The following is a 132,998-nucleotide window of genomic DNA, read 5'->3' as shown; positions in this document are numbered from 1 at the left end:
TGTGATGGATAAACCTCCTTTATGGTGGCCTACCCAACCCCCTGCCTCTCCCATGTTTGGCATCTGTCCCCTCCCCAGTGAAAAATGTCTCACTGCACTCCTGATTAGCTGTTAGGCTGGTTCTCACAATCATTAATTGGGTAGGATAAGGCACGCCTCCTAACGAAGCTTTGGAGCTGAGTGTGTTCTCGTTTTGTGATTGTGTGCTTGTAAAAAGCAAGGTGGGAGGCAGGGAAAGGCTCACCAACCCTGCAGGAGCTTTGCAGACGATCACTTCTCCTGCCTCCCGGCTTGCTTTTTACAAGCAAACGATCACGAAACAGGAACACACACAGCTCCCGTACTTGGTCAGGAGGCTTGTCCTCCCCAATTAATGATCAGGAGAATCAGCTTATTGTTTTGGCTGAGGGTGGGGATTAAGGGGTTAAGTCAAATGCTTCCCAGAAGAAGTGGGGTTTGTGTTGAGGACATTGTTGAGGTTGGCCAGAAGAGGACAGACACACGGCCCTACATGGGAATTCTGGGAAAGGGCTCCAGGTCTAAGGGGCACCAAGGGTGAAAGGGGTGCTACTCTTAGGGAACTTTGTAGCAGCTGAGGGTGGTAGAGCTGAAGGAATAAAGGTGATGGGCAAGGCCATCATGGGAAATAAGGGCTGAATGAGTGGATGAGGAAAGGTCCCCAAGATCTCCTTGCAGGTAAGCATGAAGAAATGAAAGTTTGGGCAGTATATAAATTTGATGATTGATAGATAGATAGATAGATAGATAGATAGATAGATAGATAGATAGATTTTGAGCTGGAGACAGGAAACCTGGATGGCTTTAAGAGGGGTTTGGATAACTTCATGGAGGAGGGCTACTAGTTGGCTACTAGTCGGAGGGCTATAGGCCACCTCCAGCCTCAGAGGCAGGATGCCTCTGAGTACCAGTTGCAGGGGAGTAACAGCAGGAGAAAGAGCATGTCCTCAACTCCTGCTTGTGGGCTTCCAGAGGCATCTGGTGGGCCACTGTGAGAAGCAGGATGCTGGACTAGATGGGCTTCCTTGGGCCTGATCCAGCAGGGCTGTTCTTATTATGCTCTTATGTTCTTAAACCAGTGACAGGTGCCATCATGGGGGCTTAGCAGAGCCCATAAATGTTGGCAGTGTACATTTGAACAGAGCTGGGTTTCTCAAACCTGGGTCCCCAGATGCTGTTGGACTACAACTCCCATCATTATAAGAACAACCCTGCTGGATCAGGCCCAAGGCCCATCTGGTGCAGCATCCTGTTTCCCACCGTGGCCCACCAGATCAGGGGTGGAGCCACAATTGAGTGTGGGGTGTGTGTGTCAAAGAACCCAGGCTGCCGCACTCAGGGGCTGTGCCTGGTGCCCCGGGCATACCCCCTGTGTCTGACGGCAGACACAGTGGGCCAGAGCTGTCCTTAGAGAGCCCTGGCGGGGTGCAGGGCCCAGGGCCAATCAGCCAGTGCGGGGCCCCGTTCCAGTTAATTCTAATGGGGGTTTAAAAAAAAGTGGGGCCCGGGGCAGTCGCCCTGCTTGCCCTGCCCTAAGGACAGCCCTGCAGTGGGTGTGGCCGTGTGGCTGAAAAGCTTCAGCCAGCGCTGGGCTCCCAGCCTGGCCGGGAACACGTCTCTCTGCTTTTGCAAGCAGGGAGAGGCACTACTGTCTGTGCTGCAAGTGTGGCACCGGCTGAAGTTTACTTGCAAACATGGCATGCTGCCCCATTTGCTAATGTGGCCACGCCCCCTGGGCCTGATGTCAGATGCAGGGGGTGTGGCTGGGGCGGCGGAGGCCTCCGGGATCCTCACTGCCACACTGCACCAGATGCCTAGCCATGACAGCCAAAGGCAGAGATGGTGGGAGTTGTAGTCCAACACATCTGGGGATGATGGGAGTTGTAGTCTAACAACATCTAGGCACTCAAATTTGAGAAACCCTAGAACATTGTGAGAGGACCATACTGTGAAAGAGGAAGGCCAGAGAGAAGAAGGTTGCAAAGTTCTTATGTTGCTCTCTCCTAGTAAAGTTTATTTTAAATTGAGGTTTTTTTTAAAAAAAAACAACCCACAAGTTTTTACTATGCTTTTATTGCATTTTGTATTTTTAAATTTTGTGTTGTAATTTATTGTGTTTTGTGTGTTTTTATTGGATGTTTTTCATGTTGTGTTATGAGGCGCCCAGATAACAATTTGTTATGGGGCACCTAACAAAGTTTATTAATGTTGTTGTAGTTGTAAAGGTATTGCCCTATTTTGGCTTTTGACTCCTAGTTATCTACATCAGGGATTCTTAGCTGTGGATCCCAGATATTCTTGGACTTCATCTCCCAGAGGCCATTGTGGCTGGTGATGATGGGAGTTGTAAAGTAAAGTGTGCCGTCGAGTCGGTGTCGACTCCTGGCACCCACAGAGCCCTGTGGTTGTCTTTGGTAGAATACAGGAGGGGCTGACCATGGCCTCCTCCCATGCAGTATGAGATTATGCCTTTCAGCATCTTCCTATACCGCTGCTGCCCGATATAGATGTTTCCCATAGTCTGGGAAACATACCAGCGGGGATTCGAACTGGCAACCTCTGGCTTGCTAATCAAGTCATTTCCCCGCTGCACCATTAGATGGCGTTGTAGTCCAACAAAATCTGGGGTCCCAAGATGGAGAATCCCTAGAATATATCAGCAGAAATAAATTCTAACAGATCACCAGCAGGTGGCGCCCAGGGCCACATGGCCTTTTTCCTGGGAGTTCTCCACACAGACCAAGCACCTTACGGTGCGTTTTCTGTGTGAGGCTTTACTGCAAACTCAGTTATCACAAAAACCTGACTCAAAAAGTGGATTTTTTTAACCTCAGATATAAATCAGATTCGGGCTGCACTCTAATCTACAATGAAAAGCCTGAATTTTGTGTGTAGTGCTCCCTGATTAGCTCCCAGGGACTTTGGGGCAGCCGATATGTGAACACACACCCTCCATCCTGGAGGGGACTTGTGAGCTAAAGGGCTTTAAAAGTCCTGTATGGAAAACCTCCTGGGGTTTGCAGGGCTAATAAGGGAACCGCAGATCATTAATGTTTGTTTAGCAATACAAATACAAATACGACAAATATTTAGATATACCACTTTTCAACAAAAGTTCCCAAAGCGGTTTACATCAATATAAATCAATAAATAAAATGGCTCCCTGCCCCCAAAGGGCTTGTAATCTAAAAAGAAACATAAGGCAGACCCCAACAACAGCCACTGGAGGGATGCTGTGCCGGGGATGGATAGGGCCAGTTGCTCTCCCCCTGCTAAATAGAAGAGCACCCCCACTTTTAAGAGGTGCCGCCTCTGTTGATCAGGGTTGCCGGCTTTCAGCCAGCCACTGAAGCGATGTCTTTCACAGCAGCTTAATATGAAGAGATTGCCATTTATCTCCATGCCGTGGGAAACGGAACTTGCTGACATCACCCCTCTCTTAAGAGCTGTTCTCGCAGACCTGTGTGAACAGAAACACAGCACTGTGGAACTTTTCCTGACGTGATGGAGCAAGATGATGGGTGAGGAAACTGGCACTATGCCAGGTGCCAGTCAAAAGCAGGGCTTCTCAGACTTGGGTCTCCAGATGTTGTTGGACTACAGCTCTCATCACTCCCAGGCACAATGGGCTTTGGGCACTGGATAATGGGAGTTGTAGTCCAACAGCAGCTGGGGCCAGTTTGTGCACCTTGTGTGTTAAAGCACACAAGCACGCCCTATGAAAAAGGCTATGGAGGCGTCCAACCTGTGCATGGGCTGGACCACTTCAGATGGTGGTGGTGGGGGCTCATATAATTGAATGTAAGAACATCCACAAAATGCCCCAACTCTTCGTGCGGGAGAAATCCAGCATGTCAAGGAGAGGTCAGAGAACGAGGAGGTCTGCCCTGTACGTGTGCTTTCTAGTGTTTGGACAGCAGCCCTGAGCAGGGGGTGAGCGCAGTAGAGGCTGTGGCATGTGGTGGTGGTGGTGGGGGGCTATCTAGTCCTCCAGACTGCACCAGGGACCCCCCCCACAACCCCCAGCAATTGTTGGCCCTGAGAGAGAAGCAGGGGCGCAGCAACAAGGCTGGAGTGGGCCCTGGGACACATAGTGAAGATGGGCCCCTGCTGCCCCCCCTTTTCAGAAAGGCTATGGGGGGGGCAAAGAGGGTCCCCCCCACCTCAGGGGCCCAGGGACATTCCCCTCCCCCTCCTCCGTCCCCTGGAAAGAAGAAGCTTGCATGGGTGACAGTGGCCGCTTCCTGCCCAGTCCCAGAGCTGGGAGCAGCAGGGCCCATTTGAGTCCGGAGGACCCTGTCCTGAAGCTGGTGTGCCCCATGGGGACTGCTGTGAGGGGGTGCAGGGGGCGGGGGTGGCGCCTTCCGCCCATTTGGCGTGGCAGGGCCTCGGGCCGGCGGAACCAAATCGTCTTCCTTTCCATTGCGGGCCTAGGTTTCACCTCCGAGCCGGAGGAATGGAAGGTTAGTGGCCATATCCCGATGTTATGGCAGAGTTTCCTGTGTCTCCAGGTGGTGTTGGACTGCAAGTCCCATCATCCCCAGACACAACAGTCTTTGGCCATTGTCGCTGGCCATCATGGGCTTTGTGGACCCACGTCTGGAAACTTCTGCTTTATCTTGCTCTGTCTGCGTTTGTGCGTATATTTTTATACTGCCTGATATGTGCATTTCTAGGCAGTGTTCAAAATTTGAAACACACTATAAAACAGAGTAAAAACAGTTAAAATTTCACAAAATTTCACAAAATTTCACATTACTACTGTAAAAACAGTCTAATAAAATTAAAACACATTAAACACGTTAAAACTAATTCCAATTAAAAGCCTGTGGAAACAGGTGTGTCCTAAGGATCTTCCTAAAAGCAAACAGAGAAGGTAAAGGTAAAGGTAAGGTGTGCTATGGAGTCGGTGTCGACTCCTGGAGACCACAGAGCCCTGTGGTTGTCTTTGGTAGAATACAGGAGGGGTTGACCATTGCCTCCTCCCACGCAGTATGAGATGATGCCTTTCAGCACCTTCCTATATCACTGCTGCCCGATATAGGTGCTTCCCATAGTCTGGGAAACACACCAGCAGGGATTCAAACACCATTAGGTGGCAGGAGATACTCTTATTTCAACAGGGAGCATATTCCAAAGCCCTGGGGCAGCCACAGAGAAGGCCCGAACCAGCACTCTGTATTTCACCCAGAAACATATCGGCAGCCATTGCAATTCCCTTAAAACCGGTGTTATGTGGGTCCATTCGACTTGTCCCAGAGACCAATCTGGCTGCCGTATTCTGTACCAATTGTAGTTCCCAGACTGCGTACAGGGCAGCCCCATGTAGACTGCATTTCAGTAGTCAAGACTGGAGGTTACCAGCATATGCACCACCGTTTTAAGGTCCTTCGCCTCCAGAAACGGGCACAGCTGACTTGTTTAGTTGTGTGACTCTTCCATTTCCCCGTCCTTTATAACATATTATCTGCTGATTGTGAGTTCCCGAGAGAACCACACATGGTGGTCGAGAGTCGAGAGTCGTCATACCCCCCACCCCAGCTTGAGCAGGGCGCGTGGAAGGGGTGGAGGAGAAGGTGAGGCGGGGGAGGCCAGGGAGGGCAAGGCTGAAGTGGGGCGGGGCTGGGGGAGTGCTGGAGCCGCCCTGCCATCCAGAAAACAGGCTACCTGTTACTGGGCCAAGTGGCACCTTTTCAAGGGGAGGCTGCTGTCTTGTGCTTAGCAGGGGGGAGAGCACCGACCCCTCCCTCTTCAGCCAGCAGAGCGTCCTCCCTCCCAGAGGCTGAGGAGGCGGCTGGGTCTCCCTTCTCTTTCTTTTCAGACTGCCGGCTCTCTGGGTCAGGCCAGCATCTTCTCATCCCCCTTTTGCTGTGTGCACTGTGAACTGGTGGAGGAGAACTGTTTGGGGTTGAAAAGCCGTGTATAGATGTTGATGAAGAGAATAATGAACTAACCCCTTTCTTTTCCCTGACTGGCTAATTTTCTGTCTGCAGGTTTTTAAATTTTTCTTTTGGTTTTTTTATAGGAAGCGACATTCCAGTATGGCGGAGCTCAGACCTCTGTGAGAAGGGGGCCGATTTCCCCGCACATTTTGCAGCCACTGAGGCTGCAAACTCCCATGGCTGCTGTCTGGCATGGGGGAGCCGGGGAGAAAGCGAGGGAGAGCTCGCCTGCTTTCCTCTCTGCCACTTCTCCACTTCCGAATCTCAAATCTCACCACCACCCAGATGCTTTGTTTGGGTGGTGTAAAAAATCAAGTGCTAGTTTCTCTCCCGCCACAGAGGCCAAAGGGAGCTTGGGGATGATTTGGGGATGGGAAACTGGCAGAGAGGGAGGCTGAAGATGCCATCGCACTCCACACACACACACACACACTCCCCCACCAGCCTCCTGGAAGGGTTGGAGGGTTCAGCCTGGGTGGCTGCTTTGCATAGAAAGAAAAGAAGCGTATGTGGGCTGGGGGTGGGGTGGCAGGCATGTGATTCACATCATGTTGTCATTTGGGCCAGCTGGTGGCCTGTCTTGCCAACTTTCAAGACTGAATCCAGACAAGGAATTTGGCAGGATGAGATTCAGGTCATCGGCTGAGGGCCTGGCAGTGACACCAAGGGTGGAGGGTGAGCAGACTCCCAAGCCAGAGAGAGGGAGGGAGGGAGGGAGGGGGAGAGGCTTGCTGCAAGACCCTCGGTGTCAGGAGCTGCACAGGTTTGGAACTCCAGGAAGGATCAGAGATTCTGCACTTCACGATGAATAATTCCAGAGCAGTCGTCAAATGAAGGAAACAATCCTGAACTTGAAGCTCTGTTTCCTCCTGCACAAATGAGCATCCCCAGCATTTTCTAACTGAAAGCAAGGAGAAAAGGGAGAAGGGGAAAGGAGAATGAACAGAAACAGAACGAGACGGAAAGACAGGGAGGAAGAAAGACAAAGACAGAGGCTATGCAAAAAACAAGAGAGAACAGTAAGGGAAGGCGCTAATGTATTTTTTGAATAACATTATGAAGATTGAAAGGAAACAGTATTCATCTCTATTTTCGCTGTCTTTTTTGCTTTTCTAGTAAAGTGAAAAAGCTAGTAAAAATAAATTCAAAAGATAAATATTACAAAAGAATAAAGTGAATGCAGTATTACAGATTAGAGTCAAAGATTGGGAAGAAAAGTAGGTGGTTGCCTAGCACTGAAAATACATCAAACTCAGCCCCAAGCAAGCCTTCTTGACTTTCATAGATGGGGCACCACCCCTGAAAAGGCTCCGTTCTCCCAGCTCACCTCCTTTACCTGAGATGGCAGAGACACCTGTAAGGAGGCCTTCAACAAGGATGACGGTGATGTCAGTGTACAGGCAGGTTGAGATGGGAAGGGATGATCATAAGGACATAAGAACAGCCCTGCTGGATCAGGCCCAAGGCCTATCTAGTCCAGCAGCCTGTTTCCCACAGTAGCCTACCAGATGCCTCTGGGAAGTCACACAACCAAAAGATGAAAGTATGCCCCCAATTCTGTCGCTGCTCCTCTGAACATGGAGGCAGGGGCGTAGCAAGGTTGGAGTAGGCCCAGAGCCAAGATTTTAAAATGCCCCACCACCACCACCGCCGAAGTTCAGCTCATGAAGTAAAGAAATCTTAATGAGGCTGATTAGTGGTAAAAAGCACAGTAAAGGGTTTTGTAAATTGTGGACGATGCAAGTCATTTAATGGTACTAGAGAAAGACATGCTGTTCTGATAGCTCCAGGTTTTAACACTCACATCAGTTTTGGAGGATGAATACAACTGAAGGAAGCCCGGGCGGGTGCGTGGCTGGGAGAGTCAGTCATGTGACTTGCCTCTGGGGAGGCCCCCAAGGCAGTGGGCCCCCAGACAACTGTCTCCCCTTGCCCTATTATAGTTACGCCCCTGCATGGAGGTTGCCAATAGCCACTAGGATTGTTCTCCATGAATTGGTCTAAGCCCAATTTAAAGCCATCCAAGCTGGTGGCCAGCACCAGCACATCGTGGCAAAGAATTCCACAGCTTCATTACGCACAGTGTGAGGAAAGGACTCCCTTTGACTACTTTCCCTTCAGGTACCCCACGCCCAAGACCTGTTCTCCGCCTTGAGTCCTCAGTGGTTGCTGGACTACAACTCCCATCGTCCCCAGCCACAATGCCTGATGCAATTTGTAGTCCAGCAACATCTGGGGACCCGAGACTGAGAACACCTCCTGTAGGGCTTTAAAGGTAAACATCAGGACCGTTGTGCTCAGGAATGGACTCGGGGTCAGTGCGGCTCTATAATCCCGACATATAATCCCATCCATCTTATTTATTTATTATTTCTCTGTGTAAACCGCCCTGAGCCATTTTTGGAAGGGTGGTATAGAAATCGAATTAATTAATTATTATTAATAATAATATAACCCCAGTGCCCAGTCAGCCACCAATGATCTGCATTTTGGACTAGCTCCAGGCAGTCTACAAAGGCAGCCCCATGTAAAGCACACAGCGGTCGATTCATCTGGGGGTCCCCAATGCATGGGCGCCGGTGGCCAGGCTCTCTCCGTCCAAGGCACACAGCAGTTGCCACTCTGGCGCGCCACTGCCCCTAAAGGCCATACTGGGGGACTGCAATCAATCCACCCTGTTGCTGCTTTCCGTTGATCTGGGTACACCCAGTCTGTTCACACTCCACTGGATGTAACTCATTCTGGGAGCTTGTCATGGTTCTTGGTAGAACTACCTAGGCGCTTTCCAGATTAACCGCTCAACAGCGGCAAAATGCTTCCATTCAGGCAAACCGCATTCAAAATGTAAATAGCAAAGTGCCCAGCAGGGGGAGCAGTCCTGTGGAAATTAACAACCCGAAAAAACAGCAATCTTTTTACGCTGGACATACAACATTATAGCAATAAATTGCAGCAATTACATTCCAGACAAGGCATTGGAAATGTGAACAGCACCTTGCTGTCAGTGTAGGGACTGCAGTGTCTCTGAATCTCTGAACTGCGGATCTCTGAAGTGTGCTTCCCCACATTTCAGAGATTCGCCGTGACCCTGTTGGAGGGTCTAATCTAGAAAGCGCCCTAGACTTAGTTGGTCTTACTAAATGTTTGAGAACAGCAGCCCACCGCAGACCTCATCTGATGACTTAGTTATTAATGTATTAGCTAACACAACTCACTGGGAAAGCCAAGTGCATACAATGAGTTTGGTGGGGGAAACCTCCCAAATCAAACACATTTGATCGGTGGACTATCTCTGGTTTCTAATCTATCTGGGCCTAGGATTGTTTGGACCCCTGAGGAATTCTTGCTGGCCTAACCACTCACACAGGCTTCCACTGCAAAACCTGTTTCCCCAGTTCTCTCATACGGCCATCTTACCTTGAGGCCTTCTGGGATGGTCTTTTAAAGATGTAGCACATAAAGGGTCTGATCTAGTCTGTTTGATCTCTGGCTATCCCAAATTGAAAGGGAGAACAAGTTTCATTCTGTCCAGGCTCTCTGCATTGCAAACCCATCAACATTTCACAGATGAAAATACAGACAGATTCATTGCACCCGAAGTCGCACATCAAGACTCCTATGCAACATATTCATACCCTGCCATTATTTTGTATGGCTGCTTGTCTCCTCTGCTGTATTGATTTACTCTGCAATCACCTGTGTCTTCCACCACTTTAAAAGTGGTTAGTGATGTAATGGTTAGAGTGCTGGACTAGGACCAAGAGCCGAGTTCAAATCCCCGTTCAGCCATGATACTAGCTGGGTGACTCTGGGCCAGTCACTTCTCACTCAGCCTAACCTACTTCACAGGGTTGTTGTGAGGAGAAACTAAAGTATGTAGTACACTGCTCTGGGCTCCTTGGAGGAAGAGTGGGATATAAAATGTAACAACAACAACAACAGACCTTGAAGAGCACCTCGACACCATAGGGGCCACAGAAATCACCATCAGCCAATTACAAAAAGCAGCTTTACTGGGAACAGCCTATATTCTGTGACGATATCTATAACAATAACAGCAACAACATTGGCAATAAAATTCAGCCATCCCAGGTCCTTGGGAAGGACTCAATGTCTGGATAAAACAAACCAGTCAATAACTCCTGTCTGACTGTGTAAACAAGAAATAATAATTTATTACAGAGGGTTTAAACACTGTCCGTATATTCAGTAGCGATATAGCAATGGAGTTTGGACTAGACAAGTGTGCTGCATTAATAATGAACAGAGGAAAAATAAGAAAAACAGAAGAAATAGAACTGCCCAATGGAAGCAAGATCAAGAACCTGCAAGAGAAAGAACCGTACAAATACTTGGGCATTCTTCAGGCTGATAACATTGCACACACTGAAGTTAAAAGAAAAATGGGAAGTGAATACATCAGGAGAGTTAGAAAAATCCTCAAGTCCAAACTCAATGGCGGGAACACCATACAAGCCATAAACACCTGGGCTATACCTCTTATCAGATACACTGCAGGAATAATAGACTGGACCCAGGCAGAGCTAGAGACTCTGGATCGTAAGACCAGGAAAATCATGACCATCAATCATGCTCTGCACCCCCACAGTGATGTAGATAGGCTATACCTCCCTCGCAGCTCAGGTGGAAGAGGAATGCTGCAAGTCCATCAAACAGTAGAGGAGGAGAAAAGAGGCCTTGAAGAATATATCAAGGACAGTGAAGAAGATGCACTTCAAATGGTCAAGAATGAGAAACTATTCAACACCAATGAAACAAAGCAGCCCTACAAGAAAGAACAAGTCAAGAACCGAGCAGGAAAATGGAAAAAGAAGCCCCTGCATGGTCAATATTTGCACAATATAAATGGAAAATCAGACATTACCAAGACCTGGCAATGGCTTAAGAATGGCAGCTTGAAGAAAAAACAGAGGGTTTAATACTGGCTGCACAAGAACAGGCACTAAGAACAAATGCAATAAGAGCAAAAGTAGAAAAATCATCCACAAACAGCAAGTGCCACCTTTGTAAAGAAGCAGATGAAACCGTGGACCACCTAATCAGCTGTTGTAAAAAGATCGCACAGACTGACTACAAACAAAGGCATGACAAGGTAGCAGGGCTGATACACTGGAACATCTGCAAAAAAGACAAGCTACCTGTAGCCAAACATTGGTGGGACCATAGAATCGAAAAAGTTGTCGAAAATGAATATGTAAAAATATTATGGGACTTCCGACTACAAACAGACAAACATCTGCCACACAATACACCAGATATCACTGTAGTCGAGAAGAAAGAAAAACAAGTGAAAATAATTGACATAACAATACCAGGTGATAGCAGAATAGAAGAAAAAGAAATAGAAAAAATCACCAAATACAAAGATCTACAAACTGAAATTGAAAGGCTGTGGCAGAAGAAGACCAAAATAATCCCAGTGGTCACTGGCACCCTGGGTGCAATTCCAAAAGACCTTGAAGAGCACCTCAACACCATAGGGGCCACAGAAATCACCATCAGCCAATTACAAAAAGCAGCTTTACTGGGAACAGCCTATATTCTGCGACGATATCTATAACCATTGACAATAAAATTCTGGCATCCCAGGTCCTTGGGCAGGACTCGATGTCTGGATAAAACAAACCAGTCAATAACACCTGTCTGACTGTGTAAACAAGAAGTAATAATAATAATAAATGATGATAATGATGATAATAAAAGATATACACACCCAAACCTTACGTATAGCACATGAATGTGTAAATCTACTCCAAGTTTTGTTGAAATTAAAAAAGGCACCCACCCACCCTGCAGCTAGCTGCTGTGGGCAACAAGGACACTGGTCTCAGTGGGCGTCTAAATTTTTTAGCAGGGGTCTGTGTTTCATATTTATCGTATTTTATATCTCTATATAAAATAGTTTCATTTTATAAATTTATTGTATAAATTTTATTCTTTACAAATGTATTTTATAAACATACTTTATATATGTATTGTATCACATTTGTATTTTATAAATCTATAATTTATAAAATTTATACATACTTATAAGCGTTTCTCTTATATTTAGAGGGGAGAGAGTCAGAGAGTGAGAGAGCAACTGGCCATATTCATTCCCCTGCACAGCACTTTTTCTGCTGTTTATATTTCATTTTAGACTGGGAACCCTTTGGGGACAGGGAACCATCTTTTTATTTATTCTTTATTTTTCTATGCAAACCACTCGGAGAGCTTGTGTTGAAAAGTGGTATATAAAGACTCGTTTTCCTCGTAGTCATCATCTGTGTAAGTGGTTGGGCCTGCCTCATGATTTCCTCAGGGGTCTGGACAGCCCGAGGCCCAGACAGACCAACAAATGACCTCAAATATGTTGTGCTTGTAGTTATTAACCGTTCAAGTTGTTCTGCCCTCGACCTTCCCAGGGAGTTGCGAGCAACGAATCAGTACTGAAACAGTAGTTGCTGCCGTTCTCACACATCAGGGCATTACCAGAAACCTGCTTAGGGCTGCAGTGGGCGAGTTAATCTTTCTTGTTCTGGCAGGGCCAACTTCTCAGCTCCCATCCGTCACCCGCTGGCACTGGATTAACTGGCGTGTCCACAGCAGCTCCCTTCCTGCAATGCCTTCTCGAGCCCTGCCTTCTCCTGCCCCCACCATCTTGCACCATATCAAGTCCCCATGGCACTGAGAGCTGGAAGCCATAGGGACAGAGTGAACATTGGTTCTTGTATTTGCCTCAGTAGGCTTTTCGTATGGCCAAACCCCAAACCCAATACTCACAACCGTTAAAGCTTAAAGGTTTTATTCAAAGACTTGAGGCATATAGAATGGTGAATGTGTGGCAAAAGACACATAAGCAGGGGCACACCACGGTAATTTGGGTGTCCGGACCTGAAGGGCTTCGGAGCCCCCCTGCGAGTTAAAAACAAAAGCTTACCATGGCGCTGAAAGCTTCAATAATTCTAGCCACCATGTGCACAGCTGGGGTGTGGGGTGTGTGAGCCGAACAGGCCTCCCCCTCCCCTGTGGTGGTGGGTGGAGTGGGAGTGGACACGGGGCTTGACCGTTCGGCCCAGCGGCCCTTGAGAACTGCGAGACACTCCAGCACGCCTGCCCAGTTGGAATAGAGTGTTGCAAGCCCCAAAGACACGCCACAGGCAGTGGGGCGGGTGCAGAGCGGGGTGGTGGTGGCAGGAGGCCCCCCTGGATCTTGGAGACTGTTGGGAATTCTCTGTGGTAAGAGATAACCTTCTATTACAGCAGAGTGCACAGAGGCAAAACACAGCGGAGTCCAGGCATGCGTGTTTGCTGAGAGCAAAAGAAACTTGGAGCCAGTTCATAGTTTCAAATCAATATAAGGAGTTTTTACTGGAGAACTCCATTCTAGATAGGAAAGTGGAGAGATAGGATCTCTGATCCAGCTAGCTAGCTGGATGCAGACAGATGCTGTCTGCATCTCCGTGCACACATGGAGAAAGGGAGGCAGGCAGGCAGGCAGGAAGTCCCTGAGAATAGCAATCTATATATCAAAGGGGTAGTGTAAGAGCCATAGAGAGGAGGAATGACCAATGTCTTGACCCCTCTAGCCCTCTGACTTCCCAGTCTGTCCCCCTCTGTCATTGAGACATGACTCAGAGCAGTCTTTCACTTCCCACAGAGACCATGGACCAGGGCCCCAAAGTCCGGGGGTAAGAATGCCTCTGTACGTAAGATATGAGCATAAACAAACCATAACATTCTAAAAAACATAAAAAGTGTAGCATTTGAAGCTGCTGTTAAGAGTGATGTGAATAATAAAATCTATCCACTAAATGGACCCAAAACACCTCACCTACACCCCTAAAAGCAATCACACTTACCCTTCTGGTAGCTGGAGATGTGTTCAGTGCCAGCGTCTCCAAAAGAAATCAGAACAAACGAAATAAAGAATTAGCTACTCAGTGGATCGGTGAGTATATCAGAATATAAACTGCATAGACAAAGCATATATACTTAGAAGAGGACTGAATACTTGAGATTTAATAAGAATGGTTGTTGTGAAGGTGAGAATGGAAGAGAAAGGAAATAGTTTCTGAGAGATAAAGCATCTTGGACAGAGGGAAGATTCAAGAGGAGAGAAAACAAAGGAGAAATGTGCAAGAAGGGAAAGGGAACAAAATAGAAGGGAACAAAGATAGAAAACCCTCCTGTGATCTTGCTGACTTTTCATTTTATACCTCAAAAGCCACACTTCTCTTCTTTGCCTGTCTTTTCAGACTCTTAATTGTGGCCCCCACCTGTTGCACCCAGATTCTCACTGGCTCTTTGGGTTCCACATCTCCATAGTCATTAGAAATCTGATATTCTGCCCTGTCCACCCTCTCGGCTCCAGGCATAATTTTATACACCTTGATCATGTCTCCCCATTGTCTCTTCTCTTCCAAACTCAAGAGCCCCGGATGCTGTAGCCTTGCCTCATAAGGAAGGTACTCCTCATTGATCTTGGATGCCCTCTTCTTCACCCTTCCCAGTTCCCCCATCCAAATGCAAAGCAAGGCGAACCCTGCTTAGCAACAGGGGCCATTCCTTCTCGCCCACGCAAGATTGGTTCTCCAGCCCTCTGCCATGTGCCTCGGCCCCACAGCTGCCCTTGGGAGTCCGCCTAGCCCTGGATCTGGGTGGACGGCATTGTTGTCTTGGTTCTCTCTCCGTTGCTCCCACTTCCTCCCGCTGTTTAAGCACCAGTCCGCTTGTTGTGCAACACAGCCCTTTCCCCCATCCTCTCTCTTTCCAATTCGCTTTCAGAATAGGCAGCAGGTCACGCAATCAAGAGGACACCCAGGCCAGGGATGGCCCAAGTGACTGTGGACGGAGCGGAGGTGTCCAGTGCAGCCTTGCCCCATGTCTCGCAGGCGGTGGGTGGGGGGCGGCCCTCCTCGACAGCCAACCCTGGCTGCAAGTGTTTCAAGTTCACGTGGGCAGGGAGGAGGGAAGACAGCCAGCAGCTTCCTTCCCTCCCCTCCAGCTTCTTGTGAGCCTTGCAAAGAGTACGAGGAGAGGCCCTCCTTGGCAAGGCTGGCAAGGGCCAGGCTGGTCCCACCGGACATAGGAACACAGGAACACAGGAAGCTGCCATATACTGAGTCAGAGCATCGGTCCAGCTCGCTCAGTATTGTCTTCACAGACTGGCAGCGGCTTCTCCAAGGTTGCAGGCAGGAGTCTCTCTCAGCCCTATCTTGGAGATACTGCCAGGGAGGGAACTTGGAGCCTAGATGCTCTTCCCAGAGCAGCCCCATCCCCTGAGGGGAAGATCTGACTGTGCTCACACTTCTAGTCTCCCTTTCATATGCAACCAGGGTGGATCCTGCTTAGCAGCAGCAAGGGGCATTTTGTTGCCTGGCTGGTGCCCCATTTATATGCCCCCCATACCACTAGTGGCTCATCCTAACGGGTCCGGAGGCACCAAAGGAGGCAGCTCGGGTTGCCCCTCTCTTCCATGCCCCTCCGATGATCCGCATTAAGAACATAAGAACAGCCCGGCTGGATCAGGCCCAAGGAAGCCCATCTAGTCCAGCATCCTGTTTCGCACAGTGGCCCACCAGATGCTGCTGGAAGCCATTGCTTGCAGGTCAGCCATTCACCAGGTAGAGTTGCTGTCCAGCTCTAACTGGAACATAGGAAGCTGCCATATACTGAGTCAGACCATTGGTCTATCTGGCTCAGTATTGTCTTCACAGACTGGCAGTGGCTTCTCCAAGGTTGCAGGCAGGAGTCTCTCTCAGCCCTATCTTGCAGATGCTGCTGCCAGGGAGGGAACTTGGCACCTAGATGCTCTTCCCAGAGCGACTCCAGGGGATATCTTACGGTGCTCACACATGTGGTCTCCCTTTCATATGCAACCAGGGTGGACCCTGCTTAGCTAAGGGGACAAGTCCTGCTTGCTACCACAAGGTCAGCTGTCTGCTCCTGACCAATAGCCAGCCTGCAGGCAGCACAGGAGAGAGAGGAGCAACCCGAGCTGTCAGAAAGCAGCGGCAGCTGCACCTCCTCTGGCACCTTGCCCCCTGCCCCAGCTCATTGGGACCAGCTGCTACTGCTTGTTGTGTGTGTGGGTCCACTTTCAGAAAGCATCTTAATCTCTTCTCTGGCTGCACAGTTCTAGGACACTTCTGACATATGCATAGCAAATTCCTGCTGTGACATGCTGAGCTCGCTCCTCAATTGCCTGCTGTGCTAATAGCTGCCACACCAAAGTAAGTATTGGTTATAAGCTCAGATAACAGGGGTTTCGGCTGCAATGGCAGGAATAAACGTAGCAGCAGGTGCCAACAGCAAAGGAGACGAACCTGCAACACTTCAGGGATGACATGTTTGACCAAGACCTCCAGTGTTCCTGCTACTGCACAGAGATCTGTGAGAGAACCTACCTACTTCCAGGAATTGCCTCATAAGAACAGCCCTGCTGGATCAGGCCCAAAGAGGCCCATCCAGTCTAGGCTCCTGTTTCCCACAGTGGCCCATCAGATGCCTCTGGGGAGCCCACAGGCAAGAGGTCGGTGCATGCCCTCTCTCCTGCTGTTGCTCCCCTGCAACTGGTATTGAGAGGCATCTTGCCTCTGAGGCTGGAGGTGGCCTAGAGCCACCAGGCTAGTAGCCATTGATAGCCCTGTCCTCCATACATTTGACTAAGCCACCCAAGTTAGTGGCCATCACCACATCCCATGGCAGGGAATTCCATTGATTAATTATGCGCTGTGTGAAAAAGTACTTCCTTTTATCGGTCCTACATTTCTCGATTTTCAGTTTCATAGGATGGCCCCTAGTTCGAGTGTTTGAAAGAGGGAGAAAAATTTCTCTCTGTCCACTCTTTCTACTCCATGCATAATTTTATACACCTCTACCCTGTTGGTAATTCTCTTTGGTGAGAGAATTCCTTTCTCAATATAGCAGAGTGCACAGAGGCACAACACAGCGGTAGATTAGTTAGTCATGCGTGTGTGCTGAGAGTAAAGTAACTTGGAGCCAATTGCTAGTTTCAAATCAATATAAAAGGTATTTATTAAGGAACTCCATTCTAGATAGGAAAGTGAGGATTTAAGATCTCTAATCTATCTATCTAAGTGGATGCAGTTGGATTCTGCATCCTCTCTGCACAAATGGTGCAGGGAGAGAAACTTGCCATGTTGCAAGGTAGGCAGCCAGGTAGCAAGAGAGAGAAGGAGGAAGGAAGTCGAATCCCCTGAGATTAGCAATCTACATTTCAAAGGGATAGCATTAGAGCAGTGGAGAAGGGATGACAAATATCTTGACCCTCTAGCCCTCTGACTTACTAGTCTGTCCTCCACTGTCTGAGGCAAGAGACAGCGCGAAGTCCTTTAACTTTCCAGCATACCCTGTCTCCCCTTAGTCGCCTTCTTTCCAAAGAGCCCCAGATGCTGTAGCCTAGCCTCATAAGGAAGGTGCTCCAGGCCCCCGATCATCTTGGTGGCCCTCTTCTTCACCATTTCCAATTCTACAACGTCCTCCTTAAGAGACGGTGACCAGAGCTGTGCACAATACTCCAAATGTGATCACACCATAGTTTTGTATAAGGGCATATAATACTAGCATGTTCAACCCACTTCCTAATGATTCCTAGCATGGCATTGGCCTTCTTCACAGCTGCCGCACATCGAGTCGACACTTTCAACGAACTGTCCACCATGACCCCAAGATCTCTTTCCTGGTCAGTCCCCTCTCCAGCGCAGATCCCATCAGCGTATACTTGAAGTTGGGGTTTTTACTCCAATATGCATCACTTTACACTTGCTGCCATTGAACTACATTTGCCATTTTGTCACCCACTCACCCAGTTTTGAGAGATTCTTTTGGAGCTCCTCAAAATCTGTTTTGGATTTCACTACCCTAAATAGTTTAGTGTCATATGCAAATCTGGCCACTTTGCTGCTTACCCGAACCTCTTGATAATATTTATTTATTTATTTATTTATTTATTTATTTATTTATCATATTTTTATATTGCCTGATATACTGCCTGGGTCGCCAACAAACGAGCCAGTAACCGGACCTCTCCAGAAGATTGTAACAGGTGGCAGGGATTATGACAGAGGCACTCTCTAAGATATCTCAGACCCAAGCCATTAAGGGCTTTATAGGTAAGAACCAGCACTTTGTATTTCACCCATAAACATATTGGCAGCCAGTGCAGTTCTTTCACAACTGGTGTTATATGGTCCCTCCGTGTAGTCCCAGAGACCAATATGGCTGCCGCATTCTGTACCAATTGTAGTTTCCGGACTATGTACAAAGGCAGCCCCATGTAGAGCGCATTGCAGTAGTCAAGCCTGGAGATTACCAGCATATGTACCACTGTTTTAAGGTCATTCACCTCTAGAAATGGACATAGCTGATGTATAAGCCAAAGCTGATAAAAAGTGCTCCTGGCCACCACCTCAACCTGAGAAACCAGGGCGAGCTTTGGGTTCAGGAGCACTCCCAAGCTACATTCCTGATCTCTCAGGGAGAGTGTAACCCCATCCAGAACAGGCTGATCTAAACCATCTCTCAGGTCCCAGCCCCACACAGTCAGTACCTCCATCTTATTTGGATTCAACTTCAGTTTGTTACCTCCTCATCCAGCCCATTACTGCCTCCAGGCAGGCATTTAGGGAAGATATGCCATTTCCTGATGAGGTCAGTATAGAGAAGTAGATCTGGGTGTCATCAGCATATTGATAACACCCAGCACCAGACCTCCTGATGATCTCTCTCAGAGGTTTCATGTAGATGATAAAAAGCATTGGAGACAGTATAGAGCCTTGTGGGACTCCACACCTCAGCTCTCGCTAAGCAGAACAGTCTCTAAGCGACACTATCTGGTATCTATGGAGAGGTAGGAGTGGAACCACTGTAAAACAGTGCCACACAATCCCACCTCCCTCAAGCAGTCCAGAAGGATATCATGGTCGATGGTATCGAAAGCCGCAGAGAGATCCAAAAGGATCAGCAGAGTCACACTCTCTCTGTCGATGGCCAATTGGAGATCATCCATTGGGCCAACCAAGGCATCCTCAAACCCATAGCTCACATGAAAGCCAGTTTGAAATTGGTCTAGCTAATCTGTATCATCCAAAACTGCCTGGAGTTGAGAGGGCACCACCCATTCAATCACCTTGCCAACCAGATCACCTTTATCCACATGCCTGATGACACTCTCAAAGAACTCCAAAAGGTTAGTGAGGCAAGACTTGCCCTTGCAGAAGCCATGCTGGTTCTCCTTCAGCAAGGCCTGTTCTTCTATATGTTCAACAATTTTGTCCTTAAGTATGCTTTCCGTCAATTTATCTGGCACCAAAGTTAAGCTGACCGGCCTGTAATTTCCTGGATCCCCCCTGGATCCCTTTTTGAAAATCGGAGTCACATTGGCTACTTTCCAGTCCTCTGGTACACAGCCTGATTGTAGGGACAAGTTACATATTTTTGCTAGGAGACTGGCCAGATATATGGTCAGTATCCTCTACCGTGAAGACAGATGCAAAGAACTCATTCAGCTTCTCTGCAATCTCCCTATCCTCCTTAATAATCCTTTTCACATCATCATCATCATCATCCATTTTAAGGGGCCAACTGCCTCCTTGGAAGGTTTTCTATTTCTGATATATTTAAAGAAGTTTTTGTTATTACTCTTGACACTTCTAGCTATATGCTCCTCAAACTCTCTTTTTGCATCCCTTATTGTCTCCTTGCATTTCTTTTGCCAGAGTTTATGTTCCTTCCTGTTCTCTTCATTTGGGCAGGACTTCCATTTTCTGAAGGAAGTATTCTTCTCTTTTATAGCTTCCCTGACTATACTTGTTAGCCATGCTGGTGTCCCCCCGAATTTGGTGGTACCTTTCTTCCTCCTTGGTATGTACATTCCAACTTCTAGTACTGTGGTTTTAAATAAGTTCCATGCTTTCTGGAGTGATTTGACCCTCCTGACTTTCCCTTTCAACTTCCTTTTTAACAGTCCCAAGTCCAAGGTCGCCATCTCTCTGGTTGGTTCCACAACTAACTGTTCTAAGGCACAGTCATTTAACATGTCTAGAAATTTGACCTCTCTTCCATTACCTGATTGTGAATTTTCCAAGTCTATCTGTGGGTAGTTGAAGTCACCAATTCTTATGGCCCTGTCTCTCTTTGACATCTCTCTTATTTGTTTCTTCAACTCCAGGTCACTCCCAGTGCTTTGATCCAGGGAACGATAACACGTCCCCTAGTAACACATTTCCTTTCAGTCCTCGTAATGTTACCCATAATGATTCTGTGGAGGGCTCTGGTCCACCTAAGTTTTCTAGCTTACTGGAATCTATCCCTTCTTTGATATACAGTGCCACTCCTCCCCCAATCCTCCCCTCCCTGTTCCTTCTATAGAGTTTATATCCAGGAATAATCGTGTCCCACTGGTTCTCACTGGTCCACCAGGTTTCTGTTACACGCACTATATCTATGTTTTCATTAGTAACCAAGTACTCTAGTTCACTCATCTTAGCTCAGAGGCTTCTGGCATTGGTATATAGACACCTTAATGCCAATTCCGTCACCTGGTGTTGGGGTGTGCTATCCACCTTATCATCATCTGACCTATTTGGCAAGCTGACATGTTTTTCTTTCTGCTCAGCTCCTGGCTCTACTCTGTCCCCTTCTGGTTTATCCAAAACATGTTCATCCTCACACCTTAGGGGATTTTGTTGGCCGAAACAGATATCACCCAGTTCAAGTTGGCAACCCCCCCAGGCATCTTTTTAAAAGCTACTCTGTGACCTTCTTGATTTTAAGTGCCAACAGTCTGGTTCCATTTTGGTTCAAGTGGAGCCCATCCCTTTTGTATAGATTTCACTTTCCCAGAAATGTATCCCAGTGCCTAACAAATCTAAACCCCTGACGTACACCACAACAGCTGATTCCTCCCCAGCACTGCCTAACAGCCTACCTAGACGCAGCATGATATCCACAACCTTCATACCAGGCAGGCAAGTCACTATTCAGTCTACATGCAGGCCACAGACCCATCTCTCTTCACACAAGCGACACCTTAACTGTGAGCAGCCAGCTCACAGAGGGGGTGAGTGGCAGCACCAGGGCAGGACGTCCTACTCATTCTTGGTGCGGTGACTCTAAGCAGCAGGGGTGTTTTAAACTTTCTGTGGAATTTAAGAATTGCTGATGCACAAAGTTCTCTGTGCCTGAGCTGTGGCATATATTTGAGCGGTCTTCCACCCAGATTCATGAAATACCCCCAGATATTTAAAATATTTAACTTGTTCTATGTCATGCTTGTCAATAGTCCATTTATATTCCCCCCCCCATTAAAAAAGGCCAAGATTTTACTTTTCTGATCATTTATATTATAAAATATATAATATAATTTATAGGAGAAATTACAGGAGAGGAGAGCTGGTTTTGTGGTAGCAAGCATGATTTGTCCCCATAGCTAAGCAGGGTCTGCCCTGGTTTCATATGAATGGGAGACTTGATGTGTGAGCACTGCAAGATATTCCCCTCAGGGGATGAAGCTGCTCTGGGAAGAGCAGAAGGTTTCAAGTTCCTCCCTAGCTTCTCCAAGATAGGGCTGAGAGAGATTCCTGCCTGCAACGTTGGAGAAGCCACTGCCAGTCTGTGAAGACAATACTGAGCTTGATAGACCAATGGTCTGACTCAGTCTATGGCAGTTTCCTATGTTCCTATATTCAGTTGCTCTTCTATATATTAGAGGGCTAAGGCCTTAATTAAGAGCTCTTTTAATCCCCACTTGTAACTGTGACAAAATGACTGCATCATCTGCATATAAAAGTACAGGAAGCCATCTATATTCCAACTTCAGGGCATGTATATCTAAACTCTGCAGGCACTGGATTAAATAATTTATATAGCTATTAAACAGTGAAGGTCCCTGCAACCCTGCTTGACCCTCCTAGATGTCCTAATTGGCCTAGATAACTGGCCCAGATGATTGCATCTCACTTTGAGGCTCGTATTCTCATACAGTTTGATCATCAACAGCAAGAGCCTTTTGTCAGTCGAGGTGCTACTAAACCTGGAATAGGGGCATGCATGGAACTGTGAAGCCCGGTTCAGTTCTAATAGAACCGGACTCAAACCAAACTGGGCCTGGTGTTACAGACCAGGCCTGATCCATATACTAAATATGCTCATTAGCTAGTATATAAAAACAGGTCTGGACCATAATGTCATCAAGTTCTTTTATATCAGTGACCGTGTGTGATCTGGATTGCAAAGAAGGAAGGAGATCAAACTAGTCCTCAAAGAGGTTCAATGGGCTTTATTGAGTATAAAAAAGAAAACTAACAACATGATCTAGCAAAGCAGAAAGCAGAACCCTCTATCAATTTTATCAACAGTATTTAAACAGAACATCCTAACCAGTACCAATATTCACCGTGTGCCTAACTAAATTATGTGTGTGTAATTAAATTTTCCTAGATTCTAATACATTTCAGATATAGGCAGAAAAGAAAGGAGGGGCTGGCATGGTTTTGGGGAGATTAGTAGAAGGGGAGAAAGGGGGGGGCGGAGAAGGGAGCAGTAAAAGAGGAAGGGATGAGGGGATTCCAAGCAGCATATTACCAGGATCAGAGGCTGGAGAGAGACGAATCACTTCAGCTGAAGCAGTGAGGCGCTGGCGGAGACAGGAGTTGTGCAACTGCTTCAGATCATAGCTGAGAGCTCCATGGCTGGGGAGCCTTGACTTCTCACTGCGCAGTGAGAGTCATAGCCTCTGAGCACGGGCAGAGTTCCTGCTTAGCCCCGCGGCTGGGCAGCAAACTCTGGGAAAGCGTGTGAGCAGATCTTGATGTAGGCACAAGAATGCTGACTCTCTGTCTCAAAAAGCCTCACTCTTATAGTGATTTTCTCTTTGATCCTTGAATAGAATCTATTCAAGATCTCCTCTTTTCCTGTGTGTCCAAAAAGGTGTCAACTTCCTGCCACCTTCTGAACAAAATCTTAATTATTCAGGATATCAGCTAGTCCAGAGAGAGATTTGACTCTTATCTCCTGTAAACTGCGCGTTCAGGAAGGGGGGGGGGATCTGCATCCAAGATGCTGCAAATTGCATCTTTCCCCGAGAGGTGTTAAAATTCAGAGTTAGTAAGGGAATTGGTCCTATTAGGTGTGAGACAATCATTCCACTGTTTCTTATGTACCTTTATCCAGTGTTTTTCTTGTAATTGAAAACAAGAGAATATTTGCATGTGTGGGACATTCAATACAATTTGGCTAGGACAGAATCATCAGTGAGAAAATACTTAAAGCCTACAAGTATTTTCTCAGTATCCATTTGGCTACAGTAATTGTGCTAATCACTTGGGCATTGCAGGGCCATCACTGACAATGGAAGGAGGAACTCAACAGGTCGGGCAAACTCTTCCACAGACATAGTGAGTCACATTTTTAGCATATGAAAGCTCAGGCCAAAGCCTTTGTGTTCCCTGCATATCCATTTTAGCAGCACAATGCTACATTCCTCCTGCCTCTACAAATCATTGACCAGGCAGTCATGAGATTCACCTCCAGTTCAGACATTGAATTGAACTCTTAAAATAAATCAGACATAGGCCTATATTTCATCATGCTTCTGAGTTGGTACCTCTGGTTATGATATGTTATAGACTGTTCATAACACTGGCTTGGTTCTGTGCATGTCGAGCCGGGCCCCAGTTCATCTCAAAACCAAACCGGTTTGGGCCTGGATTGAAGCGGGGTGGGTTCTAGAAGTAATTTTTTTTTGGGGGGGGGGAGAAACTTACTGCCTGGTCCGGTGGTCGGGGGGGGGTGCTGCTGCCACATCTGCACATTCATGGTCAAACTAACTTTGAGATCCAAATCTGTTCTGCGATAACTTAGATTTACTCCTCATGACAAAGACCTGAATACGGGTTTTGTAAAGGTCCAAGGTATTACCCATTGGGTCAGCGGCAGCATTCACCAGTGCTAAGCGCAATGAGGAACCCTCGTCAGTATTCAGCCAACAGCTCACTAATTTTTCCACTCCACCTAATTCTGAGGGGTCCAGCCTCCTCTAAAGAATCATTTTGGAAAGTGGTTGTAAGTGGCCTTGACATTGCTAGCTCGAGGCTTACAGAGGAATATCAGCCGTAGGTGGTCACTTTCCAGTCTAAATGTATAAGCAAGGAGATCAAATTGTGGGAAGTCAGCAAACAGTTGATAGTACTGCAGAATAGAATAGAATAGAATAGAATAGAATAGAATAGAATAGAATAGAATAGAATAGAATAGAATAGAATAGGACCATGTATGGCCAGACCGGAATGTAAACTGGCCCCAATAGTTATCTGGTACCACACCATTCAGGACAAACAAGTCCTGCACATTGGCAAGATGGGCTAAACATAAACCAGCCACATTACTTACCTGTATAACAACCCTGGATGCCCTAGAAAGGAGGGGGGAGCTGTCCTCACCCCCCAGCGGGCATTCATGGTAGGCTGACAGTCAGGAGGTATTGTCAGCTCCCATTCTGGCATTAAAATCTCCCCCTCAAATGATGTATCCAGAGGGATATTTGTCTACACATGACTCAAGATACTGTTCTGCTTGCTTCCAAAAGTATCTAACATGGGCATGAAGACACTATCAAATTTCACTATCAAATTTGATGGCGGATGCGTAAACTTTGGAGGTGCAAGTGGGCTAACTTGTGAACTGCTTAACCAATTTGAACCAAAATTGCTGCAGCTGTAGGGACACATAGAGACACCTCAATGGCGTAGTTTCTGATGATGTCATCCACCCCGATCCAAGATGGCGGACCATGAACTTTTGAGGCACAAATGAGCTAACTTGTGGCCTAACCAATTTGAACCAAATTTGCTACAGCTGTAGGGACACATAGGGATGCCCCAATGGCATGGTACTTAACCAAATTAGGTACAGTTGCACTGAGCGACACACAGGGACACCTCAGTGGCATAGTTTGTGATGATTTCATCCACACCAATTCAAGATGGCAGATGCATAAACTTTGGAGGTGCAAGTGGGCTAACTTGTGAACTGATTAACCAATTTGAACCAAAATTGCTGCAGCTGTAGGGTCACAAAGGGACACCTCAATGGCGTAGTTTGTGATGATGTCATCCACCCCAATTCAAGATGGAAGACACATAAACTTTTGAGGCGCAAGTGGGCTAACTTATAAACCGCGTAACCAATTTGAACCAAATTTGCTACAGCTGTAGGGATACACAGGGACACCTCAATGTACACCAATGTTTGTGCTGATGTCATCCACTCCAAATCAAGATGGTGGTCACATGAATGTTTGAGGTGCAAGCCGGCTAATTTGTGGATGTCTAACCCATTTGAACTAAATTGAGTACAGTTGCAGTGAGTGACACTCAGGGACACCTCAGTGGCATAGTTTCTGATTATGCCATCCAAACCAATTCAAGATGGCAGACACATAAAATTTGGAGGCACAAGTGGGCTAATTTGTGAACTGCTTAACTGATTTGAACCAAATTTGCAACAGCTGTAGGGACACATAGGGACACCTCAATGGCATAGATTGTGATGATGTTATCCAAAAAAAATCAAGATGGCGGACATGTAAACTTTTGAGGCACAAGTGCACTAACTTGTGAACAGTCTAAATGATTTGAACCAAATTTGCTACGGCTGTATGGACACATAGGGATGCCCCTATGGTGTAGTTTGTGATGATGTCATCCACCCTGATCCAAGATGGTGGACGTGTGGACTTTTGAGGCACAAGGGTACTAACTTGAGGACTGTCTAACCGATTTTAACCAAATTGGGTACAGTTGCAGTGAGTGACACACAGGGACACCTCTATGGTGTAGTTTGTAATTATGTCATCCACCCTGTTCCAAGATGGCAGATGCATGAACATTTGAGGTGCAAAAGATCTAACTTGTGGAGTTCGATTTGAACCAAATTTAGTCCAGTTGTAGAGACAGTGAAAAGAAAGTAGGCTGAGTAGTTCTTACTAGAACAACTTGTTACATTTCCCTATCAGTAGTGATTCATGCTGGAATCTCCTGTAAACAAAGCAACTTGGTTTCTGAATAGAACATGAAAATTTTGGGGTTGATCAGAGCTTGAGTCAGCAGAAAGGTTTCTCCTTAGGTTCTCTTGTTTAGATTTAGCCCTTCCTTCCTCCTGGCCATTGCTTTCATTAGACAGGTTGTCACCCCACCTTTGTTTCTTTAGTGTCTCTGCTGTCGCCTCCATTGCTGTTCCCGGAGCCTCCAACTTAAGATCTAGCTGATGGATTTTCTCAAAAAGATTCAAAAGAGTCTCTGTTATTAACAATCTTTGTCTGGAAAAGATTCTGAATGCAGTAACTTTTATTGGGTCCTTGTCCATTCAGGGGGAGCTGCTAGTGTCAAGGATGAAGTCGCAGATGAAAATGCTGGCCGTTTTCTTTCATTGTTGGGGAGAGTGGACCCTTGTTCCAATACAGCAAATCTGTTGCTAGTAGGGAATGCACCCATAATTCTCTCAAGCTTTTTCCCCTTTAAAAATTGATCCATGCACAGCTGTTTACTAGCTTTGCTCCCCGAGGCTTCAGGCAATGTACCAGCAGATAAACACTTTCTATCTACTGATTCACTAATCAGTATTAAAGTAGCCTCATAGCAGAGATCAAGTTGGGGGGAAAATGCTTGAAATTCCTGAGGTCTAAAGATCCTAACCGCAATAAACTAGTAAAATAACGATATCCAATGGAGAACACTGTGAAGGGGATGTTCTATCAAGGGCTACTAGTTGGAGGGCTATAGGCCACCTCCAGCCTCAAAGGCAGGATGCCTCTGAGTACCAGTTGCAGGGGAGCAACAGCAGGAGGGAGGGCATGCCCTCAACTCCTGCCTGTAGGCTCCCAGTGGCATCTGGTGGGCCACTGTGTGAAACAGGATGGTGGACTAGATGGGCTTCCTTGGGCCTGATCCAGCAGGGCTGTTCTTATGTTCTTATGATGTTACCTTGCTGTCTGAATCTGACACGTTCGTGAAGTGTGAGAGCCATCATCCTGCTGACTCAGTATTCATTCTTGATATAGGAGGAGAATTGATCCTGTGTTAGCAAGCATGAATGGTCCCTTTGCTAAGCAGTGTCTGCCCTGGTTTGCATTTGAATGGGAGACTACATGTGTGAGCACAGTAAGATACTCCCTTTACGGGATGGGGCCTTCCTGGCATTTCCAAGGTAGGGCTGAGAGAGACTCCTGCCTGCAACCTTGGAGAAGCCGCTGCCAGTCTGGGTAGACAGTCCTGAGCTAGCTGGACCAAGGGTCTGACTCAGTCGAAGGCAGCTTCCTATGTTCCTATCCGTTGTGTGGTGGGCCAAATTTGTGAGCAATATATGCAATATATCAAACAAAAGTATGGACAAAGTGTTGTGTTTAGCGGTTGCAATCTGCATAGTTTAAACTATGAGGAACAGTTACGAAAAGCAGGGAAGGTTTCAACAGAGGCTGCAACTGATTACTTGCAGCAGTTCTTGACAAACATGAAGAACACAACTAGGCTTATGCAACCTAGATTTAGGGATTTCATTGTGCTAAGCACCTGATGCTACAGCTCACAACGATTTTATCAAGTTGTCTTGTTTACCAAGAAGTTGGCTAATTGTGGTAAAGGATATGATCTCCCTGTCCTCCTGATTGCCCTTAACACAGATAATGTGCATGTCCAAATGCTCATTCCCAGTGTTAACAACTGTGTTAAGATTGTACAGCAGTAGAATGCTTCAGGGATCTCTTGGAGACATGCACCACTGTGGAACGCCAGGCCTGTAATAATATGGTGTGATTTTACTTTTGCACTCTACAGGCAAGGCAAACAGGTACCCTTCCAAAAACCAATCATTCCATCCATCCATCCAGGTTGATTAAAAATCTCACAAACAGATCAGCATGTGGCAACCATTCTTATTCCTGGGGAAATTATTTGTCCACAACAGGAGAGGCTTCCCCCCTCATATTGTAGGGAAGTAAGATGACTGAAAGTCTAGTCATGAAGAAGTTTAGTCATGATACTGCTGGCTATAAAAGAACAGGCTGCACCAGGGACGCGAGCCTCTTGGTACGAGCCGAAGGGTGAGAGTATAGGAGCTCTTGTCTTTGTAGCTCTCAGTCTTGAGGAGAGCAGACTGGAGCCTCGGAAGACCTGAGGAACATCCCTGTTTTCATCAAAGAGGTGGCAAGACATGACTCAAGAAGCTGGTGGACTGGTTTTATTGAAACAGAGGAGTTTGGAGTAGTTGGGCTGGGGAGATGTGTCTGGGAGAGGAGAAGAGTGGAGATGATCTGGGGGCAGTGATTTTATGGGTAGAGCGCAGAGGGATATATGGCGGTGGGAGTTGGGCGGGCCGTTACAGGGGAAATTGGTCCAGGCAACTGAGGCCTGTTCCTTTTTCCAGCTTCTCTCCCAACCCTGCAGCCCCAGGGGACTCTGGGGACACTCCCTCTAGGATTGGGGTGCTGCTGTTGAATGCCAGGTCAGTAAATGGTAAAACATCTCTCACCCATGGTCTGATTGTGCTGACCTGGTATGTGTGATAGTGACCTGGTTGGATGAGCTGGGTGGGGTAGGTCTCTCTCAGCTTTGAGGGTCGGAGAGGGGACATTGCAGTCATCTATCGTGAGACCTTTCCCTTTTCCAGGTCCCTGGTTAGGCAATCTCAGCATTTTGAGTGTTTGTCCTTGAGGGTGGGCCTCCAAGATGGGTTGGGGATTCTGTTGGTGTACCAGCTACCCTGCTGCACTTTAGTCTCCCTACTTGAGCTGGAGCAGGTGGTTTCAGAGGTGGTTTTGGGTTCCCCCAAGGTTATTGTCTTGGGAGACTTCAATGTCCACGCTGAGGTCCCCCTTGTAGGAGCGGCTCAGGATTTCATAGACTCCTTGGCAACCATGGGCCTATCTCAGATGGCATCGGGCCCTACCCACATGGCAGTACATATTCTGGATCTGGTTTTTTCCAACCAGGGAATAAATGATCTGGAAGTGGGGGAGTTTGAAATAACTCCCTTGTCACAGACAGATCATTATCTATTGGGATTTCATTTGATTGCTTCATCTACCCTCTGCAGGGGTGGTAGTGGATCAATTAAAATGGTCTGTCCCTGGAGGCTTATGGATCCACTTGGTTTCTGAGGCTGTCACAAGGCAGCCTGTACCTGCAAAATCTCACGTAGCAACAGAGATGTGGGTTTTTTCAGAAGTTTTTGAATTGGGAAATTTTTCTGGAGAATGTCATGCAATTTCTCTCACTGGCATAAGTTTACCATGCAAATTTTTCTGATGCCCTAAATAGATTGTGCACTGATTTGGCATGTTATTTGACCTATATATTTAGTTAAAAAAAGAACCTCAACATATTAATTTCCCACACTGTATTTAAACATATTTTATTTATTTATTGTTCAATTTTTATACTGTCTCTCATCATGTATCTCAAGGCAGTTTACCAAAGTTAAAATATAATAAAATTCTGTAAAAATTACATTTAAAACCTTAAAAACAATAAAACATTAAAACTATAAAACACCAAGAAACAATTAAAAAGAAACAAATGCTAGAAAGTTGAGAAACCTGGCAGCCTCTAGGAGGTAAAAGCCTGAGTAAATAAAAAGGGTTTTAGTTGTTTTTTTAAAAGCAGCCACAGCTATCACAGAGCGAACATTAACTGGGAGAGCATTCCAGAGTCTGGGGGCAACAACAGAGAAGGCCCTGTCCCGAGTGCACGACAACCTAGCCTCTCTCAACATTGGCATACGGAGCAAAGGCCCCCCTGATGATCTTGTTGGGTTGGCCTGCTTCTGCCCTTGGAAGCAGGCAGTCCTTCAAGTATCCAGGTCCCAAACCATTAAGAGCTTTACCCATTAAAGTAATAACCAGCACCTTGAATTGGATCCAGAAACAAACTGGCAACCAGTGCAACTCTTTGGATGGGGGTTTGGATGGCTTTAAGGGGTTTGGATAACTTCATGGAGGAGAGGTCTATTGATGGCTACTAGTCGGAGGGCTGTAGGCCACCTCCAGCCTCGGGGGCAGGGTGCCTCTGGGTACCAGTTGTGGGGGAGTAACAGCAGTAGAGAGGGCATGTCCTCAACTCCTGCCTGTGGGCTCCCCAGTGGCATCTGGTGGGCCACTGTGCGAAACAGGATGCTGGACTAGATGGGCCTCCTTGGGCCTGATCCAGCAGGGCTGTTCTTATGTTCTTTCAGAACAGGTGTAATATGCTCTGAGTGAGCAGTTCCAGAAAGAACCCTTGCAGCTGCAATCTCCACCAACTGAAGTTTCCGAATATTCTTCAAGGGCAGCCCCACATAGAGCACATCGCAGGAATCCAGCTGCGACGTTACTAAGGCACGGGTAACCATGGCCAAATCTGCCTTCTCGAGAAAGGGATGAAGCGGGTGCACTAGCTGAAGCTGTGCAAAGGCACCCTGCCCTGGCCACTGCCTCCACCTGAGCATCCAAAATCAGAGCTGGGTCCAGCAATACCCCCAAGCTGCGCACTTGCTCTTTCAGGAGGAGCAGAACCCCATCCAGAGCTGGTTGAATCACCCTATCCTGACTGGCTTTCCTACTGACCAGCACTGCCTCCGTCTTGTCTGGGTTCAGCCTGAGTTTGCAAGCCCACATCCAGCCCATCACCGCCTCCTGCCCCTGGTTCAGTACACCCACTGCTTCCCTAGGACCTGATGTCAGGGAAAGGCAGAGCTGAGTGTCATCTGCATATTGATGACATTTCAGTTCAAATCTCCTGATGACCTCTCCCAGCCATTTCATGCAGATGTTAAACAGCACGGGGGACAATACTGAACCTTGCGGGGGGGGGGCAGAGGCCAAGGAACTGAGCAGAAGACGCCCAGCACCACCTTCTGGAACCTCCACCCAAGAAAGGAAAGGAACCAGTCCAATGCACCACCCCTGATCCCTATACCTGAGAGGTGCCCAGATGGATATCATGGTCAATGGTATCAAATGCCACTGAGAGGTCCAGCAGAACCAATAGGGATGCACCCCCCCCCCGTCTAGTTCCAGGCATAGGTCATCCACCTGGACGACAAGGCAGTTTCAGTCCCAAATTCAGGGTGAAAGCCAGATGGAAAAGGGTCTAGAGATAATCCATATCATCCAAGACCCTTTGCAGCTGCACAGACACCACACCACCATCTTGCTTAAAAAGGGAAGATTTGAGACAGGCTGATAACAATCAAATATGGTGGAATCAAGGGGGGGCTTTTCAGTAGTGGTCTTACCACCGCCTGCTTGAGACCTGCCCTTCCTTAGTGAAGCATTATAATTGGCTCCAATCACCTACCTGTCCCTTCCCTGGCAGATTTTACTAGCCATAAGGGCAAGGGTCCAGAGCGCATGATGTTGCCCGCACACTGCCTAGGTGCTTGTCCACTTCCTCAGGCTGCACTAACTTTAAAAAATCCATCACAACTGGATCAGATGGTTGCCAAGGCATGTCTCCTGGAACTGCCAAAGTCCTGGAGTCCAGATCGGTACGGATGCAAGTGATTTTATCTGCAAAGTGACATGCAAACTAGTCACAGAGAGCTGCTGATAGTTCTTCCTCCGGCACCTGGGGCCTGTGTGAAGCAATGATTTTGCCACATGAAGCAGCTCTGCTGGCCTACACTGGGCAGATGCAATGGAGGCGGAGAAAAAAATGTTTCTTTGCCCCGCCCCTGCCACGGAGTAGTCCCTAAAATGGGCTCTAGCCCGTGTTCAGTCAGATTCATTACAAGTCTTCATCCAAAGTCGCTCATCCAAGTTGTTTCATTGCTCGAAGCTCTGAGGAGAACCAAGGAGCAGAATAGGCTCCACCAAGCTGGAGAGGACATTTACGAGAGCCAGTGTGGTGTGGTGGTTAGAGTGCTGGACTAGGACTGGGGAGACCCGAGTTCAAATCCCCATTCAGCCATGAAACTAGCTGGGTGACTCTGCACCAGTCACTTCGCTCTCAGCCTAACCTACTTCACAGGGTTGTTGTGAAAGAGAAACTCAAGTATGTAGTACACCGCTCTGGGCTCCTTGGAGGAAGAGCGGGATATAAATGTAATAATAATAATAATAATTATTATTATTATTATTATTATTATTTAGGCATGACCATGTCAATAGTGTCTCCATATTCCAGAGATTCACCAGGGCCTCAACAGAGTCACCAGATCTGGAAACTGCAAACTCCTCAAGGGCTGTCTGGAAACCAAGCAGCTCCATGAGCCTTCGGAGGCAGACCTTTCTAATTGGTCCACCCCCCCTGCAGAGGTTGGTCAAAACAGTCACACTAAACCCCACCAGGGCGCTTTCCAGATTAAACCCTGCAATGGGGTCACGTCGTATCTCGGAAGTGTGTTGTGGCACTGCAGTCTCTACATGGGCAGCAGGGTGCCGTTCAGATTTCCAATGCCTTGTTTCGAATTTAATCGCTGCGATATAGAGCTAGGACATAATATATCCGGCATAAGAAAGTTGCTGTTTTTTCGGGTTGTTAGCTTCCGAGAGACTGCTCCTCCTGCTGTTTATGTTTCGAAGGTGACTTGCCTGAACGGAGGCATTTCGCTGCTGCTGAGCAGCTAGACCGGAAAGCACCCCGATGATGATCTGTCCATGACAAAGGAGTTATGTCAACCTCCCCCACCTGCAGACCATTAATTTCCGGGTTGGCAAAAACCAGGTCCTACCACATGAGTAGGACCCAATATTAGTTGACAAAGGCCCATGGTTGTCATGGCGGCGGCCATGAAGTCCTGAGCCGTTCCTACTAGCAGGCCTCAGCATGGACTTTGAAGCCCCCCCAGACAATCAGCCTAAGGCAGGGCTGCTCAGCCTCGGCCGCCTGCAGTTGTTGGCCTACATCTCCCATAATCGCTGGCTGTTGGCCACAGTGGCTGAGGATGCTGGGCGCCATAGTCCAAGAACAGCTGGAGGACTGAGGCGGATCAGCCCTGGCCTTGGAGAACCCAACCCAACGCCACCTCTTATATGAAACCTAAGTAGCCAAGTAGTTGTTCCACTGAAAGATTTGATTGGTGGGGCTTGGGGGGGGGCAGAAGAATCCATAAAGATGCTTGATGTGATTTAAATGTTAGGCTGAAACAAATTCAAAGTTTTAGGAGGAAAGAAATCATCTTAATGAGCACACTCAGTAAAGCACCCACTTCCAAGGGATAATCACCTGGAAAACATTCATTGCACAGCTCTGAAAGGGCCAAGCTTGTCTAACGCTGGCTTGGCAGGTCGGCGCCCACTGATGGTTCTTCTTCCTAACGAGGAGGTCTGAGGGCGCCTTGCCTTGGCTTCCCCACATTGCGCAAGAAGGGCCTGCGGCGGGTCCGCCGGAGTCTACCTGAGCGGCGGGCGTGGCTTCTGCGAGTCGCCCATAGCGGTCCTCGGGATGCGATTGGGCAGCGTGCGTGGCGGCCGGCTCCGCCCCGGCCCGCTCCGCCCGCCGAAGGTGGAGAGCGTCGACTCCGGGTGCCTGGCTGAGCATGAAGCGGCGCAGCGAGCAGGGCAGAGAGGCGCCCACCGCCAAGGGGATCGCCGCCGCCGCCGCCGCACCTTCCTCCTCCTCCTCCTCCTCCTCCTCGATGGGCCAGGCGGCCTCCAGCGCCGGGCTGCCCCAGCTGCCTGCCGCCGGGTAAGCTTCGCGCGCCTTCCTTGCGCGCGCCCTGGGAAGGGCAAGGCGGGAGGAGGGCGAAGGGGCGACGACGCGATGGCCGGCCGGGCGCTCGCCACTCTCCGCGCGCCCCCCACGCCGCCGGCCCCGCCAGCAGCGCCCCTGCCCTCTTGGGGCGCCTCTCGCGCCTTCTGGAAGCCGGTTAGGGTGCCGCGCTCATCCGCCGAGAGGCAGGCGGCGCGCCGGCGCTGGGCAGGTGCAGCGGGCGGACCCTGGGCGGGTCGAGGCGCCTCTTGGCTCGGAGCAGCGATGCGCAGCCAACTCCGCGCGCATCCCAGGCGGCCGCCTGCCAAAGAGGCCCGCAAAGCCGCCGCGGCCAGCCTGCTGCGCCACGGGGCCGCCAGACCGAGCGCTCGGGTGGTGCGAACCGCTGGGAGCTGGCGGCCCCCGAGGAGCTGGGGGGGGAGGGGCCCGTGTATCTGCCGCCCTCCCGGCAGCCCCTCGGAGTGGGGGAGGCCAGGAAGAGAATGGGGCGGGGTGGAGCTGGGGGGCCCTTAGGCCTGGAGCTGGGGGGAGGCAGGATGCAGGCATCTCTCCGTTGCTCCCCACGCGGCAGGGTATCCTTGGATAAAGCACTGAAAGGACAGGTCGCCAAGCCAGCCCATTGAAAAGTGTCCCATCCAAATGTAAACCAGGGCACACCCTGCTTAGCAAAAGGGACAGTTCATGCTTGCTGCTACCACTACTGCTATAAAAGCTTTATACAAATATTTGTAGTAGTAGCTGCAGTTCAGAAAGGATTCAGACCTGGGTTACACGTGTTCCCATTCAATCACCCTTGCCTCCTAGATTTTGACTGCAGCTTAGCAAGTTCTGTATGCAAGGATTACTTGTATGCAATCAGGCAAGGTATCCTGTTGATCCCAATGAGGACATTCCTCCAGTCACACATGGGAGCTGATGAGCTGCCGTCTGGTCAGAATCAGGGCCTATGCCTGGGGTTCAGATTCCCCTTCTCCACACCATGGTCCCAGTGCAGCCCAAGAGTTCCCTGCGACTGTGTTGAGTGAAGCTGAGGTTCTCAAACTTGGGCCCCCAGACCTTGTTGGACTACAGCTCCCATCATCCCTTGCCTCAGTGGCCACAATGGAGTAAAGGAGAACTTGGCCACCTCCCTGCCAAGCAAGTGCTTTTTTGTTTGTTTGTATTTTGCTAAAAAAGAAATGCAGAAAGATCCAACTAAGCTCCAACCATCAATTATATAGATATATCAGTTGAAAAATAAACTTTAAATTATTAACCCAGCCAGCCAAATTATAACCAAAAAGACTGATACATTCACATTTCATATTAGGGAAAACTATGAGTAGGGACATACATCATCACTAAATTTGTCATTCCAAAAAGATACAAAAAGTGACCACTTCTTAATAAAGTAAGGGTCCTATATCTGATTGTTTCTTGTCATCAAAGCTATATCCCGTATCCTAAACATCCAATCAGACAGAGGTATGTGTGTGAGAGAGAGGGAGACACAGAGAGAGAGAGATTCTTTCCCCAATATGCTGCTATGGGGATCTTTGCAATCATTTCAGCATCATCTTTATTTTCCACATCTTTTAGATCAGTTGCCAAGCATGTTCTTAATGTGATCTACTGCTTGGTCCTTGCCATCTTGAACAAATGCATCCCTCCAAAAGAGCAGCGAGGAGGAAGTCTTGGTTTGGGCAGGAACTGGACACCAGGCAGGGCCTCCCACCCGCCACACCAGTGTGTGTGTATGTGCTTCCCTCCCTCTTCAACATGGCTGGTTGAGTGGCCATGGTTTCACTGTTCACCAAACATTTCAGCCAGCTGAGCTGCTGTTTCTGCACTCTGGTCCTAGCTTCATTCCTGGGCGAGGATGTGGATTTTGCCTGCTTTCTTCACATTTTGAGACCTGGGATCAGGTTGCTGACATAAATGTTTTGCATAGACTGAGTGGAAATGTAGGCCATATTTTGGCCTACAAACTCAAATGCGACATGGCAGATGCAGTCACTGTCTCCCAACAGGAAGGGGTTGGGTTTTGGGTGCATGGTAGTTGTTCTTGTTTTTTTGGTGAGGCTGTAACCACCAGTGGAAAAGTGGCATGTGTTTCCATGACTCCTTGACACTTTCTTCTCCAGCCACTTTTTTGCTTTTACGCCCATGGGAAAGAAGGTAGAGAAGCGATGAGGTCACCTATCTTTCCTGTGGGTGGAAAGTAGCTTGAAGAAGATGGTTTTGAACAGACATGGGGTGGAGGGGAAAGGTTTAAGCAGTCATTAGTTCCCCGTTGCCAGGGGCGTATCTAGGGTGGGGCAGGCAGGGCACGTGCCCTGGATGCCACTTGAAGGGGGGCACAATTTTTTTAATTTTTTTAAAAAAATGTCCACCGAAAACAAAATGGCCACTATGCATGCTCAAATGGCCTCTGTGAGACCCTAGACCATGCCAGGCCTCACAGAGGCCATTTGAGCATGCATGGTCAATTTGGCACTATGTACAGAGAATCAGGGCTTGTGAATACTGAGATGAAGCTTATGATCTAGGATTGTATTCATTTGCTCTTACTTTGCTTCTTGTGAGAAGTGAGTTAAATGTGATGTCTTAATAATATGGCTATTAATGGTGTTTGGCTTTGAATCAGTGTGAAATCCTTAGTATTAAGGCCCACTGGGAGTTTCTTGCTCTCTTTCCTTTTAACTGTCTTTCTGAAATACTAGAATATATTCTAAGCAGTGACACAGTTTACTCTGTATATCCTTTAATTATTTTCAGAGTATCTGGGAAAAGTCAAATTTTCCATTTATTTTTAAAACTTGTGTAATAGTGATGCTACAATGCATAGTAGAGAATTAGATAGGCACTTCTGTTTAGTTTTCCAAGTACACCTCCACATAGTATTTGGGTATTTCATGAACCCCAGCATACTGAAATTTGTAGTTTTCCAGCATTTTTTGGTCTGGCTATGTCCACTGCTAAATAGTTTTTTAAATATTAATAGATTGATGAGCTTGACTTGTATTTTTCAGCTGATAGTATGGTAAAGTTATCTGAAAGATGGGTGTCAGATGCTTGGACAGGGGGCGTAATTTCAGTGCTTGCCCTAGGCGCTATTTTCCCTAGATACGCCTCTGCCCGTTGCTGTCAAGCAGCAGTTAAAACCCCCAGGAAACAGCTGTGTATCTCTGTATGTCGCCTCCTTTGGCCTGGGCACTTTCCGGGTTACACTCTACAACAGGGGTCAAATGCTTCGGTTTGGCAGGATCGTATTGAAAACGACCCCCAGAATCTCAAACTCCAACAACAGGACAGTACAGCTCTTTTTTTGCGATGCACATGCAATGTTGTAGCACTATAACGCAAAGGTAAAATCCGAAAGAAGACATCGGAAATGTGAACAGCACCTTGCTGTCAGCTCAGGGACTGCGGTGTCACAACCCAGGAAGTACGGAAGCACGCAGTAGTGACCCTGTGGTTGGGTTGAATCTGGAAAGCACCCCAGCGTGGTAAGCCAGTGTCTGGGCTGTGCCATTTAGGGATGGGACCAGTTTAGACTGCAGACTTGCCTGACTGAATGCTTCCACACAGTGAGTAAACACAGATTCTTACACCTGGAAATCTAGCATGGCAGGGAAAAGGCCAAGTAAGAACTCTTCTTCCTGAGATGCTAATTTTCTATGCACGGGGATTTTGTGTTTGGTACAGAGGAAGATTCCATCCTGGGAGCTCCCACTGCAGTCTGGAATGGTATGGTTCAGAAGTGGCACAGCCCAGACACCAGGCTAACATCTTGGTGAGAGAGAGGCTGCTTGCAGTATAATCTAATAACCTTTAGCCAAGCTTTTTTTAAAAAATCCTTTTGTTAATTCCCTTTTTAAGTCTAACTGGGCAAAATACAAGGCGCTGGTTATCACCTATAAAGCCCTAAACAGCTGAGGCCCTGGGTATTGAAGAGAACATCTTCTTCGCCATCAGTCCCACCTCCTGCTAAGATCATCTGGAGAGGTTTGCCTGCAGCTGCTGCCAACTCATTTGGCGGCTACTCGGGAACGGGCCTTCTCTGTTGCTGCCCCTGGACTTTGGAATGCGCTCCCTGTTGAGATAAGAGCCTCCCCATCTCTGGCAACTTTTACAAAGGCACCGAAGACACATTTAGTCACCCAGGCTTTGAATTAGATTGATGGTTTTAAATGATTTTAATGTTTGCTGAAATGATTTTAATTGTTTACTTGATGTAAACCGCCCAGAGATGCAAGTTTTGGGTGGTATAGAAATATTTTAAATAAATAAATAAGTCTCCCCCCCCACCCTGCCATACTGTCTCTAGGATTAAAACCATGTGATGCCTCTTCCTGAAACAATGGAACCTCAACTTCTTGTCAGGAACGACTCCCAGATGAAAATGACTGAGGCTGTGGTTTAAAATCAAAAGTAGGAGAGGGTGGTGACAATGTGATTGCAACAGCAAGAGACTAATAATTACACAACACCTCTTATGAAGCAACCCAGCTGGTTTGAGTAAGAGAGAGGCTGGGCTTTCCTCCTCCTCTTCTGGTTGGCACCCCTCCCCTGGGCTCCCCCCCCCCCCGCTGTTATTATTACTCATCCGACTGGTTGTGAATAGGTCCCTTCAAGCCCTGCTGACTTCATTGGCAGCTGCAAAGTTCAAGAGCCAAAGACTGATCTGACACATCTTCTCATATTTTGTCTGGTGAGTGCTGGGAATGCTGGTGTGTGTGTGTGTGTGTGTGTGTGTGTGTGTGTGTGTGTGTGTGATTGGCCTGTGAACTCCCTCCAGGCACAGAGCTGATCCTCTTCTGCTCTCTTGTGGGCTGTGTGTGTCTGTGTGTGTGACCCAAGATCCTCCTAGCTCCCTGCTAGAGATGCCTCCGCACCTCTTCTGTGTTTGCTGCCTGCAGCTTCTCCTTCAAGTGTGTTTAATCTGGGCTATGGAACTTGAGCGGAGCCCACTAAGGTTCTGTTTTCAGAGTTAGAACTGGGATGAGTGAGGTCTGCATACATGCCTCTGAGCGTGTGCAAAGTGCTTGCTTGCATTTCCAGAGGCATCTGACTCACCCCTTTATCGGTCCCTAACCTCTCTCTCACCTCTGTCTTCTCCATGTAACGTGGGGAGTGCTGTGGCCTAATCCTATTAGATGGGGGAGCAGGGGTTAGTTGAGGCTTGTGGAGAAGAAGACTATCCATGGCTACTGGTTATGACGACTGTGGAGCCTTCAGGTTCAGGGGCAGTATACCATTAAATGCCACTGGGGGGTAACAGTGGAAAAGTTCTGTTGCCTTCATGAGTTCTCAGAGGCCACTGTGGGACGCAGGATGCTGGTGAAGAAGCCCCTTTTGACTGATGGTCCAGCATGGCCCTTCTTATGTGGTGACTCTGGCATGGGCAGAGCACTCTACACATACTCTGAATACCTTTTTAAAAAAATACAGTGTGAGTGTAGGACTGGGAAGACCCGAGTTCAAATTTCCATTCATCTGTTAAGCTCACCGGGTGAGATTGGGCCAGTCACCGTTTCCCAGTCTGATCTACTTAACGGGGTGAGGTGAAGATAAAATGGGTTGGGGAAGAGACCATATGTACTCTTGGAGGAGGGACAGGATACAAATGTAATGAATAAAAGCAAGTGTAAGCACTGAACAAATATGTGCAATACATTTTGTGTGCTCAATAAGATCAATTCCCCCAGAAGATAAGAACATAAGAACAGCCCTGCTGGATCAGGCCCAAGGAAGCTCATCTAGTCCAGCATCCTGTTTCGCACAGTGGCCCACCAGATGCTGCTGGATGCCACAGGCGGGAGTTGAGGGCATGCCCTCTCTCCTGCTGTTACTCCCCTGCAACTGGTACTCAGAGGCATCCTGCCTTTGAGGCTGGAGGTGGCCCACAGCCCTCCGACTGGTAGCCGTTGATAGACCTAAGATGGAACTATAATGACCCTGGGTTCAAATAGTTGGGTCCTATATTGTGCATTTTTAGGAGACCAGGTCTATAAATGGCAGCCTGTCTCCAAATAGCAGAAACTGGGACTTAACTCTATAGATATTTTTGCTGTTCTTCTAATTTGACCAACATTGGTGACTCTCCCAGGTTTTCCTTAAGTATTCAGGGAGGCTATTCACACAAGCATGCAAGACTGGGCTAAGGGAGCCCGGCCCGGTTTTGCACGCTCATGTGAACCACTGGGATTAGACTCGATCCCAGTGGCTACACAGTGGCAAACCCACCTGTGAAGCCTCCTAGTTAAACGAGGGTAAGGGAGCAAGTGTGCCCTTACCCTCATTTAAAAAAAATTGTGTGCCTCCGCAGCTGCTTGCAGCTGTGGCGTGCACACTTGTGGGGGGTGGATCCCAGTAATGCACCGTGCACTTGCATGGTACATTATTGGGGCTCGGGGGGGGGGGGACTCCATGGCAGCCCTTCCCTGCACCTGATCCTGCCGGGTGAGCTGCTGGGGAAGCCGGCGCTGGTCTGGGCAGGTGATCCGCCTGCACAGGGAAGGGTGAGTGATCATCTGCCAAAGATGTGCAGCCCTTATGTAGACATAGTGCAGAATTGGAGACTCGATGTCACTGGGAAAGCCATTTCCCCCCAACTGCCCTGCCGCTTGGGCCGCCTAGGAGACCCCAAGCTAAAGTGTCCCTTGAGAAGAGAGATACTCAAGCAAATCCTCGGCATGTTTACTCCGAAGTAAGTCCCACTGTGTCCAGTGGGCTTCCTCCCACATGCATGTGTTTGGATTGCAGCCTTAGTCTTTCTGTTCAGGAGATTGGGCCTCTAAGAGCCAGGAGACGGAGCCAGCGCCATGCCTCTGGAGTGTAGCCCGGGTCTGCCAATTCCCCGTGGAGCCCGACGGGTGCAACATGATAAATGAGCTCCTGGGATAGACCTTGGCTTGATTATCTTGCATTCAGCGTTTATGTGTTTTTGATTGGCTACCATTTGGCCTACTTCTTGGTGGCTGTTCTATTGCTTTACATTTTTATTGGGTGCTCTAACTCCTTGCTGTGAGCTGTGCCAGATTCCTTTTGGAAAGTAGGCAGGATGCAGCTTACAAAATGAGGTTGTGTCGGGAGTGGAGTGAGGCTGGCGGTGGCCCGTGTACGGCCCCCTGGCCCTGCCCCCCACATCCGACGTAAGATGCAAAAGGGCCCAGCTAGCCATGCCCCCACGTCTGACATGGCCCCTTTTGGAAAGGAGGTCGGCCCATGCTGCATTGAGCAGCATGGGCCGGAGCGACTCTCCCTGCCTTAAAGGCAGAGAGAGCCGTTCTGGCCGCACTGCCAATGCAGCGCAGGCCGATCTCTCTCCTAAAAGGGGCCACGCTGCCCCGTTTAGGAGGGAGAGCGATCGGCCCCGCTGCGTTGGCAGTGAGACCAGGAGCAGCTCTCCCTGTCACTCCGGCCACACTGCCAATGCAGCGTGGGCCAATTTTGGCTCCAAACAGGGCCACGTGGCTCTGTTTGGGACCAAAATAATGCCCCCACATCTGACATCAGGTGCAGGGGGCTTATCTGGGGCCACACTTGCGGCCCCTGATTGGTGGCGGCCTGGGTTCTTTGAACCTGTTCACCCAATGATGGCTCTGCCCCTGGGTCGTGTACTACTGTCATTCACACAAAAACCTGTATGTGTGTATACTGTACACCTGTACATGCATCTAAAGGAAAGTGTAATCATTTGAAAAGGTCTCCTCAAGGACAGTAGATTCCTGCATGGAATAGAATGCAGAGGTTCTCCAGTGTGTGTCCCCAGATAAGAACATAAGAACAGCCCTGCTGGATCAGGCCCAAGGAAGCCCATCTAGTCCAGCATCCTGTTTCGCACAGTAGCCCACCAGATGCCACTGGGAGCCTACAAGCAGGAGTTGAGGGCATGCCCTCTCTCCTGCTGTTACTCCCCTGCAACTGGTACTCAGAGGCATCCTGCCTTTGAGGTTGGAGGTGGCCTTTAGCCCTGCAACTAGGAGCCGATGATAGACCTCTCCTCCATGAAGTTATCCTAAACCCTCTTCAAGCCATCCAGGTTGTGGGCTGTCACCACATCTTCTGTGTTGAACTAAAGCTTGTGTTGTTGAACTACAGCTCCCATCATGCCATTGTGCCAAATGGCTCCCATCATGCCAAATGCCTTTGTGGCTGGGGATGATGGAGTTGTAGCCCAATACCATCTGCGTACTCAAGTTTGAGAACTCTTGGAGTAGATGTTTTTCTCCATGTCACTGTAGACTTTTTGCGGAGGTGAAGAAATGCTGCAATTCACACAAAAGTCTCTTTTGTGTTACGAGCACTGGGCACTGCATTGGAAGGTGTTATCATCTGTGATAATGGTTTTCCCCATGACACTCTATGGATGCAAAAGCTGGACTTTGAAGAAGCAAGATAGAAAAAGCATTGACGCTTTTGAACTTTGGTGCTGGAGAAAATGGATCATAGAACGAATCAATCCAGAATTTTCACTTGAGGCATAAATGACCAGGCTCAAACTAGCATACTTTGGACACATTCTGCGAAGATCCAGCTCCCTTGAAAAGTCCATAATGCTGGGAAAAGCTGAAAAGGAAAGAGAAGTTGACGACCAGCAGCAAGGTGGATGGATTGGATTACGATAGCAACAGAGCCTTACAGGATCAGGCCAAAGGTCCATTTAGTCCAGGGTCAGGTTTCCAGTCGTGGCCACTCAGATGTTCCCCACCCCCGGCCAGGAAGCTCACAAGGAGGGCATGATGGGAACAGCTGCCCTCAGTTCTTTGCCCCCCCCCGCCCCAGGTAATCACTGCCTTTGAACCTGGAGGATGCTAGTCTAGACAGACCCTTCTTCTGATCCAACACTGCTATTAATTTCCTGGGATCGATCAGGGAGACCGTTGCCTTACCCTAGGGAGGTCCAAGAGTTAGAGACTCCTTTAGTTGCTCCTTTAAAGGTCCAAAATCAACCCACCTGAGAGGAGACTACTATCATAAAGGTCCAGCCATTAAAACTATGTACACAGCACTTCACGTACAGGTCAAATGGCAGACTTCTCAAGTGGAGGTCTAAAGGCAGCCTCAACAGGGGACAGAGTCAGTTCGACACTTTGGGTGCTTGAATCCGACTCTCTCCAGCAATGAGGCTTCGGATGACCCATTCCTGGATGACCATGGACAGGGTTGGTCTCACCTAAGTCTCACCATATGGATTCGGAAAGCTAGACTTAGGAAAAAGTATTTTAGTAGGAGTTGTGTTAGAAGTTGTTTTGTTTTGTGTGTGTCTTAGCAAATACCCATCCATCTGCTTTATAATTTCCTCACTGCAACAACAGCCTAGTGATGATTAAGTTAAGTATCGCCTATAAATATCTGGGCATTAGGAAAAACTCTTGTAACCACTAAGAAGCTAATCTTATTTGCCACTGCTATGCTTGAAAACCTGAATGTGCTTTTTAAAGCTTACGTTCTAGTAGGCTTATGAGATCACCTGACATTCTGTGTGTGTGTCTGTATGTCCGTCCTTATCAACTTTGCAATGCCTGAACCAATATGAACCAAACTGGGTACAGTTGTAGGGACACCTCAATGGCGTTTGAGATGATGTCATCCATACCGATTCAAGATGGCAGCTGTGTGAACATCTGAGGTGCAAGCGGGCTAATTTGTGGACTGTCTAACCGATTTGAACCAAATTGGGTACAGTTGCAGTGAGTGACACACAGGGACACCTCAGTGGCATAGTTTTTGATGATGTCATCCACCCTGATTTAAGATGGCAGACCCATAAGCTTTTGAAGTGCAAGTGAGCTAACTTGTAAACCCCTTAACCAATTTGAACCAAAATTGTTGTAGCTGCAGGGACACATAGAGACACCTCAATGGCATATTTTGTGATGATGTCTTCCACCTCAATTCAAGATGGCAGACACATAAACCTTTGAGGCACAAGTGGGTTAACTTATAAACCGCTTAACCAATTTTAACCAAATTTGGTACAGCTATAGGAACACATCAACAGTGTAGTTTGCAATGGTGTCATCCACCCCAATCCAAGATGATGGATGTGAATGTTAGTTAGTTAGTTAGTTAGTTAATTAATTAATTAATTAATTAAACAAACAAACAAACAAACAAACATATTTTTATACCGCCCAAAACTTAAATCTCTGGGTAGTTTACAACAAAATAAAAAAAACCATTAAAACATCAGTTAAAAACAAAAACAAGAAATTTAATATATGACAATTTAAAATTTTAAAAACAATATTCTAAAACAACATTAAAAACAATCAAAACAGTATCAGTTAAAAGCCTGGGTGAACATGTGTGTCTTTAAAGACTTTTTAAAAATTGTCAGAGATGATGAGGCTCTTATTTCACTAGGGAGCGCATTCCAAAGCCTCGGGGCAGCAACAGAGAAGGCCCATTTGAGGTGCAAATGCACTAACTTGATGACTGTCTAACCAAATTGAACCAAATTTGGTACAGTTGTAGTGAGTGACACACAGGGACACCTCAATGGTGTAGTTTGTGATGATGTTATCTACCCCAATCCAAGATGGTGGACACATGAACATTTGAGGTGCAAGAAATCTAACTTGACCTCAATTTGAACCACATTTAATCCATTTGTAGAGACAGTGAAAGGAAAGTAGGCTGATTAGCTCTTACTGGTTTTTTTTGGGGGGGGGTAGTAAAACAATAAATTGGTTTTTCTGTTTAAAGGTCCATCTCAGAGTCCTTGCCTGACTCTGGGAGGAGGGAAAACTCTCTCTAGTTCACATGCCCCATAAGGACTGCAAAGCCTGCTATTCCCCCACTTAAGTGGAACCATGTTTTATATTTGCCTGCTAGCAAAATAAAGAGGAGACTGAAGGTTTATCACTCCCTTTCAGTCGGAGAAACCCTGCTAACTAAGGAACAGTTGGTGGCAGCGATACGATCTACCGGAGATTCTTTTAGTTAATTTAAAACCCAGGAAGCCCACAAAGCTCATGGAGGGATGACTAAGCTCTAGTTTCCTTTCAGGTGGGCTGCTTTGGACCTTTACAGCCCCCTTGTAGAGCTACCATCTGCATAGTTCCGTGGTGCAAATCCCCCCCGCCGAAGCATCTGAGGTATTCTCCCATCATTTTATTGAACTCCCCTCCCAAAGTGTTACCTTCTCACCCCTCCACAAGTGTGTTTCTTTCCCCCTGAAAGTATTTTTCTTCTTCTCCAACTGTGAAACAGTGAACCGGGTCTCACGATCAGGGCGGCAGGATCGGCCGCCCACATGATTGCCGACTCCGTGACGAAGCCGGCGGGGGCTGGGGAGTTCGGGGGCACCACGGCCCCTAGAAGCTCCAATAAGCCCTGCACGAGCACACAGGGCATAGTGGAGACACCCCCGGAGCTGGGAGGTGGCTTTTCTCCTTCCCTCCAGGGGTCTACTCATGAGTAGCCATGGCACAGAGTCGCACCGTGGCTACTCACAATCGGGAAGCCCGGGTTAGCAGAGCACCCGCTGCACTAACTCGGGCTTAGGGGAGGGCTACAAAAGTGGGTGACCCGCTTTGACTCAACTGGGCTCGGCTGCGAGCCTGGTGAGTCTCACGATCAGTGGAAAGCGGGCTAAGCACCCTTAGCCTGCTTCCCACTGATCGTCAGAATAGCTCCATCATTTTCCTCTTTGTGTGTGGAAAAGGTGCTTTTCTGTCCCCAAAGAAGTGTCTTTCCTCTCCCCTCCAAATTGAAGTGAGGGGTTGTTCCTCCCACTTCCCTCCCTCTGCACACCTGGTGGTCGCCATTACTCTGATAGTGGAACTGGCTTAAGGGTAGACAGATATGACATTCTTAACAGCGATCATGGTGCTTTCTTTGCCCATGGTGTGAATGCAGCTTTGCAGATTGCCTTCCACACATGCAGACATGCAACTGTAGATCAGCTCTCGGCCTCACCCCTTTCCTGGTCATTTGTCGCTAAATTTGAAGCAGCATATTTCCATCTACACAGATATATGCTCATCCTTCATTGCAACAACAAAAACATTACTGTTATAAAAGTGTTGCAGAACTGCTTTGGGGATTGGGGAGGAACAGGGCTATCCTTAGAGGGCCTGGCAGGGTGCAGGGTCTGGGGCAAATCATCCAGTGTGGGGGCCCCCTTCCAGTTAATTTTAATGGGAGGGGAGAGGAGACCTGGTCTTGTGGTAGCAAGCATGACATCCCCTTAGCTAAGCAGGGTCTGCCCTGGTTGCATTTGAATGGGAGATTACATGTGAACACTTCAAGATATTCCCCTTAGGAGATAGAGCCACTCTGGGAAGAGCATCTAGTTTCCAGGTTCCCTATCTGGCATCTCCAAGATAGGGCTGAGAGAGATTCCTGCCTGAAACCATGGAGAAGCCACTGCCAGTCTGTGTAGACAATATTGAGTTAGATAGACCAATGGTCTGACTCAGTATATGGCAGCCTCCTATGTTCCTAATGGGGGTTAAAAGAGTGGGGCCCAGGACAGTTGCCCTGCCCTAACAACAACCCTGGGGGAGGAAGGTGTATTTGTGACATCATATGCACTAGCCAATAAGTGCTCAGCGCAGCTGGCTTTCCTCCCACCCTCTGGATACTTGCAAAATCAGATATTTCTGAGCTTGCTACAGGCCAGCAAAAGTTCAAAGGAATGAGACTTTTGGCAGTGCTGATGCTGGCTGCCATTAGCAAATAACATGCTCCTGCTTGTTTAGAGCTTGGCTTGCCTGGCCACTGTATTTAGGCATGTTGGGACGCTGCCCCATGGGTGTGTTTAGACATCTTCCCAGAACATCCTCTGGAGAAGCCCTTGGGAGATCTTGCAGAGTTGCCCAGCAGCTGTGGTTTGCATGGGCTGAGCCAACTCTTGCATCATGATCGAAGATCATCAGCTCCAGTTTCCTCAGCAACTCCGTTGTGTAAACTTCTATTTGGTACTTAGGAAGAAAGAGAGGGAGAAACCCTTCTGTAATTCGTGTACTCCCTTGTAGGAAGTCTTCCAAACAAAGAGTGTGATCACAATCTGACATAGCTGCCCTTCACGAGTTGCACAATGGTTGCCAGGTTGAAAAGTCCACCATCAAATGGAAAGTTACCTGTTCCATATGAAAACGAAATATCGCAAAGCTTGCACCAGACTTCGCTTTGATCAGATGGACTCGGTGATTCCGTTTGGTGGATTCTGGGATCTGCCACTGCAAGAGAGATTATCTGTATGTGGTGCTGCAGTTCTGGAAGATCTGGCTCCTTATATCCTTGAATGCCAACTGTATACTGGCATTGGAGAGCAATATTTAGCACCTTATTTGAAGAAAATTGAAATATTGTAGTGCAGGGGTTTTCAAATGTGGGTCCCCAGATGATGCTGGACTTCCAACTCCCATGATCCCCAACCACAATGGCCTTGGCAGTTGGAGTCCAACAACAGCTGGGGACCCCCATTTGAGAACTCCTGTTGTAGTAGAAAAGAAATGCTGACTTTCCTACTACAGGGAAGAAATGAACAGTTTGAGAAAATGGGGGGTGGGGTGGGCGGCACTGTTCCCTCTAAGAGATTCCCAGATGTTGTTGACTACAACTCCCAGAATGCCCAGCTGCAGTGGCTTTTGCTTGGGGATTATGGGAGTTGTAGTCCACAACGTCTGAGAATCACTCTTAGAGGGAGCACAGTGGACGGGCATTGGATTTAATTGACATGGAGAGTCTGAATGCTGAGGAGCCGGAGGATATTAAACAGGAATGTTTTATTACTGTTAACTTTTTTAATGTAAAAGTACTGTTCGTAAAATGTATATATTTAAATTGGTTATTAAAATTTAGTTTTAATCTTTTATTTTTATGATATTGCTATTCTTAATGGGTTCTTTAAATGGTTTTGATACAGTCAGATGACTAATCAATAAACTTGTTGGTTCATTCACTCCCTTGTAGCTTTTGGACTGAATATCTCCTGTGAATCAGCTCTTTTTTCAGACTTTTCTTGCTCATCCTAGGCTTTTATGGATAAACTCCAGGTGTGATGGGAGTTACACAGTTTCAGTGACTTTTTAGTCTATTTTAACATAGGAACATAGGAAGCTGCCATATACTGAGTCAGACCATTGGTCCATCTTGCTTAGTATTGTCTACACAGACAGCAAGTCATGCTTGCTACCACAAGGCCAGCTCTTCCTTTTCCTTAAAGTAAACTTATGAGATCATCCCAAACTGTGTGTGTGTGTATATATATATATGTATATCCCTACAAACTTCACAATGTCTGGACTGATTTGGTACCGATGTGTGGTGACACATCAGGACACCTCAATGGCGTAGTTTGTGATTATGTCACCCACACCAGTTGAAGATGGCAGACACATGGAAACACAAGTGGGCTAACTTGTGAACCGCCTGACAGATTTGGGCCAAATATAATCAATTAAGATTATAGTGAAAGGAAAGTAGGCAGATTAATTCTTACCAGAACTTCTTGTTCTCTTTCAAAAGACGGGGTGTGTGTGTGTTAGAGTTGGATGGGGAGGCATCTAATCCTTTTCTCTCACACTCTGGACTGATCCCAAACATCCATCTAAAGCTGCCACTAGCTCTGGAGAGGAAAATATAGAGGCATAGGAACATAGGAAGCTGCCATATACTGAGTCAGACCATTGGTCCATCTTGCTCAGTATTGTCTACACAGACTGACAGAAGGCTTCTCCCAGGTTGCAGGCAGGAATCTCTCTCAGCCCTATCTTGGAGATGCTGCCCAGGAGGGAACTTGGAACCCTCTAGATCTTCCCAGATCAGCTCCATCCTGTAAGGGGAATATCTTGCAGTGCTCACACATCAAGTCTCCCATTCATATGCAAGCAGGGCAGGCCCTGCTTAGCTAAGGGGACAAGTCATGTTTGCTACCACAAGACCAGCTCTCCTCTTAGACCAGCATCATTCTTGTGACAGTATGATTTCCACTGCATGGGTAAAAGCAGCATGGAAGATGTGGTTTCAAGTCAAGGAACTGGTATTAAACTCTACAGCCATCATCCAAATCGTCCCTCCCTGCTGCAACTTTTTGAAAAAGGAAAAAACTGTCAGGAGGTGCAGTCACAGAACTCCGCTCTTAAATGTACCCTGGCCCTTGCAGAAAGGACTTAACTCAGGGGTCCTCTAACTTGGACCCCAGATATTGCTGGACTACAACTCCCATATTCCCCAAAGGCCTTGTGGCTGGGGATGATGGGTGTTTCTGTCCAACAACATCTGGAGATCCAAGTTTGAGAACTCCTGAGTTAACTGTACTCTCTCATGTGTGGCAGGGCAAGGAAAGATCCTACCCTTGAGCCCGAGTCAGTTGTGCCATTTTTAACGTGGCTTCCTTTAAATGATGCAGATTGCTATCCCTCGCAGAATCATAGGAAGAGGCCTCCTATGTACTGAGTCCGACCCTTGGTCCATCTAGCTCAATATTGTCTACACTGACTGGCAGCGGCTCTCCAGGGTTCCAGGCAGGAGTCTTTCCCAGCCTTTCCTGGAGATGCTGCCAAGGATTGAACCTGGGACCTTCTGCCTACAACACGGATGCTCTGTGATGCACTGACCCACAGCTCGAATTTAGCCTCAAGCTGGGTAATCAGACCGATGCAGCGAAGGCCGCTTGGAGCCTTGAGTGGGCAGGGTAGGGAGCATGGCTGTGCTGCACTAAACAAAGTTTATGTCTCCATTATAAAATGCATTCAGTAGCTAGAGAGATTCTCCACCACCACCACCCCCCGCCCAAGGTACCTGGTTTGAGTCCCCACTGGTATGTTTCCCAAACTATGGGAAACACCTGTGTTGAGCAGCAGCAGTGATCTAGGAAGATGCTGAAAGGCAGCTTCTCATACTGCGCGGGAGGAGGCCATGGTCAACCTCTCCTGTATTCTACCAAAGGCAACCACAGGACTCTGTGGGCTCCAGGAGTCCGACATCGACTCTATGGCACACTTTACCTTTTACCAATTGCAATACGTTCAGCAGTGTAGTCAAAGGAGCTGGAGTTATTTTGGATGTGTCACTCATTAGCTACAATCGGATGACTTGATTTTATTGAAACTACTGGTGCCTATTTGTCAGTTATTAATTCTATTGTGAGCTGATGTCGCATAGTAGCTAAGAGACTGAGCTGTTAGTCAGGAAAATTCCTGGCCGGAATCTCACCCCTGGCATGAACATGAGTTTTCATAGGCAAGCCACCCTCTGTCAGCCTGAGTTCCCCCATCTGCATTTTGGGAATAACATAACCTGCCTACTTTACAGGGTTGTTGTAAGGATCGCAACAAGATGGTAATTGTGTGCTATATGCATGCTTAGTCCTCTTATTGTTTAGTATGGTTTCAACCTCTTCAAGCATTGGTAGGAATTACTGCAGTAATACCCTTGAACACTGGCATGCTGTATAAATAATATATTATTATTATTATTATTTAGTGGCACACTTAAACCTTTAATTTTGTTTTTCTTTAGGGGACTGCTATCATGGTTTGAAAAACTATCGATTAAGAACGTGCTGCGGGATGTATTTATTTGTTATGCCTCACTTCCTTTCATCATTCGGCTGTTTCCTTCGCTGCTACGAAAGTTCGTCTATCTCAATTTCAGTAAGTATTCCTTCTGTTTCACCGTGTTGATCTTCTGCACAGAGTGGAGGACCCAGAAGAGGTTTTCCTGTGGGATTGCTTTGCTTCCCAAACTCCTCTCTAGTTGCAAATCACGACCTCCTGGGAATCCATTCCTATTCCTGCCATCTCTGTTGCTAGCTAGGCTGACTTAGTCTCTCTAACCTGATTTAATGCATGCCTGGATTATGCTATTATGTAACTAAAGGTCGGGGCTGATCTAGGAGGTGTGCTGTATCCTGGAGTGTTGTTGCATCATCTCTGGAGAGACAAATTGACCTTGCTAGAATGAATTTTAGTTTAATAAAAGTTACAAAACAACCTCTTTAATGCACAAAAATAGGATGTTAAAATGCAAAATAACTAATTTTAATAATATAAACGTATTAAAATAACTCATAAATACATCACAGGACAATGGGGATGATTATTATCCAAATGTTCCTGTAATTTAATACTAATGTTAATTAATTAATTAGTTAACTAATAAATAAATACATAAAATGTTCTGACTCTTACAAATACTTTGCCAAGCTATCTTGATAGCAATACAATTTGCCTGGAATTCCAATCTAGATGACTCTTTATATATACTAGCATCTGATAAAAGCAACTGAGCCATTTCTTGATCTATTTGTTGACTCATGACAACAAAATCTCCACCTTTTATTACTAACAGAAATCTATATATATAATTCTCTAAGATGTATCTATTGCTAATCCCTCTCTCGTGAGTGTTTGCAAGTGAGCTGCTGGGGGTGGGGGAGGAAAGCGGCGGCGGACAGGTGTTGGGCAGAGAGGGGGAAGAAAATGGCAGCAGGAGTGGGGAAGAAAATGGCGTCAGGGGAAAAAAGAAAGCGGCACCAGTGGGAGGGAAACAGCAGTGGCGGCAGGGAAGAAAGAAGGCAACAATGGCGGAGTGAGAGAAAGCAGCAGTGGGGGCGGAGGGGCTGAGAATGGGGAAGATCCAAGAGGGAGGGGAGAAGGAGCGGAAAAACTAGAGGCTCAGATGCTCTGTGCCCAGGCCAGCTAGTCCTCAATATTCCTTCTTCCCATTCTATTTTCAACTGTTTCAAGGCCTTTCTTTGGTCACTAGTTAAATTATCTTTCTGAAGCTTCTGTTCCTTCTCCAATAATATAGTCAGCTCCGCCCAGAGACATACGTTTAGGCGGTAAAAAAATATGTTAATAAATATATAAAATAAACAAACTCATCTGACACAATAATTATCTGATGATCAGTTTTCCAACATTCAGGTAGATTTACATGGCAGGCATATGAGCAGACATGGGGGCGATTCTCACGATCAACAAAAATCGGGCTAGCAGAGGCTAGCCCGATTTTTGTTGACCGTAAGAACCACCGGGCTCACAGCCAAACCTGGTTGTTCTTGAGCGGGTAACCCAATCGAGAACCCCTGCTAAAAAGCAGGTTTGCGGAGTGAGTGCTTCAGCAAACTAGTGATGTGCCCGGACCGGTTCGGAGGCCATTCTACAGGCCTCCAGACCAGTCCAGACATGGGTGGTTCGGGTTTTGAATGTTTTGGGGTGGGGGGTTCCTTTAAGGACGGGGGAGCGTTTACTTACCCCTCCCGCGCTTTCCAACCCCGGCGGCGGTATTTCTTTTAGCTATGGGGCGGCAGGATACCTCCCTGCCGCCCCTTCCCCCGTTTGGCTGCGCGTGCGCCGTTGGCTCTCAGATCCCCCACCACATGTATCTGCTGTTTCTTCTGGCTTTAAGAAGCCTTTTGCCAGTGCCGCCCCCTCCCCGAACTTAGCTGCAAAGCCAGCTATGTTTGGGGAGCGGGCGGCAGGCAAAAGGCTTCTTAAAGCCCGAGGAAACAGCAGATACACGTGGTGGGGGATCTGAGAGCCAACTGCGCACGCGCAGCCAAGCGGGGGGAGGGGCGGCAGGGAGGTATCTTGCCGCCCCATAGCTAAAAGAAATACCGCCGCCGGGGTTGGAAAGTACGAGATGAGTAGACCCCTGGCCGGGAGGCGAAAAGCCGGTTCCGGGGGGTCTCCCCAGTATACCCTGCACGCTTGCGCAGGGCATACTGGGGCTTGTGGGGGCCATGTGGCCCCCACTCCCCCACCCCCTGCCGGCTCCGTCATGGAGCTGGCCATCGTGTGGCCGGCCGATCCGGCCCCCCAGGGCTCCCTGCCTGCTCGTGAGCGGGGAGAGCGGGTTTAGCCCGCTCTTCCCGCTCACTGCCCAAAACCGGGTCTCACTGATCGTGAGACCCGGTCCATGGTGTTAAGGCTGATGTCTGCACACCACCTAAGACACTGAAACAACATCTGGTTAAATCCTGACTCCTCTCTAACTGCTGCACTGTATTGACTCTCTGCTCAAGGGGGTCATTGTGGCTGGGGTGATGGGAGTTGTAGTCCAACAACACCTGGATGCCCAAGGTTGGGAATCCCTGCTCTGCACCATACATGATTCAACGTCATGTAATGAAGTAACTGCTGTATGTGTGATAGACCTGAATGGGTTTCCATCAGGACATATCTACACTACAAACCTGTCTCTGTTTTATATCGTTTTAACTGTCCAAAGAAATCTGGGAATTGTAGCTTGAGAACAGCTGAGAATTCTGGATTTCTGGTCCCCCATTTAGAACTTAAGTTTCTCAAGGTTCCCTGTCTGGAAGGAATGACTGTGAAAGTCTGTGTAGAGACACCTTTTGGTCTGCTTGTCATGGCCTGAATGGTGAGTGACTTTAAGTCACTGACCAGGAAGCCAACTAACTCCTGCCTGCTACTCTTTGCAGTCTCTATTCCCTTCTGGACGGATTTCCATAAGCCCGAAGTCTTCTTGGGTCACACACAAAACTTCTATCTCACCCCTGAGCCAGGGATCACACTCGGTATTTGGTGAGTACGTGCGCATCCACACCAGCCTTCTTGAAAATGTGAGCCCACCTTCTACCCTGTGGGGCCTTGGCTTGTTTAACCCGGGGTTGCTGTTTCTTGCACTGGTTCTCGAGAGCTGCAAGCAGAGCTTTTTCCAACTCTGCTTGCTGATCCTTTGACCAGATATGCCAGGGGTTGAATTGGGGACCTTCTGCATGCAAAAGATGCTCAAAACACATGCTCAAAACAGTAGTACACGTGCTGGTAATGTCCAGACTTGACTACTGCAATGCGCTCTGTGTGGGGCTGCCTTTGTATGTCGTCCGGAAACTGCAGTTGGTCCAGCCAGGTTGGTGTCTGGGTCATCTCAAAGAGACCATATTATTCCTATATTAAAAGAACTACACTTGGTTGCTGCTATTTATTTATTTAAAAAAATTATTCCGGGCAAAATACAAGGTGGTGGTTATAACCTCTAAAGACCTAAACAGCTTAGGCCTGGGGTACTGAAGATAATGTCTCCTTCATTATGAGCCCCATCGCCTGTTAAGATCACCTGGAGAGGTTCGTCTGCAGCTGCCAGCAGTTTGCCTGGTGGGCCTTCTCCGTTGCTGCCTTGGGACTCTGGAATGAGCGCCCTGCTGAAATAAAAGCCTCCCCATCTCTGACAGCTTTCTAAAAGTCTTTAAAGGCGTGTTTATTCATTCAAGCTTTTTAACTAGAATTGTGTTGTAATTGTGTTTATTTTTGTTTTAATTTGTTTTATGTTGTTGTAAACGGCCCAGAGACATAAGTTTGGGGTGGTGTACAAATAGAATAAATACATGAGTGAAAGAGGTGCTCTCCCAACCAAACGCCAGCCTTGCAGCATTGACTTTGTCTGATGCAGCTGCTTGCTTGTGAAGCCTGCTTCGGTTCTGAGCCCTGGCAGGTCCTGGGAGCCGTCCTGCAAGGGAAACACGGGGGAGCTGCGTCAGGCTCCCTCCACCAAGAGCATTCTTCCTCAGGGTGTGGATCTGGAGGGCTAAAAGGGGCAATTATCTAAGGATCGGTTTGTTCATTGATCTCACGGGGAGCAGCCGGCCCCCTCCAGAGCAGTGATGGAAAATCACAGGGTCTGGTTGGGCAAGCTTGTCAGCTCCCTGGGCTTCTTCTCTTAGGCACACCCTCCCCGACAACCGATGGAAGGAGGCAGAAGGGAAGGACCTCAGCTGGTACCAAGAGGCCCTTGCAGATGATAATCCTGTGATCATCTATCTCCATGGCAACGGGGGCACCAGGTGATGGGAATGTGTTGAGGCACAAAGCCGGCCTTGGCTCTCTGCTGTTGTCCTGCATGCTTCGTTGGGGTTGTGGCAGCAGGGAAGTAGAACCCGGACATGGGGAGAGGGATGCCACGGGTGGGGGCGGGGTGGGGTGTCTGCTCCCCTGCCACAGCTTGTCCTGCTTCCCTACTTACCCAAACAAAATTGCAACAACATGTTCAAAAACATTTCCTCTTTCCAAGCAATAAGCCAATGAGCAATATTCCCAGATAAAGCGAAGATCCGTGTCCCTTGTCTCCCCAGCATAGCATAGTCTTTTCCAGTGGCTGTTGCTGGTGTCTTCCTTGTGTCCTTTTTTTTTGGACTGGGAGTCGCTTTGAGAGAGGGAACCTCCTTTTTAAAATATTCCCTCTGCTCAGAAAACTGCTTTGAGACTTCTCGCTATATTTTTAAAAAGGCTTTTTAAATCCAAAAAGTGGTATAAATATTCTAAATAATAATAGACTTGACATTTTTAGATGTTTTGGAGAACTGCAGCCACTGCATTCAGTGAAAATATTCCAGAGAGAGCTTTGGAAAAAAAACAGTTCTGAAAATTCAGAACATCATTCAGCTGTGGAAGGTACAATGGGCTAGCATTCATAATATCACAAATACAACCTCCCTACCCTCTCCAGACAAAATTGGTTACTTACAGATCACCATCAGTGTGCTTTATGAAGTCCAAGAGCTTTATGAAGTCCAAGAGCACAAGTCACTGTCCTGGCAATCTTACAATCAAAGATTAACCCCGGGGGGGGGGAACGACAGTGGAGGGAGTGGGGTGAGAAATGGGGGCAGAGACTACTGGGAAAGGACGTGCATTTGTTTCATAGACATCATGTACTTAGGCTTGGTTGCAATGGGAGAGAAGAAAGAGGTGGCCCTTGAGGAGAGATTTGAAGAAGCAAGACAGGTGCCAGTATCGTTAAAAGCCCACTAAGGACTGTTTTAAGAACAAGGCAAAGGATGAATGAAGAAATGGAAGGGGGGAAAAGATCCACCTGCTGCTGGAGCCCATCTGAAGCATTTATTTATTTATTTATTTATTTATTTATTTATTTATTTATTTATTTATTTATTTAAACCTCTTCTATACTGCCTCCTCCAAAGAGACTAGGTGGTAAACAACAGAAATTCCAACAACAATCAATTTTTTTTAAAAAGGGCAAACGCCTGGCGAAACAGGTGTGTCTTAAGAAGGGCCTTAAAAGCAGCCAGGGAGGGGGCTGAACGAATCGGGGGGGGGGAGTGTTCCAAAGAAGAGGGGTGGCCACAGAGAAGGCCCTCCTACACTACACCGGAGCCCAGGACACTAAGGAGGGCCAGCTGAGAAGACCTCACAGGATGGGATACAACTGGCCAAGGGAGGCGATCCCGGAGATATACAGGTGCTAAGCCCGTAAAGGTTTTGTAGGTGAGAACCAGCACCTTGAATTGGACCCGGAAGTGAACAGGCAACCAGTGCATGAAGGCTGAATGAGCATTTGATTTGCAGGTCTCTCTGTCATGCTGAGGGAGGCGATCCCAGAGGTATACAGGTGCTAAGCCCATAAAGGTTTTGCAGGTCTCTCTGTCATAGCAATAGCAATAGCACTTACATTTATATACCGCTCTATAGCTGGAAGCTCTCTAAGCGGTTTACAATGATTTAGCATATTGCCCCCCAACATTCTGGGTACTCATTTTACCGACCTCGGAAGGATGGAAGGCTGAGTCAACCTTGAGCCCCTGGTCAGGATTGAACTTGTAACCTTCTGGTTACAGGGCGGCAGTTTTACCACTGCGCCACGAGGGGCTCATGCAGGTTATAAAGCTTATAAAGTCATGCAGGTTATAAAGCTGGCTGGGGTCACACAGTGGGTAAGACCCTCCCATGGCTCCTCATTTTTAAGGCCTGCCTCTGTCTTCACGCAGGCAGTCAGAACTCTGCAATGATTGCTAAGATGCAAGCTTGTGTGCAGTTAGCTGGGAGAACTCAGTGGTGGGACTTGCTTCCAGTCAAACATGCCTAGGTCAGGCTGCAGATCTATTCAGGCAGAGATAAAAAAAATTCTTAAAGTCCTTGGCTCGATTCACTGGAACAGCGAGACTTGGGAGGAAGGGACAGCAGAGCAGTGACTGCCAGTTGGTGGTGGCCTGTGTCCTTTCTTCTGACTTTATTTTATCTCCTTCAGGGCTCCATTCTGTCACCAATGCTTTTTAACATCTACATGAAACCGCTGGGTGAGGACATCAGGAGGTTTGGTGCTGGGTGTTATCAGTATGCTGATGACACTCAAATCTACTTCTCCTTTTCATCTTCAGGAAATGGCACTCATTCTCTAAATGCCTGCCTACAGGCAGTAATGGGCTGGATGAGGGAGAACAAATTGAAGCTGGATCCAAGCAAGATGGAGGTGCTCATTGTAGGGGCTCAGAATCTGAGGGGTGAGTTAGATGTTCCTGTGCTGGATGGGGTTACACTCCTCCAGAAGGAGCAGGAGCTCAGCTTGGGAGTACTCCTGGACCCAGGCCTCACCCTGGTATCGCAGGTGGAGGCCATGGCCAGGAGTGCATTCTATCAGCTTCGACAGCTGCGCCCATTCCTTGAAGAGGATGACCTCAAAACAGTGGTGCACCAGCTGGTAACCTCCCGGCTTGACTATTGCAATGCGCTCTACGTGGGGCTGCCTTTGTACGTAGTTCCGAAACTTCAGTCAGTTCAGAATGCGGCAGCCAGATTGGTCTCTGGGGCAAACTGGAGAGACCATATGATGCCTGTTTTGAAACAGTTACACTGGCTGCCAATATGATTCTGGGCAAAATACAAAGTGCTGGTTATTACCTTTCAATCCCTGAACGGCTTGGGTCCAAGATATCTTAGAGAGCGCCTTCTTTTACATGATCCCCACCGCACGTTAAGGTCATCTGAGGAGGTCTGTCTCCAGTTACCACCGGTTCGTTTGGTGGCGACTCAGAGGCAGGCCTTCTCTGTGGCTGCTCCCGGGCTGTGGAATGCACTCCCAGCAGAAATTCGTAATCTTAAATCCTTAGTGACCTTCAAGAGAGCCCTTAAAACCCATCTGTTTGGCCTGGCCTTTCAGGTTTTTTAAAAATTAGTTTTAATTGTTTTAAAGCTAACCTGGTTTTCAGGGTTTTAATTGTTCTGATAGTTTAATTGTTTTTTTGAGATGTTTTTAAATTGGTGTTCATATTTGTAATTCTGTTTTAATTGTTACTGGTTTTAATAATTTCTGTTTTTAATTGTAAACCGCCCTGAGCCATTTCGGAAGGGTGGTATAAAAATCGAATGCATAAATAAATAAATAAATTTTGTCTCACCTCTGTGGATGGCGGCAGCAGCAGCAGCAGCAGAGTTGAAGCTCTTCTCAGTGGCAGAGTCCAGCCAGCCACCATGGCCCCCTCGGAATACACCAAGAACGATGCTACATCATGCGATGTCACTTGAGATAGAGGAAGACAGAGACAGCGCCCTAAACTAGACAAATGATGGCCTGAAAGCCTGTAGACAATGCAACTTACAAGTTTCCCCCTCTGCATGGAGGTGCCTAATCAGACCTTTTTGGGTGTTCCTGTGTTGGCAGGACGAAAGCTGTATGTGGCAAACTTCCCTCCAATGGGTAGGTTTAATTTGTCCTGGGAGACGTAAAGCAAATATCTGTTGTTGTCCAAGTTGCTAACAAAGACCAGTCGTGGCTTTTTATTATTTTTCTCCCCAAGTCAGTTGTTAAATAGGGATAGGTCTTCGTCATCTCTTTAAAATCACCATGTTTGTGTGACTTGGTTCTAACCTTTGAACTCTCTTACAGGGCAACAGGTCACAGAGTTTCTCTCGCAAAGGTAAGTGATGTCTGGGGCCCCATTTGGAGAATCTCTGATCCCCAACAAAGATAGGAACATAGGAAACTGCCTTCTACTGAGTCAGACTGTTTGTCCATCCAGCTCAGTATTGTCTATACCAGGGATTCTCAACGTTGGGTCCCCGGATGTTATTGGACTTCAATTCCCATAATCCGCCTTGAGATTTTCTTAATGAACGGCGGGGTATAAATTTAACAATAAATAAATAAATAATCCCCAACAAAGGCCACTGAGGCTGGGGATTATGGGAGTTTGTCTGTCTGTCTGTCTGTCTGTCTGTTTATCAAATTTGTACACCGCCCCAAACTTTTGTCTCTGGGTGGTTAATAGCATAAAACGGTAAAATATATACAAAAACTTAAAACAATTTAACACTTTAAAAATCACCTCCAAATTAAAACCTTAAAATTTTAAAGAACTGAAAAAGCTTCGGTGAAGACGTGGGTTTTCAAATGCTTTTAAAAAAAAATGTCAGAGATGGGGGGGATCATGTCTCAGTAGGGAGCGCATTCCACAGTCTCAGGGCAGCAACTGAGAAAGCCCGTCCCCGGGTGGCCGCCAGCCGAGCTGGCAGCTACTGGAGGCGGATCTCTCTGGACCACCTCAGTGGGCGGTGGGGCTCATAATGAAGAAGACGTCCGATAACGTCTGATGTCCAATCACATCTGGGGACCCAACGTTGAGAATCCTTGGTCTATACCAGGGCTGTCAAACTGCCGACCTGTGGAGCTGTTTTTCCTGGCCCACGAGCAGCTGTGTGTCAGTCCTGGCCACCATGTTTCCTTCCCCCTGCCCCACCACACACTGAAGCAGTGGCATTGCCCCCCCCCCACTTGGGGCTGGCCTGTTCATTCGTTTTGTTTGTCTCTTCCTGTGGTTCCTGCAGAACATACGCGTTGTGCCACAAACTGCACACCTTATTACACAAGTGCCAAGGTGTTTTTGTTAGTGCAAGGCTAGTCTGGAGCGCAGGTGCTCGACTCAGTGCAACTAGGGGTGCATCGGCCTTCTGCTCGTGCAACACGTTGGTGCAAGTGCTTCGTTAATCTGGGTGTTGGCTGTTCACTTCTCGTTTGGCTCTGCCAAGATAGGAGCTTTGAATCTCTTATTGTAACTTGATCAACCCGGTTCTGCTTGTTCAAGTTTCATTTTAAATTTAATCTACCAGCTGCTCACATGGTCTTGTAATGTTAGATTTCCTGCACCCCAATATTATATTCTGATTTCTGAGCTCATTGCTTCATTTTCTGTTGTTAAAGTTGGCTCCTTTACTGCCAGAAAGCAGCCATGTTAGTCTGTGGCAGTGAAAACAGCCAAGAATCCTGTGCTGCCTCAAAGCCGAACATGCTTGTGTTAGCATACGCTCTCCCTTCTGCTCGGAGGAGGCTATCCCTTGGCGGCAAACCTGCCTCGGGAGCCTGCCTGTTAGCCGAAGTTAGCCCATGCAGCGCTGACACAGGAGCAGGTTCCTGGCCAGTGCCGGGGGGTGGGATTCCCACAATGCACTGTGCATTCACATGGCGCTTTGTTGGATTTCTGGGGGCCGGGGTGATGCATCCCAGCCCCACAACCTCTGTGCTGCCTGGGGAAGCCGGTGACCGTCTGGGCACATGATCACCGTGCCCAGCAAAGCCTGAGCAGTCGTCTGCAGGGAAGGTAAGTTTAAGCAGCCTTCCCCGCCCAGTAGCCCTCTCACAGGATCGTGAGAAAGGGCCCTCTGTTTGTTGACTGGATTCAGTAACTTTTGGTATTTGCACTTGTCTAAACTAGAATAGCAGGCCCAAATCTCAACACCGAGATCGTTACGTTTTGAAGTGAGAGTCCCACAGTTTAGAATGATGAATTGCGGGATGCAGTTCTGTGGAGTGATTTCAGATTTGGGCAACATTTCATGATGATTACAGAGACTCCCTTACAATTATTTGTGTATGTCGCTTTGGGTGCTTAAAATTGTTGTAATCCAGGCTCACTCCTTAAACAGGTCATGAGCGGCGGAGGCTTTCATGTCCTGAGTGTCGACCACAGAGGTAAACTTCAGTGCAAAACGACTGGTGAATTTCTAAATCTTGAAACATGTGGCTGACATCTTTTCCTTTAACCCTTGATCTGATCTCTTCCAGGGTATGCCGACTCCACTGGACAGCCTAGTGAGAATGGCTTCACGGCAGACGTTTTGTATATTTATGATTGGGTGAAGGCACGGAGTGGAAAAAGTACTGTGATTATGTGGGGGCACTCCCTTGGCACGGGGTATGTTTAACATTTGAGAGATGCAGTGAAATACAAACCACTTCTTCTTGTGTGGTTCTTGAAAGATGAGGGATGTGGTTTTGGTCTTAGATTATAATTAACCGTGAAATAAGAACCCCTCTCTGAAAACTTTTAAAAAGTCTCTAAAGACTTATTTTCTCACCCAAGCTTTTCAGTTGGATTGTGGTTTTAAATTTGTTTTAAGGTTTTTATTTTTTAATCTGTTTTATGTTGTTGTAAACCGCCCAGAGACAGAGGTTTGGGGCAGTCTACATTTAGACAATTTCACTGCTGTATATTTTTAGGATACAAACTAAAAGGGGTTTTTGAGCATCCCCCTTTCAAGTTTGAGACTAAAATGTGGGAGACCATATATGCTACCCGAAGTTCCTTAGAAGAAGAGTGGAATACAAATGTAAAAAATAAATGTCAAAGTAATTCATTCATTCATTCATTCATTCTGGTTTTATACCACCCTACCAAAATGGCTCTGGGCGGTTTACAATTAAAACAAACCATTAAAACAGTAAAGAGCTAAAACAAAAATTAAAAACAATATAACAATTAACTTAAATACATTTTAAAACAACAATTAAACAATCGTAATAATTAAAAACCCTGTAACTGGGTTAAAATATTAAAACCGATTTTAAAACCCTGGAAAGCCAGGCCAAACAAATACGTTTTAAGGGCTCTCCTGAAGGCCAGTAAAGAATTCAAATTACGGATTTCTGCAGGGAGCGCATTCCACAGCCCCGGAGCAGCTAATAGAGAAGGCCCACCTGAGTTGCCACCAGATGAGCTGGTGGTAACCATTTCTTTGTTTCTCGGTTGTTGAGTGCAGCGGGTTCTCAGACATGGGTCCCCAGGTGTTGGACTACAACGTCCATCACCCACAGTGGTCTTTTTGGCTGTGGATGATGGGAGCTGTAGTCCAGCCACATCAGAGGGCACACATTTGAAAACCTATGCTGTCTTGAATTATGCTCCCTGTAGGGATCAGTCATGGATGGTTCAGTCAATAGGGAGGCGACAGTTTTGGGGACTGTTGGAAAACCCACTTTACTGCTGAATTCTTACAGGAACCTTGTGCTGATTTTGTGTGGGAGGTGGGCTTGTTTTTATATTTCCCTTCTAAGTTACTTTTTCCCACCCTGCTTGAACAGAGCCATTTTTATTCTAAGTTTGCGTCAGATGTTAGGACAGGGGCGCCATTTCAGTGCGTGCCCTGGGTGCTATTTTCCGTAGATACACCTCTGCTGATGGAGCCTCGCTCTCGCTCTCTCTTTCCCATCCCACCCCAGCATGAATGAGAGCCATGCTGCCTGCAGGCTAGCCATTGGTCAGGTAGAGCGGCACAGGCTAAGCACACACAGCTCTACCTGGTGAATGGCCAGCCTGCAGGCAGCATGGCTCTCATTCATGCTGGGACAAGAAGAGAGCAAGAGCGGGGCAGCTGTGCCTCCTTGGGTGCCCTCCTGGCTTGTTGGGAGAAGCTGCTATAGTTCCCTGACAAGCTCCTTTCCTATACGGTTGAATGATCCTCCTCCATAAATACATATATATTTAGGGCCATGTGAGCCTTCCTCCCCCAGCAGTAGCCTGAAGTGGTACAGCCCAGACAGACTCACCACCTTGGCGAGAAGGAGGCCAGTTTCTCATGAAGCATCTGGGTGGAGTCTGGGATTCTAACCTCCCTGTTTCTTCTTTCCTGATAGAATTTCTACCAACACTGCCAGGCACCTCAAAGAAAAAGGTAACTCATGATATGTCTGGGGAAGGGCAAGGTCAGGCTTCCAAGGGGGCAGGCTGTGGGTGAAGGCAGGGAAATCCGTGATGCAGAAATATTCTCTTGGGAGTGAATAGATCTAGCTTTGCTCAGGCAGGCTGAAAGATCTTGGCTCTGGAACATTTGGGGTAAGAAGAACAAGAGTGTCTCTGCGCATGTGCAGACTGCGTTTTCCTATAGCTTTTTCACAGGCCTCTCTAGCCCTGTTCGGTGCTTGCATAATCTGTGTATAGTGATTAGGATGAACACAGGCGCAGCAGTTGACTTCTTGTCCGTCTACTGCATTCCAGAGGCCTGCACCCAGGTTCACTTTTAAAATGAACACGGAGGCACTCGTTCACACAGGCACATGTCCGTGTGTCTAGATGACATCTGAACACAGGTGCAACGTGATCTCTGGGAGGGTTGGACCCGCGTGGGAAGACCTCTCCCCAAACCCCACTCCAGCTTCTGACACTTGCCTGGCTTATCTGTCGAAAACCACAGGGGTGCGGCTTCCCCCCACACCGTGCAAATTGGGACCAATTCAAACCAAAGCTCCCCACTGCTCGAAATACAGGTGAAACTCAGAAAATTAGAATATCGTGCAAAAGTCCATTAATTTCAGTAATGCAAATTAAAAGGTGAAACTGATATGAGACAGACGCATTACATGCAAAGCGAGATAAGTCAAGCCTTAATTTGTTATAATTGTGATGATCATGGCGCACAGCTCATGAAAACCCCCAAATCCACAATCTCAGAAAATTAGAATATTACATGGAACCAAGAAGACAAGGATTGAAGAAAAGAACAATATCGGACCTCTGAAAAGTATACAGTATACTGTGCTTGATTGGCCAGCAAACTCGCCTGACCTGACCCCATAGAGAATCTATGGGGCATTGCCAAGAGAAGGATGAGAGACATGAGACCAAACAATGCAGAATTGCTGAAGGCTGCTAATGAAGCATCCTGGTCTTCCATAATACCTCATCAGTGCCACAGGCTGATAGCATCCATGCCACGCCGCACTGAGGCAGTAATTGCTGCAAAAGGGGCCCAAACCAAGTACTGAATACATATGCATGCTTATACTTTTCAGAGGTCCAATATTGTTCTATTCTTGTCTTCTTGGTTCCATGTAATATTCTAATTTTCTGGGATTGTGGATTTGGGGTTTTCATGAGCTGTACGCCATGATCATCACAATTATAACAAATTAAGGCTTGACTTATCTCGCTTTGCATGTAATGCGTCTGTCTCATATATCAGTTTCACCTTTTAATTTGCATTACTGAAATTAATGGACTTTTGCACGATATTCTAATTTTCCGAGTTTCACCTGTAGTCTTGGGAATTGATCCTAACTTGGCCTCTTTGCGCCAGTCTGTGTAGCAAGGCTTGCTTCCTCGAGCCATTTGTGAGCCGCCCTGAGCAGTAATATACGGGAGGGGGCGGGGCATAAATATTTTAATTAAATAAATAATACATTTGGGTGCATTCTGATGGACCCACACATCTCCAAGGACATGGGGCTGTTGCTTGCACGTGGCAGCCCAAGTTGCCCCCCTGCCCCACCCCCCGCTGCCGTTTCCCTTGCCAGGACACCTGTTTCTACTTACTCTGCACCCGAATGCACTTTGAAGGGGGAAAGGAATGAGCATCCCCTCCCACCCACCCCCACACAGCTGCTCCTTGCAGGCTCTTGGGCTGCTTTGCAATCCCCCCCCCCGCAACTTTCAGGGGCTTCTTCACATGTGCCTCACTTTCCCCTAAGTTGAGACAGAGAGGGGTAAGCAAGGCATAAATGCCAGCTGCCCTGAGCCTCTGGGAAGATGGCGCTCAGAATCAGTGGCATCCAGCATGCCTGCCTCCGCCCTGCTTTCTTGCCGCCTGCTTTACAAATGTTCTGACCACCGAATGGGGCTTCTCCGCTCCCACGCCTTCCTCTCACTCTAGTGTGGCAAGTTGATGATTCGCTGTATCCCGGGGTCTCTTCTGCCTTGGCCTTTGTGTTGAGAGGTCTGCTCCGGAGTTCTGGCTAGATGGTCTAATGGTACATCTGGGTTCACGTGGGGAGAGTAGCTTGACTTTGGGGGAGCAGTTCTGGCTCCAGTATTAATTTGAGCAGAGTTTTGCAACATTTGCTAAACCCAAGTGTCTCGTTCCCCTGGCTCTTCTGTTTTGTTCTTCGAGGAGAGAGGCTAGGAGAGTGAGCTCTGCTTCATCTCCTGGGATCTGTGTCTACTCCTCACCCGGAGTTTCTCTTCTAACCCTCTAATTTCTTTCCATAAGGAATTGTAGTCGATGCAATTGTTCTAGAAGCTCCTTTTACAAACATCCGCGATGCGGCTGCCGAAATCCCCATCACAAAAGTAAGTGGGCTGGTGCCCCTTTTGAGAGACCCATCTCCTGTAGAGTTTATTGCTGGGCTAGGCAACCTCTGCTCTCCAGCGGTCATTAAATTACAACTTCCAGCATTCCCAGCCACAACTTATTGTGGCTGGGGATCATGGGAGTTGTAGTTCAACAGTGGCTGGAGAGACGAGGTTGTGTACCTATGGTTTATTCAATATATTGTTGAACCACTCTGCAGCCGGGTGGTGTGGCTTGGCTTGCTTATTTGAGCTCCGCAGGCACCTTGATTTGATTGATTTTGATTGATTAAGTGCTGTCAAGTCGGTGTTGACTATTAGCGACCACATAGATAGATTCTCTCTAGGATGATCTGTCTTCAACTTGGCCTTTAAGGTCTCTCAGTGGTGCATTCTTTGCTGTCGTAATCAAGTCCATCCACCTTGCTGCTGGCTGTCCTCTTCTTCTCTTTCCTTCCACTTTCCCCAGCATTATGGACTTCTCAAGGGAGCTGGGTTTTTGCATCATGTGTCCAAAGTATGATAGTTTGAGCCTGGTCATTTGTGCCTCGAGTGAAAATTCTGGATTGATTTGTTCTGTGATCCATTTGTTTGTTTTCCTGGCTGCCCGTGGTATCCTCAAAAGTCTTTCTAGCACCAAAGTTCAAAAGCGTTCAAACCTTGATTTGGGAGCACCTAATTAGCATGCAAAGAACTGGAGCTGTGTGTGCGTGCGTGCACACATGCTCCTTGGGAGCAGAGTTGGCCTAGAGACCACCTCAAGGTTCTTCCTCAGTCACTGAAGTGCAATTCTCAGTGGAAAAACTGAATTTCTGGGGAGCGAGGATATCAAACCTCTGTCCACAAATCCTCTTGCCCTTTATATTGCAGGCCATGAAGTGGGGGTTGAGTTTTCCACATAGGTGTGATGTCAGCTTATTTACTGTGGCAGTTGAGCAAAGGAGTTTCCATCCATGGAAAATGCCCATGTTCTCACAGGTCCTGTGTCTTGTGTCGCCAGGTCTTCTAATGCCTTTTTCCCCTCGACACAGATCTACCGCAAGTTTCCTGGCTTTGAGTCCTTAATCTTGGACACGATGGCACGGGCCGAGATGTACTTCCCCAGTGACCAAAAGTGAGTCCAGAGGGCTCTCAAGGTTGGTTTGCTGGTCCCACTCCGGGCACAAGCACCCACCCCATGCCGGGCCGACTGGCTTGTCAGGAGCCGTTGTGCGGCCTGAACTTTGGATTGTGACTAGAGAGCGTAAAAGTCTCGGGGGTTGAGCTGGAGTGTCAGGGCTTTAGCCTCTTTCTCCGATTTTCCAGGGGAAGGAGAAGACTCTCGGGGCAAGGGGCCAGAATCCAGGGTGCAGACGGGTTTCTCAGTGGTAGAGAAGTTTTTTGCCATTTGTTCCCAATCCCCACCAAACGTTATTTATTTATTTGGCATATTGATATACCACCCCAAACTCATGTCCCAGAGTGGTTTACAGTTTAAAAAATCCACAGATTAAAACAGTTTTAACGCAATGATGGCTTCGATAAGTCTAATTAAATGCCCTTCAGGCTCTATCCAGACAGAGGACCTCTGTCCTCAGCACATGGCATTAGGCTCCACCCCATCATGCCAGGCCCCACCCCTCAGCTCCTAGGCCCCACCCCCTTGCATCTCAGAGTTTGACCTTCAGGAGCTCTGGCAGCCCTAGATGTTCTCCACACTGTCGTTCCCCACGATGTAGAATGCCATCTGTACCCAAAGCATCTCTTGAGATGCTCAGACCTGCCCCAGATACGCAAAGCCATGCATTCACCCAGAGCTAATTACTCCCACCCCCTCCCTTCTTCTAATCTATCCCAGTATGGAACCAGTATGAGCAATATGGATGAGACCACGAGAGTAGCAGGGTTAGAGGGGGCCCTGGGCCAAAAAGGGAAGATGCGCCCTGTGGCCCCCCCAACCTCCTCCTCCCCCACACCATGTCTTTGCTGCAGAAGAACATTTCCAGCCAGGGCCCCCCCCCGGGGCCCAGGGCCGTTTGTCCCCCCTTGTTCAATTATAGCTCTGCCCCTGGATTTGGAGCTCCATTTGAGCTGTAGGTATCCCACATGTGTGGGGCTGGGGAAGCAGCACCCCTTAGCTCCCAGGCCCCACCCCTTGCATCTCAGGGCCTGAGCAGGAGATGGTCCTGGGTTCAAGTTCTGACATCTTCAGGCAAGGCTGAGAAAGCAAGATCTCTGCCTGAAACCCTGGAAAGCTGCAGCTGACCCACCCGTGGTCTGACTCTGCAGATGATGCCTCCGAGCCTGATGGGGTGCAGGGCCTGGGCAAATCAGCCCAGCTACTATTAATAGTGGCAACGAGTGCACAGAGCCCCTCCAAATAGCAATGGTCACAGAACACAAAGGGCCTCTGAACCGGTTTGAACGACTGGGGGTTCCACCTGTTCGAAGGCAGGGGGACTGACTTTAGGTATGGGGGAGGGGGCACTTACCCCTCCCTCCGCTGTCCCCTGCCGACACTCCATTTGCAAAGAGACCAGCGGGGTGGCAGTGGACCGCCCTGTTGCCTCCTCGGTCCCTACATCGCCAGAAGTACCCAACACTCCTGTGTACACGGGCATGCTCGTGAGTGCAACAAGCACGTACGTACGTACGTACGTACACACACACACACACACACACACACACACACACCCCAACATGTTCAGGTACACCAGGTACTTCCAGTGACGTAGGGACCGAGGAGGTGGCAGGGTGGATGGGTTTTAACGCTGCCGCTCTGATGGTCCATTTGCAAATGGAGCATCGACGGGGGTGAGTGGGGGGGAGGGGGGAGTGCACCCTCCTCCACCCTTAAAGTCAACCCCCCACCTTTGAACTTCCCCCATGTGGTTCCGTGCACATCCCGACCTCCAAAGAGCGGAGACCGTGGTGGTCGCTCTGCTTGCCCTGTCCTAAGGACAGCTCTTCAGCATCCTGTATTGCCTTGTATGGTACAGTCCTGTACCTATGAGAGCGACCATGGTATAATGGTTAGAGTTGGACTAGGACTGGGGAGACCCAGGTTCAAATCCCCATTCAGCCATGAAACTCACTGGGTGACTTTGGGCCGGTCGCTTCTCTCTCAGCCTGACCTTCCTCACAGGGTTGTTGTGGGGATAAACCACCAATGCCGCTGCTCTGGGCTCCCCAGAGGAAGAGCAGGATTTAAATGTAAAACAGAAAAATATGTGCACAGAAGGGACTGCCACCAGGTTCAACAGGGCTTCCTACCTAATAAGGGAGGATGAACTACTGGATTGCAGGATTAGGGTTTCTTTTAGGTTTGCAGTATAAATTGCTGAGAGGACAGAAAAGCCAAAGAAAGAAACCATGTACCACATCCTTCGGGTCATTTCCCTGTTTGTTTTTCCCCATCCTCAGTGTCAAGGTGTTGTCCAGTCCTATCCTGATCTTACACGCAGAAGATGATGTAATGATACCTGTCCACCAAGGGAGAAAGGTAACCCAACAGCACGCTTCTCTTTTGCAAAAGTGGGCATTTGGTTTTGAAGTGGTGAGTGGCTGCATGTGGGGACAGAGGAGCCGTTAAGTTGTGGGTTGCCACCTGCCAAGTGTGCCCAGCCCCCAGACTCTGAGCAGGGCAGCCGGTCTGGGTGCTCCCAAAGGTGCTTTGGAATGAAGCCCCACCCCCAAGGAGTGGTGAGCTCACTTGGCCGTACATGCTTAAGGGGGGCTTAAGTTTGCAGCCTGTTCTGATGCTGGCGGGGTTCCTCCCTGCCGCCCCTGCCCCTATTGTTGCCCGGAAATACAGGAAGTATGGGCTGCACGTGTGCCCACCAACACGTGTGCCTGCTGCACACGTTACATGCGCAGCCTGTACTTCCGGGCAACAGGGGCAGGGAGGAACACTGTCACCCCAAACACTTTTTTTTATTTTTAAAAATGGAGCACCGGCAGGAGAAAATGGTGGGAGGAGGAAGTGCAAACCCCCCCCCCAAGTCCTTAAAGGAAGACCCCTACCAGACATCCTATTTGAAGGGACCAGAGTGCTTATGACATGGCTTTAAAATGCTGCAGTAGACCTTGCTGCCTTTCCCAAAGGTTCAGTGCCAAGCAACAGGTGAGAGATCCCAGCAGGGCAGTAGGCACAGGCCTGGATGGTATACTGAATGGTAGAAGGCCCTTTGGCTGCTGGTAGCACAAGACATCCAGACTCAAGATACCTCCAGTGGCTTTCCAGCTTTTAACAGAGCCAACCCAGGACCTGTGCTTCCACTTGCTGTTAGAGATGTGCACAAAACATGTGCCAGAAGTGCCCGACCCACTGACCGGGGTGGCAAGGAGGTATGCTGTTGCTCTGTGCCAATGAGTTTCGTGGCAGCACCAGCAGGGGAAACGCAGCAAACTGGTCTGACCGCGGGACCACTGAACCAGTTCGTGCACATCTATCTATCTAATTCAATTTTTATACTGCCCTTGCAAATAGCTCAGAGCGGTTTGCAATTAAAACAAAACCACTAAAATCAGTTAATTAAAACAAAATTAAGACACAGTATAAACCACCACAACCACCACCACCACCACCAATTAAAAACAACACAACACAAAATTAAACATAAACAATTAAAAACCCTGAAAACCAGGTTACAATATTAAAACCCAATACAACTATTTAAAACCCTGGAAGGCCAGGCCAAACAGATAGGTCTTAAGGGCTCGCCTGAAAGCCAGCAGAGAATTCAAATGGCGGATGTCTGCTGGGAGTGCCTCTTCCACAGCCCAGGAGCAGCCACAGAGAAGGCCCCGCGCCTCTGAGTCAGCACCAGACGAACTGACAGAGGTCTGCCTTGCCCCTCTTCTCTTCAGAGGGAAAGCAGCCTAGAAGGAGAGTAAGGGATCTTGTGCTTTTTGAACAAGTGTTGCAGAAGAAGAAACGTCAGCCATGTTCCTTGCTAGATGGACAACAAGACACCTTTTAAAGTGGTGGTCATTTTTCACAGGGTGAGAGCAACTGGCACACTGAAGCCCTGTGCTCAGAAGTGCCCCCCCCGCCCCGCTCACTGATGCCCTTGGCTGCAGTGTTTGCCTGTAGAGACACAAGCTTGACTCATGATCAGAGTCTTCTTGTGATTCAGAACGTTTAGCATGCCCCAGTGATCCGATTGTGGGAAGAATCTGGACAGGAGTACAGCATTTGTCTGCAGAGACAAGCACTGTAATCGTGGATAGCAGAGACGCTTGACACAGCTTATTGAACAAGCTGCCACAATGTTCTTTGTTAAACCCATGCTACAAGCAGCATTCCTTGGATATTGGGCGTTCCTTTTCAGGCACCACTCCATCCATATTGCAAAGGTATCATGTGGAGAGGGGGACCCTGTTTTCAGCCCAGAAATCAGTGGTAGAGCACCTGTGTTCATAAAGAAGGTTCTAGGGTCATCTCCAGCCATCTTGGGGAGTTGAGCTGCAGAAGTCAAGATTCTGGCCACAAGCTTAAAGGGCTTTCAAAAGGAATCAGGAGGAGTCTAGGAGTGCCTGTTAATCATGAGAGTGAGATGGAATCTCCCTGTTCAAGAACACCAGCTGCCTTCATGCCCCACTTCTGTACTTCCAGAACATAACAGCCCTGCTGGATCAGGCCCAAGGAAGCATCCTGTTTCCCACAGTGGCCCACCAGATGCCTCTGGGAAGCTCACAGGCAGGAGTTGAGGGCAGGCCCTCCCTCCTGCTGTTACTCCCCTGCAACTGGTACTCAGAGGCATCTGGCTGGGTGGGATGTCAGATTCAGTGGACATTTGGCCTGAGGCAGGAGGACTCCTCTTATGATGTGGGACTACAACTCCACTCACCCACATTGTGGAGTTGCAGTCTAAGAGCATCTGGGGAGCCCAAGTTGGAACCCTGTGGCCTGTTCTGCTCATAGGGAAGACCAGGCTTGATGGAGAAAGAGGCCGACTCTTGATGAAAGCAGCTGCAACCTATTCAGGGGACAAGAGGGTGCTAGTCTCTCTGTTCTTTTCCAGCTCTTTGAGATTGCACGCAATGCCTCCGAGAAGAAAGAAAACATCCAGTTTATTCCCTTCCCTTCTGCCAAGGGCTTTGGACATGACCACATCTCCTCTAACCCTGAACTCCCAGATATTCTGAAGTAAGCAAGTCCAACAAGACTTGAGACACTCCTAACCAAGTGGGTCTGGAGGGCAGCTCAAGAGCTGGGAGGCAGGAGGGCTCGGGGGCTGGCAAGTCAGCAGTTTCCACAGACCCACACACAGTTGGGTGGTGCTACAGAGGGTGCAATACCATTTTCTGTGGAACGGGAGGAGAGTGAACCCAACTGTGGGTTTGACAATCGAATGGAGCACAAATCTGATGGGGTCCAAGGCATGGCTGGTTTTGTAGGGCTCAGTCATTGTTGGCTGCAAGCTTATCATTGCAGTGGCCGCTTGTGGGAGGCGGGAAGGAAATGGCAGATATGGGGGGGTGCTCTCTTTTCATCCTTCCCCTTTTGCTTCTCATTCCCCTCACCCCAAATCACCAGAACTGTTGTCTTATTTTTGCTTTGCCTACAAGCGGAGGCAGAAGAAAATGGAGAAACCTTGCAGCCCAGTTCTACACTAACTAGACCAGGGCTACACAGCTTCAACTCTCAAGCTGTTTTTGGACTGCTGCTCCCATAATCCCTTGCCACAGTGGCCAATAGCCAGGGATTGTGGGAGTTGGAGTCCAACATCTGCAGGAGGGCCAAAGATGTGCCACCCTGAACTAGACCCTCTGGCCCTCCACAACAGATGTGCCACTGTGCTTGTAGTGGGATATCTGCACACAAGTGCAACACAGCACATGAGAAGCCACACAGACAAACCTGATCCCTGACCTCATATTTGTGTATATGGACAAATCCCTTTTCTGTGCCCGGCCCCATTGGGTGTGCCAGTTTACCTTTGTAACGTCACCAAACCTTGACAACTCCATACTGGCCTGAGTATCCAACCATTTCAGGTATCCTTGTGGCACCGAGTCAAATAATAAATTTAGAATCTCTCTCTCTCTCTGCCTCCCCAGAGATTTCCTCAAAAGCATTAAGTGACATCGACAACAAGGTGTCCAGCCACTGACACTGAGCCACCCATGAAGAAAGTTCACAGTTTTCAGACCGATTTGCCACGGATAATAAAACCAACACTGAAAGAGGGAGTGTGTGGCTTCAGCTTTATTGAAATGTTCAGGAATGCATGATTGTCTAGTGGACACAGCACGGCAAAGCAGGGAGACAGTAAAATTAGATGCTTCTGACCCTCCAAGAGTTGCACTTTTTTGGTAATAATGTAACTAATCTTCAGTCCTAGAGGATAGATATTTAGTCCTATCTGAATGGATATTAAGTCCTGTCTTAAAAGGGGGTCTCCAAGTTGGGTCCCCAGCTGTCCAAATGGCCTTTGGCCATTGCAGCAGGGGATGATGGGAGCTGTAGTCTAACACCTGGGGACCCAACTGCGAGAACCCTTGCTCTCGGGTATTTTAACTGCTAACTGAGTAAGACATTCTCTCTCCTCTTCTGAGCCCCCTGTCCTAGCCACTTGATAGCCAGAGGGCCCTTTGGTCTCGCCCTGTGAGGGACCAAACACCTAGCACCTGTAACATACCAAAAGGTATCCTGGAAAGCACTTTGGCCAAGCTGTTTGGGATGAACAATAGGCAAGCTGGAGCAGACTCCCGTGCTCTCGCCTCTTGAGGGAGGACACTCAACCACATGGCTGGCCATGGTAGCAGCAACGTTGAGGGCCATCTACCGCTAGGCCACAGCAAACCCGATGACTTAATGCAACTTGGAATGACTTCATCTTGCTGTTGGCACTGGTTTCAATGCTTACTGCAAACATATTTGATCCTATCACAGACTTTCGAATCCATTCATGGCTTCCCCTCCTACCCGGCACACTGGGAGTTGTAGTTTCAGGGCACAGATAATTCCATTCCAGGGTCTGCAATGGTTACACAGAACTACACTCCCCAGGCTTTCACAGGGTGGGAGGAGAGGGGAGGTGGAGCCATGGTAGAGCAACCCATTTTGTGTTGACTCAAACGCCCTGGCTTGATCACACTTCTGCAGGTTTCACACAAAAATCAGATTGCCCCTTTGTGCTTATAAGAGAGAAAAAAGGAAGAGCCCATAACCGTGACTACTGTTATTTGCTTAAAAAAAAAATGGTGGGTGCATATTTCCCACCACCTACAGTACAGCTGCTACTCAAGGAAAGCTATCCCTCCGGCATCTCTCAGATTCACATGTGCAACTTTTCAGAAGTGTCATTGGCCAGCATCTCATCAACAACATCCCGAGGAACGTTGGGGGGTGGGATCTTCAGGTCCGAAGGCTCCACACTCCAAATATCCCGGGCGTACTCCTTGATGGTCCTGTCGCTGGAGAACTTCCCAGACGCAGCTATGTTTCTGATTACCATCTTGGTCCATTCCTTGGAGTTCTGCAAAACAAACAAAAGAATGCGACGTTGGAAACCTGAAGGAGCTCTTCCCATGTGCAGAGTCCTTTATGGCTGCAAACAACCCTGTCAGGTCCGGTCCCACCCCATCCCAGACTCTTGGGACAGAGAAATTCAACACACTGGGTAACATTCTAGGTAGTGATGGGAACCCTCAGTTCAAGTCATAAATGGGCCACCAGTTACGAATATTTGCAAATACGACTACAACAAATATCTATATACTGCTTTTCAAAAAAAAGTGCTCAAAGTGGTTTACGTAGAAAAATACCTGCGGCTGTCCACATTTGAATATTTAGGCATAAGACTGCACTGTAAGGAGACTCCAAAGGTCACAAGATCTCCCTCTCTTCCCAAGGGAGACTGGAAAGGTAGAACTCAAGGATGCTCTGGACTGCACCATTACCTATGAGATGCTTTATCAACTACTATGCCCCAGGAAGACCCTTGGACCAGAAGTTTCCAATGCTGGGCCCCCAGATGTTAGATTACAACTCCCATCATCCTCAGCCACAACATTCTGTCTGGAAATGATGGGAGTTGTAGTCCAACATCTGGGGACCTAGAGTTGGAAACTCCTGCATTAGATTTCAAAAGGGCCTCAACTAGTTGACAAATAATTTTCTAAGAAGTCAAATATCCCTTTAAGATAGGACTTTAAATATCTATTAAGACAGATGAGGAGTTCACTCACAACCCAGACATGGGTGTACTGGATAGATCTGGGGGCAGGTCTCTGCTCAGCCATGAAGCTCACTGGCAAACCTTGGGCCAGTGACACCCTCCAAGCCTCACCTGCCACAGGCTGTCAGGAAAGTGGAATAGCCCTGAGCTCCTTGGAGGAAGGGCAGGATACAAACAGGATTGAAGAAATCCTTGTCTACCCCCACTGAACCGGCCCAGGTGTGCTGTGGAGTGGATTGCCTGCATTTGGCAACCCAGAAGAGGTCGTGGCTCATCAGAGGCCACCTTCTGAAGCCAATGACCAAGGAGGGCTCCCACAACCCCTCAGCTGGACTCCAGGCCACCCCAAGTAGCTGCACCACACAAGCCACAAGAATGGGAGAGGCTCCGTGGCTGGGCTGCCTGTGGTGCAAGGAGGCACACCCACTCAAAGGCCCATCTTGCCAGCTGACACACACACACACACACACACACACACACGCTGACACACACACACCTCTTCTGTTACTGTTCTGCGAATCCTAGGAGTCTAAGGGTTTGGGAGAGCACCAGTGGTACACCTCCTTAACCAGTGAATTGCATGAGCTGAAGGGCCATCTCAGAGTCCTCCGGCTCACACCGGGCTGGTTCATGCAATCATTCAGATCTAGGCTTAATGTGTTTGCATGATTGTGCCATGGTGGGAATCTCAGATTCATCTCCAGCCATAAACCACTTGGGCCTGGGCTCACACAATCATGCTAATGTCAGTAACCCACATTAAACCTTGAGCTGAATAATTGTGTGGACCAGGCTGCTGCTTTCTCATGTGAGGCCTATTCCTCCCCCTCTATCACATACTTCCTTCTCCGTCCTTACTTCAGAGGAATGCAATGTGTTTCCTGCACATTTTGGGGAGGTGGGGGAGAGAGAGAGAGAGAGAATGAATGATGGAAGTATGAGCATGTGCAGGCGCATAGCATGGTGCATCTGGGAACATCAGAGGCGGCACAAGGGAACTTTAACTTTCCCATACACCTCACGTGAAATAGGAATAGCAGCATTCCTAACTCAATGGGACCCCAACTGGTCTCTGGGGCCCTGGACAAGACCCACACCTGGCGCCAGCCAGAAGCCCTGTCCAAGGGGGCTTTCCACATTCAACTTACCATGTAGAGTTGACTGACATTGTCTTGACATTTGACGTAAGCTTCGTAGTCTGCAAAGACTTTAAACCTATTCATAAGCAAGAAGAAAAAGGGAGAGATGGTGTGTTAGTGGGTTCCTACGCTTGAGCATCAAACCATGAGGAAGGACCCAAATTGCTGTCTAGCCCAACAGCTTGTCCAGAAAGCAGCACTGTCACACGCTCAAGAACTGTCCTGCTGGAGGAGACCAGGCTCCAAGCCCAGCACTCTGTCTCCAACAGTGGCTGGATTGGGAGCTTCCCAGAAGCATCTAGCAAGGCCCAGCTTGTGGTGGCCTCTCTCCTGCTTGTAACATATGGCGGAGATTCGCAAACTAGGGCCCTCAGAAGTTCAACTACAACTCCCATCATCCTAGCCCCAATGGCATTTGGCCAAGGTGGCTGTAGTCTGAGAACCCCTTCCTCACGCCAACTGAACGTCCAAGGCTTACTAAGCAAACATGGAATCTTCCTGTTTTCTGTTTCTTGGCTCACACAGGAGCATGACAAAATGTTGCGAGAGACAAGAGTGCTAGAATTCTAACTTGGGCCGTGTGGACAGCCAGGCAGAGCAGGCTTTGCAGACTGAGTTACGGAGGTGGGGTCTGTTTCCAAAGCAATGCTGCAGCCAGACTCTGCAAAATGCTGCCACTCACCGGTCATGGTGGAACAACATGTTGACTAAGTCTTTGAAGAGGTCCGGTTGCTTCGGTGAGAAGAAGCCGCTCTTGATTTGGTCCATGGCTTGCTTCAGCTCCGGAAGCCTCTCATAATACTCCTGAGCATTGTACCTGGTGGGAAGAGGGGAGAACTTTTAGCATGTATCTATGCAAAATGATTTTATTTTTACATGTATAACCCACTCTTCCTCCAAGGAGCCCAGAGCGGTGTACATGGTTATGTTTCTCCCCACAACCACCCTGTGAGGTAGGTTAGTCTGAGAGCTAAGTGGCCGCCCCAGAGTCACCTAGTGAGTCTCATGGCTGAAGGGGGATTTGAACTTGGGCTTCCCAGTCCCCGTCCAACACTCTAGCCCCTACATCACGCTTGGCTATTGCTGCCTGTGTGTCAGGGTGACGCGAGTTTCATGCCAAGGTGACGTCAAGACGTGAGTTTGGGGTGGTATAAAAATATGTTAAATAAATAAAATAAATAAATGTTTTACTGATGCCTGGAACGCACACTCTCTCCCCAACATACAAGCCTGCCTTTTACCAAGACAGACCATTGGACCATCTATTTGATTGATTGTTAGATTTATATACCGCCTTTCATTAAAACAATCACAAGGTGGTTCACATAGGAAGTTAAAACAAGACTAAAAATTACACAATTAAAATATTATGCTAAAATATAAAAACAGATCTAATTAAAAAATTTTAAAAATACATACATAAAAATAACCATACAATATACAAAGAAGCAGCAATGGAGACAATCACATAAAAGCCTGAGTAAAAAGCCAAGCCTTCACAGGTTTTCTAAAAGCCATGATGGAGAACGAGGAGCGAATAGCCACTGGGAGAGCATTCCAAAGTCTGGGGGCAGCCACAGAGAAGGCCCTGTCCCACGTGCACAACCACCGAGCCTCCTTCATTGTCTAGCACAATGCTGTCTGGCTAGCAGCTGTCCTCCAGGGTCTGGGGTAGAGAGGGGTCACTCCCCTCACCTACTGTGTGAGATCCTTCAACTGGAGAGGTGGGGAGGGAGCCAGGGCCTTTCTGCAGGCAAAGCATCTGCTCCACCTCTAAGCGACCAGCTCTCCCCTGCTAGCTGTGAGTCTAATGGCGCCACCACCTCCCGCCCAATTCATACATTGCCTAGGCCCCGGCTTCCCAGCCTTGGGTTCCCAGGTGGAGGGTGAGGTGGGTTGTAGTCCAACAGCATCTGAGAACCCAGGGTTAGAGTTGGTGGCCTAGACAATCATAGCTTGGGGCTGAGATATCTGTCGGACCCCATCCACCCATATGAACCTAGCAGGGCTCTCTGTTCGGCACCTCGGGCCCTGCTCATGGCCCCACTACTAACAGAGATCTGATTGGCGGGGACTAGAGACAGGGCCTTTTCAATTGTGGCCCCTCTGCTCTGGAATGTCCTCCCGGAAGAGCTTCACCATGCTCCCTCTTTCAGTGTATTTAAACAATGAAAGACTCATCTTTTTAGGGAGGCTTTTAAATGTATTATCTGCTGCTTATATCTGGTAGGGGTTGTTTGTTTTTCCTTTTTAGCTTTTTACTTACACTTTTTAAAATTTGTAACTTAAATATGGTTTTAACTGGGTCTTTTAATGAGTTTATGTTTATTATTCTTCTGTTTTATATTGTATCTCTTTTATCAGTGCTGTGAGTCGCCCCGAGCATTCGAGTACTGGAGAGGCAGGGTAGAAATGTTTTACACAGCTGTTCAGGAACTGCAGCTGTACTTTTAAACACACAGAAGGGCCACCTGCATGGCTTCACTGGGATCTCATTGCCACCAGCCCCACTGGGATCACGGAAACTGGGAATCCCCTGTTACACATGTCCGCAGTGACAGGAAGCCCACCCACGCAGAAAGAGCTGCCAAGTGACTCACCATGTAACATATCAGGTCAAAAAGCTCCATTACAACGTTAAAAACTCCAAATTGAGAAGACCAGTGCTGAGTTTTAGCTCTCCTTGACTTAGGTACTTTGTTTTGGCTTGTTTCCATCTTATTTTAATGGTTTTGTTATACATTATCTGAATTGCCTTCAACTACACACACACTGAGTGGCTTTAGACACCACGCAAAAACAGTTTATTTTTACACATTCTTACTTAATATACTTGGATGGGTGCCACAAACTATCAGCAAGCCTTGGTTTCAGCATATCGTGATGAGACCCAACCAACCAACTTCAAATCTTGGGTTCAGACAGTAGTTTTACTGCCTGAAATAAAGCATGGCTTGTTGATGGAAATGGTTCAGCGTGATATCTACTACTACTACTACTACGGATATGTATATACTGCTCTTCAACAAAATTCTCAAAGCGGTTTACATAGAAAAATAAATAATACATAAATAAGATGGCTCCCTATCTCCAAAGGGCTCACAATCTAAAAAGAAACATAAGGCAGACACCAGCAACAGCCATGGGAGGGATGCTGTGCTGGGGCTGGATAGGGTCAGTTGCTCTCCCCCGGCTGAATCTTAGAGAATCACCACTTTAAAAGGTGCCTCTTTGCTCAATAAGCAGGGATATCTGAGTCCACAATCATGGTTTAATCTTAGTTCGTTTCAGTAACTCCACCCTTGCGGGGTTCTCACACAGGGAGAAAGAAAACCTAGATCATAGGAGACAAGGAGAAGGGACAAGATCCAAACAAACCAGGATGCGGTGAAACAAAGTTTTGGTGATAGTCTGCAGTGCCAATCCAGGTTTGTTAAATACTCCCAGGACATGGGTTTCTGCTGCCATCCTTTCCTGGTTTAACTATTCTCTGGTTTGCCTCTTCCAGAACTAAGAGCAGAAGAAATGGGGTGAAGCTGGATGTCATTTTCTCTGTGCTTTCTCCACTGCCTTCTTTGGCTTCTGCCAACTCCTTTGTCTGTGTGGGGGGTGGGGTGCACACACATTGCACCCCAGTCTTCGGCTCCTTTGCATCTGTCTTCTATTAGCCTTCTTTTCTTTGCTCTGCCACAACTTTTCTCTCAGCTAGACTCTGGTTCCCTCCGTTTCATGCCTCTGCTCTCTCTCAGGCTCTCAGCTTTCCTCTGAGCTGCACAGCTCTGCACTTGTCCGACCTCGCAAGAGGTTTTTTTCCCCCTCCCCAACATCACCAGTGTCTGCTTCTCCTTTCGAGATTGGGTCCTCAACAGACTGAAAGCCTGTAGACAGGACTTGTTCTTTTAAAGCTAGTTACACTAAGATTCTACACATTATATTTTATCCTGGCTGCCCTCCCTCCAAAGAGCTCTGGGCGGGGTACATGACCTCTCCTCCGCCTTTTATGCTCGCAAAAGGGCTGGCTCAAGGAAAGATGGGCTGGCTCAAAGTCACCCAGGGAGATCCAGGGCTGAGCAGAGATCTGAGCCTGGATCTTCCTGGTTTCTGTCCAGTGCTCTAACCACTACACCACACTGGCCAGGCACTGGCCAGTGGCAAGTAGCCCCAGCACTCTGATGAGCAGGACATCCAGCACCATATAGTTCTCATTTCCACCACCATTTTTGAGAAGGTAAGAAGCACCAGGAATCCTTCGAGCAAATGGAGGGGCCTCCCACTGTTTCTTACGGTCTTCATCTCAGAGTTCAGATGACAGAAGACTTATTCCTCTCCTAAGCCTTCTGCCTGTGTGCCAGAAAAGGACTCGAGGAAAGGGGATCGATGGCAACCCAAATCATGGTTGGCTAGTGAGCTAAGCCTAAAGTTGTGGATCTCTGCCAAGTGCCTAGTGTGGGAGGTGCATTATCATAATCATACTTATTGAGAGTTCATCTTGCCCTCGTTTCCCTTCCCGATTAGCATTATGCCTGAACAAACAGGTGGGGGCATGAATTCCACCCCCACAATAATCACACACTGGAGAACAAAGGCAAGAAGATGATTGAGAAGAGGAGCACACTGACAATCCACAGACCCAACGCCACTGGAAGGTTGAGCACTTTCAAACTCTCGGCTTCCCAGCACACAATTTTTCCAGAGTGGCATTTTATGCCTCCACTGCTGTGGATTCCCTCACCTGCATTCTGTGTCTCTTTTCTGAGTAAAGAAGATGTGGCTGCCTCTTTGTGAGAGATTTCAGGGACATTTGAAATTTCAAATTTAAGAATCAACAACATCTTCAGTTTTGTCAACTAAAATTTACCTTGTTGAAATAAAGTATTAAACTGCTGAATATTTTGTGCACACTCAGGTTCCTGAAAGTAATTTTAACTTTTTAGAAGTCTTAAATAAGATATACAAGGTCACTGTACAAATAAAATACACAATCCTACCATCTTGTAATAAATGCATGTTCTATAAACTTCACAATAATGTTAACAACCTGCTGCACACATTGTCTTGTGCAAGTTTCCTATATCAGTAGTCTATAATTTCTTTCCTATTAACATGGCATTAACACTTGTAACTAACAATTAACACATTACCATTTAAAAGACATGGGATGAAATCCAGTTTGGACATTCCACAACTTCCTACACCACTGAAGTTTTGTGTAAGCAAGTTCAGGCAAGGAGAAGGAGGAACTGCCCTCCACCTTCTCGTTTCAGCCAAGAACATGTTATGCAAACACCACATACATCAAGGGGTGTGAAGAGCAACATTAAGAGCCTCACACAGCAGAGTGTGCTCTGGTGGTAAAGAGGTTCAGCCCAAAAAGTTGAGTTCAAAAAACAAAGATTTATCAACATGAACAGAGCAAATATTGATATACTGCTTTTCAACAAAAGTTTCCAAAGTGGTTTATATAGAGAAATAAGAATAAATAAAGATGGGTCCCTGTCCCCAAAGGGCTCATAATGTAAAAAAAGAAACATAGAATAGATACCAGCAACAGCCACTGGAGGGATGCTGTGCTGGGGCTGGAGAGGGCCAGTTGCTCTCCCTCTGCTAAATAAAGAGAATCACCACTTTAAAAAAGTACCTTTGCTCAGTTTTAGAAACTAAAACATCACATACCATTGAACAACTGAACAGTTCTAACAGACTCTAACTGACCAAGAGAGACCTATTAACATCTCATCATGCCTCTAGTGGCCAGAAGAGGTTACTGCAGTGCTTAGAGCAATGCTGAGAATTCTCACTTCTAACAATGCAGTCCCTACATGACACTCACCCTCTCTTGTCGAGCTCTGCCACGTCGTCCACTCTCATGCCAAAGATGAAGAGGTTCTCTTCTCCAGCCTCCTCCGCCATCTCAACGTTGGCGCCATCCATTGTCCCAATGGTCAGCGCACCGTTGAGCATGAATTTCATGTTGCCCGTGCCGGATGCTTCAGTGCCCGCTGTGGAAATCTGCTCTGATAAGTCTGTAGCTGGAATGACTGCCAGGAAGGTGCAAGATTTAACAATTAGTGCCTGCAGTTTTATCTATTTATATTGCACCCGATCTCCAAGGGTCTTGGAACACAGGAATCTGCCATCTACAGAGTCAGACCATGGGTCCATCCAGGATGGAGGGAACTTGGAACATTCTGTATGCAAAGCAGATGCTCTACGGAATGTACTAAGTCTCCCATCCTCCACTGCTGCAATGTAGCTGGGGATGATGGGAGTTGTAGTCCAACAGCAGCTGGGGAGCCTCAGGCTGCCCACCCTGCCACTGGGAGTGACCGATGCCAGCCTCACCCTTTTCAGCCAGCGAGACTCTGTAGTTCTCCAGGAAGATGACCTTCAACTTGTTCCCCACGACAGGATCGTTGTTCACGACGTGGCCCACTGAGGTGATCAGCTTGATGATCATTTTCGCCATGTGATAGCCAGGAGCAGCCTGGGGGAGAAAGAGCAGTCCAGGAGCTTTGGGTCTCCTTCCCCAACACTCCCACTTCCTCCCTCCAGTGGGGCAGCTGCTGCTTCGATTCCCAAGATCATTTCAACGGAAAGCGCCCCTTAGCACTTAGGAAAATATTTATGCACTGCCTTTCCAAGAAGTTCAAAGCAGGTTACAACATTTATTTTTTTAAACTAACATTACCACAGGGGTTCTCAAACCTGGATTCCCAGACCGTTGGACTACAACTCCCATCATCCAGATGTTCCCAAAATGTTGGAACACAACTCCCATCATCCGCAATGGCCAAAGGTCATTGTGAGTGGGGATGATGGGTCCAACATCTAGGAAACCCGAGTTTGAGAACCCCCAGTTTACTATCTCAGTAACAACAGCAACTTTGACAGCCCAAAGCCTAGCAGAAGCAGCCAGCCCAAAGCAAGACAAGAAGGGGCTTAGGACACCTTCCACACACTGAGAGGCTAAGGCATTTTCGGGGGGAAAGATAACCAAGATAGGATAAAGGCTTATTTTAAAAACCAGGAGTTGCTTAGAGCAAGTGGATAGAATTCCTCCCACCTCTTCTCATAACTCTAGAATTCAAGGTCACCCAACGAAACTGTTCAGCAGTCAGTTCCAGGCAGACTAAAGGACGGACCTCTTCACACAAAGCAGAACTAACTTTTGGAACTGATTGCTACTAGATGTTGCAACAGCATTAGCACCCCAGTGGAGACTGACTGGAAGAAGGCAAAACTAGAACAGTGACCCACAAGGAGACACAGAAGGCAGTATTCTCGGAGCTCACAAGAGCTAAAGCATCACTGGGCCACACAAATAAGCCCAACAGGTGCTAGAGAGAGAGAGAGAGAGAGAGAGAGAGAGAGAGAGAGAGAGAGAGAGTGTGTGTGTATATATATATAAGCGCAAATCTCTACAGACACCCCCAACCTGCCCCCCCCTTTCAGATTGCTCAAAACCAACCACTCACTTTGCCTCCAATGATAACCGTCCTGGGCACGAAGAGCTTCATTGGGTCCCGCTTGATGCCTGCAGAGAACAGGACAAAAGGTCATCTACCCAGATGATTGTACGGTGCATCTTCCTGCCATGCGAAGCAACCTCCTTTCACTCTGCCTCCATGGAACCTGCTCCCGCTCTTTATTCACCAGGCTACTTTTGATTTCTCCTCTGAGGTCCAGGACTTTGACATCTTCCACGCACCTCCCACACAACCCTTCCCCCCTTTTTCATGCTGTAGTGATCAGCCTCCCCTCCCTTTAAAGAGTGAACAGGGAGTGAACCCATGTCTTGAATGACAGGCTGATGAACTCCAGGGCAGCCAATCAGTACATCAGGTGGGTGGGATCTAGAGAGGAGTTGCTGGGAATTCTGGGAACAAGAAGGGCAGTCTTTGTTGGAGAGAAGCGCATGCAGAAAGGCTTAGTGAAGGGCCATGAAGTTTTGCTCCCTCATGGTCAAAGCCAGCATGGAGGTTTCTCCCATGGAATAACTTTGCAGATCCTTGAAACACAGGAAGCTTGATTCTCATCAGGAATTGGGCAAGTTTGAGGAAAAGGGAATTCAGCACAGGGAATAGTTTGTAAGTCAGATTACATGTTAGAAGCTTATATTTCTTTGTATGTGTATGCTTTTGCATATTCCTGATACTGTTCTATTATTGTTTACCTGTAACATAATTTAAAATAAGAAACACTAGCCTACACCCACCCTACCTGGGGCATTGGAAAAGACTATAAACATTTAAGTGTGCCTAAGACAACCTGTTTTTGTAACCTACTAAGTATTTTTGAGAGTAGCTAAGAAAGCTAAACGGAAGCAGTTTGTAGTAATTGAATAAAACTGTTTTTTATTCTTTTCTTTTTAAAAGCCTCTCAGAGTTGGTTTTTAACTCAGGAAAAAACAGGGTGGTGGAAGGGGGATTTCACTGGTGCACAAGCATCCTCAACCACTCAGCAGGTATCGGTTTTTTAACCACGTGCTAAGTCTACATGTGGAAGGTTTTTGTATTTAACCAATAGCCAAATAAAGAGTTTTCCCTGGGATTCCACCCCAAGCACAGGGAGGTTCAAGCTCTGTCAATAAGAGGGGTGGTGGTGCCAGCATTTTAATTCTACCGGAAATATAGATTAGTTTAGGAGACGCCAGCCAGGCAGCTTGGACGATTCAGCATTTTTCCCTCATGTGAGCAGCTCTGAGACAAAGGCTTTAGTCCACTACAGATGCTCTCTGCTGAGCCACCATCTCTTATGCCAGCTGGAGCAGGAGACTGGAGTGTGGCCACGTTGGAAGAGCAGAGGGCAGAGGCAGAGGACTGAAGGGCATCTAAGTTCTTTGCCTACATCCTTCTCACCCTAGCCTAATCTCTCTCTGTTGCTCCTCAGGGGCAGGGACCAGTGTTCTCTGTAACAAGGAATTTCCAGATTTTGTTGTCTGCAACTCCCATCATCCCCAGCCAAAGGCCATTGCAGCTGGGGATGATGGGAATTGTAGTCAACAGCTGGGAATCCCTGTTACGGGGTACTGGCAGGGGCCCATTTATTTTTGCCTATGCAATTTTGCAGAGTGCCATCATTAGTATCTGACTAGGACGGGGGAGACCCGAGTTCAAATGCCCATTCCAAGGTTCCAAGTTCCCTCCCTGGTAAGGATGTGCACGGAACTGCAGCTGAGCAGTCCGGAAGTGGTGGGCTTGGCACTTTAAGGGCAGGGGGAAGGTGCACACACGCACCCGATATTTCCGGCCGACGAGGGCAAGAGGGTGGCAGGGAGGTACGTTGCCGCCTCAAAGGTTTTGGGAAATAAACGACACCAGTGGGGAAAATGCGGCAGGAAGGGTAAGTGCACCCTCCCCCCACCCTTAAAGTGCCAAGCCTGGGGCTTTTGGACTTCGAACCGGCCCCAGCGTTCGAAACGGTTTGGAGGCCTCTAAAATGGCTTCTGAACCAGTTTGTGCACATCCCTACTCCCTGGTGGCATCCCCAAGAAAGGGCCGAGAGAGACTCCTGCCTGCAGCCTTGGAGAAGCCGCTGCCAGCCTGAGTGTAGGCAATACTGAGCTAGACAGACCAAGGGCCTGACTCAGTAGAAGGCAGCTTCCTAGGTTCCAAGACTATTTCTCATAGCATTCAGGGGCCACCCTAATGATTGTATATGCACTGGATAAACACTCATTTCCCACTGGAATTCTTCAGGTCCGATTGCTATTAATTCCCATGTTCTGATATTTTCTGCAACTGTTTGCATTACTACTCTAACCATTTGGGCTCAGCAAAAGCAAGAAGCAACCCAGGAGATGGTTCCTCATGCCCGATGCATCGACCCTGACCGGCCACTACTCACGGTTGTACATGGTGATGATGTGCAGGCAGTTCATGAGCTGCCGCTTGTACTCGTGGATCCTCTTGACTTGCACATCAAACATGGAGGCCGGGTTGATCTTCACCTTGTATTCCTTCTCCAGGTACTGGGCAAACTTGACCTTGTTTTCCTGGGGGAAGCAGTGGGAGTGAGGACGTGTCTTGGTTCTCACCTGGCTTTGTAGGGGGGACTTTTCAATCTATGTGCAAAGGAGTCCCACAGGGCCCTCGGCAGGATATTGGCAGCCAAAGAATCCCAAAGAAAGCGGGGGGGGGGGTGAGGCTGTAGTTCAGTGGGAGAGCATCTGCTTTGCAGGCAGAAGGTCCCAGGTGCACTCCCTGGCAGCATCTCCAGGTAGGGCTGGGAAAGACCCCTGCCTGAAAACCTTGGAAGAGCTGCTGCCAGTCAGTGTAGACAATTCCGAGCTAGACGGACCAGCAGTCCAGCTCAGTATAAGGCAGCTTCCTCTGTTCCCAGGAGTCAGGCCTAGTGAGTTCTAAGGCAGAGATCTCAGCACCTTTTCAAGACCTACCATTCCTAAGGCCCCTTGGGGGCGGGGGGGAGAGCCAGCACTTAAGTATGAAGCAAGCTGCAGCAGAGATTCTGGAAAGCCAACCAAAGACAAGAGGACTATTGCTCTGCTCACTTTTGTGAGGGTGCTGAAAATTCTGTGTTGCAGCCCCCTAGGCTCTGCCTCTTTCCCTTTTGCAAAACCACGACTCCCAGAGTTCCTTAGGAGCAGCACCCCCCATAACACCTGGAATACTGTTTGCAGCACAGACCAGGGGTTCCCAACTGGGAGGTCCTTCAGTCGCTGCTGAACTACAACTCCCATCATCCCCAGCCACAATATATTATGTCTGGGGATGATGGGTGTTGTAGTTTAGCAACTTCTGGAGGACCACCAGTTGGGAACCCCCTGGCAGAGACCATCTCCCTCCACCCCACCCACAGTGTCTGCAGATGGTTGCAAGTGCAACCATCGAACACCCTCTCATGTCCCAGAAGTGGGGGAATGGGTGCCTTCTCCTTCACGGCATCATGGCCTGGGGATTCCCAGCCTTCCCTTTACCTGTTTGACTTTGGCCACTTCCCGGATGAAAATCTCATCATTCGCAAACTTGTGCAGCTTCGTCAGCTGGCTCAGGTCTTTCACGTACTCCTCCCCAATTTTCTGAAAGAGACAAAGCATGGCTTGATACACCCAGCATTCAAGACAGGCAGCCCTTTGGAGCTTTCACTCCCTTCCCTTGACCACACTCACTCGGCTTTACAAAGAAAACTGACCAGGTGTCTGTTTCAAAAGGCTCCCTCGCTGTGAAATACGTTACTGCATTTGTAAGCTCTCTCGCCAGACTTGTGATTACTGTCATTGCTTTTATTATTGTCAATTGTGATACTATTTTAAATTGCTCTTATCTGTGAGCTGCTTTGAGTTTAAGAAAGGTGGGTAAATATCAAACAAATACACACATAAGGCATCTACCACACGTGCCTTTAGCAAAAGGCAATCGCTTTTAAAGAGTTCTAGAGGGCTTGAAGTAGGATATTGTCTGTCACACACACAGGTCCCACTGATGCCTCTGATCAAAAGACTAAAGTGCTACAGAAACCTGCAAAGCCTAAATTATCTTGGGACTCAAGTGGGAAAAGATGCGATGACATTCTAAGCTGGTTGCCTGGACCTACTTGGAAAATGGGCAGGATACACATTTATCCTAGAGTCAAAGACAGGATTTCTCTCAAACCAAAACAGACTGACCAGCCATTCCTCACCTCTGCAATTAACTCTGCAAGCCCCGGGTTGCAGAGCAGAAGCCAACGCCGGGGGGTGATCCCATTGGTTTTATTCTGAAACTTCTCTGGTTCCAGCTCTGCAAAGTCCCTGAACCTGTGACAGAGTAAAAATAAATAAATCCCATTTGTGAGTCTCCTGCAGAATTGGGAGTTCTCCCTGGATATGCATGGCCAGCACAAGCAGGTTTCCACCGGCAATACAGCCCTGGAAACAATGCCCAGTCCTTGTCTTTCTGAATGAATTGTGTATTCTGTCCAAGTTGATTTATTTAGTTAGATTTGGGTAATGTTTGGGCGGGGGGGGGGAATCAAATCACGACTGCATGGCTTAATCTATTAATTGGTTAGATGAATTCAAAGAATCCTTTGATGAAAGATGTGGCATGATTAATTGGGCAGGAATGTTGTCTTTAATATAAAGACTTACAAAAGTTGCAGACAGCAAACAGCATCTTAAGAGAGACCTCCCCCCGCTTTCCCTTGGAGGAAAAATAAATAAGAGTGTGGTTCCTGTGAGAAACAGATGTAGCATCTACAAAGAAAACTGGCTTTTGGCTCCAGAGAACTGTTTTTACTCATATGCAAACTAATCTATTAAGAAACATATACAATTAATCAATCAGCTAAAATGTCTTTAAAATCAGATGACTGCCTGAATCAGTAAATCTCCTGTTAGCACAAAATCACACCCACTACTATCTGAGATAGATATTTTATCTAGCAACACCATCGTTGTGTGGACAGGCTGTTTGCTCATGGACCATGGCCGCAGAGTGAAGGAAGTGGCGAATGTTTACGAACACAATGATTAAAGCTTTGCAAAGTAAAAGCACGATTAGAGAGAGATTTTATGTACAAGGTTTCCCTCAAAATGCAAAACAAACTGATTTGGGGGAGAACACTAGGGCGTCTTCTCTCCAGATGAAGAAATACTCTCTTTTAAAACCAAATTCCTTACCACTTTCTGCTCATCATCCAGCTGATGTCTTGGCACAATTCTGCAGCTCCATCTGCTGGCCAATCCATGATGAGAACAGAAGTTTTTGAAATCACCTTAGAAGTAGTCTCAAAAATCCCATTATGGCAGCAAATGGCCAGCAGATGGCGCTGCGACATTGTCCGAGGGGCCACGGATGTCACCTGGACAATGGAGAACCTGTAAACATTTTGTAACGGAATATTTCTCTGTGTGGAGTAACACCCCAGGTCATACGCAGCAACCTCCAAAGTACAGGGTACATGGAAGAGTCCACCACAAAGATGCAGGAGGAGCAGCTCTTCCCAGACAGGAAGCTGCTGCAGAGAGCAGGGACTGGTGAAAGGAGAGTCTCCATGACAGAGACTCAAGACCCTGCACTCCAAGGAGTCTGGATAGGGCTCCAGCCAGAGTATCGGGATGTCCGTCGATGAGTGAGCAGTCCTGCCTTTCAAGCAGACATAGCCAGTCCAACATAAGGCAGTATAGGCTGCTGTTGCTGGGGAGACAGATTTCAAAAGCTGCTAGCCTAATCTTGAAATAAATCTAGGGTGCAGAGCAGCTCCCAGAATCTTGGAACAAGAGGGCTCTTTGGGGTGGCAGGAAATCTCAGTCCTTCCAGAGAGAAGAGGCCAGAAGGAGCACTCTGTCCACACAGATTCTGCCACTCCATATAATTGTGATGAGGGAGTGATCCGCTCTTTTGAAACCCTGCCTGGAAGTCAGGCTTATTCTGGAACGGCTCTGCAGTAACCCCCAGCAGGTATGGCCAGAAGCTCTTCTGCACATGCTCAGGGGAATTACGACTGCTCTCAGGTAGCCCAGAGCTCAGGCCAGGCATATGGAACTGATCTCATAATGCAGCACCTGCGAGACCAGCCCAAATACACCGTCAACCCTCATTCCATTCCAGGCAGACAGACGCAGGAGCGAGGGACCCAAATGGCTCCATCCCCCTGCATGCCCCGACTGCGCAATGATGAAACAGCACCTGCCCCACTCACACTTGAGACTTGACGATATCCGAGTGGATCTTTGCGACCCCGTTCACAGCGTGTGAGCCGACGATGCAAAGGTGTGCCATGTTGATGCGCTTGACGCCTTCCTCTTCGATCAAGGACATCCGCCTGAGGCGGTCCACGTCCTTGGGAAACAGGGTGGAGACTTTCTGAGGGAGGAAGAGTCCAGGTCAGTCTCTCTCTTCAGCAGGACACCAGAGAGCTGAATTCTGCTCCTTTGGAAGCAGCCTAGTCCCCACCGCACACACACACCTGGCCTCTCCAGCAAAGTTGGAAAGGCAAATGCTACCAACCCAATTTTTCCAGTTTGAGAAACCTTCCATTGCTGGATTCACCAAGACAGTTACTTGAATTAATAATTCTTTCAGTAAAGGTCAAGAAGGCCCATAAGTGTTGGGTGATCAGTATCATCTCGGGAAAAACGCTTAGAGTTATTTTTGGGACATCTACCTGCCCCAGATGGAAAACGTAGAATTGTTGCACACACAGCTTTCTGCATGGCATCACCTCTTCTTTATCCCTACCACCCCCAAATGAATAGGGTAAAATTACAGTCTTTTTTGCACAGATGAACAGGTTAGGGTGACCAGGAGCAAATGGCTGCCCTCTCTCCATGGAGTAATCTTGGGAGAACATGCCTGCCAATGTTCACTTCCATTCCTCTGACAACGTCACTAAAGAGTGAGAGTAGTTTTTGTGTCTTTAGAAACATAAAGGTTTTTAAAGACACCATTGCAAATTGGGCTGCTGCAGGCCCTGTGGGCTTCCCAGAAGCATCTGGTGGGCCACTGTGGGGAACAGGATGCTGGGTTAGATGGGCATCCTTGGGCCTGATCCACCAGGGCTATTGTGACCATAAAAGCAGGACACACACCCTCCCCGAAAGCCTTGCAATGCTATTGCCTATTTTCTATCTCTCGCCATGTGGACCCTGTCATAAGTCCTAAGCCGCTTTTGCCTGCCCCACAGATGGTACTGGCCATCCAGCTGGCTCATGTACTAAAGCCACATGCAGTGCTAGAAGTCTCCATCTCTGGCTGCTTTAGAAAGACCCTCAAGATGCACCTGTTTTCTCAGATTTTTAGTTAAAACCAACACTAGAGGTCCTTCTCTAGTTACCACCGGTACGTCTGGTGGTGACTCGGAACCGGGCCTTTTCTGTAGCTGCTCCTGGCCTATGAAACACACTCCCAGCAGATATCCGCAGTTTAGGCTCGCTGTTGGCCTTTAAGAGAGCCCTAAAAACTTACTTGTTTGGCCTGGCCTTCCAAGGCTTGTAAAGTGTTGTTGCTTTTGAAAAGCATTTTAATTGGTTTTAAACTGTTTTAATTGGTTTTGAATTGTTTTTATATTGTTTTTAGCACTGTGTGTTCTTACGTCTTTTTAAAAGTTGTACTCCGCCCAGAGCTTCTGGATGGGGTGGTTTATAAATGTAAGTAAGTAAGTGAATAGTTTAATTGTTTTAACTTTCTAAAACTGTTTGAATTGGCTGCCCTACTTTGCCCTGGAAAGGAAGCTGCTCTTGGCACCCTAACCCTGTAAATAATTTTAGGGGAGCAATCTTTATCAGGAACGCAACCTGGGGAGAAGGGTTGCCCCTTCCCTGCCATGCCACAGTTCCAGCCTCTCTCCTCCCCCAACGGTTGCCAATTCAGGCGAGAGAGAGAAGCACAGCAATCCTTTTAGCAAGATGTGAAGTTTGGCCCCAGAGGCGCCCTTTGGACCAGACTTACGGGCAGAAGGCTGGTCCTCAGCAGTGGCCGGGGGCGGTGAGGGGGCCAAGCGCGCAGCTCTGAGGGCGGCTGCAGCCAGCCTGCCCACTGACCTCCTGTTGTGAATGGCCGGGGAGCGGGGGCTGAGGGCATTGGCCAGCACAGCCAGCCTGCAGCAGAGCCAGCCATGGCACTGGGCCCGGGCTCAGCCGAGAGCAAGCGAGTGGCTTCCCCAGGCCTGCACAATGCGACTCGCCAGCATGTGTTGTCACACACTTGTGAGTCACACTGTGCAGGCTCATGGAAGTGGCTTGCCTGCTCCTGGCCTGGCCGGGCCCAACCTGGGCCCAGTGCCTAAGCTGCCGCCGCCGCCACCACCACTGAGGCCCAGCCGCTGGCTGTCTGCAGCCACCCTCAGAGTCACGCGTTTGGCCACGCAGTGTGGGTCAGCAGTGCCCGGGCCGCCCTGGCCCCCATGCCCAGCCCGTGCCCACTGCAGCAAACCGAGCATGACTCAGCTAATTTCAGTGGCGGGACTGTGTCTGCACGTGCAGGTCAGTGGGAAGCATCTTCTTCAGGATTTCTTCTAATAAAACCAAAGAAGTTGTTTCCAGCTTTCCCTGAGCATGTTCTGGTGTAAAAAACAAACAAAACAAGAGCACTGCGGCTTATCTTGCAGTGGTGAGGCCTCCCCCTGTCCAAAAGGCCTTTAGGTCCAGGCTTCAAAGTTGCCCACAAAGTTGCACCTCTGTTTGGCCCTACCGAGACAATGAATTTTTGAAGGGCTCCGACATTGTGCTGCTTATATGCCCATAGATGGAGCTCCATGAAGGCCCAGGAGAGATCAGCCTGCTCAGTTTAGGGGCGCCAGAGTCTCTTCCCTTTGGCCTGCACTCCCCTCTCCCTCTCCAGGAGTGCCCCACTGAGGAAAACAAGAGACTATTCCAGCATGTAGGCCCCCTCCAGCCTCCAAGGCAGGATGCCTCTGAGTACCAGTTGCAGGGGAGTCACAGCAGGAGAAAGAGCATGCCCCTTTCAACTCCTGCCTGTGGGCTCCCCAGAGGCATCTGGTGGGCCACTGCGTGTGAAACAAGATGCTGGACCAGATGGGCTTCCTTGGGCCGGATCCAGCAGGGCTGTTCTTATGTCTTTGTGGCTTACATCCAGATGCTTCTGGTTGATCTCATAGATGATCTGCAGGTGTCTGGGGAGCAGCTTCTCCACCAGCTCGACTGGCCAGCGCTCCAGAGCTTCAGGGAGAACAGTGTGGTTGGTGTAGGCGAAGGTCCGCGTGGTGATCTCCCAGGCCTGGGATTTTAGAAAGAGGGAGAAAGTTGTTAGAGCAAGCTACTGCGACAAAGACGACGGCCAATATTGCTGGCTACTTTCATTTGTTTAATATGATGTCAGGGTTTAATTTGTTGTGTTCTAATTTGTAAGCCACCCAGAGATTTGGTATACACACACACACACACACACACACACAGCTATGCATCCATCTGAGTTCCCAGCTCAGAGCAATCTTCACAGAGAAGGAATGTGCAGCACTACTAGGCTCTCTCTGAAAGTCTGCTGGACGCTTTAAGCATACCCGGCAAAAGCTTAGAAACACCCCCTCGGGGGAAGAGACTCCCAGTCTCATCACTGGATGAGAAATTTGGAGAACGTTTGTGTTGTGTGCGCAGAAGATCCTGGACCTCCTTGTATGTGGAAGGCGGAGAACATATAGAAGAGGTCTTTCAAAAACGGGGGAAGCAGAGATACTGCAGAGTTTGGCCACGGGGTGCGGGAAGGGAGAGTTCCCAATGCCTTCATTCCATAATCCCTACAAAGGACGAATTTTGCAACCCTTGGAGCCTGCACAGACACCATTCCAAACCTTAGACCACGGCAGTTTTTCAATATCCAAGAATATCCTCATCAGCTCAGGAATAGCCATTGCTGGGTGGGTGTCATTCAGCTGGATCGCAACCTGCAAAGAACAGCAAGCAACAAGGTAAGCAAAGAGAAAGTCACCTGACTGAGGTGGAACCGCAAGCTGGCTGGCTGGTTTCCAAGAAGAGAGGGGCTGAAACTGACCCTTCGAGCTGGGAATCCTACCCCCGAGTCCCAGTGGTGCAGGGAACAGCTGTGGCTGTTCTGTGTAAGGAAAGCTCTCTGCTCGTGTTCAGAGGCCGCCATTCTTACTACTTTACATATTCACAGATCACCGACAACTCCAGGAAGACCTGATGAACTACAGAGCACATCTGCCCCCTTCCCAGTACAGGACTTCCCTTTGCCATCGCCACTTTCAGCGGAGCAGACCTAGGAGCGGCAAGATACTATCAACGGCACCTCGTGTTCTGGATCTGTCATCATGCCAGCCAAATAATCTCCTGATACATCTGATTGTGCTATTGCAAACTGCTCGGGCAGGATGACTTTGGTTGAAGAATAGTCTTTGGGTCTCAGAGCATGGTCTAAGGCAGTGTTCCTCAACCACCGGTCTGTGGACCAGCGCAGGTCCATGAGTAGTTGAGTGCCGGTCCATGAGGAATTCCTCTCCCCACAAAACAATTTCGAGCTGGTGGGGGCCACTGCTGCTGGGAGCTCTCTGGAGCTCATTTCTAGACAGGCAGCCCTCGCTGCTGGGATAACGTTCATTTCGAAAAAGCTAAATGAGTGTGATCCCAGCAGCGAGGGCTGCCTGCTGAGAAATGAGCTCTGGAGAGCTCCCAGCAGTGGTGCCCCCCACCCCAGCTTGAAATGGTTTTCGGGGTGCCTGGGGGTGGAGGCGAGGTGGGATGACCCCTTGACTAACTGCTGCCCTGGGAAACCGTGCACAAATAATGTACCAGACCAAGACTCCAAAAACGTTGAGAAACACTGGTCTAAGGGGCACACGATACAGCCATCTTGCAGAAGCCAAGCAAGTCTCGCTGTGATCGGTGCCTCGATGAGAGGGCCACATATGCCACCTTTGGAGGGGGGACCATAGCTCAGTGGTAGAGCATCTGCTTTGCATGCACAAGGTCCCAGGTTCAGTCCCTGGTGTCTCCAGGTAAGGCTGGGGAAGACTCCTGCCTGAAACTTTGGAGAAGCCTCTGCCGGGTCCATGTCCTGAGCTACAGGAGACAGTGGTCTGACTCTGTAGAAGGCAGCCTCCTATGTACCTTCAAATATTGTAAAAAAAATATTCTAGAGCCAACTCCTGCCACTGAGAGGGGTCCACAGATGCAGGCTTGATTATTGTTATTATATTATCTTATTTATTTATTATTTCTTTGTAAACTGCCCTGAGCCATTTTTGGAAGGGCAGTATAGAAATTGAAGTATTATTATTATTATTATTATTATTATTATTATTATTATTATTATTATTATTATTATTAATTCAATTTCTATACCACCCTTCCAAAATGTCTCAGGGTGGTTTTCACCAGGGCTGCTCAACTTCGGCCCTCCTACAGATGTTGGCCTACAACTCCCATAATCCCTGGCTATTGGCCACTGTGGCTGGGGATTGTGGGAGTTGTAGTCCAAAAACATCTGGAGGGCCTAAATTGAGCAGGCCTGGTTTACACAGAGAAATAATAAATAAATAAGACGGCTCCCTGTCCCCAAAGGGCTCACAATCTAAAAAGAAACACAAGATAGACACCAGCAACCAGTCACTGGAGGGGTCCTGTGCTGGGGGTGGATTAGAGGAGGTCTCCACCTTCCCCAAGGCTACATATTTTCTGCAGCTGGCTTGCTTCCGCGATGGCAGTTGTCACAGCGGACTGCACAGAGGTACCGCCTGGAGTCCCACCCCCTACCCCCAGCAGCTCCAAAGCAGAAGCTCCAATCAGCAACACACACACACACACACACCCCTTCCTCGGCCCCCATGAGCAATTACCTGGTCTGGGAAGGAATCAAAAGCCATCCGGACACTTTCGGTGCTCCCAAACTTGGAGGCCTTGAAGCGCCGGATGATGTCCTGCAGGGTGGCAGCCACCACAAAGTACTCCTGCTTCAGGCGCAGCTCCTTCCCTTCGAAAAACTACAAGATGGAGAAGGAGGTTCCATTGGGGGGACTGATACGGAAGCCACAAGGGAAGGGCTACGAGTCTGTCGATGGGGTTTGCCCACTACAGCAGCAGAGAAGCAACGGGTTTAGCCCTATCCAGCTCACAGACATCCACGTAACTGAGGCACTTCCGGGGGGGTAGTTTATTCCACCTCCAGCTCAAAATTTTGGTAGAAAAATTTCTTGGGATCTATATCATGTTAGAGGACATCAGGTAATTTCTTAGGGCCACCTGCAGACAACCCATGAGAAACCCATGTCTTTTTTGGAGTTAGAATGCAGAGCAGTCGTGAAAAGACACGAGTTTTTCATGGATTAGCAAACGGCCAGCAGATGGCGCCAATAAACCACACAACATGTTTAAACAGCATATAGATGCCCCATAAAATCCCCCATTGAAATTCTGAGCTGAAGGTGAAGTTAATCCCCGTCCAGAAGAGCCTTTGATCCAGCAGTCACTTTCACCATGCTTCTAGTTGTCAAAAGAAGTCATTCAGCCCAGCCAAGCTCCTCACAGCCAGCTCTCGCTTCGGGAGGAAAACTGGAGCTGCTAGACACCCGCTTGGCTCCAGTTTCTGCTCGTTTGCTGCTGTTTTCCAGTCCTCGTGGGAGAGACAGAGGGCCATTGTCAGAATCTCTGCTTCAGCCACCTAAGAGCAGGTTTGCACCAGTAAGCTACAACTGGGGGGGGGGTGAGAGAGGGAGGAAGCAATTTGGGCTCACAGCCCTCTGTTGTACCCTAGATTGGCCAACTTAGCTGCCGACTGCTGACCCACATTCAGCATTTCATTTCTGTGCAAATTCACTTGCAAGATGCTTTTACAAGATGAATTTTTGCCAGTAGCTTAAATGGCTTTAAGAGGGGGAGGCTATTAGCCATGATCACTGAATGGAGCTTCACTATGTGTACCTCTGGTTTCCAAACGCCACATGGCAAACCATAAAGGAAGACTCTTGCTTGCATGCCTTGTATGGGCTTCCAGAAGCATCCAGGTGGCCACACTTGGAAACCAGATACCGGATTAAGATGGGCTCTTGCACATCCAACAGGGCTGGTCTGACAAAATTTCACCACTGTTCTCCTTGAAAACTAGCTTGAAGGACTTCCCAGGGACAAGCTCTTTCGACAGGAGTCAAATTCAACTCTGGAAGAAAGATTCTGCATCCTGGGGGTCTTGGCTTCCACTGTACAGATTTTCTACTTAGATGTAGTAAAAAGCCTGGAGAAATTGAAGAGCCTGGGTGGGCGAAGAAGGCAGGCATTTCAATGCACAGCCCTGCTCCCTCCCACCCACACCCTGGGAGTTCTTCACACAGCAGCTTTAAGCTGTGAGTTTTCTGCAAGGCTTTACTGAGAACTTGATAACCAGATAAATCGGGCTGCATTCAACATGCAGTGAAAAACCCGAATCGTATGAAGTGCTCCTCGATAGCTTGCAAGCCAAATAGGGTTGCCATGCCCCCTGGAATTCAGATTATAACCCAGATTTTAAGCATCTCACCAAGATTTCAGCTTTCATTTTTTTAAAAAAAAGCTAAGTTCTAGCCCTTTTAGAAGTGGAGTTATGGAGCAAAACGTGCAGTCACTATTCTGCTCAACCGCTGGACTTGGATTAAAAGAGGAAGAGCACAAGAGGCGAGCTGGGAGGGTTTCACTTTCACAAGTGCAGTAATCCCCTGAGGAATGTTGCCTTGTCTGTTATCAGCAGGAGATCTCTATTGGGCAGTTGAGAGGAGAGCTTGCTTTTGATGTGAATCACTACCTGCCTACCAGGCTGTGTATTGTAATGTTTAAGGAATTTCTTGGCTTTACATTCGATGCATGCCTACTTAGAAGCAAGCACTGTTTGTTTTAATCAGATTTCTCAAAAAAGTGTATACAAAATTGCAGCCTTAATTTAAAAGCTGTGCATTTTTTTGTTCTATTGCTGCTGTTAATATGTCAAGGAAAATGGTCAAGCAAAGATATCTTCCCCAACTATTGTTGGAAGATATCCAGAGCAAATACAAGTCAACCGGAAAATGCAGGTGCTAATTTGCACATGCAAATTATTTTTAAGCCAATTTGCATAATGTATGAATTAGGCACCCGGGTTTGGAGAGCCAGAATATGGCAACCCTAGAGCAAAATGGCTTTAAGTGCTCTGTGTGAAAAACTCCCTGGTCTAGCAAACGGAGAGTTAATTATGCAGGACAGGCTAATCTAGGCAGAGTCACAGAACACAGCTTTCCTCTGCACAGAATTCAGGTTTTAAACTCGCAGAGTTCCGGACAGGAGCCTCAGACATGAACTCACTGGGGAGTCCCAGGCAACTCTCCCTGCCTCAGTCCCCCATCTGTAAAATGGGGAAAACAATGGCCTCCCTTCATAGCATAGGTCTGCTTCAGGGGAGAATTAGAAGGATTGCTAGATATCTTTTGTGCAAAAGAATAACCAAAATAGTTGGTTTATTTAAATAAATAAATAAAAGAGGACAGATAGACAAGCTGGGCTCCAACAGGTCTTGCCATTTCCGAAGCGTTATTCTAGGTTAAAGGGTAATTGCAACAACTAAACCAAACACCACTTTTGGAAGAACAAGCTATACAACCATTGCTGAGGTTAACACAACAGTTCCCTCAAGGTCTACAGAGGAGCTGGGAGAAAAAAAGGAGGGGGTGGGAGGTCTGTGACCCAGTTTGCACACTTGGGATGCTAAGCCTTGCCGGTCCAGCATACCAAAATGTCAGAATCTCGAGTTTGCCAAGGCAGTTTCAATGAGAACACACAAAAACAAACTAGAGCTGAAACAAACAGTTACTGAGATCAGGAACACAAAAGCCTTGAACACAATTTAGAAAGAAAGAATTTCAGACCTTAAGATGTAAAGCTTTTATGGAGAAGTTAAGGACTGAAGCAAAAAAACAACCACCACCACAAAACAAAACACAACAAAAAAACCCTTTGGAATTCACTGCTAGGCCAGCTGCCTTCCTGTGAGTGAATCGGGCTGTTTTGAAATGTGGAAGATTCGTTGAATTTTGGACAGGTCTGCGTTTCAGCACTAGTTAACACATCACAGGAATCTAAGACACACAGTCAGCCAACAGATCTAGAACGATTTTCAAACCTGGTTTTTTATGCTTGACTCAAACTTTGCATGAGGCAAGCAATAATTACCCTAAAGAAAGAAGAACTGGATTTCCCCTCCTCCCAGATATTTACGTCAGATAAAGGGAAGCCACCTTCTCTCTGCCACTCTTTGTCCAGAAACAGACACTCCTCCAAATTCACTGGGAGATGTTTGTGAAGGTTCAGCATCATTAATCGCCTTGGGGTTATTTTCAATGACAGGCAGTGCATAAAATTAATAATAAATAAGTTTCCAGTTCTGCCCCCTGCCCCAGCAGCACAGCAATGACAGGTGTGAAAATTCAAGCCACAAAAGGAATACTGGCCTCAAATCTCACTCAAGATTTGCTGGGGCCGTACCACTTCAGACTGGAGATGGGGATTGCCATGACGGAATGTTGCTCCATACTTTAAAAAAGAAAAAAAAAGAGCTACACCAAGAAAGTTAGCATGTCAGGGGAGGCTAAGAGATAACCTTTTCCCCTGACATGCTACTTTTCTACATGCAAGGCAATGTCCAGGTTTGGTATAGAGGAGCATTCTATCAGCTGAGTCCCCACCAACTGTGTCCAGAGCAGCACAGGTCTACTACCGCAGTGAGAACTAGGCCTGAAAACAGCTAAGGGCAGCAGAGCCTACACACACACAACCCCTCTGGGAAACTCAAAACACATTCACACAAGTGGATGGGAAGAAATACAACGAATCTGCCACACGCATCACCCCAAGTACAGATCTACACCGAACGCTCCTCACCAGGTGTGCAGGCTGCAAAAGGGAGGATTAAACAAGACAATGTCAAATGTCTGAAACACCCACAAGAGGCGGAAAGCAACAGGCAAACATGGAACAAACCCCCTGGCTTTTAGAAGTGCATCTTTCCCTCACAAGTCTGCAAGGACAAACCAGTCTCTGTCCGATCCATGCAGTTTCCTCTGGTTTCTATTCTGCCCTCCTTCCCTGAAAACAAAACTGAACTCGCAGCCACCCCACCCCACCCCCACCCCCACCCAATCATATTTAAGTAGGTTTTTTTCACCAACTGTTTCCACGTATTTCCTACTTAATCAATTGGTGCAGTATTATATTGCAAAGTATGCATTTAAATTCATTGACACAACCATCTGGGATGCAGAGAACCCACAGTCCTGTCCGGACCTTATAAAATTCCTCCAGGCTGGAGAGCAGGCAAGGCCCAGCACGACGTGTTCTGCTGGGAATGTCAACAAGACAAATTTGGGAACCTTCCATCCCTTCAGTAACTTTGCTGAATGCGTGTTTTAGAGCCGTTGCCAGCACCACACGCCTATGTTTTGTTTTGAAGGTCATCTCTCACAATGGTGAGCTTTGGAAGTTCCAAAGTATCCTTGGGTCTTGGAGCAGGAGAACTGGAAGGGCTCAGGAGATGTCCTAGTCCAATGCCCAGCCTCAAGACAGTCCCCACAACAGCCAGTGGGAGTGCGCAGAGCAGGCAGAGGCTCAGATCTCAGCCCCTCCTGACCTTCTCTGGGTGGCCCTGGGCACATCACTTAACCTTAGCCTCTACAGCCCTTTTCAGACATTCTGCAAACTAGGAGTGCTGCACTTGTTCCAGCATCCCCCAGAATGCACTTGGAAGCCCTCCCCATTGTGAGGTGCATAAAAACCCCAGCCCCCTGCTCTCCAAGCTTACATCAGGAGAGGTCCAACTGCAGTTACCACGGGCTTCTTTGCTGGTGACTCGGAACTGGGCCTTCTCTATAGCCACCCCCTGGAATTGGGAGTGCACTCCCTGTTAGAAGAAGAGCTTCCCCATCTCTGGCTGACTTTAAGGCAGCTCTAAAGACACCTGTTTCTTCAGGCTTTTAGTTAAATTTTTACACTGTTCGGTGCTTTTCATGGTTTCAGTTGCTTAAATCTTGTATGTAAACAGAGGTTTTACACTAGTTCAGGGTGTGCAAAACCAGTTGGACCCAAACTGGCCCGGTTCAAGTTCGAACCAGACCAGCCCCCAACTCGAGGAGACCTCCTGGTTCAAGGAATGAGGTAGGCAGGGGAGAGGAGGCTGGGTCAGGACTGGAAGGAAGGAGGGTGCTGGAGTGGCGACTTCTAGTGCGCAGTCCACGCCCAGCATCAGCAGCAGCATCAGCAGTGCGGTGCCCCTGGCAGTGCCAATGCAGCCGGTGGTTCCACCCGTTTGTTCAAACAGGCGTGCCTTGGATCCTTGCCAGGGGCACGGGAGGTACCAGCCACTCCCTGCACTGCTGCCGAGCAGCATGTTCTGAAGTAGCTGCAGGAACTGGTGATGGCAGACAGAGACGGAACTCTTCCATTTGGGGGGAATACATCGCCGAGTCTGGCCGGACTAGGCAACGGCTGCTGTACAGAGGGCTGGTGCCCTCTCCTGCCCCCCAACCAGTGTCCAGAGCAAGAGGGTGTTCTCCATCATATTTGGATGCTGGTTTGGTGGAGCAGCTCGTCTTCTCAAAGGCCAACCTCCCCCGCTGCGCTACCAAAGCTGGATGTGGAGGGTGGGTGACTCATGGTCACCCCCATCCACTGCCATACCAGCTCACCCTGGCCAACCGGAATGTGTCACAGTCTGCCCATTAGTGCTACCGACACACGCATGCATGCATGCCACTGCCAGGCTGGAGAGGATGGAGTGGTGCTCCCAGGACCAGCACCCATCCGAGGCCATGGTGGAGCATAGGTGGGTTTTTTGTGTTGGTTTTGTTGTGTTGTGATGGACTGGTGCCCCAGGGCCAGAACCCATCACAGGCCGTGGTTTGTTTGTTTTTTTGTTTAAATCGTTTTTTTAATTTTTCAGGGCCAATAGGTCAACCACCCCTGAGCCACTTTTGGAAGGGCGGTACAGAAATCGAGCAAGCAAGCAAGCCCTTGATCTGCTAATAACCCTGGGGGGGGAATCAAAAATTCATTAAAAATAGCCCAATTGCTTTGCAAGTTGGGTGATAGGGAGTACCCATCATGACATACCACCCAACCCATTTTGGTGTCCCTAGGCGCAACCCATAGGGAATAACGGGCTGGTTTGAATTCCCATTATTCCCTATGGCAGAGCCATAGAACTGGTTCAACCCTGGTGTGCACAAAACCAGTTTTTGCAATTTGGTTTGAGTTCAAATCAGACTTGTAGTATATATTCTAGTGAACCAGACCAGTGGCCAGTTTGATAGAACAGATACTCGAACCAGGGCCCTACGGTTCGAGTCCTGTTTGAACTCTAACTGTACCACAAAAACTGGTTGTGTGCATACCCCTAATACCAGGAAGTTTATAATTCAAATAAATAAATAAATAAAATGTATTTAAAAAATTATATAGCACACTATGTGTACCCAAGGGTTTACACTTAAACAACAGGGTCACACCTCCAAAAGCTTAGAATAAAAATACAAATTGGTTCCATACTAGTTCTTGCGCTGCCAAGACATTGCTTGTCTGCAATCAGTTGGAGCAAAATTCACATGCTTAATATAGTGCAGCTTTATTACAATCCTAATTTTTGTTTAGCATGTATACCCTGCCTTTCTAACATTAGAAAGCCCAGAAATGTCAATCAAATCAGTAAGAACCTTAAAATCAGCAGCTGCACAGAACGGTCTAAGAAGGAGACCTTGTAAAACTCCTTTGAACCAAAAAGTTATGTCTTTGCTGTCCATCTGAAGACAAACGGCCAAGAGGATAGTCGAACTTCCCTTGGGATGTCCTGTTTTGGGCGATCCCTCCCATATTTCTAGTGGCTGGAAAGTTATGGGGCAGGCTGAGACGGAGGAAGTTAGTGCTTGGGGTATCCCGGCCTCAGTCCACTGGGGGCTTTATAGGTCAGAAGCAGAACTGCGACTTCAGCCCAGAAACAAGAATGGTAAGCACTGAAGCTGGTGCAATACGGTCGGGCTTCCGTCTACTGAAGTCTGGTAGCCATATTTTTGAGACAATTGAAGCTTCCAGTCCAACTTTAAGGATAACCCTATGCAGAGCACATTCAAAGAGGACCCAGCCTCGAGTCCTCAGATGTTGGACTACAACTCCCATCATCCCTCGCCACAATGGCCAAGGAGTGATGGGAGTTGTAGTCCAATATCTGGGGACCCAAGCTAGAGGATCCCTGTAATGGTCTACTCCGGAAGTGACCGCTGAACGACAGAGGCCAGCAATGTCCTTCCATGGTCAAGACCCTTCTCTCTAAGCTTTATTCAAAAGTCAAAGGTCCCCGTCCAGTGTTAACCCAAAAGCCTCCTGCCTGCTGATCAGCTGGTTGCCATTGCTTCTTGCTGAGTATAGACGGGGGACTAGTGATTAATAATTGCCCTTTGAACAGATTCTCTTCATTGCCCCTTAATCCCAGTTCCTGTTGCTATTGTAGCTTTAATTACCAATTTTGTCCCATTTTCCTTTAATGTTCATTTAGCAGAATAATGTTATTTTGCTTTGTAAAAATGATATGAAATAAAAATAAATAAATACCAAAAGCAACCAGTAATATACCCTCACACACATAGCAACAGAAACTAACCTTATAAAGCAATTAAGAGGCTATTCATTAAAAATTCCATACTTGTGCTCAGCAGGAAGCAATGAAAATGGGTTAATATGCAAGTGGAAGACAGGTCACCCTGGAGAGAATCTATCTATGTGGTCGCTAAGAGCTGACACCAACTTGATGGCACTTGATCAGGGAAGCTATTCAAGGGGCAGTAGCCCTGAAAAGCTTTAGGACTGCTTTGTCCAGGGACCACAGGCAAGCTGGTGCTGCAATTTTATTTTAAGAGGGGAAAAACAGCCACAAACTGGGTATGAAGGAGACAGAAAATACTGGGATGCCATGAGCCAGCAATGACGTCATCTGGATTCTCTGGAAAAAGAAGGAAGTGACCCGAGAATTCCAGAATAAAGGCTACTGCGGAAGCAACTGCAGACTGGGGGAACCAACCAAGTGAGATCAGGGAAAGAGGAGTGGAACTGGGGCAAATGTCCAGAAAGGCAATGAGATGTAGGCAAGCTTGGTTTGTGGAGGCTGCTCCCAGCTAATCCTTGAAGAGTGGCTAGCTAGTTTACAAGAGGAAAGAGAAAGAACAAGGGGAGAAACGGAAGGCTTCATGGAAGAGGATGGATTTGAAGAAAGAGATACTGGCTCTCTTCAGACATCACACAGAGTTGACATTTATATCGTTTATGTACCGCCCGTCCAAAAATAGCTCAGGGTAGTTCACAGTAAGATCAGAACCATTTAAAATATTAACACAAGACTCACTAAAGCCAATCCAAACACTATGAAAAGCCAAGCTAAAAAAAAAAAAAGTGGGCCTTTCTGGCTCTTGAAAGCCACCAGGGAAGATAGACCTCTTATTCCATTTGGGAGAGCATCCCACAACTGAGCTGATGTTACCTAATCTCAGGTGCATGCAAGCAGAGGAAGAATTCAACTTCCAGTCCTGGCTTAAGAACCACCAAGACCTGCCACGGTCCTGGTGGTCCTTAAACCAGGATCCGAAGCCGAATTAGCAATCCTGGCTAATTCTATTCAGGGTCGCAAATAAACCAGGATTGGAAGCTGGGGATGTCCAGATGGATGTCACAACAGAACCTGGCTTGTTGTAAACTAGGATTGAAAGAATCATCCTTCTTCATCCTCAGATGTGAAAGGAGAGGAACGTGCTTGTTTAGGCTGGGGGATGTTGGGCAAGGACAGGATTCAAGTCTGGTTTTGAATGACACCATGTCACAGTTTATGGCCAGGTCAGCTGTGGTGGCAGAGCGGGGAAGCAGCTTGCCTAGGGAGCAAGAGGCTGTTAGTTCAAATCCTGCCGGTGTGCTTCCCAGACTGTGCCTGGTAATTATTTATTTGTAGTCACCTATATTGGGCAGCAGCGATCTAGGAAGATGCTGAAAGGCATCATCTCATACTGCGTGGGAGGCGGCACTGGTAAACCACTCCTGTATTCTACCAAGAATACCACATAGCATGTGATCACTAGTAGTCAACACCAACTTGAGAGCACAATCTTTCCTTTCCTTTTCAGTCTATACACATAATCATCAGAACACCAGCTTCTTCCTTTGGCTACAGAGGCTTTAAAAGGAAGCTTCAACCAAGTTTTTCACTGGTGTGCAGCCAACAACACAGTGATGTAAGCCATTCCCAGATATTTTATGAGCAGGCTTCAAGCGAACAGTGCTCCAGAATCATGAGCCAGCAAGAAGGTTCAGGTCACTTCCTTGTTTGGTTCTGAAAGGCTGACATGGTGCCCACATCACATCATAAACATTCCCGCAACCTCTCCTCTCCCCCTCCCCTGAAAAGCATTGCACTTGAGACCCAGGGACTTACGTTATCATTGGGATAGAGGACCCGGGAGATGTTCTCTGCCAAGTTTCTGTCCAGCACAGCCTGGATGTAATCTCCAACATTAACTACAAAGAGAATTTTATTTATTATTTATTTTTTTTTAACAAAAAAAGCAGAATGTCACCACAGATCTGAAGTCCATTCAAGCAGGACAGGTGGGGGGAATTTAGGGCTGTGAATGTGCTGCAGTTTTGCAGGATCACAGAAAAGGCACAGAATGTGGAACCGAGTGGAGAATTATAGGGCTAGTCGAACTGGCTCAAGTTCGACCTTGAGCCGAACCCCCTGGGCCAGCTGGTTTGGGGGGGTTCTAAGGGGTTTTTAAAATTTATTTTTAAAAAATGTTTTTTAAGAACGCACCACCAGATCTGAGGGTGCTGCTCTGGCTGCGGCAGTCCTCTGCCATCTCCCACTTCCCCTGCTGGCTTCCCCCCACTCTTCAAAGGTCCATTCCAGCCCATTGGGGGGCCTTTCTGGCCCTTCCTCTTGTGGCAGCGGCCATTTTGGAGGCCACTGCACATGCGCCCTGGCCGTTTGCATGGCCTGGGGGCCAGGGCACATGTATGGCAGCCTCCAAAATGGCTGCCCTTCCATGGGAAGAAGGGCCGAAACTGCCCCAAAACAGGCTGGAATGGCCCTTTGAAGAGTGGGGGGGGGAGACTGTCAGGGGAAGATGGCAGAAGTCCCCCCCCCACAGCCACAGAAGCACCCCCAGACCCAGTGGTGAGTTCTTTTTTTAAGAAAAATCTGAAACCTTAGAACCCCCGAACCAGCTCAGATTTGAGCCGTGTAGGGGGTCTGTTCGGGGGGCACAATACCGAACATACCCGGTTCGAATCGAGTTTGGACTCGAACCAAACCAGGCAAACCGGTTTTGTGCACACCCCTAGATAATTCAGTTCCCTGAGAATCTCGGCTCTCCTTAAAGCAAGCTTATGCTTCTAGTCCGTGACCAACATGACGATATTCTTGAAAGTTCAGGAACCCAACCAGAGGCCGGCTGGATCTGTGTCAGTCAACATCAGTGAAACAGCATGCAGGAGGGGGCTCAACCTGGATCGGGACCACTGCATGGGGGTGGGTGGTCTTTAGCCTTTTGCCCTGGTCACAATCTCTGTCTTGGTCATGCCTGCCATGGCTACTTCTGTGCCCCAGGAGGGAAGCTCTCACTGGTGCTCAGGTGGATAGGCTTGGCGTGCACCCCATTAACTGGGAAAGAAGCAGCTTTTCGAAGTGGGGGCTGCCTCGTATGTAGCCGAGGGGGGAGGCACCGTCCCCATTCAGCCCAGCAGAGCTTCTCTCCAGTGGCAGCGGCTGCTGGCGTGCGTGCGCTTTGACCGAGTGCCTTTTTGGAAGGGGGATCCATTGTCCCCATACATGTTGCTCTCTAGACTAGTCTGAGAACTTGGTTGCTGTTGAAAAGTGGCACACAACTCATGCTTCAGCAATGCCGGCCCCCACCCCTAGATTAAAGGGTGCCCTCCTCTCTCCTCCAGGAGCTCCGCCTTCCTTGCTCCGCTTCCCCAGCAGCAACACCAGAGGAGGGGAGCAGACCCCCCAAAGGGAACTGGGCACGCCCAGGGGGAGAGAGGGGAGGAAGCCCGGGCCTCCCTCTTGGGGAGTTACTGCTATAGGTGGCATGGGGTGGGGAGAACATGTGGCTGCCCCACCAGCAGCAGGCCAGGGGAACGCCGGCCCTGCTCCACCGCCCGAGACTTCAGGGTGCTGCTGCGCTCCCCTCCCAGACCGACGGCTGGAGCCGGGTCCCTGCCATGGCCGACACTCACAGTCGCGGAGGTTGAAATCGTTGGGGGCCCGAGCAGACCAGAGCCGCATGGTGTTGACCGTGTTGTTCATGTAGCCAGGAATGGGGGTGTCGTAGGGAAGGGCCAGCACCACCTGTGAGCAGTCAAAAGAGCATCGCGTGGGGCTTATTCCAAGGGGAGGCGGCCCCCCCCCACAAGACAAATGACGACATGCCCCATGGCCGTCCAGGCAGGAGCGCCTCATGTCTCTCCCTCATCCCAGAGCCTTGTAGGGCACATCCGCACCACAAACCGCAGCTCCCGTTTCAACCGGGTTTCACCATCAGAGCTTCTCGGAAGGAGCCCAGAGGAAGAGGAATAGGGCCCCCACATCTCCCACCAACCTTCAAGCTTTCGACATTTGTATCCCACCTTTCTTTCGCATGGGGAAATTCATGGGCTTGCCCTCACCCCACAGGGCTATGAAGCAGGTCAAGCAAGGTGGGGAAGACACCCCCAAAGTACAAGTCACGGTCAAGCAGGGATCGGCACATCCCCCCCCCCAACAACCCAGGACCCACACTCCACTAAGGTGCTCCTTCCAATACCTGTGTATCGACCCATCTCACGCCAGTCTGGGTGTGCTCAACCCGTCCATAGAAGTGGATGGGAAGCATGTACTCCGGCCGGGCCTTCTCCCAGGGGTTCCCGTGCCTCAGCCAATCGTCCGCTTCCTCCACCTGCAAGGGGAAATGGCCATGCTGAGCATCAGGAGGCACCACCAGCCACCCCGGCTCCATACAGGAGAACGTGCCCAGAGCAGCTGGATCTTGCTCAGCAGGTGCCTTCCTCTGGTGGACCAGCTTCTCTGCTTGGGGCACACAGAGCCCATAGCTCAGAGCAGCTTCTGGGCATGCAGAAGGCATGTATACAAATACATATGCCTTCCATCTAGAAAGTCAGCACAGCAGGAAGAAGGGACTTCACTTATTCTCCCTGACATGCTAGCTTTCTACGAGCAAGGATTTCTTTTTTGTCTGGTGGAACGTTCAACCACGCGAGGATTTCACCTGCAGCCTAAAGTGGTACAGTCCATAAAATGGCTAACCACCACTCCTCCATTTACCGTTTGAGACAACTGGACAAGAACAAGGACTTCTTCCATGATGTGGGTGCACAGGGGTGGCACATAAAAAAAAGAAACAGCCACTCTCCAGGTACCCCCCAACTGAAGTTATGTAGCCTGTAATGCTAGCACCTTGAATTGAGCTTGAAAGAGTAACTGGTAACCAGTGGAGCTCCTTCAGAGTTGGGGCCGGATGCTTCTTCCAGATGCTAGACCAAGGGGTTTGCACTGCTCTACAAAACAAGCCAAACATCCCAGGGAAGGGCCTGTGCATCTCCCTTTCATTCTAGTGGCCACCTGTTGTCTTATCTCAGGCTGCTTCTTGGGCAGGCAGGCTGAGGAGCAAGATACCAGATTATAAAGTAAAGGTAAAGTGTGTCGTCAAGTCGATTTCGACTCCTGGCGCCCACACAGCCCTGTGGTTTTTCTTTGGAAGAATACAGGAGGGGTTGACCATTGCCTCCTCCCGCGCAGTATGAGATGAGGATGCCTTTCAGCATCTTCCTATATCGCTGCTCCCCGATATAGTACCAGCGGGGATTCGAACCGGCAACCTTCTGCTTGTTAGTCAAGCATTTCCCTGCTGCACCACTTAAGGCGACTCACCAGATTATAAGGCACCCCCCAAATTCTTTGGCCTCCCTTCACAAAAACACTCTGCCCATTCCCAGTGGTACTCCCATTAGGTTGGGGCCTGAATTTGGGGGGGGGGATAGAAAGAGTAGTCGTGTGTAGACAGACAGAGCTTTCGAGTACAACTCGCTCTCCTCCAGGACAGCACTTCCTCCCAGATTAGCCCGCCACAGATTAGCCCACATCCTCTAGACTCAAGTTTGCCTCCAGCTCTCTTCCTGTAGCTTGGCCCACCCTCCAAAGGCCAGCAAGAGGGCATTGCTAAAAAGGTCTTGCACAAATTCCGGGAGGAGGGATTCCAAACCCCACCCCGCCGGCCCAAACCAGAGCCCTTTACATCGCTTTGTTTGGAGATTACTCAAGAGAGCCCGCTCTGCCCTCCCCATCCCAAACTGAGCTCCTGCAACTCAACCTGGTGGGCCTCTGCACCTCAACTCTAATCTCTCCCTGGGATCCTCCTTATCTAATCGTCAGATTATTCCAAATTAATTATTATCCTGTTCCACTCACTGTTTACCAGTCCCCAAGACAAACACACACACTTCTGCTGAGAGGGCTCACCTCCCAAACCTCCACTCCTCCAAGAGTGGCATGCAAAGGGCAGACCCACATATCATCATCATTAATGATGATGCCCTTGTGTACACTTCGGGGGGGGGGAATAATTGATTTTAATTGTTTTGTTTTAATGTAAGCCACCCTGAGCCATTTTTGGAAGGGTGGTACAGAAATCGAATCTAAATAAATAAAATGTACACACCACTTTCCAACAAAAGAAGTCCACCTGGTGGTTTACATAGCCAAGCGAGTGGCAAGAGGGTTCCCTGTCCCAGAAGAGTTCACAGTCTACAAAGAAACGCAGGGGAGGCACCAGTCATGGCCCCTGGGAGGAGGGCCACTCAGGGAGGGCTGGATGTCCAAGAATGGACTGCACATGGAGGAGGGGGTGAGTTTTTACTATCTCCGCTGTGTTAAAAAAACCACCTATTTGCAAGTAGAAAATTAGCATAGCAGAGAGTGAGTTGGGCTAATGCATCCCCTGATGTGCTAGTTTCTCTCTTTTAGGGGCTGTTTTAGAATGTGATGGTCACAAATGCACCCCCTGTCTTTGGCTGCACAGTCACTCTACCCCCTCATTCTGCTGCATGTGTTGGACAGGCCGTTTACACTGCCCACTCAACATACAGTGTGCCCAGATCTTTTCCCATCGCTCCCAGTGGTGCTGGTGGTGCTATCCCAGATGCTCTATCTCCTAGCAGTGTGCACACATGTGCAATGTAAAATGCAGAGTTAAGTGCACATGCGGATAGACACAGTGTGGATTACAGGTACCTATGAATAATCTGTTGTGCTCATCCACTTGGAGGCCATATTTCTCCACAAAGTGCATGCAAGGGCATCATTATTTACAAATATAGTGAGCAGGGCTGGACTGTGGATATCCAGGCAAGATGGCACCTGGGGTGCAGATTCATTCCACACTTAATCCATCCCTAGCCCCAATCATGTTCTAATCTCTCATTCCAGACCTTTACGGTCAAGGCTTTGACACTCCAGGACAACCACTTCCCCGCACAGAATTGATGTTAAGACCTTCAGGACTCCTCCTGCTCCACATCCCACCTCCTATAGGAGCTTGACTGGTGGTGATGCAAGGCACAGTCTTTTGGTGACAGAACCTAGTCCGTGGAACTCCCTCCCACTGGAAGCCTGTATCCTCATGCCCACCTATTGTCTGTGTTTAATCACATAATCAAAAGCTTTTGTTTAGACCAGACTGTCAAGTTTGTTTTTCTGGCTTTTGTGGCATTTGTTATTTATGATTGTTGTGTTGATTTTTTTTTGTTATTTATAGTACATTGCTTTGGGCATTTATTTTTTTAAAGAAAAAGCACACACAAAGAGTAAAATGCATAAAACCAAACTGTTACAACTGTCTCACGTATGTCTCAAATATTCTGAACTAATGTAGTCATCTGAGGTCTGCTTAATACCCAATATGCCACTTAGATGGGTGTAGGGGAAAACTATTTACATCCACACGCACTTAATGGGTAACTATCATGCACATGTTCGCCTACATATAAGTCTCACCCACAAGCACATTCAAAATGTGCACATAGGAAGATACACACACACACACACACCCCCTGAGATTATCATGTCCTACATCCATAATGTTAAAGAGCAGAGCAGAAAGGACTTCTTCTTCCTGCCCATTTATGCTTCGAGGTTACCTGCCATCCGTCTCTGATCTTCTGGTTGAAGATGCCGTATTCGTATCGTATCCCGTAGCCATAGGCTGCAAGCCCCAGGGTAGCCATGGAGTCAAGGAAGCAGGCTGTTGGTGTGGGGGGGGGGAGAGGGAGGGAGAAGCAGAGCTTGGCTCAGTTGCCTGGCAGAGTTTTATTGCTCTGAAACCCAACCCAACACCAGCGTCCCCATCCCCACAGTTTTAAGCTGGGGTTAAAATGGGACAGATCAACTTGGGCTTCCATTCCGGGAAGAACTTGCATCATTCTAGCCAATGAGCACAAAGGCTTTGGGTTAACTGGCAGGCACTTCTGGCCTCCATTTTGCATTCACTTCCAGGGCCACCAGCCATTTTCAGGTGGGCAGGTGATTTTCGTCATCTGCAAGGGGAAATGGATTAAATACCCCTCCTGGTGTGCTGAAGTCCCCGTCCTGATTAGGCTCACCTGCAGATGTCTTTTTCTTTTTTTAAGAGATAGAAAACCAAACTGTGTGTTTATGGAATGCATAGTTTGGCCCTAAGCTAAGCAGTTTTGGTCCAGGAGAAGTTTCTCTTAACATGCCACTGAAGGTTTCCTCCAGCCACACAGCAACCACTTACCGGCCAGTCTGCCAAGGCCTCCATTGCCCAGACCAGCATCTTCTTCAATCTCCTCCAACTCTTCTATGTCCAGCCCCAACTAAACAGGGGAGAGAGAGAGAGAGATGCTCTCAGAAGCAGGTTGGTGCCATTACAGAAGCCAAAAGATGGCTACCACTATGAATATTTATATACTGCTTTTCAACAAGAAGTTCACAAAGCGGTTTACACAGATAAATAAAGATGGTTCTCTGCCCCCAAAGGGCTCACATCTAAACCACCTAGAGAGCTCAGCCTTCTCTCTAGGCCGAGCATATCCGGTTCCTTCATCCTTTCTTCCTAGGGGTCGCTTTCCAGACCCCATGGTCATCTTCACTGCTCTCCTCTGAACCTCTTCCAATTTGCGCATACCCTTCCTAAGGTGTGGCACCCAGAACTCAACACCAGATGAAGCCTGACTAGTATGGAATTAGGAGGAATCAGTACTTCTCATGGTTACTACGACTCTACCAACGCAGAATAAAGCTGTATCCCACTGCTAACCAGCCTGAGAACGCCGCCAATCCAGAGAACCTTTCCACTTTGGTGTGCTACTGCCACGCCAAGCAATCCCCATCCTAGAGGGTAACCTGTGCAGCTGAGGGTTTCTCCCTCCGTGCAGAATTGTGCACGCATCTCCTGTGGTCTGGGGAGGGAGCAGCTCACCTGCATGTTCTCCCAGCGGCTTCTGCTGAAGACAGCCACATGCTCATGGGGACCTGAACTTCTTGCCACTCCATGTTCTTTCTTCCAGCAAGCCAAAAGGCCAACCGCCAGCACATCACAAGAGGCAACTCTCAGGCAGTAGGTCCAGAGGGAAGGTTACGCCCATCAATAGAGGCAGTGCCAGGACACGAACAAGAGACGGCAAGACAGACAGCAAGTGCTTGTGGTAGTAACATAGTGCAGGGCTTTGTGGCTGGGAAGGAGGGAGTTGTCATTCAACCAAAGCTGGAGAGCCAACATTGCCTGCTCCATTAATAGTAATGCAAACTGCCCTGAGCCACTTTTGGAAGGGTGGCATAGAAATCAAGACACACACACACACACACACACAGAGTAGTTTTCTTGCCTGAAAGCACAACGAGGCTTACCCGCAGCAAGTCTGAGCTGGTCATTCGGTTGGAAGAGAAGGTAAGAACTGGAAGGGTGTGGTTTTCTACACTTCGCCTCATTAGAGAGGAGGCGTCGTTCTTGGACAGGAAGCCATAGCGGCAGCTAACTAAGACATCACTTTCTAACAAGAGCAACTCAGTATCCAAGACAGCTACAGTAGGCTAGGCTAGACAAGGAAGGAGTTGCATCTCAACCCTTGAAGGGACAGAGACGGCTCCACCAACACCTACAAGGAAGGACAGAAGAAGAAAGGGAGTGCCGGGGGACCTGGAAGCAGCCATGTGCCAATCAGAGATGGAAGCCCATGAAGTGGGCTGCTTCTCCAGCTCCTTGGTGCCTTCCCAAATGCCTCCCAATTCCCTTGCTCCCAAGTCACTCTCTTCCATGCAGTTTCCTTCCCCTTACAGATCCCGTCTTAAGCCAGGATTGCCCAACTCAAATGCCCCGGAGGGCCAGAACCAGCCCTGACTTGGTATGTAGGGCCGAGGTCAATTCTCAGCACATTAATTACTACATTAAAATTATTAAGATAATATAGTGGCTATGATATATGCATTCTCCCGTACTCAAAAATTATTTAAAATATTAGTGAAAGCAGTCTTGGTTACAGATCGATTCCTCTCCTGTTAAGGGACTCACAATTAACCAAGAACATTGGCCAGAAAATTGGCCTTATCCATGCCGAGTCAGTGGGACATGGAGAGCATGCCAGCCCCAAATAAATGCTCTCTCCTCTCTCTAAATCAGTTTCAGGCTGCAATCTTAGACAAGCAAGCTTCACTGGGGACACTGTGAGATGCATTTCTGAGTAAACACACACAGGATAGTGCTGTAAGGCAGTTTCCAGCTGCGATGCTGCTGCACGATATTCCTCCCTGAAGGCCAGTAAAAAAGGTCTGTGGGCTGGATCCAGCCTCCGGGCTGCATGTTGTGCAGGCCTATCTTATGCCTTCACAGGCTTCTCCTGTTGTCCTTGCTGCTGCTTCCCGTGTCCTGTCCAAGAACTCTTCATCCCTTCTTAGTGAAGTGCAGAAATTCACTTTCAGCCCTCTGACCTTCTCGGGCTCACCAGGCAAGGGCGCATACACACACCCCACTCTGGAGGCCACCACCACAGAGCCCTCCCTGTCCTCTTCCTACCTCCTGCTCACATCCTATCTTATGCCTCCTCTACTGATAGAGCACCCTTTGCTTCTTCCATTGCTTGGAAGTTGCCCAAGGTCCTGTGACACTGTTTGGGAAGAGGTTTGGCACACGCACTGTACAGAATGGACTTCTAGGCTGCCCGTGGAGAGCACGGATGGCAAAAAGCTCCTGTGAGCTCCCAGCAATGCTCTCCTTCCCACTTAAGAAGGTTGCTTCTGAACTGGCCCCCCGTTAGAGGGGAAGCTGAAGGCACTTTCCAAGGAGGCCTCCTTTCAGAAATAGCACTGCTCACTGCAATATCCCGTTCAGCAATATCCTCGATGCTCTAGGCAAAGCTCTGATGGCTTGCATAACCAATCTGAGCAGGAGGAGAGCTGGTCTGGTGGTAGCAAGCATGACTTGTCCCCATAGCTAAGCAAGGTCTGCCCTGGTTGCATATGAAAGGGAGACTAGAAGTGTGAGCACTGGAAGATATTCCCCTTAGGGGATGGGGCCTCTCTGGGAAGAGCATCTTGGTTTCAAGTTCCCTCCCTGGCAGCTTCTCCAAGAGAGGACTGAGAGAGATTCCTGCCTGCAACCTTAGAGAAGCCGCTGCCAGTCTGTGAAGACAATACTGAGCTAGATAGACCAATGGTCTGACTCAGTATGTGGCAGCTTCCTAGATTCCTATGAGGTGCAGCTGCATTTCCCCCTCGGCTGCACTAGGAGCATGAAGAACCAGGGATGCCGTTACTGTACTTCACAACCACCCCCGCCTCCAAGATGCATGGCATCGGGAATTCTGCAGAGATTCTCAGCAGCCCAGGACTCCCCACCACGTTACTAGCCCTTTTGGCAAACATGACAGGTTAGAAGGTGTGTGGGGGCTGAAACAGGTGCCAGACCCAGGGAGAGGAGAAAAGCATGTGTGCTGGTTACAGGTGGGCTCCAGTGCTCTGCACAGGCTGCCCCTCGTGGCTACAATAAAACCCAGGCAGGCAGCCAAAGGGTAATCTCTATAGACAATCATAGAAAAGGGAGAGTGGGGGAGACTGAAAGGTTAGGCTGCAGGCGGGAGGCAAATTTATGACCCTCATGATCCAAAAGCATGTCACCACTTTCTGCTTACTACCTGTTGACACACTCTCAAGCTCCAGTAATTCCTCCCCGGCTCTCTCTCTCTTTTTTGCAGAGGGGGATCCAAGCATTCCTCTTGTGGTGCCTTCTGCTTTGTAGTAGACATCCTAGCTGAGCTTCTATTACTGCAGCTTTAAATATCCTCCACAGGTTCTGGAGAGGGAGGACCCTCTTTCTCTTTCAACTTCCTTTTTACTGGTCACCTCATTTTGGGGAGGCTTCCTCTTTTGGAAGTTGAATGTGTTGGTTTGGGACACATGAGGCTGTGTAGAACCTGTCCCACCCCCACCCCCTGAACTGTGCTTCCTCTTTAGTTACCGATAGAGCAGAAGGCCCACATTATATTTCAATTATTAACCCACATCTCCATCTTGAAGCGTGCACAAAACAGTTTACAGTGGGACAAAAAATACAGCACAGTATCAAAAGTGCAAAAGGCTGTGGCTGCTAAGCTTTTTAGATCAGCTCATACAGGCTTTCAGTCCCCCCCAGACATATGCCAGGCCAACATCAGATCATTTGGAGTCAGGCAGTATGTGATCATCATCCCAGGCCTTTGAGTTCCTCTTAAACATCGGAGCAGACCCAGTTCTGTCTTGCGGCTGCATATTGCACAAGAAGGCCAGAGAATGCCCAGCCTGAAAGCCACTGGCCAAAAGTCCCCACCCCCACCCCACAGAGACCTTAAGGCAACCAGGCCCTCCATCCCGATTGCCCAGGACAGCAATCCAGGAAAAAACTGCCACCACGTGGTCTTCAGTTGGGAAGGGCTTTAGAACCACATTGCCGAGACCAGGGCATCTCAGTCCTGCCCCCACTCCCCAAGATGCTGCCTGTGGGACGACAACTCCCACCATCCTCAGTCACAAGGCCATGATGGGAGTTGTCATCCAATATCATCCAGGGACCCAAGGGTGAGAAGCCCTAGGAAATCAGCTTATGGAGCCAGCATGGTGTAGTGGTTAGAGTGCTGGACTAGGACCGGGGATACCCGAGTTCAAATCCCCATTCAGCCATGATACTTGCTGGGTGACTCTGGGCCAGTCACTTCTCTCTCAGCCTAAACAACCTCATAGAGTTGTTGTGAGGAGAAACTTAAGTATGCAGTACATCTCTCGGGGCTCCTTGGAGGAAGTGCGGGATAGAAAATATAAATAATATGGAAACTCCTTTGGCAAAACTGGCATGTCTCCATACCTGATAAATGGCCTCATCACAGGCGTTCTGCAGTCCTAGGTTGATCATGGTGTTCTGCAGAGTGCGGCCCATGTAGAACTCCAGGGAGAGGTAGTAAATTCTCTGGAAAGCAAGCAGAAGACATCATCAAACCCCAGCAGGATCAAGGCTGCCCGTTGCATGACGTGGCCTTCGGCCACCATGGCAGGGGGTGATGGGAGTTGAAGTCCGTCAGCATCTTGGGACCCACATTTGAGAACCCCTGCTGCACCTGCCGTGGGATAGAACCACAGAAAAATGCTTCCCATCACCCAAGCAGAAAGCCTAAAGGGTGCCTTAACTAGCCTGGAGAGGGGGAGAGGCAGAGGGAGAGTGGCCAGTGGGACGCCGTTCGCAGTGGATCCACTGGTCTGCATGGCCAGCAGAAACCAGCACAGCTGCTCACTCTGCAAGGCTGCCTCCCCTCCCGGCTCTGTGTGGGAAGAGGTTCAGCCTCCCGCACAACAGTTCCTGTTTGCATCCCATGAGACAGGGCCTGGATTTTCCTTGAGTTGGAATGGCAACGATCCTGTTTGTAAGACCCCACCTTGGGCTTTCTTCTGATTGGAGACGTCATAATATGCATTTTCTAAAATAAGTCAGCCACAGAAGGCACTTGCAGGAGACCAGATTAGGGACGGCACTCACCAGGGAGCCTGGCTGGGTCCATTGACCGTTTGGAAAAGACTTCCCAATGAAGTCACAAATGGGATTATTCCTTAATCTACCAACCTAAAGCTGCCCGAAAGGCCGTTAACAGTCAAAAACCCAACCTCAGGGATCATGGAGTCAATCCAATTCAAGGAGGACTAGCTTGCTCTTTTAGCTCAATTTAGATCAGCTCATCACTTACAATTCCCTCCTCAAATCAGGCAACTTTGTTCCTGGTTGCAAAAGAAATGTGGCTGCAAAAGAAACATAGCGGCTTTTAAAATAATATGTTTAAAATAACAAAAGAATACCAAACGCAGTCATTATCACAGAAGGTGCATCACAGCAGATCAATCCAGCACGTAATTCAGCTCCGCCCCAATAGCTGGAACAAACAGCGTCCACATTTGCAGGAGTGAGGATAGCCTTCATCTATTATAGGCTGCCAGCTTGGCTAATACTTTTACTGCCATTCTCTTTTTGATGCCTCTGTTTATACTTTTTAATATCTGGCCTGCGTTATTCTGGTAGTAAACCACAGATTCAATATCTCAGCACTCTAGACTTCCCATAATTGAAAAGACATAAAAGATCACAATTCAGCTGCACATCCACCATCATTTCCAATCCCCACCTTCCAAAATCCAAGCCTTCCCCTTTTCGATTTCCACTACTTGTGAGGGGACGGCAGGACCTTCATTTTCCATTATCAGGCTTACAAGAGGGAAGATTAGTCATCCGTAACATGCCACTAAGTTCCATGTAACAAGATCCACTCGCAAATAAGAATGTCCACACCTCACCTGTAAAGTATCTAAAGCTAGAATCCCTCAAGAATGACCAGCACTGTTGGAGCCTGCCCAAGAACTTGGATTTCCAAGGCCCTGTTCCAGTCCCTCCATTGTCAGATGTACCAGAAGTGGCTCTATGGGATAGGGAGTGCTTCTCAACCCTGGATATTATAGGACTACAACTTCCATCATGCCCAGCTGCAATGCCTGAAGGCCACTGTGCCTGGGGATTATGGGAGTTGTACTCAAGCATCTGGGGACTCAAAAATTGAGGACCTCTGCATAGGGCCTTTTTAGCTGTGGTGCCCAGAATATGAAAGAGACTTCCAAAGGGGTGTGCCTGCCCCATAAGGGCTTGCGTTTAGATGAGGAGCAGCAAATAATTATTATAGAATTATAAATACATTACCATTCTTGGTGCATACATACAAGACTTATTTTGGCAGGCTTTTTAAGAATCTTAATGCGGATTTAATGGTCGTTGTGGCTTTGGGGGTCATAACAGCATATTTTTATTAAATTTTTACTCAGTTGCTGCTTTCGCTCTTTTTAGCTGGTTTGTGTATTTTATTGAAAGGTGGAGTAGAACGTTTTGCCAATAAAGAAAATTTATCTCTTTTTTCCATTTGCTCTCACACTTGATACCCTGAAGATGTACACATATGCCAATAATTTTATTATTTTCCAAAATTCTGCTTCTTTTGAGTATTCATAGCAGTATTTAAAAACTTTCTTGAAGATTTTAATATTTAAAAAGGAAGTTTGTCCTTGCTTCCACTTGAAATTACTCTACAATTTGTTATTTCCCTGGAATATATCATTGCACCATTATCCTGAAATCCTTTATATTTAAATCAGTGCCTGGGAAATGATCAATGAGAAAAATATATAAAAAGATAAGAACAGCCCCGCTGGATCAGGCCCAAGGCCCATCTAGTCCAGCATCCTGTTTCACACAGTGGCCCACCAGATGCCTCTGGGGAGCCCACAGGCAAGAAGCATGTGCATGCCTCTCTCCTATTGCTACTCCTCTGCAACTGATATTTAGAGGCATCCTGCCTCTGAGGCTAGAGGTGGCCTATAGCCCTCCGACTAGTAGCCGTTGATAGACCTCGCCTCCATGAAGTTATCCAAGCCCCTCTTAAAGCCATCCAGGCTGTTTGTTGGCTGTCACCACATCTTGTGGCAGAGAATTCCAAAGGTTGATTATGCATTGTGTGAAAAAGTGCTTCCGTTAGTTGGTCCTAGATTTCCTGGCAATCAGTTTCATGGGATGACCCATGAATCTAAGTTCTAAGTGTTATGTGAGAAGGAGAAGAATTTCTCACTAACCACCTTCTCCACACCATACATTATTTTATAGACCTCTATCATGTCTCCCCACAGTCATCTTTTTTCTAAACTAAAAAGCCCCAGGTGTTGTAACCTTAAGGTGTTCTAGGCCCCTGATCATCTTGGTTGTCCTCTTCTGTACCTTTTCCAGTCCTACAATGTCCTTCTTAAGATATGGTGACCAGAACTGCATTCAGTACTCCAAATGTGGCCGCACCACAGTTTTGTATATGGGCATTATAATATTACATAGAAGCTGCCATATACTGAGTCAGACCATTGGTCTATCTAGTTCATTATTGTCTTCACAGACTGGCAGCGGCTTCTCCAAGGTTGCAGGCAGGAATCTCTTTCAGCCCTATCTTGGAGATGCTGCCAGGGAGGGAACTTGGAACCTTCTGCTCTTCCCAGAGAAGCTCCATCCCCTGAAGGGAATATCCTACAGTGCTCACACATCAAGTCTCCCATTCATACACAACCAGGGCAGACCCTGCTTAGCTAAGGGGACAAGTCATGCTTACTACCTCAAGACCAGCTCTCCTATTAGCAATTTTATTTTTAAACCCATTCCTAATTATTCCAAGTATTGAATTGGTCTTTTTCACAGCTGCCACACACTTTCTACACTTTCAACGAGCTGTCCTCCATGACCCCAAGATCCCTCTCCTGGTCAGTCGCTGACAGCTCAGACCCCATCTACATATATGTAAAGGTGGGGTTTCTTGCCCCAACATGCACCACTTTACACTTGCTTACATTGAACCACATTTGCCATCTTCTTGCCCATTCCCCCAGTTTGGAGAGATGCTTTTGGAGCTCTTTGAACTCTCTTTTGGATTTCACTACCCTAAATAATTGTGTCATCTGCAAATTCGGCCACCTTGCTGCTTACCCCAACCTCTAGATCATTTATGAACACGTTAAATAACACTGGTCCCAATACAGATCCCTGGAGAACACCACTTACTTCTCTCCAATGTGAAAACTCTCCATTTATCCCTACCCTCTGTTTCCTGTCTTTCAACCAGTCACCAATCCACACACGAACCTCTTCTTTTATCCCATGACTGCTAGGTTTTTTCAAGAGGCTTTGATGAGGACTCTGATAATTGGTACCCTTACTTACAGTGCTTAATGGGGAAATATCAGCTGTTATCTTTGATCTCTCTGTACAGCCAGAAGATAACAACCTTGCTTCCCCGCCCCCAATGACTGAGTGCAGTGGAACATAATTATTTTAAAATTCATGAACTTTCCAAGCACAAAATCCTGAACTTCAGACTACTAATCGTCCAGATTGCTGCTGGTCAACGACATGTCCCATCATGTTTTATTTAAAGAGCAGCTATATCTTTTTGTCATAGTGTCACTTTGAGGGCGTGCCTTTTGGAAGCCTGGACGAACTTTCGACAGGCTTAGGCTGCTCTTTGAAAAGGCCTGCTCTCCAAACAGGACCTCCCAAGAGCCATGCATTCTGGCTCACCTCTCCTGGAGTTGCATTTACTTTTAAGGCAGTTCCTGGTAAATCTTTTGGCCTATGGCACAGAAGTGGAGTGCAAGAGGCTGGTTGCTCCTGCACTTTACATCTCCTGCTAACTCTTACGATTCAAATATTCTGCATTCCGACAGTTTGTTTCCTCTTTCCTCATTTCACAGGAAAAGGTTTGTGTGTAATACACACAAAAAGAATCCAGGCAACTCATGTTCTTACAGACAGAAGCTGTTCAATAAGTTACTATGTTGCCCACGTTGTATCTTGTTCTCTGTTAGAATTTAATCAGTTGACCACAGTTACAATCTCTGCATTTGTTTGGGTTAAGCAGGAACCCTTAAGTGCAGATAGCAGTTAACCATGGCAGAAGGGACTCCCCATTTCCCTGCTCTGCAGGAGTTAAGAGTTCACACAGGTGCATGTCGAAGACCCCCTAACGGAGGCACCCACACAACTCAAGAAAGCTTCTGCCCCCTCCCCTCCCAGTTAACCACACGGTCCATTTTGGCAGCTGGCCGGGGCAACAGCACTTCACATTCAGGCAGCATTTTAGAGTCTTCAAGAAGTGCTTCACGTACATTGCTTTGTTGTAACTCTCACAACAACTCTAGTTAGTGGGACCGAATTATCCGCCTCCACTGCAGAGTTGGGTGGGACTGAAGCAGAGCGTGCACAGTCTGCCTATGTCGACATAGTGAGCCTGGAGCAAAGGAAAGATTCAAACTGGAGTCTTCCAGATTCAGCGCTCACTCTTAGCTGCTCAGCTCTCAACCTCAAGGAGTGCTGGGTTCAAGAGGAAACACAAAGTGTGTGCATGCACACACTCCTTGCTGGCTCTTCTAGTCCAGAATTTTCAGCTTTGACTAGCAGCAGCTGTCTAGTCTTCAACATGGCTACTCAAAGTATTTCTTAACCTGGAAATGTGAGGGACCCAACCTGGGGCCGCCTGCCTGCAAAGCAGGTATAGCCACCACCACGCCTCCGCAAAGTGGTAGAGGCCACAAGTGCCCAGGAGTCAGGACTTCCACAGAGCCCACGGCTCTTCTGTTGCGAAGACGGCTTCCCGGTGATCTGGCTCAACAATACTCTAACATTTCTGGAAAAGAGTCCCTCCACTTTAAAGGCTTTATTATATAACTAGTATTTTTAAGCCCGTTATGATAACGGGCGCTAGCTTTCTATCCCGTCTTTTCTGTCTCTCTCTCTCTCTTTCTGTCTCTTCCCCCCCTTGTCCCCTCTCTCTTTTTGTTTTTTGTTTTGTTGATGTCTCTGTTTTTGTTCTTCCTTATTTTGCTTATACTTTGGGGGGGGGTTGTGTGGATGAATAACGGCCAAAATGGCCCATGAGAAGGTGGCCGCCCCCGCCTATCGCCCTCCCACGCACCCAGCTGCCGGAGCCCACCTTACCCGCTCCAGCCCGAAGGAGAAGAGAGGAACTCGGAAACAGAGCTATTCTCTGTGTTAAGCTGCTGCCCATACTGTCGCAATGGACGCAATAGGCGTCCTTTGCGTCCATAGCGGCAGTTTGAGCAGTGACTTAGCACAGAGAGGAGCTCTGCTCGTGAGCTCCTCTCTTTTCCCTCGGGCTGGAGCGGGTAAGGTGGTCTTCGACAGCTGGGAGGGCGATAGGCGGGGGCGGCGACCTTCTCATGGGCCATTTTGGCCCTTAATCTTTTTTGGGGGGGAGCGGGGAAGGTGATTTTGGGCAGCTGGGAGGGCGGGTGAGCAGGCGGTGGCAGCGGCTGTGAGCGGGCGGGGGCCTCGTTGGCGGCTTTGCCGCCACCTCGCCCAGCTTCATTTTGGGCAGCTGGGAGGGCGGGTGAGCAGGCGGCGGCGACGGCTGTGAGCGGGCGGGGGCCTCGTTGGCGGCTTCGCCGCCACCTCGCCCAGCTTCCCTGTCCCCCGTCTCGGTCTTCCCCCGCCGCCATTGCCCTCGCCTTTTTCAGGGCGGCCGCTTCTGGTTGCCTCAGCCTCCTCTCGCCGTGCTGCAGCTCATGGCCGAGGCGGCGGCTCCGCCGCTGCCTCGGCCACTTTCCCCCGCCGCCACACACTGGCTAATGGCCGCCCGTGGCTGTGGGACACTGGTGTCTGCAGTCCTGTGTCCCTTGGGCTCTTCTGGGCCTGCGCTTCGCGCAGGCCCAGAACAGCCCAGGGAGGCAGGGACGCAGATCCCCAACGTTCCAAAGCCACGGCCACTCACTTAGCCTTTTATTATATAGGACTAGCTGGGCCGGGCCCAGAGCATCTGGGCCTCTAGCCGCCCCCCACCCACCGCCGCTTCTCTGCCCACCCACTGTTTTCTCTCCCCCACACACACACACCCACTATCATTTTCTCCCTCCGCCACCCACACCACCATTTTGCCCACGCAGCCCACCTCCGGCTTGCCCTCCCGCCCACTCGTCCATCTCGCCGCCATTTTCTTTTTCCCCACCTGTCCCGTGGCTATCCGGCAGCTCTCCAAACTCTTGTGAGAGCTGCCACACATGGGATTAGCCACGGGTATGCCTTTGATATAGATATAGATATAGATATAGATAGAAGAAGATTACATTATCTGACCAACCTAAAGCTTTGCTCAGGAAGGATGCTCCCAAACCTCAGAGTTCAAAGACTCTGAGGGAGAGCCAGGCCCGGCATCTACCACTGGGCTTTGGCTGCTTGCCCTCATGGCACACGCTTTCCATCTTCCGGACTTCCTAATTTCCATAACACTCACCACCATATCCATAGTCTCTCTAGAGTGAGCCCAGAAGACCGATGACACATACAAAGTGTGGTTCGGGGGGTGGGGTGGGGAAGTGTTCTGCGTTTAATTCAGTCACACTTCTTCCGTGCAGCCTACTTAAGAAGCCCTCAGGAGAAGGCCACTGTGGACAACACCTCAAGCTGGCCTCAAACTCTTGTTCATGAACACTCTTGTGGAAGGAGATTCTCAAGCTTTAAAAAAGTTTATAGTCCATCCTTTCACCTTGCCTTGTCTCACTTCTGAATAACATCCTGAAGTACAGCAACTATGATTCCTTCTTTACCAGGATTCTGTGGAGAATCTGGATTCTGGGGCCACCCGAGATACTGTCAGAAGTGAACTAACCAGCAGCTCAGGGGGTTCATGAACACCGAGATAAGATTTGGCTGCCTGACCAATGGTCTCAGTTAGGTTCCTGTGCGGATCCAACATCCTGACTTAAAGGCATTGTCAATGTTTGCCCTCCTCAACATTTTGGAAGGAGATATGCAAGACGCTGGAGATACAGCAATTGAATCACTGTGTAACAAGCCCTGTCATTTTTATATCTAGGAAGGCACAGCAAGCACATCTCTAAATCTGCCCTCTCTTTTCAGAGCTGGGCAACTTAGTTCATTTTTAAGGGCTGCCAGCTGAAGCCAGCTCTAAAGGTGTGATATAACAAAAGCAGAGGATGGTGAAGGGATTTGGTCATACCTTTTCTCTTTGCCTTTTCCAGAATTCCCCTCAATTCGCACCCATTTTAAAAGAGAGATTATTTTTGTACACATTACCTTGTCCTTCAGATGATCCTGTACTACACCAGCCCAGGAGTTTCTGGGTCTTGGGTCCCCAGATGCTGCTTGAGTACAACTCCTTCAGTCATTGTGGCTGGGGATTATGGGAGCTGTAATCCAGCAATATCTGGGGTCTCAAGATTCAGGAACCTTAGCTAGACCAAGCAGCCCCAAGGCAGCCCTCTGGTCTCTTTCACCTGCCCTTCTCCCCAGGTGCCAGTCCTTCACTCCACAGCCCACCCTGCCACCTTTCTTCAGCCACTGACCTGTAGGCTTTCTGCACCCTCTTCTTGTTTTTGTTTTTTGATGGCCCCACATAATGATGCCTGTGTGAGAATTGTCAGTATGGCTGGCACTATCTCACACTGTGTGAGATAACTCCAGCTAAACTGACAACTCTCCTTTGCCACAGAAAACAGACTGTGAATGTTCCGCTGCCAGTAACTTTGTTCGGTGAGCACTAGAAAGTTCATGGCCCAGTGTCAGAGGCTTCACAGTCCAAAGTGGGACACAACACAGAGCACTGTACAGTGTTTTTAATGCTACTAATACATAAGTAAAAAGTGATATGGCAACAGAAAAGGAAAAAACGAACCAAAACATTCATTATAATACACAATTATCTCAAACTAACCTCTTGAAACAAAGTTTTAACTTTGGATACAGATGATTGCCTTTACAGAAGATAAATGGTGTTCAGTTTCTAATATGTCACTCCCGCTTTTGTCTCTTTAGCTGGACATAATTTGTCAGTTTGGCCAAGGCAGCAAATTGGTATTTGCTCATTTCTATCTTGTAACCAGGAAAATAAAGATAGCCCTTCTTCGCATCAGTCAGAGATGCCAGACCATGGCACCACAAGCAGACTACAGGAGACCCTCATTACCTGTCATTTCACAGATCATGGTTTCATGTATCCGTGGGTGGGTCTTAGAGACACCTTTTCTTTATCCACAACATGGAATATAGATGATATCTGCCTATCTGTGGTTCCATCCTGAGTGGCTGGAAATTACTTCTGATGCCATTTCTGGACACCATTTTGAAGTGCAGAGCCATTTTGTGGCTCTTTTTTGTTTTTTAAAAAATTTAAACAAAATATGAGAGGATTTGGGGGCCATTCCTAGAGATGACTCTGGGCCAGTCACTTCTCTCTCAGCCTAACCTACTTCACAGGGTTGTTGTGAGGAGAAACCTAAGTATGTAGTACACCACTCTGGGCTCCTTGGAGGAAGAGTGGGATATAAATGCAAAACAACAACAACAACAACAACAACAACAAGGTACTATGCTTTTCTACTCTTATTTCTGCCCTTCCCTGCTTTCAAGGAACCTAACCACCACCACCACCACCACCACTCCCATTGACTCAAGGTTTTGTTATTTGCTGTTTCCATATTTATGCAAATTGGTAGGAACGTAACCCCTGCAAACAACGAGGGTCACCTGTACAGAAGCTAATGAAGTACACCACAGATCAAGTTTTTTGCAGAGCAGAGAGCTTGAGATACTTCAGGCAGGTGAGTCAAGCCACACACAGACACATTACTAAATCCTGTTATCGCAGGATTGAGCACTGACAAGTAGGCCCTGGGGCTACACCTCAACCCAGAGTAAGCCAGGATTGCACCATTCCCAACTTGCTCACCTAGCAGTTGAGTGTCAAGAGAATGTGATATTACACAAGATATCAGCTGGATCAGACCAAAGGTCCAACTAGCCCAGCATTCTGCTTCCAGTGATGGCCAGATACTTCTGGGAAGCCCACAAGCAAAGACAACAGCCGTTCTCTGTAGCTGCCATTCACAGATATACCATCTCTAGATAAGGAGGCTCTTTTGAGTTATTGAAGCCAATGGCTCTTGAAACACTTCAAGGATGAGTCTAATCCCTTTACGTAGATCTCAGCTGGTGGCCATCACTGCATCTTGGGGCAGTAAGTCCCACATGTGTGAAGTCCTAGGTTTTCTCTATCTTCACAAGCAACATCTCAGGATGCTACTCTCTCATCATACTACAACTTTGAGTGTCTGTGTGAGTTTCATCCACGTTCTCCAACTACTGAAAATTTTATAACTGTCACATTACCCCGCACTCCCCACCGCCCCACCGAGAACTCCCACACTAAATAACAGAATACACAAAATCATTTACCTAACATAACTTCAGTGGGCCAGAACAGGAGTGTGCAAGATGGGAGAGTCCCACAGAATATTTCATCCAGCAGAATGAAGAGTGCTATGAAATCCAGCAGTCTGCCCCCATGTGGCGAGATCACCACTTGAGCCCGGACAGCCACTTCCTCACACACTCACAGACCTCACCTTGGGGTCCTTCTCGTAGTAGTACTGCTGGGTGCGGATCCATCGGCCCACCAGGTGATCGCGCACCGTGTGCGCCAGGGCGAAGTAGTAGTCGCGGGGGGTGGCCACATTGCGGTCCTTGACCAGAGTGAAGTGCAGGTGCCGGTTGAAGCCCTTCTTCAGCTCCGCCACGTTCTCCACGCCGACAATGCCGCGGATGCTGATCTGCTTCCGCTTCTCCTGGTCCGTCAGAGGCCGAGACATGGCTGCAGAAATGGGGCAGGGGGCTGAGGCAGGGAGCCCTCTGGGGCAGCCCCTCTCAGCCCCCAACAGAGCGGCTGGGGAGGAGGCACGACACACCTTCCCTCGGGCCTAGGCAGATCAGCCCTGTCCTGGCTGTGCCCAGGTGCCTGCCTGCCCGCCTTCCCTGGGCTGGCAGCAGGCTACAAAAAAAAAGGGAGGAGCTCAGCTTCAACAAGTGGCCTTTGGTCACTGCCCCTCTCCAGGGAGCTAGAAGCCAGAGATCCGGCAAACTCAGGGGCAGGGGCAGGGGCAGGGCACCACTCTACGCAACCAGTTCAGTGCCAGGCAGGAGGTGAAACCTCACTTAAATGAGGACCCCCTCAAAGAAATTGGGGGGTGCCCCCTTAAAAAGATTTGAGACTGTACACCACCCAGAGATGTGTCTATGGGGCGGTATAGAAGTGTGCCAAATAAGTGAACGCAAGAGGGGCAGGGAATCAGGAAGGGATCTTTCTCCAAGGTGGCTAGTCCTGGCTGCATGCAGAGCCTCACAGGAATGAAGGCCTCTTCACACAAGACAGCTCCCTGCACACAGAAGACTAGCAGTTCAGGGCTCTCGCCTGTCTCCCTGACAGACTAGCTTTCTTCCAAAGGGGGGCTATCCAGTTACGTGGGACTCCAGCCACACACTCTGAGGAGCCCAGCCCCAGCGGTCGAGGACTTCTTTTTGCACATAGACATTTGAGCTTTAATAAAATGCACCCTCCATTGCTACAAAACGGAATGTGCGTTTGGGTCTGCCTTGCGGCTTCAGCCACACAAGAGACATGAAGGAATAGCTCAGATGCACTTTAGCACGAGGTCCCCATGAACACAGGTCCTAAACACAGTTTCTGCTCTCCAGTAAGTCACTGGCAAGTGTCAATGCCAGAGAGAAAGAGGCCAAGAGAGACTATAAAACCCAACATGCAGTCCTGGCAAGGAGCATCTAACATTCAAATGACCGAGAAGCCCCCCAAACCGGGGGCTCCCAACCTCGGGACTCCAGGTGCTCACAGACTACAAATCCCATCATCCCCAGCCAAAGGCCACTGCGGCTGGGGATGATGGGAGTTATAGTACAGTCACCTGGGGACCCAAGGCCAGGAACCCCAGCCCAAACCAATGGCAGGGAGCGTCCAGGGGCTACAGGTCGGGCAGGGCGGGGCTCCGAAGAGGTGGAAAATGCGAACACCGGGTCAGCCCTTTCGTCTGAACGCCTTTAACGTCAGAGAAGCGGATCCGGGCTGATCGGAGCCCGAGAGGCTCAGGCGAGTGCTCCGCAGTGACTGACACCAAGACTGCCTCGGTCGGCAGTGCAATCCGCAGCCGCCTTCCCACGAAGCCAGCCAGCCACGCAGCCTTCAGCTGGCGGGGCTGACACCGCAGGGAGGGTGTACCGGGCAGGAGGGCGGCCCAGTCTGCGAAGAGGCGCCCCTGCGGACTTTCCGCCGCCAAGAACACCCCTCCGTCCTCCTGCCCCCGGCCGCTCCTACCTACCCCGGGCTGGTCCGCTCGGCGCGCATCAAGCGGCGGCAGCAGCAGCGCCGAGCGCAGATCGAGCTCCCCTTCCCCGCTTGCGCGCCGCTACAGGCTTGGCTCAGGCGCAGCTCCTGCCCGCGCAAGGAGGGGCGCCTCCCTCCCTTCTTGCGCCCGGCGCTTCCCGACCCCGAGGAGGAGAAGGAGGAGGGAGCGCCGCGCTGGGGGGCGAGGAGGAGGACTTACTTGCGCGGGATCCCGGGCCGAGGGGGGCTGGCTGTTTCCCCCACCCTGCGGGGGCTCTTCTGGCGCCGCGAAGAGGGCTGCTTTTCGGCGCTTCCTCGGGAAAAGGAGGGGAGCCGCCCAGCCCACTTTTATAGGTCGCTATTCGCCAGCGCGCACGCCTATCCGCCCGCAAGCGCCGCCTCCCCCCCCGGGAAGTTTTCTTGCTCGGGGGCGGGGCGGGCAGTCAAGACTCCAGAGCAGCGAGGGGGGCGGGCGCTGGCTAGCTGCCCCCCTTCCTTGCAGCCGGCCCGCTGCCCAGCCCGACCGGGCGCCCCTCCACCCCGCTCGGCCCTGGCCGCTGCCCAGATCCTGGCTCTGGGCCCAGCTGGCGTGGCTCCGGGAGGCTGCACGCGGGCAACAACCCAGCAGGCCCCGAGGGCTGCCGGGCAGGAGGAGACGTGACTGCGGAAGCCGGCAAGGGCTTGCCCGAGAGCGGATGAAGGCGGTTGGGGAAGGGGAAGGGAGGGGAGCGGGTCTCCAGTCAGATGGGCACCGGCAGACGAGAGTCCCCCCCCGGCAAGAGCCTTGCAGGAGGGAGGGAGGAGAGGCAGGAGGAGGAGATGGCCAGGAGGGCCCCTGCCGTTCAGACGGACACCAAAGTTGTTGCACACCCTGCAGGCAGAGATTCAACAGGCGCGATCTCTGCCTCAAGAAAAGTTGCTCCCGTTAAGTCTCTGCTGCAGCAACAGTGTTGCTGCACGCACCCTGAAAGCAGAGATTCAACAGGTAAAGCGGGGCCATATCTGCCTCAAGAAAAATGGCTCCTGTTGAACATCTCTGTTGCTACACTCTGCAAGCAGAGATTCAACAGGCATAGCATGGCCATTTCTGTCTCCGGAAAAGGTTGCTCCTGTTGAGCTTCTGTTGCAGCAACAGTGTTGCTGAACCCTGCAAGCAAAAATTCAACAGGTAAAGCGTGGCCATTTCTGTCTCAGGAAAAGTTGCTCCCGTTCAAGTTGCTTCTGTTGCTGCACACCCTGGAAGCAGAGATTCAACCGGCAAAGCGGGGCCATCTCTGCCTCAAGAAAAGTTGCTCCCCTTAAGCTTCTGTTGCAGCAAGAGTGTTGCTGCACCCTGCAAGCAGAGGCTCAACAGGTAAAGCGGGGCCATCTCTGCCTCAAGAACCATTGCTCCTGTTGAGCTTCTCTGTTGCTGCACCCTGCAAGCAGAGGTTCAACAGGCAAAGCGGGGCCATCTCTGCCTCAGGAAAAGTTGCTCCTGTTGAGCTAACTCTACAAGCAGGGATTCAACAGGTAAAGCACGGCCACCCCTTCTGCATCAAGACAGGCGGCTCCTGCAGAGTTTCTCTCTCATGGTCACAAGCACAGAGCTTCTGTGAGGGGGAGGCGAAAGGTGGCCCCTTGAGAAGCGTTCCTTGGAAATGCTTGACTGCAGTCCAGGATTTGTCACTTCATACTTCTGTGGCTAAATTAAAAAAACAAAAACAAAAACCCCGTCGAGTGTTCGGGCCATTTCACACATTGCGCAGCAGCAAAGCGGGGCGTCTGGTCCAGTGCGCTTCTTGTTGGTGAGCTGCACCAGCTCAGGACTTCCTGGGAAACATGATCATGTGTTTGCAGATATGGTTTCTGGCACATTTGCACTGGGCTTTTGTAGCTGTGTGCACTGAAAAGAAAAGCAGATCAGGAAATCAAGAGAGTAAACACACCTGTGATGTTGTGGAATGGGGTGCGGTGGGGAGCGCAGGACGCCGCCTTGCCCCGCCTCGGTCCATGTGGCTGCGCTCACTGGCGGGGGCTCTCCAGGGTCCCAGGCAGGAGCCCCTCCCAGCCCCACCTGGAAATGCTGCCAGCAGGGACTGACCCTGGGGCCTTCTGCAGGCAAGCAGGTGCTCTACTGCTTCTGCGATTCCCCCCACTGCGGCTGTAGCAGCCACACCACGAGATCTTCCCTCTCCATTCGGCTTGCATATCATGCCAGCCATTGCACAGAGGAAATGGATGTGTGGATAGTAAGATCAATGGATAGTTAGTTATATCCCGCTCTTCCTCCAAGGAGCCCAGAGTGCTGTACTACATATTTAAGTTTCTCTTCACAACAACCCTGTGAAGTAGGCTAGGCTGAGAGAGAAGTGACTGGCTAGTCTCCTGGCTGAATGGGGATTGGAACTCGGGTCTCCCCGGTCCTGCACTCTAGCCACTACACCACACTGGCTCTAGTAAGGAAGTAGTAGTGTGTGAGAGATGAGTGGCGAGACTGTAATCAGAAAGAACATTGTTTTAGAGTGTGGAGGGTATAGCTCAATGCAGACATTATGCTCTAAATGTTTGTGTGAATGGCTGTACCTGGGTTCGTTTTAAAAGTGAATGTGGACACGGGCCCTTCAAATGCATGGTACAGATAGGAAGTGTACTTCTGTGCACCTGGAAAAGGTGCAGAAGAGGGCAACTAAGATGATTAGGGGCCTGGAGCACCTTCCTTATGAGGCTAGGATACAGCATCTGGGGCTTTTTAGTTTAGAAAATAGATGACTGTAGGGAGACATGATAGAGGTCTTTAAAATCATGCATGATGTAGAGAAAGTGGATAGAGAGAAATTCTTCTCCCTCTCCCATAACACTAGAACCAGGAGTCATCCCATGGAATTGATTGCCAGGAAATTTAGGACCAACAAACAGAAGTACTTTTTCACACAATGCATAATCAACGTGTGGAACTCTCTGCCACAAGATGTGGTGACAGCCAACAACCGGGATGGCTTTAAGTGCGGTTTGGATAACTTCATGGAGGAGAGGTCTATCAACAGCTACTAGTCGGGGGGCTATAGGCCACCTCCAGTCTCAGAGGCAGATGGGCTTCCTTGGGCCTGATCCAGCAGGGTTGTTCTTATGTTCTGTGCCTGTGTACACTGTGCGATCATAGTACAAGTGTTGAATATAACGTGTGAATGGGCCTAAGGTATTAGCCCAATTCCGACATTCTGCTGTGTGGATATCTGAACACAGGCCCTTCATCTGCATGGCACAGGTAGGAAGAGGACAAGAATAACAGCAAGTGGGTTGCCCTCTGGGCGGCATCTGGTTTGTAGTAGAGGAGGGTGTTGCGCAAGGGTGGGCCAACTTGACCCTCCAGCTGTTTTTGTACTACAACTCCCATCACCCCCAGGCACAACAAATTGTGGCAGTGGACAATGGGTGTTGTAGTTCAGCAGCAGCTGGAGGGCCAGGTTTGCCCACCCTGGTGTAGGCATTTCATGGTCTGGGCTGTAAGCCTGTGCAGGCAAACCAGGACCAGCCCTTGTGTGCGGCCTTGGGAAGCAGGTGGTTGTGCCAGGCGGGAGGTTATATGGGCCAATCTTTGGGGCCACCACAGCAGCACCCCGCCCCCCCCAATGGATGGCCTGCCAAGGAAAGCAGGAAAAGTGGCACCAGGCAGTCTTGGAGGAAACTGATTATCTAGACCCATTTCAAACTGGTTTTTGGACGGGCTATGGGGTGGAGACGGCCTTGGTCGGCCTGATGGATGATCTCCAATTGGGAATGGACAGAGGAAGTGTGACTCTGTTGGTCCTTTTGGATCTCTCGGTGGCTTTCGATGCTATCAACCATCGTATCCTTCTGGAGCGTCTGAGGGAGTTGGGGGTGGGAGGCTCTGCTTTGCAGTGGTTCCGCTCTTACCTTTCTGGCAGATCCCAGATGGTGTTGCGTGGAGACTGTGGCTCTTCAAAATCTGAGCTTTTATATGGGGTCCCTCAGGGTTCCATACTGTCTCCAATGCTTTTTAATACCTGCATGAAACCGTTGGGAGAGATCATCCAGAGATTTGGTGCTGGGTGTTATCAGTGTGCTGATGACACCCCAATCTGTTTCTCCATGTCAACATCATCCGGAGAAGTCATATCCTCCCTGAATGCCTGCTTGGAAGCAGTAATGGGCTGGATGAGGGATAACAAACTGAGATTAAATCCAGACAAGACGGAGGTACTCATTGTGCGGGGTCATCACTCGGGAAGCGATATTGATCTACCTTTTCTAGATGGGGTCACACTTCCTCAGAAGGAACAGGTACGCAGCCTGGGAGTGCTTCTGGATCCACACCTTTCCCTGGTTCCCCAGGTTGAGGCAGTGGCCAGAAGCGTTTCCTATCAGCTTCGGTTGATACGCCAGCTGCGTCCGTTTCTTGAGGTTCATGATCTCAAAACAGTAGTACACTTCTTGGTCACCTCCAGACTTGATTACTGCAATGCGCTCTATGTGGGGCTGCCTTTGTACATAGTCTGGAAACTGCAATTAGTACAAAATGCGGCAGCCAGGTTGGTCTCCAGGTCATCTCAAAGAGACCATATTACTCCCATATTACAGGAGTTGCACTGGCTGCCAATAAGTTTCCAGGCAAAATACAAAGTGCTGGTTAGAACCTATAAAGCCCTAAACCGCTTAGGCCCACGGTACATAAGAGAGCGTCTTCTTCTGCATGGTCGCCATCGTCCACTGTGTACATCGGGGGAAGCTCGTCTGTGGCTACCTTCATGTCGTCTGGTGGCCACCCAGGGATGGGCCTTCTCTGTGGTCGCCCCGAGACATTTGAACACGCTTCCCGTGGAAATAAGAGTCTCCCCATCTCCAGCAGCTTTTTAAAAGTGTCTAAAGACTTACCTTTTTACCCAGGGCTTTTAGCTTTTTAACTTTGTAACTTTTAAATTTTGGATTATTTATTGATTTGTTTTAAGCTGTTTTAAATATTTAATTGATTTTAAGTTTTGTTTTTATTTGTTGTGAACCGCCCTGAGACCTTGGGTTAGGGTGGTATAAAAATACAATAAATAGATAAATAAATGTTGCCTTTCTGCTTCCCCTTCCTCCTTTCTGTAGTAGGAAAGCGGATTCAGCCCTATGCGGACACTTACGTTGTACGAGGGTACAGATCTCTGTGCACAGGTACATGTCTTTGTTTGAACGACTGCACCTGTGTTCATTTTAAACCTGGGTCCAGGCCCCTCAAATGCATGGCACAGAGAGGAGGAGGAGGACTGCCTTGCCTGTGCTCAGCGCAACGTGTGAATAACTGTACCTGCGTACAGATCTGTGTGCACTGGACACTCGTATGAGTATTGAACACAATGTGTGAATCGAGCTTTAAGAGGAGGAAGGAACTGGGAGTGGAATGGTAATCGGAAGGGGAGTCAGGGAGCAGGGCTCCTAAAATGTCATGGGCCAGCACTGACACTTATTTGGGAGTAAGCCCTAGGAATACAGGACGCTGCCTTCTACTGAGTCAGACCCTTGGTCTATCTAGCTCAGCACTGTCTACACTGACTGGCAGGGGCCCTCCAGGTTTCACGCAGACGTCTTTCCCAGCCCTGTGTGGAAATGCTGCCAAGGAATGCACCTGGGACCTTCTGCATGCAAGAAGGCAGGTGCTCATCCACTCACCTATATGGCCCCATCCCCTAAGGGATATAAATCTTATGGCACTCGTGTGTAATCTCCTTTGCCAATGCAAACCCAAGTAGACCTGTTTGGCAAAGGGGGCCATTGATGCTTGCTGCCACAAGACCAGCCCTGCGAGTTTGGGAGGAATTTATTTATGGGTTCCAGTTTTATACGGCCCCCTCTCAAAGGCTCTGGGCAGTGCACAGAAATCCTTCGGAGCGAACTTGCTTAGGAGAGGGCGGCACCTTCTTGCCGCTCCAGACTAAAGTGGCGGCTGCGGAGACTAATCATAATCCCATCAGCGAGGGAATGCTCCTTGGGTGAGCGGGGGAGGGGATGAGTCCGACTCACACACCTGATCTGGCCCAGGTGAGCCGCCTGGGCCTCACCTTTCTGCCTGGACGCAGAGCTCATGATAGGATTATCGTCTGAAGGGGAGCTTAGACCCCATTTGCCCATCAAGGAGATGCTAACTCCAGACCGAAGGGGAGCTCGCGGCCCGCTCTAAGTGGCATTTAGATGTCAAGGAGAGGGTGTCCTTTGGCCGGGCGCAGCGTTTAACACCCGCAGTAATTCTGCTTTAGAGGGTCGACTGGCGGCC

At 48.6% G+C, this 132,998-nt stretch overlaps 2 protein-coding genes across 4 annotated transcripts; one reads left to right on the top strand and one right to left on the bottom strand.

Annotated features, from left to right (window-relative positions):
* Positions 1 to 33,391: 33,391 nt before the first annotated feature.
* ABHD12B (abhydrolase domain containing 12B) lies at positions 33,392 to 71,876 on the top strand. Of its 2 annotated transcripts, XM_053259408.1 has the most exons (13): positions 33,397 to 33,643; positions 50,129 to 50,262; positions 53,058 to 53,160; positions 54,300 to 54,419; positions 58,256 to 58,286; positions 60,289 to 60,334; positions 60,428 to 60,557; positions 62,276 to 62,313; positions 64,624 to 64,703; positions 65,735 to 65,817; positions 68,106 to 68,184; positions 70,709 to 70,833; positions 71,748 to 71,876. In XM_053259408.1, the coding sequence occupies exons 1-13, from the start codon at positions 33,495 to 33,497 to the stop codon at positions 71,770 to 71,772; spliced, it is 1,143 nt and encodes a 380-aa protein (XP_053115383.1). In that variant the 5' UTR covers positions 33,397 to 33,494; the 3' UTR covers positions 71,773 to 71,876. The 2 variants fall into 2 exon arrangements, with proteins under 2 accessions (XP_053115393.1, XP_053115383.1); XM_053259418.1 differs by lacking the exon at positions 60,428 to 60,557 and having other exon boundaries at positions 33,392 to 33,643; positions 60,289 to 60,335.
* Positions 71,877 to 71,880: 4 nt separating this feature from the next.
* PYGL (glycogen phosphorylase L) lies at positions 71,881 to 127,232 on the bottom strand. 2 transcript variants are annotated; one of them, XM_053259386.1, is made up of 21 exons: positions 126,966 to 127,232; positions 124,980 to 125,224; positions 114,847 to 114,948; positions 110,254 to 110,332; positions 109,637 to 109,740; positions 106,249 to 106,380; positions 105,683 to 105,794; positions 103,878 to 103,960; positions 94,261 to 94,404; positions 92,257 to 92,349; positions 91,539 to 91,685; positions 88,651 to 88,814; positions 86,650 to 86,764; positions 85,946 to 86,047; positions 84,856 to 85,003; positions 82,485 to 82,543; positions 81,352 to 81,493; positions 80,840 to 81,047; positions 75,692 to 75,826; positions 75,019 to 75,085; positions 71,881 to 73,168 (listed from the first exon to the last, which is right to left on the bottom strand). In XM_053259386.1, the coding sequence occupies exons 2-21, from the start codon at positions 125,220 to 125,222 to the stop codon at positions 72,968 to 72,970; spliced, it is 2,580 nt and encodes an 859-aa protein (XP_053115361.1). In that variant the 5' UTR covers positions 125,223 to 125,224; positions 126,966 to 127,232; the 3' UTR covers positions 71,881 to 72,967. The 2 variants fall into 2 exon arrangements, with proteins under 2 accessions (XP_053115361.1, XP_053115373.1); XM_053259398.1 differs by lacking the exon at positions 126,966 to 127,232 and adding an exon at positions 126,741 to 126,868.
* Positions 127,233 to 132,998: the final 5,766 nt, after the last annotated feature.

The sequence above is a fragment of the Hemicordylus capensis genome, chromosome 1, assembly GCF_027244095.1.
Source record: "Hemicordylus capensis ecotype Gifberg chromosome 1, rHemCap1.1.pri, whole genome shotgun sequence".
Classification (NCBI taxonomy): Eukaryota; Metazoa; Chordata; class Lepidosauria; order Squamata; family Cordylidae; genus Hemicordylus; species Hemicordylus capensis.
This window is presented reverse-complemented; position numbering and strand designations above follow the sequence as displayed.

What these genes read in the sequence shown, in the direction of transcription:
- PYGL (XM_053259386.1), bottom strand. Translation starts at nt 125,222, where the DNA reads ATGTCTCGGCCTCTGACGGACCAGGAGAAGCGGAAGCAGATCAGCATC. An exon ending in AGATCAGAGACGGATGGCAG is followed by an intron (nt 106,381 to 109,636) that starts GTAACCTCGAAG and finishes TTCCCCTTGCAG; the next exon opens with GTGGAGGAAGCGGACGATTG. An exon ending in ATGTTGTTCCACCATGACCG is followed by an intron (nt 75,086 to 75,691) that starts GTGAGTGGCAGC and finishes GCTTATGAATAG; the next exon opens with GTTTAAAGTCTTTGCAGACT.
- ABHD12B (XM_053259408.1), top strand. Translation starts at nt 33,495, where the DNA reads ATGAAGCGGCGCAGCGAGCAGGGCAGAGAGGCGCCCACCGCCAAGGGG. An exon ending in CCCCAGCTGCCTGCCGCCGG is followed by an intron (nt 33,644 to 50,128) that starts GTAAGCTTCGCG and finishes GTTTTTCTTTAG; the next exon opens with GGGACTGCTATCATGGTTTG. An exon ending in GAACTCCCAGATATTCTGAA is followed by an intron (nt 70,834 to 71,747) that starts GTAAGCAAGTCC and finishes CTGCCTCCCCAG; the next exon opens with AGATTTCCTCAAAAGCATTA.